This window comes from Silurus aristotelis, assembly GCF_946808225.1.
Source record: "Silurus aristotelis genome assembly, chromosome: 24".
NCBI lineage: Eukaryota > Metazoa > Chordata > Actinopteri > Siluriformes > Siluridae > Silurus > Silurus aristotelis.
In genome coordinates, this window is record NC_139597.1 from 2092401 (window position 1) to 2236579 (window position 144179).

The 144179-nt window shown below is 40.8% G+C and overlaps 7 protein-coding genes and 2 long non-coding RNA genes across 21 annotated transcripts in view; 5 read left to right on the forward strand and 4 right to left on the reverse strand.

Annotated features, from left to right (window-relative positions):
- The first annotated feature begins 1608 nt into the window (after positions 1-1608).
- hcfc2 (host cell factor C2) lies at positions 1609-15077 on the forward strand. Its single transcript, XM_083527989.1, has 16 exons — positions 1609-2152; positions 3299-3447; positions 3535-3695; positions 4720-4928; positions 6502-6586; positions 7691-7785; positions 8277-8504; positions 9301-9527; positions 10089-10142; positions 10798-10867; positions 12412-12443; positions 12939-13055; positions 13141-13320; positions 14102-14393; positions 14470-14539; positions 14643-15077. The coding sequence occupies exons 1-16, from the start codon at positions 1990-1992 to the stop codon at positions 14647-14649; spliced, it is 2139 nt and encodes a 712-aa protein (XP_083384115.1). The 5' UTR covers positions 1609-1989; the 3' UTR covers positions 14650-15077.
- Positions 15078-15302: 225 nt separating this feature from the next.
- Positions 15303-20847, reverse strand: nfyba (nuclear transcription factor Y, beta a). Of its 8 annotated transcripts, none has more exons than XM_083528052.1 (7): positions 20689-20847; positions 19803-19896; positions 18545-18678; positions 18268-18465; positions 18054-18132; positions 16933-17012; positions 15303-15695 (listed from the first exon to the last, which is right to left on the reverse strand). In XM_083528052.1, the coding sequence occupies exons 2-7, from the start codon at positions 19894-19896 to the stop codon at positions 15663-15665; spliced, it is 618 nt and encodes a 205-aa protein (XP_083384178.1). In that variant the 5' UTR covers positions 20689-20847; the 3' UTR covers positions 15303-15662. The 8 variants fall into 8 exon arrangements, with proteins under 8 accessions (XP_083384178.1, XP_083384174.1, XP_083384175.1 ...); XM_083528048.1 differs by having other exon boundaries at positions 16933-17018; positions 18051-18132; XM_083528049.1 differs by having other exon boundaries at positions 18045-18132.
- Positions 20848-24851: 4004 nt separating this feature from the next.
- Positions 24852-78516, forward strand: chst11 (carbohydrate (chondroitin 4) sulfotransferase 11). Of its 2 annotated transcripts, none has more exons than XM_083528013.1 (3): positions 24852-25139; positions 57414-57499; positions 77388-78516. In XM_083528013.1, exons 1-3 carry the CDS (start codon positions 25022-25024, stop codon positions 78240-78242), a joined length of 1059 nt encoding a protein of 352 aa, XP_083384139.1. In that variant the 5' UTR covers positions 24852-25021; the 3' UTR covers positions 78243-78516. The 2 variants fall into 2 exon arrangements, with proteins under 2 accessions (XP_083384139.1, XP_083384140.1); XM_083528014.1 differs by having other exon boundaries at positions 24852-25124.
- Positions 52793-53336, forward strand: LOC310718941. Its single transcript, XR_014531324.1, has 2 exons — positions 52793-52895; positions 53233-53336. It is a non-coding gene; the product is annotated as an uncharacterized lncRNA (long non-coding RNA).
- A 12028-nt stretch (positions 78517-90544) lies between the features above and the next one.
- slc41a2b (solute carrier family 41 member 2b) lies at positions 90545-114477 on the reverse strand. Of its 3 annotated transcripts, XM_083528001.1 has the most exons (12): positions 114376-114444; positions 114062-114121; positions 112137-112734; positions 109984-110091; positions 106450-106521; positions 106135-106279; positions 104808-104954; positions 101736-101883; positions 101462-101541; positions 100991-101122; positions 100509-100657; positions 90545-91400 (listed from the first exon to the last, which is right to left on the reverse strand). In XM_083528001.1, the coding sequence occupies exons 3-12, from the start codon at positions 112611-112613 to the stop codon at positions 91215-91217; spliced, it is 1644 nt and encodes a 547-aa protein (XP_083384127.1). In that variant the 5' UTR covers positions 112614-112734; positions 114062-114121; positions 114376-114444; the 3' UTR covers positions 90545-91214. The 3 variants fall into 3 exon arrangements, with proteins under 3 accessions (XP_083384127.1, XP_083384128.1, XP_083384126.1); XM_083528002.1 differs by lacking the exon at positions 114062-114121 and having other exon boundaries at positions 112137-112708; positions 114376-114477; XM_083528000.1 differs by lacking the exon at positions 114062-114121 and having other exon boundaries at positions 114376-114471.
- Positions 114478-116933: 2456 nt separating this feature from the next.
- nopchap1 (NOP protein chaperone 1) lies at positions 116934-118966 on the forward strand. Of its 2 annotated transcripts, none has more exons than XM_083527744.1 (4): positions 116934-117095; positions 117777-117851; positions 117966-118099; positions 118400-118966. In XM_083527744.1, the coding sequence occupies exons 1-4, from the start codon at positions 117014-117016 to the stop codon at positions 118565-118567; spliced, it is 459 nt and encodes a 152-aa protein (XP_083383870.1). In that variant the 5' UTR covers positions 116934-117013; the 3' UTR covers positions 118568-118966. The 2 variants fall into 2 exon arrangements, with proteins under 2 accessions (XP_083383870.1, XP_083383871.1); XM_083527745.1 differs by having other exon boundaries at positions 116934-117088; positions 117776-117851.
- A 3692-nt stretch (positions 118967-122658) lies between these two features.
- LOC310718922 lies at positions 122659-123853 on the forward strand. Its single transcript, XR_014531306.1, has 3 exons — positions 122659-122903; positions 122998-123117; positions 123598-123853. It is a non-coding gene; the product is annotated as an uncharacterized lncRNA (long non-coding RNA).
- A 1905-nt stretch (positions 123854-125758) lies between these two features.
- aldh1l2 (aldehyde dehydrogenase 1 family, member L2) lies at positions 125759-140764 on the reverse strand. 2 transcript variants are annotated; one of them, XM_083527945.1, is made up of 23 exons: positions 140653-140764; positions 138504-138648; positions 136582-136816; positions 135930-136095; positions 135751-135852; positions 134869-134958; positions 133455-133589; positions 133223-133348; positions 133029-133120; positions 132060-132207; positions 131865-131984; positions 131637-131764; positions 131321-131471; positions 131167-131237; positions 130972-131077; positions 130749-130836; positions 129456-129549; positions 129198-129297; positions 128974-129072; positions 128692-128857; positions 128498-128603; positions 128219-128418; positions 125759-127354 (listed from the first exon to the last, which is right to left on the reverse strand). In XM_083527945.1, the coding sequence occupies exons 1-23, from the start codon at positions 140686-140688 to the stop codon at positions 127299-127301; spliced, it is 2760 nt and encodes a 919-aa protein (XP_083384071.1). In that variant the 5' UTR covers positions 140689-140764; the 3' UTR covers positions 125759-127298. The 2 variants fall into 2 exon arrangements, with proteins under 2 accessions (XP_083384071.1, XP_083384070.1); XM_083527944.1 differs by having other exon boundaries at positions 140540-140726.
- Positions 140765-143125: 2361 nt separating this feature from the next.
- Positions 143126-144179, reverse strand: part of samm50l (sorting and assembly machinery component 50 homolog, like) — a 5497-nt gene continuing 4443 nt past the window's right edge. Inside the window, exon 15 of the mRNA XM_083528008.1 lies at positions 143126-143772. Within this exon, the coding sequence (XP_083384134.1) occupies positions 143727-143772 (46 nt within the window). The 3' untranslated portion in view covers positions 143126-143726. The remainder of the gene's footprint in view (positions 143773-144179) is intronic.

A 144179-nucleotide genomic window follows, 5' to 3' on the forward strand; every position in this document is an offset into this window, starting at 1 on the left:
ATTTCTTTGTCTGCAAGATTTAATATTAAAGCATTTCTAAAAGCCATCGTTATTCATATTACATATTAATTATTATTCCTCTTTTTACATTTAGTGCAAAAATTATTAGACAGATAAATATATATATATAAATATACAGTGCATCCGGGACGTTTTCACAGAGCTTCACTTTTCCCACATTTTGTAATGTTACAGCTTTATTCCAAAATGGATTAAATTCAGTATTTTCAGTAATTCTACAAACAAAAACCCATGATGATGATGTGAAAGAAGTGTTTTTGAAATCTTTGCAAATTTTTTTTTTGTTTTGATAATATTTAAAACTTACTTTTGCTCAATACATTGTTGAAGCTTCTTTGGCACCAGTTGCAGCCTCAAGTCTTTTTGTGTTTGACTCTGTTTTGGGGCAGTTTCTCCCATTCTTCTTTGCAGAACCTCTTAAGCTCCATCGGTTTGGGGAGCATCGGTGCACAGCCATTTTCAGATTTCCAGAGATGTTCAATCAGGTTCAAATCTAGACTCAGGGTGAGCCACTCAAGGACATTCACAGAGTCGTCCTGTAGTCCCTTCTTTGTTATCTTGGATGTGTTTTTAGGGTCGTTGTCCTGTTGTCCCCCTGTATTTTGCAGGTTGTATTGTATTTGTATGCGGTGTGAAATTGTGTACAGGTGCCATTCCGAGACTCTTCACTGAAGTGTGCAGAAGAAACGACAGACTGGTTCAAGGTGGAGGTTGGACTGCATCAAGGATCGGCCCTGAGCCCTTTCCTGTTAGCAGTGGTGATGGACAGGTTGACGGATGAGGTCAGACAGGAGTCTCCCTGGACTATGATGTTTGTAGATGATATTGTTATTTGTGGTGAGAGTAGGGAGCAGGTGGAGAAGAGCCTGGAGAGGTGGAGGTACACGCTGGAGAGAAGGGGAATGAAAGTCAGTAGGAGTAAGACAGAGTCTGTGTGTGTGAATGAGAGGGAGGGCAGTGGAGGGGTGCGGTTGCAGGGAGAAGAAGTGGAGAAGGTGCAGGGAGGCGAGATTGAGATGATTTGGACATGTGCAGAAGAGGGATACGGGGTATATCGGTAGGAGAATGCTAAGGATGGAGCCACCAGGAAGGAGGAAAAGAGGAAGACAAAGGAGGCGCTTTATGGATGTGGTGAAGGAAGACATGCAGGTAGTTGGTTTGAAGAAGGCAGATGTAGAGGACAGTGGGGTATGGAGACAGATGATCTGCTGTGGCGCCCCCTAATGGGAGAAGCCAAAAGAAGGATAGATAGATAGATAGATAGATAGATAGATAGATAGATAGATAGATAGATAGATAGATAGATAGATAGATAGATAGATAGATAGATAGATAGATAGATAGATAGATAGATAAAAAAAATTTACTCATGAAAAAACCTTTATAGATTTCTCTTAATCAACATTGATTCATGCAATTGTTTTCGCTTATTTTGCATGTTAATTTATCTATCTTTTTTGTATGTATATTTATTTGTTTATTTTTTCTTGAGTCAATTGTCCTCCATTTTAATTACATTGAGTTATTCTGTAAATGGCCACACAAGGGCGCTAAACAAGAAAGTTGCAGGAATCACAATACATAAGAAGAAGAGTGGGTGCGTGTCAATTCAATTCATCAATGTGTCTTTCCTTACTTTCCCTTGCTTTTACATTATAACTGGTCTTGTTATTTCAGCAGGATCTTTCGAGCAACTTTAGAAATGTTATAAAGATTTAGATCGAAAATGAAACATCTCGGAGAGGCGGGGTTTTTTGTGGTAAAATGAGTAAGGGGGTAAAGCGAGTGAACGCCGGTTGATTTGAGACGCGTCCCGGTTGAGAGCGGCGGCGCGGTGTCCAGGGCAGACCTGCAGGGTGCGATGCAGCGTTCACCGGCGGTGCTTTTTCATTGGGTTAAAAAATAAATAATAATATTATTGTTGTTGGTTTTTTTGTTGTTGTTGTTGTTGTTGTTGTTTTTTCTGTAATGATGGGAACCGAGGCTCCTCTGTGGAGGCGCGTGCAGGCATTCAACGGCCCCGTGCCCCGGGCAAGACACGGACACCGAGCGGCGGCGATCCGGGAGATGGTGGTGGTGTTCGGTGGGGGAAATGAGGGCATAGCGGAGGAGCTGCATGTTTATAACACCGGTATGAGCGCACACCAGGGCGGAAGGAGGGGGTTTCTGCTTCTGTACCGGTTCGTTTGGTTGAGTAGTTTTGGGAAAGTGTAACTGAAGGGAGCTCAAATCCCAAACTGCGCCCTACTCCCTACATGGTGTATATAATAATAACGGCGTCTGTACACTATCTAGTGCACTACGTCTCCAACAGGACGCGGTTGAGGACGCGGCCGCTTTCAGGGCGGTGTTAAAGAAAGTTTGTGCGCTGGATGTGCGATACGATTTATTGCTGTATACTATTATCGGTCCGATACCAATCACTGTCAATATTGATTATAACATTACCGAAAGCCGTCATAAATAATAATTGATAGATAGATCGATCGGTTTGTGTGTAGATATTTTATTCATGAAAAAGGCTTTTATAGATTTCCTTTACCTGTAAATAGGTGGGCTGGTCTATGGGTCAGTGTATGTATGGATGGGTAGTGGGTCACTTTGTGTTTGAATAATGGATGGATGGAAGGATGGAGGGGGGGGGTATGGGTTGATGGATTGATTGATTAGGGTCTATAGGTCAGTTGGATGGATGGATTTGTGTCTGTGAGTCAGTTTGTGGATGGATGGATGGATGGATGGATGGATGGATAGATAGATAGATAGATGGATGGGTTGATGGATGGATTTGAGTCTGTGGGTCAGTTTGTGGATGGATGGATGGATAGATAGATAGATAGATAGATAGATAGATAGATAGATAGATAGATAGATAGATAGATGGGTTGATAGATGGGTTGATAGATGGGTTGATAGATGGGTTGATGGATGGATTTGAGTCTGTGGGTCAGTTTGTGGATGGATGGATGGATGGATGGATGGATGGATGGATGGATAGATAGATAGATAGATAGATAGATAGATAGATAGATAGATAGATAGATAGATAGATAGATAGATGGGTTGATGGATGGGTTGATGGATGGGTTGATGGATGGGTTGATGGATGGATTTGAGTCTGTGGCTCAGTTTGTGGATGGATGGATGGATGGATGGATTTGGGTCTGTTGGTCAGTTTGTGGATGGATGGATGGATGGATGGATGGATCTGTGAGGCTGAAAATACTAACAGACTCGCACGCACACACCTTTCTTTCCTTCTCTCCCGTGCCTTTAGTTTCCAGACAGTGGTTCCTCCCAGCAGTGAGAGGAGACATCCCGCCCGGCTGTGCTGCACACGGGTTGGTATGTGAAGGCACACGCATCCTGGTGTTTGGAGGAATGGTGGAGTTTGGACAATACAGCAACAATCTCTACGAACTGCAGGTTACAGCACATTCGCTCATGAAGAGAAGAACATCAGCATTATATGGAACACAAAAATGCTGAGCTCCTGCTGTTTTATTATTGTAGGCCAGTCGCTGGCTGTGGAAGAAGCTAAAGCCACGGCCACCGAAGAACGCTTCACCTCCCTGCCCTCGTCTGGGTCACAGCTTCACTCTCCATGGCAACAAGTGCTACCTGTTCGGAGGGCTAGCCAACGATAGTGAAGACCCAAATGGCAACGTGCCCCGGTGAGTCTTTATTGGTGTTTAAAATGAAAGGTTTCCCAGAGTTCCTCAAAAAAAAACTTCCGTCTAGGATACTAGGATACTTCAACAATCAGGAACGTACACTGCATGGACAAAAGTTTGTGTACATTTGACCATAAGATTACTTTGTGTACAACTCATTCCATATTCAGTCATCCTTTGCTGTTATAATAACATTCACTCTTCTGAGAAGATCGCAGATTCATTCAGCCACAAGGGTGTTAATGAAGTCACATGGTGATGTAGGTGAGGAAGTGAGGAGGTCTGGGGTGCAGTCAGCATTCACAATCATCACGTTCAATAGGGTTGTAGCTCTATAGCAGAAGATCTTCCAACCGGAAAGCATTGGATCAGATGTTGGAACAGATTTGGGTCTCCTAGTTCAAGTGAAAAGAATATTTCATGTTCCAGCATCCGATACAATTATGTGCCTCCAACTAGAGGTTGGCCGATTAATCGGTACAGATAATTGATTGCTGGAACTATCTGCGGATAGTTTTTCCAGTGGTCCGCTGTCGTGACGAGAGCGGCCACTAGAGGTGAATCACTGACACTACGCGCTAAAGCTCTATATTATATTTATTATATAGAATTTATTAGTTATATAATTATATTTATTAATTAATATATTTATTTGTTTCCTTTGACATTTTCATGATTCAGTACTTTTTTTTTCTTATAAAGTTTCATGCTATTTTAAATGAAGCGTTATGATTGTATGTTTTTTTATCTAGTATCCATTTTTAAAACTATCAGCAAAAGCAGTTAAACGTGTATCAAAGTATAGGAACAAAGAAAGCTAAAAAAATGTGTTATTTGTGTATAATTGTTATAACGTGACTCAGAAACCCATCGTAGACTTTCACGTGACCTGAGGAGCTGCAGCAGAGTCACCGAACACAAACAGACTTTTTGTCGTGTGTATATATAAATTACAGCGCAGTAAAATTTCAGTGAGTATTGGATCAGTTCATCCTCAGTTTGATCTGCTTGTGACACTCTGCAGATACTTGGATGATTTCTATGAGCTGGAGCTTCAGACGCAGTCAGGAGTCAAAGCCTGGATCGTCCCAGAGACTAACGGAGGGGGTCCATCAGCCCGGGAGTCTCACACATGCGTGACGTACAGCGGAAAGAGTGGCAGCTCCCCAAAACTTTATATATTTGGGGGCATGTGCGGGAACAGACTAGCAGATCTGTGGCAGCTGGATATCGGTAAGCTTTCAGTATAACTTCCTGAGGTAATTTTTTTAAATATATACACAATCAGGCATAAAATTATGACCACCTGCCTAATATTTTGCTGCTCCCCCTTTTTTGCTGCTGAAACACTCCTGACCCATGGAACATTAACAGAATAAACTTCTTTAGCAGTTTGAGCTACAGGAGCTCGTCTGTTGGATCAGTGAGCCTCGGCCGCCCACGACCCCTGCAGTTTTGGAGAAGCTCTGACCCAGTCGTCTAGAAGTCACAATTTTTCAAACTCGATCAAATCCAAAATCGCCCATTTTTCCTGCTTCCAACATCAACTTTAAGAACAAAATGTTCACTTGCTGCCTAATGAATAAATCCACTCACTAAAAGGTGCCATGATTAAGAGCTCATCAGTGTTCCTCACTTCACCACTCAGAATGTCGAGTCTTACAGTGTCGGGCGGTGCATTTGGTTCCTGGGCTTTCAGTGGGGACGTATCCGACTTAATCCACGTCTTAATACCGCCACTATCACGTCACACTTATTTAAACCATCAATAAAATACAAAAACGCAATATAACAATGCATGGCATTACAGAGAAACATTTCACATATTGAGGTGAAAACCATTTTACTAAAGCAAGAAACCCAGTTAAGACTCCAAACCTCTACACTACAACCACAACTGTGCACCTACAACATCTGAAGCAGTTCAGAACCAATATTTGTATAATAACATGACAAACATTAAAAATGAAAATAAAATACAACCTACTCACCAGAGATGCAGACTCATAATGTGCAGCGCTCCTCAGAGGCTGTAATCCAGTGGTACCGCTCGTATTCACTGGTCTGGAAGTGGAGAACAAACCCTTTCCCGGGCTGAGACACGCTAGCTAGCTTCGGAGTTGGCCGACCTCCTCATCATGTCTATCTTTTCTTCTAAATGTATTTTTAAGTATGTCTGAGACCAAATCAATCTCTCTTCCTCTGTAGGCATAAAAAAAGTCTAACTCAGATGTATTAATGTGTGCAGCTACACACGTGTTTTGCCAGTCGAACTCGGCTGTAACAGTTTCCCTCTGAGCAACCAATCAGAAGACGGAAAAATGCTGACGCTATTCTGGGCCAGCGAGCTGCCCTGTGAGGAGAATCTGAAATCTGATTGGTTAAAAAAACAGAGGTGTTTACTAAGGAGTCTGTGGTAAAAAGTCCAGCAGTACTGACTCTGAAGGCCCTGAGCAGATTAGATTGACATGAAAGCACATAGAGACTGAAATCTGATTGGACAAAAAATCTAACACACGTACTGGAAGCAGTGCAGCCGAGAGAAACGCTACGACATGAAGAGAATAAACTTTTGGGAATAAATTAATACAATTTCATGGAACAAATATTAGAATTTATGTTGTAAATGTAGGTCAGTGCTTCTGATAGTGTGTAGACCAGCAGAGAAGGATTTACTGGACCTGACCGCACGTCACTGCAGTCTTATAGTGTGTAATCTTTTTTTTGTTTTGTTTCATGCCTGAATAAATACAGATCTTCCTATTCACTCTTTATTTGTGTCTTCACTGGTGTATTTCTCTTTCAGACACCATGACGTGGTCGGTACCTAAAACAGCAGGACCCTGTCCTTTACCCAGAAGTCAACACTCTTCAAATCTGATTGGAAACCAGTAATGAACTCTTCGCTTTTACTTCCTTTTTTCCCCTCCTGTATACTCATTATTCAATTTCTCCTGCTTTGCATATATATATTTATTGCCCTTTAATAATATTGGCACTCTGGGTAAATGTGCTACTTTCTGACCACAAGATGCAAAAACACTTCTGCAGTTCTCTAGCTGTGATTCTTGGAGATGTTTTTGGGCACTTAAACCATCTTCACGTCGGCGTCGAGGCGATACAGGCACACGCTTTCATAGCATGTCCACTTGACTTATTGTCCTGATGGTAGAAATTGGCATATTTTTATTATTAAAAATGTGTTACCTCATATTTATACCCCAATTAATAATAATAATAATAATGGAGGCCACTATAATCTTAGTCTTTTATGGGTTTTTTTTGTGACATGTGGATGTTCCTTTTTGTTTCCATGCAACAAACTTTGGTTAAAAGCAAATACACAAGACTTGGACAGTGAATGAGTGGATGAAAGTCCAAAAGGGACATTTTTGTCTCTACTAGAAGCACTTGTGTAAGAACTGGAGAGAAGATGTGATCAGACTACCTCACCTCCACAGTCACACAAGGAGGTGGAAGTTTAATAGTTCTGGGTTGTTTTGGAGCAGAGAAGTTTCTGGAAAGTGAAAGGAATCCCGATACAACATGTCTCCCATTCCACACTTTAGCACCATGCAGTTCCGTCTGGACTGCGGCTCATTGATACCGACTTCACCGTACAGCAAGACGATGAGCCGAAGCGCACGTCTGAGTGTTATTTAGAGAGCAGACAGACGTCTGGAGTGAAATCTATCATGTCCTGCCCAGTCACCACACCTTAATCTTACTGAACTGCTCTGAGATGAAGAAGAAAATCTCCAACTAGTGGAGAACAACTTGGACAAGTGAAACAGCAAAATATTTGCAGAGAGATTGTGTAAATCTGTTCTTCATGCTAAGGAAGAATTTTTGGAACATCATTCAGAGATTTGTTCGGTTTTCAGACAGTTACATAATCGAATTTGTCACTTGAAACAAAAGGAACACGCACATGTCTCTCGTAAAACCTATTTGGATAAAACCTTCTCAGCTATCTCTCTCTCCTTTTTGTGAAGGATGTACGTGTTTGGCGGCTGGATTCCTGCCACAGAGAAGAACGCCGGAGGAGCAGAAGGGATCTGTACGAACTCTACCTCAGTGCTAAACCTCGGTATGGACCTCACACCAAATTCTTACAGCTGACCATTTTATGATGCGGCACTATCACGTTTATTTAACTCCATGCTCACACACGCTCCATATCTCAGATGTTTCACTAGATATTAAAGTGTGCTTATGGAGATCCATAGGTGAGGTGAGAAGGCTTCAATAGGGTTGGATTCAGAGCTCTATAGCAAGAGATCTTCCACTCCAACCCTTGTAGAGCAGATCTTCAGAGAGCTGGTTTTGTGCACATGGGCTTTATCATGCTGGAACAGGTTTTGGGTCTCCTAGCGAAGGGAAGATTTCATACATCCAATTGTGTGTCTACTATTATGTGGTAACAGTTTCGTAAAAAGTCGGGTGTCCTAAAACTTTTGGCCGAGAGATTTACTTTCACACAAACCTCAGACTATTTTTGAAAGAATTTATGTTCCACAGCCTCAGAATCGCTGCGCAATGATTCCTTATAAACCTTTTTATTTTTAATCTGCCTTTAAGACACGATGACGTGGCGACGTCTGAACCCCGAGAGCCGACAGCACTGGCAGTCAGGCACATCTGTAGAGCAGGAAGAAGAGAACGAGCACACGTGCTGGCCGAAAGCTCGCGCCGGTCACTGCGGCGTGTCCATCGGCACTCGCCTCTACATGTGGAGTGGACGAGACGGTTATCGCAAAACCCGAAACTACCAAGTGTGCTTCAAAGACCTGTGGTATTTGGAAACAGGTGAATTCAGTCTTGGTTTAGTGCACAGTGCAGACTGTAGAGGAGCTGAGAGGTTGTTGTGTGTGTGAACATTCTGTTTAGTATTGTTTAAGCACTAATAGAACCTGTCATAATCAATATTAAACATAAGACTAATGTTAAATAATCACGTGTATATTACTGTATAATATGTAAATGAGCACAAATTTATATCGTATAGTACAGCAGGCCTTTCTTTCTTATAGTTACAGCACCCTACATATTTAATGACACCTTCTAAATATGAGCAAATAATCGTAGTGTAAATCTTTATCACAGTAGATCTGATTACCTTTATTTTTGTTTTCACATTTATTAAATTTTTTTTATTTTATTTAATAATAGATATTTATTTTATATAATATATAGATATTATTTTTAGGTGGTGTTTGATAAGTACTAGTATTTTCTTCTTTTTTTTATAAAGGGTGCCAATAATTCTGGACAGCACTATATCCAGAGCTGAGTCTTTACCATTTAGATAAAAAGTACAATTTATAACTGTTTGAATACTTAAAATTTGTGTATGCACTATATTTACTGAAAAATAATTATTACCAAAAATAATAAGAAATACAGGTTTGCTCCTGGTATTACATTTCTCATCCCTCTCTTCGTGTGTGTGTGTGTGTGTGTGTGTGTGTGTGTGTGTGTGTGTGTGTGTGTGTGTGTGTGTGTGTGTGTGTGTGTGTGTGTGTGTGTGTGTGTGTGTGTGTGTGTGTGTGTGTGTGTGTGTGTGTGTGTGTGTGTGTGTGTGTGTGTGTGTGTGTGTGTGCAGAGAAACCAGCAACACCAGGTGCTGTGTATTTGGTCAAGTCCACGATCAACATGCTGCACGTAGCCTGGCACCCTTTACCTGCAGCTGACTGCTACCTGCTGCAGTTGCAGTATGTTGCTCCTCCTCCATCATCACAAAAGCAGGCCTCTGATTCGCCAACTACCTCGACTCCACCCAGCAGTCTCACGGAGGGGGAGGAGCCTCTAAAGACGCTTCATGCCAGTAATGTGTCCAGTGTTGTCTTTGTCTCTGCTTCTTTTCCTCTGTCTTTGTCTCCTGTGTGCTGTTCAGCTATTGGTTGAGCCTAGAGTCAATTATAACTCAGAATCGACCAATCAGCAGACAAGAGCATGAACAGAAGAGGCGGGGCCTATTGTTTTAAAGCTGAAGCTTGATGCCCCCTTTTTTGCTAGTTCACGTCTCTAGGTTAAAGGGCGTGTGGTGTCCCTTGTCAACTTTCTCTTTGTGTTTGCTAGTCACGTTAGCTACCTACAATGCAGCCTGGAGTAGTCCTGTTTTTGTTATGTTCATTTCTTTGTCACTGTTTACGTTCTCCTGCCTGCGAGAGCCTCGTTTCCTTTCTACCTGCATTTCTTTTGTATTTTAAACAATGAAAGCAAAACCCGTTCCTCGAACTACCTGACCTACTTATGCACCATCATTTCTGTCCGAACAACCCGCCACAATCAATTACTGCTCCTGCAGTCCCCCTGAGCCCAAGCCTTCTGTAGAAACTCAATAATTTGCTTCCCTTGGCAAGACACTAACTGAAGTATTTTCCTCCAGAGTCGGAGTCGTCCCATGGAGGCGGAAATGGAAACCACGAGAGATCAGCGCTACAGGTTGGAGCTCCACAGCAAACATTCATTCTCTTACAGGCTTACATGAGATTGTAGATCCTTTGCTGTAGGTATGAAAAATCTCACAACTCAAGAAATGTTTAAAAATGGATGAAAAATACACTCGATACCGTAGATAATAACAGGAAACACAGACATGTGACATCTCAAAGCACTCGTCTGAACAAGAGGAATCGCTTTTTGGAGATCCCAGTGGAAAAAGCAGCATGTCTGTGTCTGATTTTGTAAATTCAGTAAAAAATGTTAAATTTCAGTATAAATAACAAAACTCCTGCTCTGTTTCGTGAATAAATAGTCAAATTATTTTCCTCTATGGACTCAACAATTGGCATTTTTGGTTCAGTTTGTGCCTCGGGTCTCAGACTAGCAGCTCACATTTGTAAAAAAAAAAAAATCACTTTCTTACTGCTATCATGAGAAAACTGTGGTAAAGTTCGCTCGAAAATGGACCAAGACGACCGCACACAGATTGTCTGGAGCTGAGAGTGAACTTTCTCATCACCTTCAATCAGGGGTTCATTCAAACACACTGCACACACATTTATATAATAAAATGTGGTGTAATAATGTGAAATATATTAAACTGCTGTAGAATGAAATGCCTTGAAATGACAACCATTTGTGTTCTTTTCCACAGAACAGTGCTGGTGGAGGTGAAACCAGAACAGAGACCACAGATAAAGTCGAAATCGGCGCAGACGAACCTGGTAACTTCCTCACGTTCATGCTTTAATTGGTTTTTATTCTGTAGTCATGGTTTCACCAGAGCTCAGGTATCTGATTGTATTGTGTCAATACTGACAGTAAACAGGCAGCGTTCAGCTGCTTTGAGACCCAAAACTGAAGAAGTGAGTAAGAAGAATAGGACTAAATCTCAACAAATCCAAAGCAGAAGCTCCTTAGACCTTTTACTCAGAACTTAGTTGAAGCCTCTTTGGCAGCAATTCCACTCTCGAGTCTTTACACACCTGGATTAGTGGGTTTTTTGCCATTCTTTAGGGCAAATCCTCTCAAACTGGGACAGGTTGGATTGGGAGCATCATAAACTGCTACGTTCAGGTCTCTCCAGAGATGTGTTCAATAAGTTTCAGGTCACGGTTCAGGCTGGGCCACTCTAGGACATTGACAGAGTCGTCCCTAATCCACTCCTGTGTTGTCTTAGCTGTGTTCAGGGTTGTTGTCATTGTAGGTGAACTTTCAGCCCAGAGGTACTGAGTGCAGTGGAACAGGCTTTTATTGAGATCTCAGTACTTTACTTCATTCAGTTTTCCATCGACCCTGACCAGTTGCCCAGTTCCTGCTGCGGAAAATACATCCGCACAGCATGATTCTGCCACCACCATGCTTCATTTTTGGGATGGTTTTTGGGCAGGTGATGACCGGTGCCTGGTTTCCTCCAGACATAACATTTATAATTGACCCCAAACAGTTAAATATTGGTTTCATCAGTCCAGAGAATCATGTTCCAGAGTCCTTCAGTGGGCTTCTATTGGTTTTGCACTGAGGAGAGGCCTCCAAAACCACTCGAGATAAACGAAAAACTGCGATAAACGGACCCCACCCCAAAAATGCTCTTTTATATATACAGTACTGAACTATATTACCATTTTACTTCATTTTATAACTAATAATTATATTATTATTAATAAATTTTACTATTTCAACATAAAACACTATAAAAACAATTCCCTATAAGTTTTTTTGTTATATGGTGCTCTCCACAAGAGACCGCAAAAATCAGCCAAACGAATTAATTATGTGGCAAACGCAATTCCGCGATAAACCAGGCTGTGAGATACGAACCACAAAAAGATATATATATATATATATATATATATATATATATATATATATATATATATATATATATATATATATATTACAGATGTAGGTGAGGTGAGGGGGCCTGGGGTGCAGTCAGCGTTCGCATTTTATCCAAAAGTGTTCAGTAGGGATGAGATCAGAGCTCTGTAGCAGGCCAGTCAGGATCTTCCTCTCCAAACCATTTAAACCAGATCTTAAAGGAGCTCACTTTGTGCACAGGGAACTGGTTTGGGTTTCCAAGTTTAAGTAAAGGGAACATTTTATTATACCGCATCCAAAGACGTCTTATAGAATTTGTGTGCCTCCAGCTTTTGGAGAAGGTTAGGCGTCCCAATACTTTTGTCTATGTGTACACACATATACATATATATATATATATATATTCTAAAAAATTAGCAAATGTTTTGTTTTTCTGTTCAATCCTCAGAACCTGAAAACGTACCCACTCCTTCAGAACAGGTAAAGATTTACACTGTATTTGTTTTTGTGTAAAATGCTGGGGGAGGTGGTAGCTTCGTGGTTAAGGCATTGGACTTTGGATCTGAAGGTCATGAGTTCAAATCCCAATCACATCAAGCTGCCACTTCTGGGCTCCTGAGCAAGGCCCTTGACCCCATCGCTGCTCAGTTGTATGAATAAGGGAAATGTAAGTCACTCTGGATAAGGTCACTCTGCCAAATGCCATAAATGTCGTCTTCTTCTTTCGGCTTCTCCCATTAGGGGGCACCACAGTCTCCATACCCCCTGTCCTCTACATCTGCCTCTTTTAAAACAACTACATGCATGTCTTCCCTCACCACATCCATAAACCTCCTCCTTGGTCTTCATCTTTTCCTCCTTCCTGGAGGGTCCATCCTCAGCATTCTCCTACTGATATACCCCATGTCCCTCCTCTGCACGTCCAAACGTCATAAATGTAAGTTATATTCTAATAATCTGTCCCATCCCCTGCAGAATGAAGTCTCTGCGTGGTTCGACGTTGGTATTTTTAAAACCCACTTCGCCGAGGTCACAAACTACTACCTACCATCTGAAAACGGCAGCACTGACCAGATCTCCAATGATTCCGAGGTCAGACTTTGAACAGGATCCACATTTTCAGAACTATACAACAACTCAGTACTAACATCTCTCTCTTATTTCTGTCTATTTGAAGATTCAAAGTCCTCAGAGCTTTGAAGGGCAAGATAAGCAGGAGCTCGCGTCTAACGTTACCTACCGCTTCAGACTGGCAGCCCTGAACAGCTGCGGCCGAGGAGACTTCAGTCCCGTCGGGGAATTTAAGACGTGCAGTCCTGGATTCCCGGAAGCTCCTCCTGCTGTCAAAATCACCAAGGTACATCCGCTCATGCAGAAATACACTATACGGACAAAAGTTTGTGGACACCTGAGCGTAAGATTCGTTTGTGCTTTTTGACGTTTTACATTTAGTCCTCATTTTACTGTTATAATAAAACCTACACTCCTCTGAGATGATGTTCCACAAGATTTTGTGGAGAATTGAGCTCAATCAGATACAAAAGTCAGGTACTGGTGTAGATGAGGAGGCCTGGGGTACAGTCTTTATGGAGCTGGAACGGGTTTGGGTCTTTTAGTTTAAATTAAGGGGAAATTCCATGCACCAGCATCCAAAGACGTACACTGCAATTGTGTGCCTCCAAGTTTGTGGGAACAGTTCGGGGAAGCACCACAAATGGCTGGAAAAGTCGAGTGACCCAGTACTGTTCATATAGAGTATCTACAGTATGTTCTGTTAATTAGAGGTCGACCGATTATACCAATAGCTGACTCATAAAAATGTGGTAAATGAACTAAATATGAATACATTCATTATATAAAATAATAAATATTCAGGAAAATAAGACGCATTTAAAACATACAAAAAGTAAATAATCCAAATAATTAAAAACCAAAATGAATAAAACAGCACGTGATGTCATTGATTCGCCTCTAGAGGCCACTCTCTTACTGTATAGCGCAACCCGGAAAAACTATCTATATGCATTTTTGCCTCTAGTTCCAGCCATCGACTATCAGTGCCAAATAATCAGCAAAACTGATGAATCGGTCGACCTTTACTATTGATATTGTTTAAATTTGCATACGTTTTCGTCCAGGCATCTGATTCGGTGCACATCACATGGGAATCGCCCTCGAGCACATCGGGGAAAATTCAGGAATACTCCATGTACCTGGCGGTGAAGAAGACGCGAGGAAACGGCTCGGAGAAGCCGGGAGAGTCAACCTTCATACGCATTTACCGCGGCGCCAAAACCTCGTGCACAGTGAACGCTGCCAATCTGAGTAACGCGTACATCGACTGCACGGCCCGTCCCGCCATCGTGTTCCGCATCGCCGCCAAGAACGAGCGCGGCTACGGGCCCGCAACTCAGATCCGCTGGCTACAAGGTGTGTGTGTGTGAGGAGATAGTGACTTTCTCAGCATCACATGTAATTCTTAATTTTGTGTTGGTTTGTCTTGCAGAGAGCATTAGGATGAAATCAGTACTGAAACCAGACTCCAGTCCTACCAACCCTGAGCCAGAAGACATCAGGTAAGATCAGTCTCACACACACACCGCACTTCCTGTTTAATTCAGTAACACACTTTTTTTTCTTTTCAACTCCTGACTGTTACATGTGGTTTCATTCCTCTAGCTCATGATGGAACAGGAACTTCCCCTCACACCATCTGAGACCAGGCCCCCGAAACGAAGATCCCCAGGAGCCATACTGCAGTGTTTTATTCTTTTTTATAGGAACTCGAGTGCATTTATACTTCTTGTTAAAACTTTAACTTATTTTTTTATTGTACAGATTTGTTAGCGTATATATTTTTTCACAAATTCGTGTTTTAGCTGTTTAGCTGCGTTTTTAAATCAGTTTTATTTCGCGTTATTTTTTTAAGCTACATCCTGTAAAATATATGACCTAGGATTAATTAGTTTGCATTTGCTTCATTATTAAACACCTGCACTATTATATGAACAAACGTATTGGGACACCTGACTTTTCTAGCCATTTGTTTCCAAAAGCTACGTTTCGGTGTGGATGGAAGGCCCAAAATAAATAAATCTGCACTTTCAAACGAAACCGTATTCGTGTGGACATGGTGAAAAGGTGTTTGTTAGTGGAGTTAGGAGCAGCCGCTCGTCGCTGCCAAGATGTGGCTGTAGGACCACATCTGCACAGCCGTGATCGTTACGTTACGTAGGCAGCAGCATCACCCTCGTGTGTGCATTTCCTTCATTTTATTTTTTAAATTAACTCCAAATTGACAACCCATGAAGTTATCATACATGATTCAAACTCAACTCAATGGAATCCATTTATTGTGAATAATTATGTAAACCTGGTTTTAACCCAACCCCGCCCAACCCCCACCCAGCCGCCCACAAACTCTTTAAAAACCTAAACACATGGGACAGAAAACTCAGCAAAAACAAAGAAAATCCGATTGCCAGTCTCCACTCTGAGAATGTGACGGTTTTAAAAACGAATGTGTATTAGAGAACTAACAAAAGACTGCTTGAAATTACACACTGAGGAAGAAGAAGAAAAAAAAGAAAAAAAAAATGTACAAAAATCTCTTTCTTCTGTCCTCCAAAGCCACCTGTGAAACTTGACTAGGTGACGGAGCAGTCTGTGGACAAGTGCATGAGCTCAAGCTTATCCAGGTCATGAGAAATGGATCTGTTGAACACCAGGGATCTAAAGAAAACAAAGAAAAGAGGAAGAACAGTTAAACTCCATTATCAATGTGTCTTTTGTAAAATAATAATAAAAATAAATCCTTTAATTAAAAATGTAAATGATCTATGAACTATAAGGGGAAAAAATTGGGATACTTTTTCACATATTTTCCCTTCATTTGAACGAGGAACCCCAAACCAGTTCCGGCATGACGATGCCCCTGTGCACAATGCAGCGCCATGAAGATCTGCTTTACATGGGTTTTGGGTCTCCTCATTCACGTGAAAGGAATAGATTTAATCTACAGCATCCAATTGTTGGTCTTCTGAAAAGTCTGTTCATTTACTGTATCTGTACTCAATACTTGGTTGAGGCTCCTTTTGCTTTAATTACTGCCACAATTTGGTGTGGCATGGAGGAGGTCAGTCTGTGGCATGGAGGAGGTCAGTCTGTGGCATGGAGGAGGTCAGTCTGTGGCACTACTGAGGTGGTATGAAAGCCCAGGTTTCTTTGGCAGTTGCCTTCAGCTCATCTGCATTTTTTGGTCTTTTGTTTCTCATTTTCCTCTTGACAACACCAGAGATTCTCTATGGGGTTCAGGTCTGGTGAGTCTGCTGGTCAGTCGAGCACAAGCACACCAAGCTACTCAAGTATTTCCATTTGGGGAGACTTTTACTTTACCTTCTCTACATTTCCAAGTCAAATATTTTACTTTTCACTCAAAATCATTATACAATTTTTCTTATATATATATATATATATATATATAAAATATTTGAGTGAATAAAAACGTAACTGGTCAAACACAGCAAGAAACTAATCGGGGTCGAGCGCACGCTCTGTTTTAAACCCATTTTGATTTTAATAAGGAGACCTGAAGCCAAATTAAAATTACGCATAAAAAAGGGGATTAAATGAAGGTTTTGTTTTCATGATAATTATAATAGAAATTAATCAGTGTTTGATTCATTAAATATCATTCTATTAATAGATCAGTGTGCTAAGAGTCACAGTCTTTTCAGTTTATTAGAGAATAGGAGATAAGAGTCTTGTGATAAACAACAGCTATAATAAATCACTACTTTGGATACTTAAGTACGTTTGTACTTTTACTCAAGAGAAAGTTTTCCTTTTACTGGAGTCACATTTTACTGAGTGTCTCTACTTTAACTACATGGTTTATGTACTTCTTCCTACACAGCTCTGAGGTTTTAAAGTATCTCGTCGAAATGTGTTTGTGGACCTTCAGACACACCTGTTGGTATGACGTGGTGTACACCATGACGTTCTGCTGTTGGCCGTCGGTTGTGATCAGTCCGGCAGGTAACTGATTTGCTGCAACACCAAAGGAAAAAAGAAAAACATGAACAGTGAATATAAAGCAGGGTTGTAAAAACTACCACGTTTTACTAGTCAGGACCAATAGACTGGTCAAGGAGCGGTATCTGCTTCCTGAAGGCCACCAGGGAATGAATTAGGAGGAGCTTCCTCACAGTGGCACTTAGGGCCCTCAACCAGAACACCACCAAGGACTGGAAACTAGAGCCTGGACTCACACACCCGCTATATCAGAGGGCTACTCAGTAGCGATAGTTGATTGCTGGAACTATATAAAAAAAAAATCCATACGTTTTTCCAGGTCACGTTATACAGTACAAGAGCGGCCTCTAGAGGCGAATCACTGATGCTGCATGCTGTTTATTTGTCTTTGGTTTTAATGTAACTTTATTTATTCAGAATAAATTAAAACAGTTTAAATTCTAATTCTTTTAGAACATTTTCAAGAATCAGTACTGTTTTTTTTTTTGTTTTGGAATAAAAGATTAGTACTATTTTACATTAAATGTTATGTTTCTTTTTGCGGTTTTTTAATCCAGTATTCGTAAAAACAATCGATTAATTAATCGGTTATCGGCAAGTATGATCCTACATATCTCAATGTAAAATCCACTATCAGTCGACCGCCACGCTATATGGCCAAAAATATTGGGACACCTAACTTTCCCCAGCCACGAAGATATGTCAGATGTGTGGGCATGAAATTTTCCCAGCGCTTGAACTAGAAGATCCAAACTTGTTCCAAAACCATGAAGATGTGCTTTGGGTTGGAGTGGGAGATCTCCTATTATAGAGCTTCAAACCTATTGAACATGAACGCTGACTGCACCCCAGAAACCTCCTCACCTCACTTCCTCACCTTCACCAGGACCTGAAACTATTGTCTGAATGAGCACAAATCTACAGCAAATCTAGTGGAACATCTTCCCAGTGAGTTGACAGGAGGTTATTAAAACAGCAAATGGGGACTACATGTGGAATGAGATGTTCAAAAAGATGCACGCATGTTCACGTGTCACAACTGAATACAATACTCACTGAAAGTGTCTTCTGTGAGCTCTTCACTTAGGCCTTCTGCGACTGCCACTGTTGAAATCCCCTTCTCACCCTTCATTGCCTGGAAAAACACCACAAAACCCGTGATCTACTCCACTGCACTAACATTAAGAAATGTGTGTGTGTGTGTGTGTGTGTGTGTGTGTGTGTGTGTGTGTGTGTGTGTGTGTGTGTGTAAGAGAGGGAGAACCTGTACCTCTCTGAACTTCTGCAGGTAAAGCTTGAGCGGCTCCACGTACATATCGAAGCCCAGCGTGGACATGGCGAACAAGATGTCCTCGCCGTTGATGGTCTTGCGCTTCTCCTGATGACATCGTTCGCTGGCTTCCGACGTGATGAAGCTGATGAACTCGCTCACGCACTCCTGCACGCATTCTTTCGCGTCTTTCGCGATCTTCGGGGCAAAACGGAACATTTAAGGGTTATTCGGAAAACAAATAAAAAACTGGCGAATGAACGACCGAGACACGAACCTTTCCTGTCTGTGGGATGGCGTTCTTCATGATGCGAGCTACGTTGGCGATGGGCAGGTAGATATCCTGCTCTCGGAGATTGTCTTTGCAGCCATTGCCATCGTCGTGCTCATGAAGACTTTCCTCACCGTCATCTAGATCGAGGGGACATGCATTCAGGTATTTATTTGAACGCTGAGCGTGTTTTCGGAGCATTAGACCGACAGAAACTACGACGCAACTAGAACATCGAACTATTAATAATGCAGAATTATAATCGACCAATAGGTGGCGGTGTAGAGTGCATTACAGCTCATTTGCAAAGCAGCAAAATCGTGGTTTTTTTCTGTAACTGGAAATCTGCAGCATCACTAACTCCAGGAACCCAAACATAACCACGGACATCTGTACCACATTCTGCAACCACAAACACAGACTTTAAAGAAGATCATGAGTGTTTTTTGGTCAATACAGAACACATGATCGAAGCATGCAACTAAACTAAACTCATCGCTTTCGTTTGAAGGAGAGCTCATCAAAACACCACGTCGACATCATCTAGGACTAACGTTTGGCCTGCAATAAATCGTTTTAATAGACCGTATTTTAAATATAACTACTAATTCAGGCGTATAAAATGATCTGGATAAAATTCTTTACTGAATATGACCGGACATCGTGCATCTTAGAAGTCTGTTTTTTAGTATACATCGTCATATATTTATTTATTTATTTATTTACTCACAGATACACAATTAAAATTAGTAAAAAATAAATCAATAATAGAAATGAATCTTTATACATGAAATGATTCATTCTAAAGGATGTAAACTCAGTTTTAAACAAACAAAAAAAAAAAAAAAGAGTCGACTCTCATTCGCGAACCGAGCTAATTCACTCGACTCATTCCATAATTAGTTTTTGCCTCCCTAAGAAGCACAACTTTAAAAATTTATTTTTATCCACACACACACACACACACACACACACACACACACACAGACTAAATCCGGTCTCAGTTGCCATGCAGGAAGGATTAATTCCCTGCAGAAACACGATCTAAAATGTGAACCGAATCGAGCTCTGTGGCGTGAACCGACTCCTTTGAGGCGATTCGCTGCATTCGACTCGACACGAAATATATGGGTAGCAATCCCTAGTTGTGGGAATGTAGCATACAATACACATAGATAACACGACATATACGCATAGGTGTTATAACAGCGATGCTTTGTGGCATAATAAGCACTAATAGCGATATGAGAAATGATCTATTTACCGTCCTGTGCTTGTAGCACGTAGTGACCACCGGTCATATAATCGCCTGTGATAGCTAACTGCGAGGTGTCCGTGGTGCTGCTGTCTCCGTCCATCTAAAAATACATTTAAAAAAACAATAAAAAACATTAAAATTGCTTTTTTTTTTTTTACATTTAAATAGCAAAAAAATAAATAAAAAAAACACAGCAGGTACGTGGTGGTATATTTGGGATGCTAGCAAGCTAGTCAGCGCGCCTGTTCTGAACTAGCACAACTGCATTCAAAACAACACAGAAAAACAGAGCGGAATTCCGCCAATATAAATAAAACAAAACCGAGAAAACTGCAATTAAACTCATCTTAAATATGTGTTGATCGTTTTCTATTATTCTTATCGCTCTTAATAAATAAAATAAGTTTGATAAGGAGTAAACACAGCTAGCTTACCCAAGGAGCCGCCTGACTAGCGGCGGTTACAGGCGGCTGAAATAACCGTCACTGCAGCACCATTTTACCGCGGATTTTATCATCAAATTCCTCTAAAAATCACATACCAGCACCGTATAAAACTCCCCGTTTAGTCAGAATCCCATTTGGGGAATGTTTTTGGGACATTTTATTCCAGGAGAAATGCGATAGTTTTTGTATAAAATGCGGTGTAAATGTTTCTATTCAACAAAGAAGATCCGGAGCGCAGGACCAGGTTCGGGCCTCGACTCCCGGACTCCAGTCTCCCCGAAACCCCGGTCCCTGAACCCGGCTTCATTCTCAACACTTCCTGCTTTTTCAATGTCACATTTGAAGACGGACAAGAAGCGAAAAAAGATCTGGCCGAGACGACGGACATTTTCATTCGAGCTAACGAGAAATCGGTTAGCAATCATTGGCCGGAGTCGGATACAAACCTGCAATGAAGCCCTGGTTGGTTCGCGTCTGCGATCGGCCGTGTGGTTGGACAGAAAATGGCTGCGAAAGGACCAGTCCCAGCGCGGAGAGCGCCGCCATACTGCACCGCCTCCTGCTCCCACTAGAGGCCGAGTCACAGCCACGACACCCGCGCTGGAGGCCCAGAGCTCCAGTCCTCTCTCTTAACACTCAACAACAAAATACACTTTTCAACACTTATTTCATTTAAATTTGATCACAAAGAAGCTTCACATTAAACTCCAGCACTGTGACGTTTCCTTCTTCTTCACACATCCACCATTCAACTCCTCCTTCTTCTTCTTCTTCTTCTTCTCCTCATGTCCCCTGTATCCCTTCTGCTCAGTGAAATCGTATTTTATTTATAAAATCTTAAAAAAAATAGACATTTCCCTGGTAAATGATCTACTGGACACCTTGAGAGGAACCTAAAGAATAAGTCTCATCCAAACCTCATCTTCAACACCGACATGTCCGTTCATTAGAGTTCCATCAGAGTTCACGTTAAAATAACGAACACTTGAGAGTTCATATGAATTACAATCCAAATATATCTTCATGTTTTTCTCTGTTTGGTTTAACCTCACTCAGCATGGATCCACGTCATGGATCTTGCTCATGTGGAGAACATGCTCAGCAGGAGAGAGTGGTTTCAACTTTAAGTGGCCTCCATCCAGAAGTACTACTGTTCGAGGATGGATCAGAAAGGGCTGGAAAAAAAAAAGGTGGATGATCACTATATAAGAAGAAGAAGATGTAGAAGAAGAATAGGACCTTCTGGATATAGGAGACAAATCTCAACACCTTTAGTTCGCTGTATACCAGTAGAAGAAGACCTACCTATTGTTACCTACATGTTTTATATATATATATAAAATGTGTGTGTGTGTGTGTGTGTGTGTGTGTGTGTGTGTGTGTGTGTGTGTGTGTGTGTGTGTGTGTGTCTGTCTGTCTGTCTGTCTGTCTGTCTGTCTGTCTGTCTGTCTGTCTGTCTGTGTGTGTGTGTGTGTGTGTCTGTCTGTCTGTCTGTCTGTCTGTCTGTCTGTCTGTCTGTGTGTGTGTGTGTGTGTGTGTCTGTCTGTCTGTCTGTCTGTCTGTCTGTCTGTCTGTCTGTCTGTCTGTCTGTCTGTCTGTGTGTGTGTCTGTCTGTCTGTCTGTCTGTCTGTCTGTCTGTCGATCTAGAAGCAATTTAAAAAAAAAAGAAAGAAAAAAGAGCAAGAAAAAAGTAACAGTTTTAAGACTGAAAGAACAGAAAGATAAAAAAAGGGGATTTTCTTTTTTTTTTTTTTTACTAACTGCAAAATCTAACCAGCAGATGTCGCCATAACACCACTTTTTTATAACCCTGATGATTAGATGATAGATAGATAGATAGATAGATAGATAGATAGATAGATAGATAGATAGATAGATAGATAGATAGATAGATAGATAGATAGATAGATAGATAGATAGATAGATAGATAGATAGATAGATAGATAGATACTATTCTTTTTTCATATTGTACATTTATTCCTATATTCTATTATATGTATTAAACATATAATCCTAAAAAACAGTAGATATTTTTCTAATGAAATAGCAGCAGTAATGGTGATAAAGTAGTTAGTGAATGTATAATTATATACACTGTATAGACAAACGTTTGTGGACACCTGAGCTTAAAACTGGGTATGTGTGTCTTTTTAAACATCCGATTCCACATGTAATCTTTATTTGCTGTATTAATAACCTGCGTGTTTTTAGTAGGTGACCTTTGTGTTGTGCATGTTGTGTTTTTATATGAATATGTGTACTTTAATGGTGAGTTTTGCATGGTTGCTACTTGGGACAGGATTTATTAGTAGGACTTCCTGAGCAAATAAATGTAATAAATGAATGAACGAATATGTATTGAAATGTGTGTGTGTGTGTGTGTGTGTGTGTGTGTGTGTGTGTGTGTGTGTGTGTGTGTATAGGGATGTGTTGATGTGTACTGTCTTTGTTTTAGTACTGTATGGACGAGCTTATTCTCTTAGCAGGGGGGGTTGTTGTGTTGTGACTCCATGCATCGTCCCCTCTGACTCAGTCAGAATAGTTCACTCCAGGGACGGATCTAAGCTTCAGGTTGCCAGATTGGGATCAAATGCATCATGTTATTATGCTTGTAACCTTGTCATGTATTACGCTTCAATATATAATATAAATACAATATATTAACTAATTAATATATTAATTAATGACTTAAGTTTAAATACATTTTTGTCTATGACTGTGTATTAAATTATTCTAAATAATCCCTTCTCTTCATTTCATAGCTTTTCTATAGAGCACTGCAGCGCCACCTAGTGTCTGTACACGTTGGAGGTTTTTATCCAATCGGATTTCAGCCGTCACATCACGTGCTGCTGAAGAAAGAGCAGGATTTTTTTTTTTAAATCATAAACTTTACGTTACTTGAAGCTGTTGATGTAACCAATCAGATTACTCCGATTACGCCCCAACACGTTTCAGGTCCTTCGATTGGACGTTCAGAGATCGCACTAGTCAGAGCTCCCAAACCGCATCTGTAGCAAACTGCACAAGCTCACATACGTTCATGTAGATTTAATAGCTGTTTTTTTTTTTCATTTCAGAAACTGACTTGGTCGCAGATTCAATAAAAAGCGCATTTACAAGACGAACTTTTCAAAACAGTTTTGAATGAATCATTCATACTTTTGTGTTTTGCACAAAAAAACCAGGCAGTTCCAGGCAGGTGTAAAATACACGGCACACGTTAGTACACGTTTAAGTAAAAATGGACTGCTGAGATTCTACTAAAAATACGTAAGCAGTGTTCGAGTCTATTATCAAATAGATGTAACATGAAATGGGGGAAAAAAACGATCGATTCGATTCGATTCAACTTTATTGTCATTACACATGTACAAGTACAAGGCAACGAAATGCAGTTTGGGTCTAACCAGAGTGCAATAACAGCAAGTGCAGGATATATAGTTTTTGCATGATTTACATAAATTTAATAGAATTGTAATATAGGACTATAAACAGTAATATACAGATGAGTATATATGTACTATGAACATGATTTACAGATGCCTTTTACTATAATCAGAGATTTACAGAAGGATGTAAACGGTGAACAGAATATATTGCTATTACTATAAACAGAGAACAGGTATATATACAATGGTAATAAGTTAATGGTGAGCAGCAATACAAAGAGATCAGTGTGCAAAAGAGCAGAGTTTTGTGTAAACAGTCCATTAGTGCAATAACAAAGTGTGAGGTGAGAAATATGCAAAATCCCACATTAGAAAACTAATGTGAAATGTGGTGAAGTGGAAATGTGAGGAAGACGAGGGTCAGTTTATAGACCGACTGTGCAAAAGACTCGTCTGAATACTGCTGTTTATACTGAGGGCGATATACAATGACATTTCTGCATATGTTGATTTAATAATCTGCACCTGTAAGAATATGCTGATGTTAAAATGTAGATATAATATAATACATTTAAGGCAGTGCTGGGATTTAAACCCATGACCTTCTGATCAAAAATCAAACATCTTATCCTCTATATAATATAATATAATAATGCATGGATATGAACCGTTGTACATGTACGTAATTCACAGCAATAATTCCTATACATTATCTCATTGTTACACTTTTACATTATATTAAGAAAACATCTGGTCTATAATTGTGTTTGTGTGAAAATATCGTGCTGTTCTTTTTTTTTTTTGTTTAAGACAAAAATCAGGACACACTTTTAATCATAACCCCACAGATTCAGTACATTGCTCAGTGGTTTTTTATTCTTGGCAAATATTTTAGTGCAAATTTATTATAAGGAAACTTTCATCGTCATTGTTTCTTTAATAGTTTGTAATTCTTATGTTAACGATGCTCCATAAAACACAAAAACAAATCTATACATTATTTTATTTTAATTTTTATATACACATTGTTCTGTGGTTATTAATACTATTTAAGTGAGATGTTCTGTCGTGAATGAAGTTTTATGGAGGAAAAGTCACAGTTTATGTCTAAATAAATTTACATTGTTCTGGCAATCGAATAAAGCCGGATGTCCATATATGGGTATTATGCCTACGTCACTTGTAAGGAGGTGGATCTGTTGCATTGAACCGGTTGCAATCTGGCAACCCCACAGTGAGCAGCGAGCGAGCAGCAGCATCAGCATCAGATCGCGACTCAGACACACACACACACACACACACACAGGCAGCACGCTGGTGCTGGTGGTCCCTGTCTCTGTGCGCGGTCTGTCCCCGTGTCCCCCCGTCTGTTCTCTCCGCCGAGCCATGAAACAGATGCTGTTCGACCTGATGAGGATGAGCAGGATTTGCCGGATGGTCCTCGCCACATGTTTGGGATCTTTCATCCTGGTCATCTTCTATTTCCAAAGTATGTTTCAGCCAGGTAGGACCTTCTCACCCATGGCCCTTTTATTGATTTATTTTACGCGCGTCCACAATATTTTTTGGTGGGGTTTTGCTTGTTTTTTTTATCCATTTCTGGGTACCGGCCGCGGTCATGAGATATTCTGACATGTTCAGGAACCATGATCTGGAGAAAGCGTGCACTGTGATCGGAAAGCGGGAGGCATCGGCGCGCGCGCGCGCGCGCGTGTGTGTGTGTGTGTGTGTGTGTGTGTGTTTTGTTAGGGTTAGGTAGGACCCTTTGTCGCAAACGATACATTTGACGCGGATCCTTCACGCTCTTTCCATGGAATTGCGGGGCGGACAGAGGCGAATTGGTTTTTTTATTTTTATTAAACATCCCCCCCCACCACCATCACCAACACCATCATCACCATCACTAACACCATCACCACCACCTTCACCACCACCATCATCACCCACCATCACCAACACCATCACCACCAACATCACTACCACCACCATCACCACCATCACCATTAACACCACCACGATCACTACCACCATCACCATTAACACCACCACCATCATTAACACCATCAACACCATCACCAACACCATCACCACCATCACCACCATCACCATTAACACCACCACCATCACTACCACCATCACCATTAACACCACCACCATCATTAACACCATCAACACCATCACCAACACCATCACCACCATCACCACCATCACCATTAACACCACCACGATCACTACCACCTTAACCATTAACACCACCACCATCATTTACACCATCAACACCATCACCAACACCATCACCATTAACACCACCATCACCACCACCATCATCACCATTAACACCACCACCATCACTACCACCATCACCACCACCATCATCACCAATAACACCACCACCATCATTAACACCACCACCACCACCAACACCATCACCACCATCACAATCAACAACATCACCACCACCACCATCACCACCACAAGAGAAGAGAAGTGAAAAAAGAGAGAAAAACTGAAAGACAGGACGACCTCCCCCTCACTTCCGCTTCGCGCGCGCGCTTGTGCCCGTTAGAACTGTTATGGCCCGTGTAGGAAGTTCTGTAGAGACAGACAGACGGACAGAAGGTTAAAGTCTGACAGACAGCTAATGTAGAAAGCAGACGTGGAAATGAAACAAGCTCATTGCACATCTAAGAAGCAGGCAGACCGACACTGTGGAAACGGTGAGTCATTTCCACTGACGGCTCAGTGCGCGATCTCACGGCTTTTAAAGTATCCCGTGTCCTGTTCAATCAATTAATCAATCAATCAACTCCAATTCTCCCTGTGAAATTTATCATATAACTTTAGATTGTGCAGGAGCCAAGACAGGAGTCAAAACAGGAATCAGGACATGAGTCAAACCAGGAATCAGTATAGGAGTCAAAACAGGAATCACAATAGGAGTCAAAACAGGAATCGGTATAGGAGTCAAATCAGGAATCAGTATAGGAGTCAAATCAGGAATCACAATAGGAGTCAAAACAGGAATCGGTATAGGAGTCAAATCAGGAATCAGTATAGGAGTCAAATCAGGAATCAGTATAGGAGTCAAAACAGGAGTCAGGATAGGAGTCAAAACAGGGTCAGGATAGGAGTCAAATCAGGAATCAGTATAGGAGTCAAAACAGGAGTCAGGATAGGAGTCAAAACAGGGTCAGGATAGGAGTCAAAACAGGAATCAGGTCATGAGTCAAAACAGGAATCAGTATAAGTGTCAAAACAGGAGTCAGGTTGGGAGTCAAAACAGGAGTCAGAACAGGAGTCAAAATAGGAATCAGAACAGGAGTCAATACAGGAGTCAAGAGAGGAGACTGGAGGTTTGATAATTCGTTGTTTAATGGTTTTCCTATATATAATTACTCAATTTATGAGACGTTGTAGCTCAGTGTTTGCATTCTGGGTAACTGATCAGCAGGTCGGGAGTTCAAGCCCCAGTGTTGCCATGTTGCCACTCTTTGGCCCTTGATCAAGGCCCTTAACCCTCTGTGCTCCATACACTCTGTGTCATGTTTGACACCAGCTTCCTAACATCGCTGGGACTAAACTTTTATATTTATCTTCTCCATTTGCTCGATAAACTTCTCCAAAAATCAAAAGTCAGGAACTTCTCTTTCTCCAATCTGTATTCAAATGCAAAGCTTGATGAAGGACAAAACAGACCAAAAGTATCCGGACACCTGACTTTTTCAAACTGCACAAACTTTGAGAAACGTAATTATGTAGGACGTCTTCGAAAGTGGTGTCATGAAAAGATGTCGCTGTGGTTGCGTTTCTAGATTAGAAAATTCTGAATGGTGTTTTCGCTTTGTTCCATGAATAGAACGTAGACTCTGGATTAGCTACATTGAATTTGACTGCACTTTTGTACCTGGTGATACTTGTGTTTACAGGTCTTTCTCTTTCTCTTTGTCTCACACACACACACACACACACACACACACACACACACACACACACACACACACAAAGCCAACCAGACCGACCGGATATTCCTGTCAGATTGAAGACGCTGACGACTCTGATTCATTGTGGCTCAGCTTAAAATCGCTGCGTTATACTCTTCTGCATAATGATGGCGGATAAAAATCTAGAAAAACGCAGATGTGTGAGAAGGTTGAGGGATCAAAGCGAGGAGAAGCACACCAACCACCAGCTACCCATACACTATAGAGGATGAAATATTTCTTCTGAGCAAAGTCCTTGCTTCATAAACGATACAGGCAAAAGGTTTTGAAACATCCTGTTCCACATTTGCCGTCATAATAAGCGCCACTCTTGTGGGAAGGTGTTCTTCAAGATTTTATGGAGATTTGTGTGGGATTTATTAAGACACGAGTGTGTTTGTGTGTTTGGGTCAGGTGTTGATATAGGTGAGGGGAAGAGGGTTTGAGTTCAATAGGGTTCAATAGGGTCTTCTATAGCAGGAGATCTTGTGTAAAGAAGATCTCCATTTTTCTTTCTTTGTAGACAATGGTGTACGCTGGAGCAGGATTGGGTCTGGTAGTTCAAACGATGGAAAAACATTTCAGGCTGCCACATCTAGAGACATCACACATATGGCTGGAATTGTCAGGTGTCTCAATACTTTTGTCTATATAATATAGATGTGATACAGAGATGTGGTCCAATGACTTTCCAGGTTGACTCGTGGATATGAGGGATTACACGTGAATGAATATTGAAGGTGTCGTGTAGACCGGGTTAACGGGGTAAGTGTCTGAACTCAGACCCCAGGTTTGACTCAAGGCTCAGATCTATTTCAACTTTCCAATAATGAAAAAATAAACCAATGAAGAAAACTTCTATTTGGAGAAGTCATTCCCTACACTATGAATCATGTAGATTATTTGCTTTAATGCAAACACTGAGTTCCTGCTTTAAAGTTCATAACTTTGTTTTAAAGCCTAATAAAGCGACATTAAAGCTAAATAAAAGCTAAACTCACTCAAATCCCACTTACACCAACCAGCCACTCCCGGGCCCCTGATCAAGGCCCCTAATGCACATGAAATAAGTTCATCCAGGTGTCACAATGTTCCTCAGAAAAATTGATCTCAATGGATCTCTGATCAGAAGGTGATCAAGCTCCTACAGATCCTCATTGATCCTCAACTGCTCAGTTGTATGAATGAGATAAATGTAAGTTTATGCCAAATGCTGTAAATGTGAATATTATTATAAAAAATTAATAATACATGACTTACACACACACACACACACACACACACACACACACACACACACACACACACACACACACACACACACACACTACGTTGCTGTATAAAGTGTCCCCAAGTGCCCACTGAATTGTGTGAGACAGCCAGGCACATGGAGTGGATTGACAACACTGTCCTTATTTGTTCAGCCGTGTTTAAATCTCCACCTGTGAGAAAGAGACGACGGAAGCACTGAGAGACAGAGGGTGGAGGAAGAGAAGTGGTCACCGGTCACTCCAGGAATGTGTTGGTTGATCTCAGGCGTATGAACACGGAGCAGACGCGTAACCGCGAAAAGAACAGAAACACCTCGGATCTCAGATCGATTTCGAGCAGGTCGCTTAAACCGGTGTGTATAAACAGGACTTGTTTTTAAGAGGAAGTGGCTTAGAGATGACAGTTAACCATGTGCGATAGTGTGTGTGTGTGTGTGTGTGTGTGTGTGTGTATGTGTGTGTGTGTGTGTGTGTGTGTGTGTTGTGATGCCTATTTTAATGTGTATGCGTTCAGGAATTCCTGTTTGTGTAAGAATCATCATCTGCTGCAAGACACTGGCATGAGTAAAGTCTGTTTGGCTTTTAAAAGCAAATCCTCTCATTGTATTCCACAGTCAGAAGGACAATAGAGAGTGCGTGTGAGGAGGACTGTCCTTGTTGTGCATTCGGTGTGTGTGTGTGTGTGTGTGTGTGTGTGTGTGTGTGTGTGTGTGTGCGGAGTCATGTGCAGTAGTGTTTGGGCAACAGCCAGAGGCAATCCCACTGAGGCCTGCCTGACTTACTCAGGCTGATAGACTGAGACGGCTGGAATTCATTACTGGTAGCACAGGCTGACAAATGCACACACACACACACACACACACACACACATGCATAGGGTGTAGAAATGTCAGTAAAGGTGATGATAGAGATGCGCTGATTAGTTATAATGGATTAATTCTAATGAGTAGTAGTTAAGTGCACATTCATATTTCAGCCGTAACGAAACTCCAGAACCTTCCGTCTGACGGAGGCTCACTGATGTCCTGAAATAGCAACGCTGCGATGTCAAAGCTACCACTTGTGCTATGTAGTCTGGCACGGACGACGATCTGTTTCACGAACGATTCGTTCATTTCAAACGAGTCTTTTATCTGACTCAGAAGAACGAGTCGCCTCAAAAAGTGATCCGTTCATTTTCAACTGGACGTGTATGAGCAAAGCATCTTCATAGGTTATGTGCAGGAAACCAAATTGAGTCGTTCTGACGCTTCTAGTCCGAGCCCTTTGTTCATTTATTACGTGATTTCCACAGATGCTATGTAGATATATATATATATATATATATATATATACGCACATAAATTATTGGAACTAAAGTCAAAGTTTGTGTATGTAGACATTTTGTGGGATCTGCTTATGAATGAACCAAATGACTCAAAAGAAGATTCATTCATTTTGATGAACGAGATTCAAAGAGTCACTAAGATGATCCGATCTTCCCAACACTAACGGTCTGAAGAGTGACTTCGACCAAACAAATCTATAAATGTACAGAACTTTATTTTCAGTGAAAATGTTCGTTTCTTCAAACATTCCGCTAAAATACTTTGCTGTGGATCTTCTAAAACTTGGTAAGATGTTCTTGGAGATATATTTTACGATCCAGTTTCATCCCAGAGCAGTTCACTAGGATTTAGGTGCGGTGACTGGGCACGACGTTCCATGATAGAGATCACTCCAGACGTCTGTCTGCGCTTTAAATAAAACGTACAGAACTTAGACGTACGCTTCGACTCGTCGAAGTCTGATCTAATGAGCCGCAGTCAGACGGATTCACATGGTGTTGAAGTGTGGAATGGGAGCCATGTTGGTGTAGTATTTCTTTCACTTTCCGGAAGAGTCCCCGCTTCAAAACAACCCCAAATCATTAAGCTTTCACTTCCATGTTTAACTGTGGGGGCGAGGGAGTTTGATCACATCTTCTCTCTTGTTGAATCTGTGACAGATGGAATTCCTGATGAATCCCACATTTAGTGAGGTCTCAAGTTCTCACTGAAACCAAAAGTCTCAATTCCTATCCTTGTAGACACAGTTGGTCCCTGCTAAGATAAAAATCATTAGACTCATTACTCAAGATCAGTGTTGACCTCGGTTTGTTGCTTCAGCAATTATTTGGTGGAAAACCGCCATGTGTCGTCAACAAAACGACACCTGGGAACCTTCCTCGATGACACTGGAGCATCCAGAGTACGACGAAGAAGCACTTCATTATTCACCGTCTTTCCGTCTTCCACCGTATGCGATGCAGGATGAGGCTCATCAGAGCCGCCTTTTTGTAATGAACCGTCAATCACGTCATTTTACAGCGGACCGGATTTTATTGGTGAACATAAACTAACTGCGGTCGCAATGAATGGAGTCGTGTGTCAGGAATCTACTTCATAAAACCGCCGTGTGATCAGTGGACTGAGAGTCGCCGTGTCACTCATGGATTCAGGGTGAAGAGTAGAAAGTATGAAGGAGACACTTTTTGTTTAAATCAATTCGATTCAGTTTTTATATATAATTAATAATATAATAATAAATAATTACAACGATGTAATTTAAATTCATAAAATAATCTTGAAAATCTCCAGTGGTGACAGTGGCAGGAAAAAGCTTCATGAGATGGTGTGAGGAAGAAACCTTAAGAGGAACCAGATTCAAAAGGGGAACCTCATCGTCATCTGGGATTCACCCAATAAAGATTCATTATTATTATCGCCAAGGAGTCAAAAACTCCAAAATGTTCTCATTACCCGGTAAATAGGAGCTACATGTGGAATAGGATGTTCATAAAACACAGCAATCTTATGGTCAGGTGTTCAGAAAGTTTTGTCCATATGGTGTAGATGATACGTCTGATAAATCTAATGATGAACAGACGTCTGGTGTCTTCCAGACGATGATGAGGTTCCCTTTTTAAATCTGGTTCCTCTCAAGGTTTCTTTAAGGAGTTTTTCTGCCAACTTATAGAGAAAGACACCTTAAAAAGTATTTTTGTCATTATTTAAATCTGGAAAACCGCCGTGGAACAATCTCCATTGTTAAAAGTGCTATTGAAAAATAAATAAAAGTTGAACAGCGAACGCTTCTATATCACTCCAATGCTCCATTATAACTAATGGCGAGGGTTTCGAAACGAGATCTCAGGGTCTGCTCGGTTCCTCTCCTCCGGTGCTATAACGAGCTTGCGTCTGTTATGTGTGACCTGCTGCGTCAGCTCGATCCTGCACGTCCTCGGCTCATTACGATGTCGGTTCGGTATCGCCGCACTCTCAGAGCGCTTATTGATGAGCATCGATTTGGCTCTGGAGGTGTTACGCTGGGCTGCTAATAGATTGTTACGGGGCTTGTTTCGGCCAAACCGCTTCCTGTTTGTAAGCTGTAGGGTTCAGAGGCACAGATTCGAGACATGAAAAAGGATCTGTACATATAACACATGGAAGTTTGATAGTTTTCCGTCAGGAGATGAAAGTAGCAAGTGCTTCATGGAGTGTTTAATAGTAATAAATATCATATTAATACATTTTATTCAAAGTTCTTACTTTTTGAACATCCCGTTCCACGTGGAGTCCCCATTTGCTGTTATAAAAAACCTCCGCTCTTCTGGTGTACCACTAGATTTTGTGAATATTGTTGGAGATTCATTCAGTCACAAGAGTGTTAGTAAAGTCAGGTACTGATGTAGGTGAGGTGAGGAGGCCTGGGGTGCAGTCAGCGTGAAAAAATCATGATGTTCAATAGGGGGTGGAGCTATATAGCAGGTGATCTTCCACCAAATCCAACCCATGTAAAGCAGATCTGCCCCTCTGCACAGTCAGCATTTTAATTCATGTTCAATAGTCAGATCTGAACAGCAGGCCATTGAAGATCTTCCACCAAATCCAACCCATGTGAAGCAGATCTTCATGGAGCTGGCTTTGTGCACATGGGCATCATGCTGGAACGAACATCTCAGACGTGTGTGGCTCCAACTTTGTGGTAACAGTTTGTTGAAAATGGTGGGTGTCACAATAGTCTTTGAAGAAGCTCAGGCTTTATTTGTCACATATACACTAAAAGAACAGCGAAATTCTTTTCTTCGTGTATCCCAGTTTGTTTAGAAGCTAGGGTCAGAGCGCAGGGTCAGTCATGATACAGCTCACATTGAGCACAGAGGGTTAGGGGCCTTGCTCAAGGGCCCCGAGAGTGGCAGCTTGGCGATACTAGGGTTGAACCTCCAACCTTCTGATCAGTAATCCAGAGCCTTAAACACTGAGCAACCACACCCCTATATAGCATATCATATAATATATAATATAATAATGAGAGCCGTTCAGGAAAGTGCTCGGATCGGATCGACGTGAATCCGATTGAAATCAGACTTTATTCAGAGGCAGACAATGTGTAGGAGATGTTATGTGTTGTTCAATGGCTTTAATAATCTCCCCATGGTTCCTTCTGTTAGATTTACACTCTCAGTACGTTGTGTGTGTGTGTGTGTGTGTGTGTGTGTGTGTGTGTGTGTGTGTGTGTGTGTGTGTGTGTGTGAATTTAAAAACCTGGGTGTTAGTGGACCTTAGGGAAGACATGTCTGACGCTTTAACACACGGCGGCTAAAGAAGAATTTTGGTGTGTGTGTGTGTGTGTGTGTGTGTGTGTGTGTGTGTGTGTGTGTGTGTGTGAATTTAAAAACCTGGGTGTTAGTGGACCTTAGGGAAGACATGTCTGACGCTTTAACACACGGCGGCTAAAGAAGAATTTTGGTGTGTGTGTGTGTGTGTGTGTGTGTGTGTGTGTGTGTGTGTGTTTGATCTATATTTTGTGTAGGTAATCAGCCATGTTTTCGACGCTTCATAAACCATTGTAGTGGCTGTTTCAGTTTTCCAGAATTAAAACTGAAAGGAGACAAAAGAAAGTGAAGACAATGTGAAAGAAATACGAGACGTCACCATGGAAACTAGGGTGTATTAGGTGTCATGGTGGTGGGAGTGTGTACGTGTGTGTGTGGCAGAGTATATGTACATGCGCTGTACATGTGCTTCTTTTCCTACAAGAGCCTATAAAGGTGTGTTTGTGTGGGAGAACATAGACATGAGGTTCTTCTTTAGAGCTTCTTGAAACCCTTTTTTTTTTTTTTTTTTAATTGTTCTCATGAAAAATCTTTGTGTTACAGAAGACGACAATTTCTTAAAGCCCTTTTTAGCATTTGGAGCCGCAACTTCTGGGAAATTCTTCATGGTCTACAAAATTGAAATATGGTGTCCCACAAGGTTCAGATTTAGATCCACTATTGTTCAGACAATGTATCCTGACATGTAATTTGCTTAGAAAAATAAAAATGAAAAATTAAGACAAAGACATAAAGGAAAAAATACACTAACTTCTATGTTCTCATAAAACAGAGCTCTTGTTGTAGATCTCCTCGCAAATACGGCTACTGGTTTTATTCGAGAGCTTGATGGCAATAGAGTGAAAAAAGAAATTTACGGTAGACACTGGTATAACAGGAAGAGTGTCTGGAATAGGATTTCACAGCCCCCATTTGCTGTTATAATAACCTCCATTCCTCTGGGAAGATGTTGTGCTGATGTAGGTGAGATGAGGAGGCCTGGGGTGCAGTTAGTTTTCCAGTTCATCCAAAATGTGTTGAACATGGTTGAGGGTCAGCGCTCTATAGCCGGAGATCTTCCACTCCAAGCAGTCAGCGTTCCAAATTCATTACGTTCAATCAGGTTGAAGTCAGATCTCTACAGGATCTTCCACTCCAACCCATGTACAGCATGGCTTTGTGCACAGGAACATTGAGCCTCCAACGTTGTGGTAACAGCTTAAAGAAGAACCAGATATGACTGGAAATGTTTTGGCCTTTGCAAAAAAAATATATATAGACAATGAGTGTACACTATAAATCACTATTGATGAAATTCAGTGCCAAAAATCTAATTCCTGATTGTAACATCATACACATCTTCTCTGTAGTAGATGTTATTAATAGTATTCAATAAATGCGTGGCATCAGTGGCATCCTAAAACCACGTCAAGTGCGCTCTTTGTTCGCTTTTTACTTATACCACAATTTGATCTTGCCAATTCCCGCCCACTAGAGTACTCCTCTTTTACATGGCATCTATCAGCTTGGGAGGGTGAAAACAAACACGTTCTTGCTTGGAGACACGTGTTGTGTTACAGAGCAGCATAAAACCCGTGGAGCAAATTACACGTGTTTTCATTGTGAAAAATTATCGCCAGTTCTTCCGTTTTTGCTCCGAGTTTTTTTCCTATAATCCCTGATAAAGGCTTCAGGGTACTGCTTTTAAATAATAGGCAGAATGCTCTCCTGATTGGTCAATTTTCTTCAACCTTTAGATTATTGGTACAGACCTCCACCTATAGCAGGAGACCAGAGTCAGTAGAGGAAACTTGTGATGGTACATCGGCATAAAAGTTAACAATGTGATGCATCGATTAAATACAATTTGGCATTGGATGCGTCGTTTTTAAAAGATTTGCGTCTGTAAAACCAGATTTATTTCTACAGAATTATTAGTAGATGCGCTGTACTTTTATTATGTAGAAAGTGACCAATAATTTGTGACCAGTTTTTAAAATATAGATCGATTTCTCGTCACTAAACCAGAGACCGAGGCGTGTCCTGAGAGTCGCATAGAATACAGTTTAACATGGCAGAGGTAGAGCTGTAACTTTCTGCGGACACAACAGGAAAAGTTAGGCCATGTGTTGTCAAACGCATGCCAGAAGGTTCTTAAGTAAATTGATGACTTGCTGTCTGTCTGAACCAAAGAAATAAACATGAACTATCGGCGAGATGCAAATCGCAAAGCACCGCTCTGACATGTAGCAGACGTGTATCTATTTAATATAATGCTAGTAACATAGAGCTGGAATAGGTCTAGTCAGGAGTCACGACGTTCTTCAGTGAAATTTACTAGGGGAAGAGGTGGTTGAGATGGTGGATTTCTGATCAGAAGGTCGTGAGTTCAAATACCATTAGCTAAGCTGCCACTGATGGGCCCTCGGCTGTTCAGTTCAGTATAAATGAGATAATTGTAAGTTGCTCTAGATAAGGGCGTCTGCTAAATGCTATAAATGTATTCGCGTAATTTTTTTTATTGCCAGATTGACATTCCAGCATAGTCTTCAAGCCTGACTGGGAACGGTCAGTACGACGCCCAAGATTTGAGAATTTACAGTAGAAAAACAGATTCCCTCAGCTTTGTAGGTACATTCAAGTTGACTAGCTGATTGCTAGCGCTTTGACCAGGTGTTTATAGTGCTGGCCAGTTGTGCTGACAAAATGTTATGCTACCCATATTTTGCAAAATCACTTTGAACACATAGTACAAAGCTAAATTTATGCACATCACCCCATTCTTACTGGCTTTAAATGCTGTATCTTGGGCTTATTGATCCTGAACCATTTCGCTTAGGTGAGGGTGCTGGTAGACCCAATTCATTTCAGTTCAGTTTGTAGAGCGCTTTTATAATGGACATTGTCTTCAAGCAGCTTTACAGAGATAAGGTTATAATATATATTATAAGGTTGAATAAAGGAATGTGTACGTTTAGCGCCTATTAGTTTGTTTCCTCTAATTGTTCAATAATGAGCGAGCGCATTGGGGAGTGTGGTATAGCAAAAACTCCTTGAGATGGTATGAAGAAGAAACTAGACTCAAAACTGAAACCCATGACCTGTGTTCCTGAGCCATTGTAGTTAACTGGTGATATTAATGACTCAAGTTGCTTAGTAACTTCATGGGCTGTAGATGTGGAACCATCAGAGTGTCTCCAATTGAAGAGAACTCCATCCAGAGGTAGGGTGTCAGGATGAACCGGGCAGATCCGAGGAGAAGAAAAGGAAAGGAGAATTGGTCACTGGTACCTCAGGAGCATGTTTAACTCAGACAGAGATTATATAAAAAGAATAGAGACATAATACAGTATACAGGAGATACAACACAATGTATAAATACAAAAAGAAGAAGAAGAAAAAAAAAGAGAGACCACGAGTAAGTAGTTACGCTATCAAACTAATTGTGTGTGTGTAAGCGTGTTGAGAACTAACTGTTTAAATCAAAACACGCTGCTGTTATTTTACCCGAAAGTACCAGAACCATGCGCTCTTTGGCACACAGCTATACATATGCGGAAATTTTTCGTGTATGTGTGTGTGTGTGTGTGTGTGTGTGTGTGTGTGTGTGTGTGTGTGCGCCGTGTAACTGCTGTCGCTTCCCCCCGCTGGCTATTTTAAGAGCTCACTTTTGAACAGTTCATTCTCACTCTGTAATTGTGGTGTGTGTGTGTGTGTGTGTGTGTGTGTGTGTGTGTGTGTGTGTGTGTGTGTGTGTGTGTGTGTGTGTGTCAATGTGAAAGTGTAAGTCTTTTTCAACATGACATTTTTCCTCTCACTGTGTGTATATGTTCTGCGTCTGGGTTTGTTTTGGACAGGAAAATAAGTATAAAAAGCAGACAGGGGACAAAACCACAGTGCTAAAAAAATAGCGTTTCAGATTTTTTTTTTTCCATTTACGTTAAGTATATACCCAGTGTGCATGTGTGCATGTGTGTGTGTGTGTGTGTGTGTGTGTACTGGATTATGGACCGGGACTAGGTTTCTGACAAGCCACTGCATCATGATTCATGGTCATGATCATTAGCACGTGTGAGGGTCTTTTGTTCGTTATTGTCGTGTTGTTCCACGTTTCACTGCTCGACTGGTCCCACCATCTCTCAGGGGAAGAGGTAAGAGGTACAACAGACGTCACTGTCCGTTGAAGGATATTACTCATAATCACACACTGGTGTTCATGGTGGTTCTCACTCTCCAGTGTTTTGTATATATATATATATATTTTTTTTTTGAATTATTATTTTTTTTTTTTAAGATTTATAATCACACTCTTAATATCACCCAAATGCCTTAGTCAGGGAGGTGATCAAGAACCCGGTTGTCACTCTGAAAGAGCTCCAGCATTTCTCTGTGGAGAGAGGAGAACCTTCCAGAAGAACAACCATCTCTGCAGCACTTCTCCAATCATTCCTGTATGGTAGAGTGGCCAGACAGAAGCCACTCCTCAGTAAAAGGCACATGAGAGCCTGCCTGGAGTTTAAAAGTCTCTAAGACCATAAGGAAGAAAGATTGAACTGAATGCTGGAGGAAACCATGTACCGCTCATCACCTGGCAAATACCATCCCTAAAGTGAAGCATGGTGGTGGCAGAATAATGCTGTGGGGATGTTTTTCAGCAGCAGTAACTGGGAGGGAAAGATGAATGCAGCAATGTAAACAGACGTTGAACATGAAAACCTGCTTCAGACCGCATTGGACCTCAGACTGGGGAAATGTTCATCTTCCAACAGAACAATGACCCTCAACACACATCCAAGATAACAAAGGAGTGGCTATGGGACGACTCTGTGAATGTCCTCGAGTGGTCCAGCCAGAGTCCAGACTTTAACATTTTTGGAGAGCTCAAAAATAGGTGCAGAGCTCGTAGAGTCAAACTCGAAGACACTTGAGGCTGCAACTGGTGTTTAAGGTGCTTTAACAAAGTATTTGAGCAAAAGACTGTGATACGTTTTCACGTGATATTTTTCACTTTTTTATTTTTAACACAATTGAAAAGTGTTTATTAGTTCTCAACCATTGTGTCTTTTTTTTTTTTTCGCGTTAATGATCCCTACAGCAGTAGGCAACATTGACATCAGTTCACAAGTTCCCATAGCAACTGCCTCTGTGGCATTGAAGAGACCGGGTGTGGGCGGGGGTTTGTGTGGGGGGAAAGCATGTGGGCATGTCTATTATTCAGTGTCTAGGTGCTGTTTAAGGTAATGTGATTGACAAATCTGCTCAATCACACTCCAAAATCAAGTAGACCTTCTTTCCAGGAAAGTGGCTTTTATAATAACAGGGAACAAAATATTTGAAGACTGGGATCTTCAAAAAGCATGGTCGGGTGTCCACAAACATTTGAGCCTATAGTATATATATTGTATATATTGTAATGTGGAATGCCCGGCTGTAAAAATAACAGGAAGTTATATTTATGGACCTGCCAGTGTGTTTACGCTTAGCTTGGGATGAGCGTTGCCTCCTCGGGGAGCAGTAATGGTATGTTCTACTGGTAATGATCAGTAGATATGGAGCGTTAGGAGCCTCAGGGCTTCAGGGGTACAGCTGGACACTGAGGTGTTTGGGTTTCTCTACTCATCCAGTCTCATGATCTCCTCATGGAGAAGTAAACTATGAGTTTCAGGGGCATTCTGTACATTTATACTGTATACATTCTCTCTCTCTCTCTCTCTCTCTCTCTCTCTCTCTCTCTCTCTCTCTCTCTCTCTCTCTCTCTCTATATCTATCTATCTATCTATCTATCTATCTATCTATCTATCTTTCTCTCTCTCTCTCTCTCTCTCTCTCTCTCTCTTTCTCTCTCTCTCTCACTGTCTCTATCTATCTATCTATCTATCTATCTATCTATCTATCTATCTATCTATCTATCTATCTATCTATCTATCTATCTATCTATCTATCTTTCTCTATCTATCTATCTATCTATCTATCTATCTATCTATCTATCTATCTATCTATCTATCTATACTGCACTTCTCTCTCTCTCTCTCTCTCTCTCTCTCTCTTTTAATATATATATATATTAAAATTTTGTTCTCTCTTCTTAACTCTTCTTTTTTTTCATTCCCATTGTTTGGTTCTCTTCTCTTCTCTTTAGATTTTCTTCTTTTTATTTCTCTTCATTCATCTCTTCTTGAAACTTCACATTGTTTGGTCCTCTTCACTTCATTTTTCACCTTTATAGCATCTCTTTTCTGTCTCTTCTCTGTCTTTTCTCATAATTTTCTCTTCTCCTTTCTCTCTCTATCTCCTCTCTTCTCGTCTCATTATATCTCCTTTCATTCTCCTTTTTGTTTCTTTTCTGTTCTTTTTTTTCTCATTTCTCATTCTCATCTCTTCTCCTCAGGGTGTGGCAGTTAAAATGAGAGGTTTGGTGGTGGACCTGTGCCCATGAATAGCAGTGCAGCTCGAGTACTCGTGTATAAATACTGCATTACAGACGTTTATATGGGGATCATGAACAGTTTGCATTTGTCTTTGGTGGAAAAAAAGTAGTAGAATAAGTTCTGGTATTTGGTGGAAACCGGTGAGGAAATGCAGCAGTGAACGAGAGAGGGACGAGAGAAAGTTCACTCGGTTCTCAGCATGAGACAAACTGAAGTCCCTGAAGAGTGTCTAGTGATGTTTTTCCCTTCGAGTCACTTCAGCGCATGTGACTCGTCTTCACTGTAGCGCGTGAAATGAAACTCGGGTTAGCATTAGCTTCAGAGTGATTTATCACCTGTTCGGATTCTACATCGGATATTTCCTGTGACGATTCGCGAACGCCGCTATAAATACCGAGGATGACAGAAACGTTACCAGCAGACCCGTGTTAGAGATACGTGAAGAACAAAACGGACTGAATGGGTACAGCGAGAGCAATTAGTGCGGCTGTTGTGAGAAAAATAAACGAGTGAAAGCGATTCGATTGAATGCTGAAAGAGAAGCCTGTTCATTGACACTGAGGGAGAAGAGGAGGAAAATAAAGAAGAGAAGAAAGATGTGATGTAGAGTGGGCTGGTGAGCATTGAAATGGGATTCAGAAAGAGTGTTGTGCATTATAGTTCCCAGTTTGCTGACTCCAGCAGCTCTGAGACTGGCTGATTAGCTAGATCATATGCAGTGGTAGCGGTACTGGTAGCTCAATCAATCCCAGCACTGCTAAGCCACCCCTGGGCCCCTGCTGGGCCCTTGAGCAAGGCCCTTAACCCCTCACCTGCTCACTTTTATGATAAGTCTTAGGGATTTGCATCTCCATAACTGAGGCTGATGCGATTCGCATCTCGATGCATAGCCAATGATACGATCAATTAAACAGTTAATCTTTTCTCTCCTGGAAGTTACAGCTCTACCTCTGCCATGTTAATCTGTATTCTATTTGACTCTCGATACGTCATATTCACGTAGCGGCAGCAGTGCTGAGAGAACTCCCTCGAGATACGGTTTAGTGAAAAGAAATTGATCCGCATATCAAATATCGATCACAAATTATTGGTCACTTTCTAAATAATAAAAGTGCAGCGCATCTACTTAAAAATTCTACATGAATAAATATCAATTCACACTTTTAACATCGTTTACTTATATGCCGAATCTCACGATCCCTATTCAGCCTGGAAAAGAGTGCGCTATTATCATTTGCTCTTCACTCACTGCAGACGCTCAGCATGGATTTCAAACTAAATGGTTCCTGCATATCTTCACACTCCGCCACCTAACACCAGCCCCCATCTCCTCTCACACACATTCATCTGCTGGTTGGGTGTGTGGTCTGTGAATGGGTTGGAACGTGCTTTGTTGGCCGCCACTGCTGCTTTGTTTTGATGGATGAAGCTCTTGAGTGGCAGATGGCTTTCCAGCCTGTAGACGTGTTATCACACACCAGGGGGTCCACACACACACACACACACACACACACACACACACACACACACACAAACACACACACGCAAAATATCATCCAACCACAGACCACCCGAGTCACATAGAGGTAGATTCAAAACCAAACAGCAAAATTCTTCACCTCTAGAACGGGTCTGTGGGAATTTGTGTACTCTGTAGGGCTGTGTTTCTAAAGGGACCAGTGAATAGTTAGTATTATCTAAACATGTCTGTTTTTATTGTTTGTTTGGCTCACACTTTTATCCAAATTGGGAAAAGCCAGAACCACTGAGGCGCCACTGTTCCGTTTTCTCATGGTAAAGTCACCTTTCAGTCAACCTTGGTGACCAGGTTTCGCTATTAATCCGGAAAAACTGCAACAAGCCATGTTGGTTCAGGAATCCTTTCACTTTCCGGGACCTTCCCTGCTCCAAAACAACCCCAAACCATTAAATTTCCACCTCCATGTGTGAGTGTGGGGGTGAGGGAGTCTGATCACATCTTCTCTCCAGTTCTCCGTCTTACACAAGTTCCTCTTTTAGAGACAAAACATCACATTTGGACTCCAAGGAAAGTTCATCCATTCATTCACAGTCCAACTCTTGTGCTTTTGCCTTTTTCTGTGTTTGCTGCATCACTGTTTCCACACTTTTAGTGTGAATCCACTACAACCAACAGCAAACGGAAACAGACACGTTCCTCTGCTCTCGTGCGCAGCAGAACCCTGAACCCAGTTTACCTTCCATTTATTTGTGTATAAGTGAAATAACTTCTTTGGCATGTCGGACTTTTCTAGAAGTTTCTAGAAACTTTAGTACAATATAAAACATTGAATTGCATATTGCATAACAAAAGCAGGGTTTTTTTTGGCACTCTACTTCCAGTTCTCCTCACATCTCTAAGTTCTCTTTTTCGGTTGGTTTCCCAACACAGTAATGACAAAATCACACGATACGTGACGTCTTACGTTGTATTGTTTCGGAGAAAGCAAAACTTTCGACAGCCTAAATATATACAGTACAGATCAAAAGTTTGGACACACCTTCTCATTCAAAGAGTTTTCTTTATTTTCATGACTATGAAAATTGTAGATTCACACTGAAGGCATCAAAACTGTGAATGAACACATGTGGAATTATATATGGAATTATATACATAACAAAAAAGTAGCCACCTTTTGCTTAGATTACTGCTTTGCACACTCTTGGCATTCTCTTGATGGCTACTTTGAAGAACCTACAATATGACATATTTTTTAGTTCACTTTTTTGTTATGTATATAATTCCATATATAATTCCACATGTGTTCATTCATAGTTTTGATGCCTTCAGTGTGAATCTACAATTTTCATAGTCATGAAAATAAAGAAAACTCTTTGAATGAGAAGGTGTGTCCAAACTTTTGGTCTGTACTGTATATATAATATATATAAACTTTTGGTCTGTACAGTGGAACCTCAATACTCGTGACCTCGACACTCTTTTAATAAATATTTCTGAATAAATCCAACCCCCAGTGACGGATTTAGGTTTTACTTTATATTGAATGTCTGGTAGATTCTGAAAAGTTACATTCTGTTCTAATTTCATTCTGTAAATTCATTTTCGATTGTTTTTCGGATCGATTTAATTCGATTTGCCGACACGTGAAATGCAAATCCTGTCTGCGGTTTGGCCTTTTTTTTTAATTTTAGGTTTATTGATCTAAAATGTCAATTTTCTTCTATATCTTTGAGTGATGTTTTGTACACCGTGGCTTTAAAAAGTTCAAATCAGTTTACGACTACTAGTTTACGACATGTCACCCAGCCTCCCATCCAACAATTCTGATTCGGTTATGTAAATCTTTAATTGTGGATAACCCTTAATATTTATACATATAATTATATATAGAAAAATATGTAAAATATGTTAATTTTAACTGGGTACATGCGTACGTGTTTGGGGGGGTTGTTTGTGTTTATCACTAGAACAGTGGTACAGTCCCTGAATTTATTTTTCCCCTGTATTAAAGCCAAACTCAGTAATGGCTCATCCCTTAAATCATCAGACTGTAAAAACGCTCTGCTGCACACGCTTTGGTCGATGCAGCCGCAATCTCCAGCGGGTTTCATCCTGGAAGCACGATGAACCAGCCGAGACCTCGGTGTGAAATTTGTTTTCAGAGTAGATGGCGTGTAAATTTATTTGCTTGAAGTTTTCTTCACATCATTCATCAGATAATATCAGTCACCGAGGCTGTGGACGGCGAGAAGCGAGGAACCCTGCTGTCTCTTCCCGGAGAAATTGTAAATATGTGAGAAATACAGCAGAGAAAAAGAAAAAAGCTGGTAAACATTGTGCCTCGATCGCATTTTACACATTAGAATCGTCTTTCGGGAACGTTCCGCTCCTGTGACTGATGACTAGTGTCTTCTTTTGTGATAAGAGCATTCGCCATCTTACCGCTGATTTAACCTTCATGACCTTCATAACCTTCACCGCTGCTTTCCGTCCTTCAGTCAGCTTGTTTCATTCTTGACATCTGGAAAACTTTTAAACAAGACAGTGCTCTTCCGTAAGGAATTCGCTTTTGTTCACCACTTTCTACAAGCCCAATTCCAAAAAAGTGAAGCTCAGCCCATCTTTACTTCTGAGAGACTCTGTCTCACTAATGCAAGGCTCAGACTGTGTGATCTTGGCTATGATTTGGTCGCCTGAGACAAATTTCTAAAATCCTAAAAGATTCCTATAATCCGAGGATAAAATCTATAGTCACTGATTGCTGGTTTGACAACCAATTAATGGGCGTCGTGATAATTCTGGGAAAAAAATCTGGCAGTTTCTGGAAATTTCACACTCCTAGGTTTCTAACGACACGATTAGCGTCAAGAAGAGAAACTTATTGAGTGTTAGCGGGAAAATGACGTTTTTATTAAAGAGGCGTGTCATGAACCAAATTAACACTGTAGATTGTTTTTGTTTGATTCTAGTTAACGTTAGCGTGAAAATGCAGGTCCGAACCTGTCCAGGATTGACGACGTAAAAGTTCGGATTAGTTTTTTTCAGTTTTTGACTGTGGTACAGTCTGACATGATGACGACTGAAATCCTACAGTAGGAAATGGGGATCATGTTCATACAGTCAAGCAACAATCATGACAAAAGCCTGGTATTAGGTGCTGTTTTTATACATAATCAAGTTACTGACCTGTAAAAAGTATTTTTAAGTCTTTTTTAGGAATTGAAACAGATTATTGTTTATGCTTGGCCCGTTTTTTTTTGTTGTTTTGTTTTGCTGAAATAATGTATATACATTTATTCATTTATAAATATATACATTTCATTTACTGACCCGCAGCGCAAAAAAAACTCTCGTTTCTCTTTTAAAGCGGAGGGTGTGCCAGCGGTGACATTTTAGCGATGACAGAGTCGCTTACAGATTTATTGTCACTCGCTTTAGCCGTAAAACAGCTGCATCATGACTGACGTCTGTACAATTCACGCATTTACGTCCTTGTGTGTCCTGCGGGTGTGTCTGAGGGAGGTGGTAGTGTAGTGGTGAAGGCATTGGACTTTAAATCTGAAGGTTGTGCGTTTAAATCTCACACCAAGCTGCCATTCCTGGGCCCCCAAGCAAGGCCCCTAAACACATAGCTGCTCAGGTGTATAAATGAGGTACTTTTAAGTCGCTCTGGATAGCACTAGATACACTTAATATACAAAAGTTTATGGATACCTGAAGTTTGTATGCGTACGTTTTTCTGAACACCCCCGCTCCACTCTTCTGGGAAGAAGTTCCACTGGATTTTGTGGAGATTTGTTAAGATTTATTCAAACACAAGGATGTTAGTAAAGTCAGGTACTGATGTACGTGACTGTTAATGGCCCGTTAGAGGAGATCACATAATAATTATAATAATTGTTATTATAATAAGTAATAATTAAATGTATTTTATATTTCGATTGAATTTGTTTCATTGTCTATTCACGTTCATGCACGGAGAATCCAGAAATCACATAATAAGTTACAATATTTCTGTATACGTCTAGACGTCTGTATCCGTATTTCATTCAAATATTTTTATATATAAAAATGTAATGTATTTTATTTTATGATTTGGTTGAATTCCTCTGTTCAGTATTTAATCGTTGCATTTTTTTATTCTTTTTTTTTTTACACATGACGTACTGTATGGTGTATGGTTAACTTTATGACCCTAATAAATAAATAAATAAATAAATAAATAAATAAATAAATAAATAAATATAATTAAAATCTGATCACGGTGTTTGAGTCGGATGCCAATACTTTTAGGCGGCAAGCGTTTCTAAGCGCATAGTGTATTGAACATGCACAAAGCAACAGCTAAGCGATTGGGTAAGACTTTTCGAGTCTCCTTGGGTGGTACCACAGACCTCCAAAATCCGAGAAACGATTTATATCGCCACAAAATTGGTTTTAAATGCGTTTTAATTAGCGACATCATGGCGTCATACCGCTAATTTATGCGAATGATGTCTGCTGCAGCGCAGAAATAGCACTGTGGGATGTTTACATAAAACCACTGCCTTCCTGATGAGATCTGAGTGAGTGCTGCCTTTAATCAGCTTCACCACAAGACTCTTTATTTAGCACTTTTGAAGCTTCTGGTGATATCTTTTATGGTTCTTCACCAAACTGTTACCACAAAGTTCGAGGCATACAATTGTACAGGACGTCTCTGGATTCTGTAGCATGAAACTCTCCCTTCACCCAAACCTGTTCCAGCATGACGATGCCAGCTCCATGAAGATGTGCTTTAAATGGCTTCAAGTGGAAGATCACCTGCTGTAGAGCTCCAAACCTTCTGAACACTTTTAGTATGAACTGTTCTCCTGACTGCACCCCAGGCCTCCTCACCTCACCTACATCAGTACCTGACTTTACTAACATGCTTCTATCTGAAGAAATCTTCACAAAATCTAGTGGAACATCTTCCCTGGAGTAGCGTCCCTGGAGATGATTATACCAGGAAATGGAGACCCAATGTGGAATAGACATACAAATGTTATGATCAAGTGTCCACAAAATATGGGTTGCATATAGTTTATACACACTTCACTAACATGTGGTCATTATTCTCTTCTTTGTGTGTGTGTGTGTGTGTGTGTGTGTTTGTGTGTGTGTGTGTGTGTGTGTGTGTGTGTGTGTGTAGAAGGTTGTTTATGTCAGTGTGATTTGAGGGTACTGTGGGACACCAGACTGAAGGTAAAACAAGATTAGATGAGCAGTGACAGTGGCTGTGTGTGTGTGTGTGTGTGTGCGTGTGTGTGCGTGTGTGTGCGTGTGTGTGCGTGTGTGTGTGTGTGCGCGTGTGTGTGTGTGTGTGTGTGTGTGTGTGTGACAGATTTTGGGTTTCAGGTTGATTTATACGCCAGAGCCAGAGGGAAAAGAGAACATAAGGGAGAAACAGAGGGCAGAAGGTTTAATAAAAAGATCTTTCCAAAAAAAAACACCTGGCATAAAGGAAGAGCAGTGTGTGTGTGTGTGTGTGTGTGTGTGTGTGTGTGTGTGTGTGTGTGTGTGTGTGTGTGTGTGTGTGTGTGTGTGTGCAGAGGAAATAAAATAGAAATCCTACACTAAAGAAGGTTTCAGAGCTGAAGTGTATGTGGACTTTTCCTTGTAAATGTGTTGTAAAAGGAGAGATGTTTGGATTTGGTTTGTGCAGTGTTTCAAGAAAATCAGGTTTTTTTCCACCATGGGAAAGTGTTCAGGAGCTCTGTGCTGTCCAGCTACATCCAAATATTACTTTATTGCCATTTGATCCGAAAGAGAGAGAGAGAGAGAGAGAGAGAGAGAGAGAGAGAGAGAGAGGTAGAGAGAGGTAGAGAGGTGGAGCCTTTCTTCCTTCCTTTTTTCCTTCATTTATCCTTTTCTTCCTTCCTTCCTTTCTTTCTTCTTTTCTTCCTTTCTTTCTTTCTTTCTTTCTCACTTCCTTTCTTTCTTTTTTTCTTTCTTTCTCACTTTCTCTCTTTCTTTCTTTCTTTATTTCTCACTGTCTTTCTTTCTTTCTTTCTTTCTCACTTTCTTTCTCTCTCTCTCTTTCTTTCTTTCTTTCTTTCTTTCTTTCTTTCTTTCTTTCTCTCTCACTTTCTTTCTTTCTTTCTTTCTTTCTTTCTCACTTCCTTTCTTTCTTTTTTTCTTTCTTTCTCACTTTCTCTCTTTCTTTCTTTCTTTATTTCTCACTGTCTTTCTTTCTTTCTTTCTTTCTTTCTCACTTTCTTTCTCTCTCTCTCTTTCTTTCTTTCTTTCTTTCTTTCTTTCTTTCTTTCTTTCTCTCTCACTTTCTTTCTTTCTTTCTTTCTTTCTTTCTTTCTTTCTTTCTTTCTTTCTTTCTTTCTTTCTTTCTCTCTTTCTTTCTTTCTTTCTTTCTCTCTTTCTTTCTTTCTTTCTTTCTTTCTTTTTTCTCACTTTCTTTCTTTCTTTCTTTCTTTCTTTCTTTCTTTTTTCTCACTTTATTTCTTTATTTATTTATTTACATTCTTCCTTTCGTTTTTTCTTTCCTTAATTTCTTCCTCCCACCCTTTTCTTTCTTCCTTTCTTTCTTTCTCTCTGTCTGTTATTATAAATACACTATACAGATGGAGGTTTGTGGACAGCTGAACATTAGACTGTAATGTCCCTCATGTTGAACATCACTGCATCTCTACATTAGTTGTTATAATAAACTCCACTCTTCTGGGAAGATCTTACGCTGGATTTTAATGTGTGCTTGTGCTTTCTGATTGTAGTTACGCACATGAATGCTCCGTATCTCACATCTAACAGAGTGTGTGTGTGTGTGTGTGTGTGTGTGTGTGTGTGTGTGAGTGTGTGTGTGTGTGTGTGTGTGTGAGTGTGTGAGTGTGTGAGTGTGTGTGTGAGTGTGTGTGTGTGTGTGTGTGTGTGTGTGTGTGTGTGTGTGTGTGTGTGTGTGTGTGTTTTCCGTCTGGAAGCCCGTGTAACAGTAATCCAGTTAAAGAGTTCTGACTCAGCAGCCACACTAACCTCAGTCTGACCTCTGACCTCTGATCTAATGATATATACATAAAGCTCTGAGTCGGTGTTTGTTCTCTTTTTTGTTTCGCTGGAGTGAATTCCATTCCTGCTGTGTGAAGGAACGAGAGTCAGACGTACGCCCCGGGAAAATACGGCCAGACGTTTCGTCGCATGAATGAGACATTTAGCACGGGAGGTTTTTTTATTTTTAAACCAAATTCCTTTTTTTCTTCTTCTGTGAACTACAGCTGTGCGATACCACGAAAGTATTGTATCGTGATACTTCGTACAATTTTGTCAGAACACCGGTAAATTCTTATTAAGGAGTGTTGAAGCATCATTTCACACACACACACACACACACACACACACACACACACACACACACACAATTTATACATTTAATATTGCAGACAAAAAACACCAAAGAGCATCACATCGTCTCACTGCAACTCCTGTTAACCCCAGCATCACTCACACACACACACACACACACACACACACACACACACACACACACACACTCACACACACACAACCTCTATTCTTCTGTGAAGATGTTCTATTAGATTTTGTCCTCATTAATCCCAAAAGTTCTTCAATAAGTTTGGAGCTTTATAGCTTCTATAGTCATCTTCACAGAGCTGCACAGCTTTGTGCACAGCTGCATTGTCATGCTGGAACAGGTTTCCTAATCCAACCTGAATGAAATGTTTCGTTCTTCCGCATCCAGAGATGTGAAACACGACTGTGTGCCTCCAACTGTGTGGTAACATTCAAGAAGAAGAACCACATATGGCTGGAATAATGATGGGTGTCCATATACTTTTGGCCAGATAGTAAATTTTGTACATTCATCCATCAGTGCTTATAAAGTGTGTGTGTGTGTGTGTGTGTGTGTGTGTGTGTGTGTGTGTGTGTGTGTGTGTGTGTGTGTGTGTGTGTGTGTGTGTGCTTTGATGAAAGTAATCTGTTCTTGTGTGTGTCCGTGTGAAGGATAAATAGCGATGAACTAATTCCCCTGTACCCCAGTGTGTGTTTGATGAATGGTTGGAGATGGTGTGTTTTTATCACCTGGGAGGAAACGAACTCTCTGCTAACCATGTGCAGGGTGAGGGCATGTCTTTAACCGGACTGTGGTGTAATCACAAACACCGGGTGTATTCTCAGCTCGGGCAGAAGATCAAGCAAAAATATTTTTTGGGGCCATTTGGTCCAAAAAAAAAAAAATGATGGAACCCTGTGGGCGATGGGCCGGGCGTTATAGCGCGATGCTAATGGAGGGTCAAACAAATTGTTCCAATTATTACTCTTAAATTCCAATAAAAATATTAAAAAAATAAATAAATATATAAATAAATAAATAAATAAACAACCTTCAGGATCTTCTAAATCAGGAAAAAAAAAATTTTAGTTTTACAAGGAATCCTTCATTTACTAGATTTCCACTCTAGTGCACCCTCTAGTGGATAAATTAAGTAATGAAATACTGACTTACGACGGAGCTGCGCTACAATGACACCATCGTAGCTTGAAAATATCGCTGATTCTGAACATTGCCAACCTATTTAGGAGTTTTAAAGAATAGTGATCAGTATGGGGTAGCATATCGACATCATAAGATCGAAAAATCATAAGTCGAGTCATTGTAAAACGGGGACTAGCTGTATTTGGGAACTTTTATATTCACAGTATATTAACAAATGTTTGTGGACACATGGCCGTCTTTTTGAACATCCCATTCCACATTTAGTCACCATTTGCTTTTATAATATGCTCCATTCTTCAGGGAAGATGCTTCAATGGATTTTTAAAGCAGAGGCATTTTTAGTTAGCAGCCGAGGCATTTTTATCTAGCAGCCGAGGCATTTTCAGCTAGCAGGAGAGGCTTTTTTTAGCTAGCAGCCGAGGCATTTTAGCTACCAGGAAAGGCATTTTTAGCTAGCAGGAGAGGCATTTTTAGTTAGCAGCCGAGGCATTTTTAGCTAGCAGACGAGGCATTTTATCTAGCAGGAAAGGCATTTTTAGCTAGCAGACGAGGCATTTTATCTAGCAGGAGAGGCATTTTAGCTAGCAGCCGAGGCATTTTTAGCTAGCAGACGAGGCATTTTATTTAGCAGTAGAGGCATTTTTAGCTAGAAGCCGAGGCATTTTAGCTAGCAGCCGAGGCATTTTATCTAGCAGGAGAGGCATTTTAGCTAGCAGCCGAGGCATTTTTAGCTAGCAGACGAGGCATTTTATTTAGCAGTAGAGGCATTTTTAGCTAGAAGCCGAGGCATTTTATCTAGCAGTAGAGGCATTTTATCTAGCAGTAGAGGCATTTTTAGCTAGCAGACGAGGCATTTTATCTAGCAGTAGAGGCATTTTTAGCTAGCAGACGTGGAATTTTTAGCTAGCAGACGAGGCATTTTATTTAGCAGTGGAGGCATTTTTAGCTAGCAGACGAGGCATTTTATCTAGCAGGAGAGGCATTTTAGCTAGCAGACGAGGCATTTTATCTAGCAGTAGAGGCATTTTTAGCTAGCAGCCGAGGCATTTTTAGCTAGCAGACGAGGCATTTTATTTAGCAGTAGAGGCATTTTTAGCTAGAAGCCGAGGCATTTTAGCTAGCAGTAGAGGCATTTTATCTAGCAGTAGAGGCATTTTATCTAGCAGTAGAGGCATTTTTAGCTAGCAGCCGAGGCATTTTATTTAGCAGTAGAGGCATTTTTAGCTAACAGCTGAGGCATTTTTAGCAAGTAGCAGAGGCAGCAGGGGCATTTTTAGCAGCCGAGGCATTTTTAGCTAGTAGCAGAGCAATCTTGCAAATTGTTCAGCTACACCGAGTTACACGTAACTTAGACATTAAGCATCTAATAAACTGGAAACTACATCTTTTTTTTGTTTGTTTGTTTGTTTTTCAGATTCTGTTTTGAAAATCAGAAGGTTCGAATAAATATAGACGTCTAATTATCACCATGAGCAATGATAAAAAAAAAAACCACTCAATTGTTTTTGCAATTCAGGGATGGATCTATTGTGAACCCGTGGCTCACCAGAATATTTTTTTTTTTAGCTTTTTTTTTCATTTAGGAGCAAAAATATGAAGAATAATAAATACAAAAAAATGTTTAAAGGGCAATTAATAAAAAAATAATAATATAAATTTCCAGCCCATCGTGTGTCACCGTCTCGGCTTCAGCCAAGAATTACATATTTTTTTGGTGGAATCTACCTTCAACACACACACACACACACACACACACACACACACACACACAGGGCCTTGTCTTTTAGTGTTTTTAGCCTTAATGGGCTGTAAACTGTTCTGTGTGTAATGAATGTAGAAGCCCATTTCTCTTCCCTTTTCCCTCTTTCCACTCCATCATCATTAGATGTTGTTCATTCCTTCTTCTTCTTCCATCTTCATCATTTCCTCTCATTTATCCTGTCCTGCATTCCTTCTGACTAGACACAACAAACGGATTGTGGAATGAAAACCTGGGAACATTATAGCCTCAGCGATATGTGCGTACAGAAAATAAATTCTATTAACCATCTTGAAATTAATTTCTTTCGTTTTCTTTTCAAACATACATACGTACATACATTTGATCGATTTCTAGTTTTGTGGATGTTTTATAGTATTTGAGAGACGTGTGCATGTAACATTAACTTTGACCAAACGAATATATAACGTGCAGATTTGATCTTCATTCACAAATCGTCCTTTTGTTTTTGTTTCTCTTGTAAAACTCGCTGAAGATGTTCTTCACTACCTGGAGATTTTCTTGTTTATCCCGGAGCAGTTCAATAGGATTTCAGTGTGATGACTGGGCAGGTCGTTCTATGATAGATATCACTCCAGATGTCTGTCTGCTCTCTGAATAACGCTTACAGAATCTGGATGTAAGCGTCGATGTATGCTTCAGCTCTTTTTAATAAATTTTTTTTTTGCTAGTTTAAGTGTTTCAGGAAGAGGAAGGTCTTTACTCATCGCTTGACTCTGCTGTTCGGACATCTAGGGGAAGGTCTAACAACCACCTCGGTGCCAGAAAAGAGAAGAGCCTTGAAGTACACTTACCACTTTCCCTTGTTCCAGTGAGCCGCAGTCCAGACTTGATTAACATGGTGTATAGTGAAGTATGGAATAAGAGCCATGTTGGTTCAGGATTCCTTTCACTTTCTGGAACCTTCCGAAACAACCCCATACTATTAAACTTCCACCTCCATGTTTGAGTGTGGGGGTGAGGGAGTCTGATCAGATCAACTTACACAAGATCTTCTGTTGGAGACAAAAATTTATCATTTGGACTCCACAGAACTTTCATCCACTCGTTCACTCTCACATACTTGTGTGTTTGTTGCATTTAAGTTTGTCATAACTTGCATTAAGAAAGAAAAAGATGCAAAGAAAGAAAGAAAGAAAGAAAGAAAGAAAGAAAGAAAGAAAGAAAGAAAGAAAGAAAGAAAGGGAGAAAGAAAAAAAGAAAGAAAGAAAGAGAGAGAGAGTGAGAGAAAGAAAGAAAGAAAGAAAGAAAGAAAGAAAGAAAGAAAGAAAGAAAGAAAGAAAGAAAGAAAGAAAGAGCGAGAGAAAGAAAGAAAGAAAGAAAGAAAGAAAGAAAGAAAGAAAGAAAGAAAGAAAGAAAGAAAGAGCGAGAGAAAGAAAGAAAGAAAGAAAGAAAGAAAGAAAGAAAGAAAGAAAGAAAGAAAGAAAGAGCGAGAGAAAGAAAGAAAGAAAGAGCGAGAGAAAGAAAGAAAGAAAGAAAGAGCGAGAGAAAGAAAGAGCGAGAGAAAGAAAGAAAGAAAGAAAGAAAGAAAGAAAGAAAGAAAGAAAGAAAGAGCGAGAGAAAGAAAGAAAGAGCGAGAGAAAGAAAGAAAGAAAGAAAGAAAGAAAGAAAGAAAGAAAGAAAGAAAGAAAGAAAGAAAGAAAGAAAGAAAGAAAGAAAGAGCGAGAGAAAGAAAGAAAGAAAGAAAGAAAGAAAGAAAGAAAGAAAGAAAGAAAGAAAGAAAGAAAGAAAGAAAGAAAGAGATAATTGAACTGTAAGTGTTGATGGTGTATCAGGCAGCTTTCAGAGGAAATCGTTATTTCTTCACTGGACTGTGTCTCTGTTACGCAGGACAATACAAACTTATTAAGACCAAACGCCTCATTCAACATTAACATGCTTTAATTATTTATTATTGGTGAATCTGATACACAGATGCACTCAGACATCCATTCCCACACGTGAACTTGTGGGTTTTCATGAATGAATTCACGTGAATTCTGCATGAAACTTTTACTTTTTGCTCTTACCAGACTGAAGAACTGTAGTGGTGACGAGGGAATATTCCTCTAGAAGGTTATGGCATGATATTTCCTCAAATATTACGGCTATTACTTTATTTTAATATTGAAATGTCATGCATTATTGAAGCTTATTCACAGGAGGTTTATACTAAATTAGATACACTACATGGACGAACGTTTGTGAGCGTAAGCTGGGGATCTTTTTTAAGACTCCCCATTCGCCTTTATAAGAACCTCCACTCTTCTGGAAAGATCTTCCACTCTTCTGGAAAGATCTTCCACTAGATTTTGGAGTGTGCTTGTGGAGATTTGTGTGAGATTGTGTGAGTGTTCAGCTACAAAGGTGTTCGATACTGGTGTAGGTGAGGTGAGAAGGCCGAAGTTCTACAGCAGTTCACTCAAGATCTTCTAAACATGTAGAGATCAATAAGGAAGAAAATGAAGTTGGGCATGAAATTGGTTTGTCCTCTGTTGAGAGTAGGCTATGTGGCTAGGACACTAATTAGCTTGCTTTGCTAATCTCGTAATTTAAGAACATCAAATGTGCACATGCTACAAAGGCGTTATTTTGCTACACACTCCTCTACAACCACTGTTCAAGATGGAAATGTTGCGAGAAAATGAAAGATTATTGTGAAATCCACTCACAGAACGTGGCAAGCTAGTAGCTAAGGTAGTTTAGCTAGCTAGCACATAGCCAGGTTTTTCAGGTTCTTTATACAGACAGAATTACAACACACTGATAGTAGAAATAATATATAATGATATGAAAAAATCTATATTTCCTTCCTATTGGAAGGTTTCTGCATGGCTAAAATTTATACATGTAGCATTAATTGCTAATGCAGACTTCCATTAGTATCATGATAATAAGTATTAACACTAAATCAGTATATAAGATCTACTGCATTTCACAAATTTTACGAATCACAAAAATGGACAGAAACCCTGTTTATAATGCAGAAAGTGGAAGAATCATGACGATATTTGTCGTGATTCTCTTCCTGCCATCGAATTCCAACACTAAATCCCGAATAATGGAAACCATTCATTGTAACGAGGGAAAAAAAAAAAAAACCTTCTAGACCATGAAGAATTTAACTCCAATCTGACAATTGAATTCAAGTCTGCACAAGATGCTAGTTGGTGGTTATGACTATGTTTCCATTACAATAAATATTATGGGTGAATGAAGACTAGCATACTCTTCAATGATCATGTTTCTGAGGAAAAATAAAGAGAAAAACAAAGGAATAAAATCCGATCTGTTTTAATATTTTGCAATTGGATGTAGACTAATCGTCCATTTCTATATTCTGCTTTAAAGTGGATGGTTTTGGGGACAATCTAGAACAAAAATACTTCATATTTTCGGTGTAAGGTGGGCTTTCAAAACATGGACATCAGACATTTGCTAATAAAACAAGCACAACAATAGCTGGGATATACAGCAAAAGGTTAATGAGCTTCACAAAATTGTAAATTCCTCCAATTCTCAGGAAGCATTAAAATGGGCAAAATGGAATCTCAGGCAGTGGAAATTCCTTGTTCATGAAAATGGCAGTAACTCTTTACAAACAAACGGTGAGCAGAAAAGCATCTCATAATGCACAACCGTCTTAAACTATGGGGTGGGTGGGCTACAGCAGAAGAACACAACGTTGGCTGGAAAAACAGGAATATGAGGCTCCACTCACATTCCCAAGATCTTTAGTTGTCCAGTTTCTGTGACAATCTGGTCTAACTGGTTAATGGTGGCAAAAGTGATCATGGCTACAGGTGTTTTTTAAAAAGTGACTGGAAAGTGTATATTAGTTTGAATACGCATAAATAAAATAATAATCTTACTGTAAAATTAGTGCAACCGGGAGGATTTTTATAACCATTTTCACAAGAAAGCTTTACTGAATTTTCTTACTTTTCAATGAATGATTCATTTATTAATCAGATTTTATACTATTTATTTTCCATTTTTTATTAAATAATTAGGTTTTAATTGTGGAATAACCTATAAGTATAAGTACAGACGTTCCCACTTTACGGACATTTACTTTAACAGTTTTCCCAGATACGAACGAACCTGTCCTCAAAGTGAAATTTGTTCGTAAAAATTCAAAGTGAAGGAGAGCCGCCACTGGCTAGTCGACGACCGTAACGAGTCTACATGATTTGCACTGGACTCGGGCCAGTACATTTTTATATTTATTGTATACAGTATTTAGATTATTTCGATTTGTTTTTAGTATATTTAATTGTTTATTTGATAGTATTTATAACTCTTACATCACTAGGAGATTTGCGTTGTCAATAACGAACACAGAAACAACTTACGAACAAATTCATGCTACAAACGCCTACGTAACTAAGGTGGGGAGCGTCTTTAATCACCTATTTATGATGAGTAATCACCTGAGGTAGTTTAGTCATTAAGGCTCTAGGTTACTGATTGGAAGGTGAGAGTTTCAACCCAGAGTATCGCCAATATTGGGCCCATAAGCAAGGCCCTTAACTGTCTGTGCTCTGGGGTTGCTATATCATGGCTGATATTGTTGTCTGGCCCCAGAAATGCGAAGAAAGAATTTCAACGGCTGCGATGTAGAAAAAAGTGCGTATTCTGTTCTTCAAATCAACTGCAATTTTGTAAAAAGCAGAACCTAGAATGTAATATTTTTGGCTTAGCGTAAACAAAGAGTGGGGCCCTGACACACAGAGAGGTATAATTCATTATAAAATGAAAAGATGAGGGACAGCTTATCCATGAGACCCTTCAGAGACCCATGAGATATTCTTAAGAAAGCCAGAATGTATGTTCTAATATATGCTGGGATGTAGAGGATTTTCAATATTCTACACAGTGAAGTTAATAATGAACGAGGCCACCGGTGAAAACCACCCGTAAAACAAATCAAAATGGATTTGGAGGGTTTTTTTCAGAGGTGTATACAAGTTCAGTTACTCAAATTCCTTCAGAAATAACCTGTATGAACAAAATATTGGGAAAATAAACTTTTTAGGCCATATGTGTTTTTTTCCTAAACTGTTACCACAAAGTTGGAAGCCTGCAGGTGTATATAGTGTTATATTTGGATGCAGTAGCATTGAAAGTTTCCTTTCGCGTAAACTAGGAGAGCCAAAGATGTTCCCCAAGTGAGGCCCATGAAGATATAAGGGTTGGAGTGAAAGATCTTGACTGGCCTGCTATAGAGCTTTGACTTCAACGCTATTGAACATATGAACGCCGACTGAACCCCAGGCCTCCTCACATACATCAGTACTTGACTTTACTAACAACATTGTGTCTGAATGAGCAGAAATCTCCACAAAATCTAGTGGAATATCTTTCCAGAAGAGTGGCGGTTGGGATGGAATGGGATGTTTAGAAAGCACACAACAATCTTATAATCAGGTGTCTACAAACCATTGTCCATAAGTTGTATGTTGGTCGAGACAACAAAATCTACATTGAGGAGAAATAACCAAAATCTTAAAACCTAATTCCGAGTTTGCTGTCTTTCCGTGTCACTTGTGTTGGTCTGACATTGTTTGCGTTGTGTTTGATGTGTTATTTGTTGGGGTGCATGTGGAAATCTAACTGATAAGATGGATTTTCGATCATAATCTCTACTGTGCACGAGTTCCCTGCTTTAACTCAGACTTTAGCAGTCTGGGTTTTGCTCTATTCTGTGTCTGATTTCCTGACTAACCGTCTGCCTTTGTCTCTCTGTTTGTTTTGCAGTAATGAGACGGAACCCGTTTGCAGCAGAGGGCTGCTGTCGGAGAGGCTCGAGAAATGCGCTGCAGGAGCTTTATAACCCCACACAGGTACCTCTGCAGCAGACTTCAAAAATATCAGTCTGAACAATGTCTGATTTCTCACTTATTATACCGTTATACTGTTATTATTAGTATCTGTGAGAGTGAAACTGAAAGTTTATAGGGCTGTGGTGAAACCTGAGATGTTTTATGGTTTAGAGACAGTGGCAAGACAGGAGGTGGAGCTGGAGGTAGTAGAGCTGAAGATGTTGAGATGTTCGTTGGGAGTGACGACGATGGACAGGATTAGAAATGATTTTATTAGAGGGACAGTGCATGTAGGACGTTTTGGAGACAAGGTGAGGGAGGTGAGATTGAGATGGTTTGGACATGTGCAGAGGAGGGACATGGGGTATATCAGTAGGAGAATGCTGAGGATGGAGACACCAGGAGGGAGGAAAAAAGGAAGCCCAAGGAGGAGGTTTATGGATGTGGTGAGGGAAGACATGCAGGTAGTTGGGTTGAACGGAGACTAAACAAACTTGCAGTTTGCCTGAAACGTGTACTAGTGTATACGTATATGTTATAATGGAACACAACATTCAAAATTCCACCAGATTTCACTATAGTTACTCAGTATTTATTGTGCAGACGCAGAATGGTGTAAAAGCTCACAGTAACCTTTCGACCCAGACTTCAGTGCTTGACCGTGTTGCTATGGAAACGCAATACAGCACTCAAATCCTTTTCCCTTTTTTTAATATATAAAATCCATATCTGCACCACTCTGCATAAAGGAACTGCCCTCTAAAGAACATTTTGCATATATTAAGCTCATCCCTATATCTCTCTCTTACACACACACACACACACACACACACACACACACACACACACACACACACACACTGTCCACCTCTGCGTCTTTTGGAGACAATTAAACATTGTTGCCATGCCAACTGTCCTCCTTTGGGTAAGAGGACCAGGCTAGACTTGGAGCTATAATCTCATGTGGCTTTATTTCAGTCTGAAACATTTTGAAAGTTTGAAGGGAGTTTGGTTCTTCGTGAGCACCGCTGGCTGCGTGGACGAAGCTAAACAGCATCACCTCCTGCGTGCTATTAACACGGTTATGGCTGTACATCATGCATAACTTTGGCTCATCTGCACTTTCTTCATGGTACTATCCTGGAATGCTATTCTGATTGTTCTCAGGAAGACACTAGAACAGGGATAAATTTTCCTGCAACGTTTCTGCAGCAAGTCCACAGAGCAGGATAGAGCGATTGAAAGAGCAGCAGAATAATAACGAGGGTTGGTTGGGAAAGCTCTTCCACTGGATATTCTGGTATGCTTGACAGTAAGTAGGCGATATTGTAGAACCTGGGCTCCGGTTTCTACTGTGAGGTGACCAGCTACTGTTTCAATACAGTTATGGTATAAAGCAGTCCAGGATTTCAGAAACATTTCTTCTTCTTCTTCTTCTTTCGGATTCTTTCATTAGGGGTCTTCACAGCGGATCATCCGTCTCCATACCCCCCTGTCGTCTACATCTGCCTCTTTCACACCAAACCTGCAATTCTTCCCTCACCACATCCATAAACCACGATTTCAGAAACATTTCATTTGAGGAATGTGTCCTAAATATTCTGCTTTTTTACCACACACTCCCACACACACTCCCACTTCTTCACTCCTACAGTTCAGGACTTTTTATTAGCTGCACTTCTTTTCTATACGAGTAAAAAAATCGATAATCGTCCGACTGAAGATTTACGATTTACGATTGTTAAAGAAGTACGAATATCAAAAACGTCCCAATTATAACATTCGTAAAGAGTCAAAATATCGCATAAATTAATACTGGGTACATTTTTTTAACAATGTCCTTCAAATCACAATATTATCATGTTCAACAGGGTTGAGATCAGAGCTCTATACCAGGCCACTCAAAATCCACTCCAAGAAGATTTGCTTTTCATGTTGGACTGGAAGATCTCGAGTGGCCTGCTGTAGAACTCTGACCTGAGCCATTTGGGATGAATGTGAACTGACTTCACCCCAGGCCTCTTTACCTTACAGACATCAGCACCTCATCACAAAATCTAGAAGAACTTCTTCCCAGAAGAGTGGAGCTCATTATAACAGCGTTTATAAGAGTTTATATCGTACTTCTCTCTACAGATGAAAAAAGAAAAAGTGCTCTACTTGTAAAGAACGATGTTGAGATTCTACAGAATGTCTCTGCAAGCGCAAACCGAGAGAGAAAGTGTGTGTCCATTTTATGGTTCAGTGGACCATGAAGTGATTGTGAGGCATTTGAAGTTTAATTCAGTCCTTAGATGACTTGCTGAAGCTATTAAAGGGAAATGCCACAGAGACGGAGCTCGGGGTTCGACTCCAGTGAAATGACTGGGTGTTCTGTAGAAGCAGGTACTACACTACTTCACTACAACGAACTCATTGTGCAGCTTTTCGTTTGTGACTTTGTAACTGCACACTTTCTTCGAGCTGTTACTGAACAGTGTAACACATACTGAACATACATGACACATGTATGTAATAGTACATATAATGTATTGTGTAACAGTGCAGATCACTGAATGGTGTGTATTCCATTTATTACTTTGAATAAGAAAACAGACATCCAGATTTGTACGTTCCAATATAATCAACCAGACTAATGTTTACTACATGGATAAAAGTTTGGACACGACCATAAGATTGATATGTGTATTTTTTGGAACATCCCATTACACAGTCCTCGACTCATGTAAAGCAGATCTTTATGGAGTTGGCTTTGTGTCAAAATAATGTGTCAGCACTATGGTATATTCCTCTGACAAACCAAAATGCACACTACAGATAGAAGATGTTGCATTTTGTAGCTTTTCAGCATTTATTTATTTAGTTTTTGATCATATACAGTGAGGAAAATAAGTATTTGAACACCCTGCTATTTTGCAAGTTCTCCCACTAAGAAATCATGGAGGGGTCTGAAATCGTCATCGTATGTGCATGTCCACTGTGAGAGACATAATCTAAAAAAATAAATCCAGAAATCACAATGTATGATTTTTTAACTATTTATTTGTATGATACAGCTGCAAATAAGTATTTGAACACCTGAGAAAGTCAATGTTAATATTTGGGACAGTAGCCTTTGTTTGCAATTACAGAGGTCAAACGTTTTTCTGTAGGACAGGACACACTGCAGGAGGGATTTTGGCCCACTCCTCCACACAGATCTTCTCTAGATCAGTCAGGTTTCTGGCCTATCGATTAACTGCCTAGAGTTTGAGCTCCCTCCAAAGATTCTCTATTGGGTTTAGGTCTGGAGACTGGCTAGGCCATGCCAGAACCTTGATATGCTTCTTACAGAGCCACTCCTTGGTTATCCTGGCTGTGTGCTTCGGGTCATTGTCATGTTGGAAGACCCAGCCTCGACCTATTTTCAATGCTCTAACTGAGGGAAGGAGGTTGTTCCCCAAAATCTCGCAATACATGGCCCCAGTTATCCTCTCCTTAATACAGTGCAGTCGCCCCGTCCCATGTGCAGAAAAACACCCCCAAAGCATGATGCTACCACCCCCATGCTTCACAGTAGGGATGGTGTTCTTGGGATGGTACTCATCATTCTTCTTCCTCCAAACTCGTTTAGTGGAATTATGACCCAAAAGTTCTATTTTGGTCTCATCTGACCACATGACTTTCTCCCATGACTCCTCTGGATCATCCAAATGGTCATTGGCAAACTTAAGACGTGCCTGGACATGTGCTGGTTTAAGCAGGGAAACCTTCCCTGCCATGCATGATTTCAAACCATGACGTCTTAGTGTATTACCAACAGTAACCTTGGAAACGGTGGTCCCAGCTCTTTTCAGGTCATTGACCAGCTCCTCCCGAGTAGTTCTGGGCTGATTTCTCACCTTCTTTAGGATCATTGAGACCCCACGAGGTGAGATCTTGCATGGAGCCCCAGTCCGAGGGAGATTGACAGTCATGTTTAGCTTCTTCCATTTTCTAATGATTGCTCCAACAGTGGACCTTTTTTCACCAAGCTGCTTGGCAATTTCCCCGTAGCCCTTTCCAGCCTTGTGGAGGTGTACAATTTTGTCTCTAGTGTCTTTGGACAGCTCTTTGGTCTTGGCCATGTTAGTAGTTGGAGTCTTACTGATTGTACAGGGTGGACAGGTGTCTTTATGCAGCTAACGACCTCAAACAGGTGCATCTAATTTAGGATAATAAATGTAGTGGGGGTGACATTTTAAAGGCAGACTAACAGGTCTTTGAGGGTCAGAATTCTAGCTGATAGACAGGTGTTCAAATACTTATTTGCAGCTGTATCATACAAATAAATAGTTAAAAAATCATATATTGTGATTTCTGGATTTTTTTTTTTAGATTATGTCTCTCACAGTGGACATGCACCTACGATGACAATTTCAGACTCCTGCATGATTTCTAAGTGGGAGAACTTGCAAAATAGCAGGGTGTTCAAATACTTATTTTCCTCACTGTAGTTGTTGGAAAATGACGCAAGAATTACACGTTTTTATCACGTTGACGATCACATTGAACGTTTATGAAATCGGCGATGAACTTCGGCCACCTTTGTTGAACATTGCTGAGATGTTTTCTGCTTATGGAATGTGAAACACATCCGTCCACTTTCAGGCCGTTTTTATTCATGAACTAAGAGGATTGTGACTGAAAACGAGGATTCTCGCTCAATCTGATGCTGTAATTAATGCTAATTACAGGTTGTGTTGTGTGTGTGTGTGTGTGTGTGTGTGTGTGTGCGTGTGTTTGTGCGTGTGTTTGTGTGTATACAGACGCGTACGCTGATTCAGCCTGACCTTTTTCGAGATTGTGCGAGCTTGTGGGAAGTCCACACGCACCCGGGGTTTACACGTAACAGCATTTTCCGTGGTTTTCATGCAGCATGCGGTTTTATACGACGATGTTAATTCCTCCTGGGAAAAGTCACAGCTGGTAAAAACCATTACGGCTGCACTTTTACATGTGTTAAAACACACACACACACACACACACAGAGTAAGAAAAAAAACACACACAAACTCTCTCTTACCCACATTCTTGCTCTTATATTGTTTCATAGCTGCAGTTAATCCTTAAATGGCTAAAGATGCATTAATGAGGTTGGACCTCTGATCAGAAGGTTGTGAGTTCAAGACCGCGAGCCAGAGCACATAATGTTCTTCATATCTTGATGTGATTTCAACTCAAGAAAAAGTTACAAAAAATATAAATTTGTTATATACAAGCAACAATGGGGATGTCCAAAAAGTTAGTAGACACCTGACCATCCCACGTTTAATCCCCATTTGCTCTTATAACAAGCTCCTCTATTGGGGAAGATGTGCCACTAGATTTTGTGAGAGATTCCCTCATCCACAAGGTTGTTAGTAAAGTCATTTACTGATGTAACTGAGGTGAGGAGGCCTAAAGTGCAGTCAATATTTACATTCAGGCCACTCAAGATCTTCTACTCCAATTTATGTGAACCAGATCTTCATAGCTTTGTGCACAGGAGCATTGACATGCTGGAGCAGGTTTGGGTCTGCTAGTTCGAGGGAAAATTTCATGTTCCCTTCTCCGATGTACAGTCGTGTGCCTCCAAATATTTGCTAACGTTTTAGAGAAGAACCATAGATGGCTGTCAAGTCAAGTGTCCCAGTACTTCTGTTCTTATAGTGTACGTATGTTGGGTTGTAAATTGTGATAATCCAATATTGTGTTTGTATCTGGAGGATTGATGTTTGTATTGTAAGTATGCTAGCTAAAACAGAAACTGAATTTGTGACTGTGAAAGTCAAGTGTCCCAGTACTTTAGTCCATATCGTGTATATCTACAGTATGTGCCAGGTCAAGATGATCCAGAACCAATTTAAAACAAACAGGAAAAGTCTTTTTATTGGTCAGCATCGAGAAGACGATTCAGTTCAGCGTGTGCTCGCAATTCTGACTTTCCCTGAAATCGGTTCTCATTAATAATAAATCCATGATTATTGCTGCTGAATAATTAATAAGCACGAAAATGAACTGAGTAAATGTCTCGTTGTTTGTTTCTTCTTTCTCAAGCCAAAATAGGTCTACTAAACTGATCAATCATGGCATTCCACTGCAATTAGCAATGGAAAAATTCACGGATAGGAAAGTGTTCCAGATAATTCCATCATCGGTTCCTCAAGTCTTGTTTTTTTCTTAGTCCCTTCAGAAATCCTTATGAAGTGCATGTTAGTGCACTGAAGTGTTTTTATTTCATGAGCAAATTTATGGCTTTTATTTTTTATTCTATATTTTTCTAGATATTAAAACTGGAGGCTAACTAGAAAGCTGGGTGCTTTGTAGCGCTGTTGATTTCTAGCATCAAGCTGACATCAATTGGAAGTAACCTGATTGACCTTTCATTCTGTAGTGCAGTCCACAAATTCAGTTTCTGTGGTAAATTAAGAGTTTGCTTAAGCTAGCATACTGTTCATCACAACACCAACATCAAACCTCCAGATATAAATGCGATATTGTACCATCCCTGCTTAAAACCCAATAAATAAACACCTGATTTATGTCGTTCCTCACAGAGAAAATACCCCTGTGCACAAAGCCTGCTCCATCAAGTTTCAGCCCTACTGATGGATGTGAACTCTGACTGGGGGTCTCCTCTACACCACATCAGTACCTGACTCTACTAACACACTTGTGACTGAATGAATCTCACACAAATCTCCACAGAATCTAGTGGAACATCTTCCCAGAAGAGTGGAGATAATCATAACAGCAAAATAAGACTTCCAATGGCGTGGATTTCTCCACAACCTTTTTTCCATGCAGTGAAGGTCTTAATGTTCAGTGGAAACGTGGTAAAAAAAATAGTGCTCAAATAGTCGATAGGTCAACGCGCTCGCGCACGCACACACACACACACACACACACACAGAAACACGCACGCACACACACACACACACATGAAAGTAGCCATTACAACCTACAGCTTCTTTTTTCTGCTCTGTAGGTTTCATAATTAAGGCTCATTTTGGACAAGACGCATTGGGGCCTGTTTACTGAACACGGCCATCGCTGTTAATTCAACTTCGACCATTTTTTACCTCAGAACCAGATTAAATCATGTTCAGTACTGCAGCCCAGTGTGTGTGTGTGTGTGTGTGTGCGCGTGTGTGTGTGCGCCGTTTCATATAAACCAAAGAAAGTTTGACTAGCCATTCATTATCTTTCAGCTCATCAAGGTCCTGCTATAATCATATCCTCACATCCCAACTCGTCCTTCTATACACACACACACACACACACACACACACACACACACCCTTTTGAAACTGCTGAACTGTAAGCTTGTCTCAGTAGCTTGATGTAAGAAACTTTTCAAGCGCAAAAGGTGGAAAATCACTGGCTTGGCCTTTCAGAGATCCTCTCTCTCTCTCTCTCTCTCTCTCTCTCTCTCTCTCTCTCTCTCTCTCTCTCTCTCTCTCTCTCTCTCTCTCTCTTCTCTCTCTCTCTCTCTCTCTCTCTCTCTCTCTGCTCGTCCTTCTCTCTTTTTCTCTCATAGTGAGTGCTTGTTTGTGTTTGTTTATTTAAAGCAAACCTGTGTGTGGGTGTGTGCATTCAGAACTGCCTTTTACCTCAGGAAGGATGGTGGGATGGACACACACACACACACACACACACACACACACACACACACACACACACACACACACAAACAGAGGCTCATAGGATGGGATCAGGTATCACACATCATACCCTACCATCTCAGGTGTTTGTAACTTCTTTGTTCGAGTGTGTGCATTTGTTTTTTGCATTTGTGTGTGTGTGTGTGTGTGTGTGTGTGTGTGTGTGTGTGTGTGTGTGTGTGTGTGTGTGTGTGTGTGTGTGAGCTGTGCAAAGGGCATCCTGACAGCACCTAGGCAGAGCCAGTGGAAACTTCCTGAGGTGCAGGACACTGGCAAACATGGACTCTGGACAGAATAAAAAAGAGACAGAGAGCTGAAGACTCGTTTGCATTCTGCTTTCACTTTGTATAAGAAAATCATCGCAGGACGTGAAGGCGACCCACCGCCATTTGCGATCCCGATGATGGATCGCCTTCCTTTTAACGCAGTCTGATTCTTTTAGCTCATTCAAATAAGCCAAGGTATGAATGAGACACGGCAAGATTGTAGAAATCGCAGGCTGATGCAATCAAGGACGCAGGTCGGGATAAAAGAGCACTACTTTTTTCCCTTCCTGAGTTGAAATCGGCTAAAAAATGATTGGTTTCGTAAATTGGAGGCATAAACCCAGAGGTGCAAAAGCAAAAATCCAAAGTGGGCAGTTAACTGGATCATGGAAAAGTTTGTGCAGGTTTTATTGGGCGGTAAAGCAGATTCATTGTCATAAAGAGCTCACCGGGGAGATGAATTTTACATAAGTGCAGACAGATGATACACTGTAGGGCTTAAAGGCGTGAACAAAAATATCCTACTGTGATACTGGTTCACGCTGAGACTGCGATATGCACAGCAATGTGTCGGACAAACCGGAGAGTGTGAGACGCATATCAGTAAGCTTTGGAGTCAAGTTCTGAGTCTAATTGAGAGTCATATGCTTTGAAGAGTGAGTTAAGTTGGTAAAGCTTTGAAGTCTAAAGCAAATTATGAGTGATAGCCTTTTAAAGTCTGAGTTAAGTCAAAGATGAGATAGGAGTCATTAGCTTTGGATTCTCGTTGAGTTGTTAGTCACATACTTTCAAAATACAAGGTGAAATGTAAGTCACCTTTAAAATCTGAGTTAAGATGTGAGTCAGAGTCAGAGTCAAGTTGGGAGTCATTCGATTTGAAGTGTGATTTGAGTTGGATAAAACTTTGAAGCGGATTATATGTCATTGGCTTTAAACTCTAAGGCGAGATGTGAGTCATCGGCTTTAGAGTTGATGTGAGATGTGAGTCAGCTTCGATCTCTAAGGTGAGATATGAGTCATTAGCTTTGAAATTTAATGAGATGTGAGTCATCGGCTTTGAATTCTAAGGCAAGATTTGAGTCATTCACTTTGAAATCCGATGTGTGTCGTAGTCTTAGAAGTCTATGGTGTGTTGGGAGTCATTAGCTTTGAAATCTGATGAGATGTGAGTCTTAGGCTATGAAATCTGATTCTGAGTCAAGTTCAGAGTCATATGCTTTGAAGTGTGAGTTGAGTTGGGTAGAGCTTTAAAGGTAATTATAAGTCATTAGCTTTGGAATCTAAGGCAAGATGTGAGTCATTAGCTTTGAAGTCGATGTGAGTCAGCTTCAAAATCGAGACAAGACTGAGTCATAGTCTTTGAAATCCGAGATAAGACTGAGTCATAGTCTTTGAAATCTAAGGCAAGCTGTGAGTTAGTAGCTTTGAAGTGTAAGTTGTGCTGGATAAAGCTCTAAGGTCTGAAGTGTTTCTAGTTGAGATGTGAGTCATTGGATTTGAAATCCAGGTGAGATATGAGTCAGCTTTGAAATCCGAAATTTGACCTGAGTTTGGAGAACGTTTGGAGTCTGGCAAGTAATAACCCTAGAATTGGAAATTTATAGGCTTTTTGAAACTCACATGTAAACCAAGCGGAAAATTTGAGTCCTCAACTCTGTGCTTCTGCAGTTGAAGTAATTCAATAACAAGGACTGGCCTTCATACATGTAAAGAATTCTGTGGAAAGACACAAAACCAAACGAGGACCATCAGAATGAAACTTTCCAAAGAAAAGTCCCATAAAAAACCTTATAAAATAATAAAAAATAGAATGAATTGTCATCATAGTAGCATTAGGATAAAGGTGTAGGATATCATTTGACTTTAGTAAAGTTGACGCAGTGTTTAACATTCAGTGCAGATCCTTGGTGAAAGAGGGAGACAGGGAGAGGGGGAAAGCCTTTGATAAGACTTATACTTCTTCTGCGAGTGTTCACAGACACGAGCTCTTATTATTGCTGACGTTACAAGATAAGTTCAAGCACAATAAGAAGCATCTGCATTCTCTGCATTTTCAGCTCCCTGAGCTTTTCGTCCTGAGCGTCAGAGTGAATACGTAATGCCGAGCGGATACGCGGCAGTCGCAAACAGTTCTCGTTGTCCGTTCGAGAATCGCGTTCGCTTGATGTTTTTTTTTTTCAACCTTGAACACACGAGCCGATGACCTGCACTTGTCGTCGTCGTTGTCATGGTTACGCTGGAAATAAACCGCGATATCCTGCGTTGCTTATAACTTTGGATCGGATTACATGGAAAGGCCTTGCAAACATATCGTGTAGCGAAGCTCAGGTTTATTCGATTGTGATCACAATGAATTCTTTTGGACTGATCAAACCGTGTGTGTGTGTGTGTGTGTGTGTGTGTGTGTGTGTGTGTGAGAGAATAAGGAGACAGACCCGTTTTTTGTAATTGAAAAGAAAGGACAGCCACTCTTTCAGTCGCTTTCACACAAATCCAAATCTCTCTCTCACACACACACACACACACACACACACACACACACACACACACACACACACACACACACACACACACACGTGCATCTACAGTTCAGTTCATGAGTCATCATCATTGCCAAGGCAACAGAGTGAGCTGCCTGCTCCTTTGCTACTAAAAAGCCCAAATGGACTCTACATTAAAGCACTCTGTGGCCTTCAGAACACAGTCGCTGTCATATTTCTCACAAAAAAAAAAACGTTACCGAACCTCCCGTGAGTTCGAAATACAAACAGGACCCGATCGCGCTTCAATAATTCACCATGTGTTTAATAATTCAGCACCGGTTCTGTAGACGGAGACGTCTGAGAGGAGAGTTCAGATCAGTCAGGGGGTCACGTCATGGCGGTCAATCAGAAATAGAAAATGAGATGCAGCACCTTTGATGTGGAATATGGAATATTTTATTCAGAGTTAATAGTTGCCAAGAATAATTATAATAGCTAAAAGTTTGTAGACACCTGACCATAAGATTGCTTTGTGCATTTTTTTAAAAATCCCATTCCCCAATTTTCCCCTTTTATAGTAACCTCCATTCTTCTGAGAGAGATTTAGCTACAAGGGCAGGTGATGTGAGGAGGTCTGAGGTGCAATAAGCATTCCCATTTATAAATTTCAATAAGGCTGGAGCTCTAAAGCAGAAGATCTTCCAACCTATGTAAAAAGCATATCTTCATGTAGCTGGTTTTGTGCACAGGGGAATTGTCAGGCTGGAACAAGTTTGAGTCTCCTAGTTCCCATGAGGGGGAAAATTTCATGCTACCGCACCCTATGCAAAACTTTTATGTAAATGAGGTCACGTGTGTGGTGGTGAGTTCGAGTCCGGAGTTTCTTCATCACTCATTCCTCTCTAAATGTTCTGCTTGATGTTGAACTGATGCTGAACTGTATGTTGGTGATCAGTAGATACACAGAGTGTCGATCAGAACACGTGTAAAACAGAGCGTGCGCTCGATCCCGATTGGTGACCCGCTGCGTGTTTCAGCAGTTATACTGATTTCACTAAACGTAATTCGAGATATTTTGCTTAGAAATGTAGTGTAGTTAAAGAAAAATCTCCTTAAATATAAATACTTCAGTAAAGTACAGTAACGAATTACATTTACCTCTTTACTGTGTACTGCTGGTTATGCGACATTCACAAATAAAGTTACACTATTATCAATCATAAACAGAGATTAAACACAGCCAGTCACATCATCGAGAAACCGATGAGAACAAAGTCCTCTGACCTGAAGACTTTCTTGTGATGGAAAACGTTCTTCTTCTTCTTCTTCTTCTTTCGGCTTTTCCCATTAGGGGGCCCCACAGCGGATCATCTGTCTCCATACCACCCTGTCTTCTACATCTGCCTCTTTTCCTCCTTCCTGGTCTCTCCATCCTCAGCATTCTCCTTCTGATATACCCCATGTCCCTCCTCTGCACATCTCCAAACCATCTCAATCTCACCTCCCTCACCTTGTCTCCAAAACGTCCTACATGCGCTCTCTAATAAACTCATTTCTAATCCTGTCCATCGTCATTCACTCCCAACGAACATCTCAACATCTTCAGCTCTGCTACCTCCAGCTCCACCTCCTGTCTTTTACTCACTGCCACTGTCTCTAATCCATACAACATCTCAGGTCTCACCACAGTCCTATAAACTTTCCCTTTCACTCTCGCAGATACCCTACTATGAATCTTATAAATTATATTTTATATATATATATATATATGCGCTGTTAATATATATGTAATATATAGCGTTTTCGAAAATGAATGCATTTATTCTGTACCTTCTGACCAATCAGATTTAAGGATTCCAAAACGTTGTGCTAGAATGGAAATTGATGTATGAATTAAGTCACATATGAGGTGGTCATCAAAATGTTTTGACACCAACTGGTGCTATTCTTTTCACGTGTGTTACCGTGTCCGTGATTTTTTCACGGACAGCAAGTTAGAACGAAGAGCAAACGTGAAATTCCGTGTAAAACTGGGCGAATCCGCCACATGACATGACGTACGGTTGACATAGCGCGATTATGCAACGTGTCGTTCGGGGTGAAAGAGTGAAAAAACATCGCTGGATGACGATGAGAGATCTGGAAGACCTTCGACAAGCTCAACCTCTAAAAACCTCAAAATTGTTCAGCAACTCGTGCATGATGATCATCGGATCGTGATCTCATCACATGATCTCACTTCCGCACCCACCCTGCGGACTTCTCCCTCTTCCACAAGATGAAGATGCAGCTCAAAGGTTGCTGTTTTGACACCGTTGCAGAGCTCCGGTGCGAACTGCAGAAGGTGTTTCACACGCTTTCGAAAAGAAGACTCTCAGGACGCGTACCAGAAGAGCACTGGGGTCAAATATCCTCGTATAACCTTATCTTCTGATACATCTTCTGATCCCTTACTAACACACTGCCTAACTGTTTCTCTCGCTATCTCACATTTCCTTCCAGCGCTGACTTTATCTCCTTTTGTGTGTGCGGTAAACCAGGACCTATCAGACATCAGCCACATGTTTTATTTATACGGTTTAATAGTTTCCCCTCAGCAAACGCACGGTGGAACCTTTTCAAGCGCAGGCAGTAAAACCAGGAACCTCGCTGACTTCAAATGCTGGCGAAGCTGCATTTAAGCACTTTTCTTCCTCAGGACGCGATTAGCGTCACATGCAGCCTCAACAACACAAACGACTTTCCTGTGTTGCCAGTGTAGGCTGCGGTCTCATTAATAATAACAAAAGATTAAAAGCGATTTGGAGGCCCCAGGTCACTGTTTTGCTGGCAGCTGGGTCTGGTTCTGCTAATCCCTCACTTAGCTGGAGAACAGAGCAACGTATTTACACAAAGCAGAACATTACGGGTCAAAATTGTCGATTTTGTACCTCATAGATATCAGAGGAAATGTAATTTACACTATATGGACAAATGTATTGATATATCTGACTGTTTCAGACCCAGGAACAGGTTCCAGGTTCTTCTCCAAAGTTAGCATTGCACGTAGCACTGTTAGCAAACAGTTATATAAGAAGGATGGATGCATTAGCATGAAATTTTGGATGCTTTAGCATGAAATCTTTCATTCACTTGAAGTAGAAGACACACACCTGTTCCAGCATGACCCAAATTACATAAAGCCACCTCGATGAAGATATGGAGTGGACAATCTCCTGCTATAAGGCTCTGACCTCAACCCTATAGATCTTTTTTTATTAAACCTCAGTTCTTGAGTTTTCTTCAAGTTTCAAGTTGATTTCTATTGCGCTTTTCACAATTTTCAATATAAGCGAATGATGTGTGTGTTTATCCCCGAGGATGAAGCCTGGGGCGACTGTGGCAAGGAAAAAACCTCTTACATGGTAGAAACCTTGAGAGGAACCACACTCAAATAGAAACTCATCCTCAAGGAACACCAAGAGTGTGAATATAAATCATTAAATCGTTACAAACACCCGAGAGTGAGAAATATCATGAGCAGCAGAGTTTGTGATTATGAGTAATATCCTTGTCTAAAATGTCTACAGTCAGTTGGAGTTGTGGAACCAGGAGCTTGTGAGCATCTCCTAAATCAGCTTAACATCTGAGATCCTTATAGATTCTTCATGCCTGAGCCTTTAAATGTTCAATAATGGAGATGTAAAAGGTTAATATTGATTACAAGGTTGTTTATTCCCAAAATCTTCATGAAGTGGGATCCAACTGGAGCTGGCGCGTCTCTAGATGGTTCGGGATACTCACAGGTCCGGCATCTTCTCTCTGAAGGTCTGAAATCTCGCTTTAGGATCCATGCATGTTGTGGTTCCTGTTCATTTCAGAATTGGTTGAACTGAAAGGAGATGATGTTCATACTGATTTGGAGAGATTTAGATGTCATGACTAATTTCACGTTGTTTCTCCTGATCTTGGTAAAACGAGTTTAATATATAAAGTGCGTTATTGTTAGTGGAAAAGCTGGTACTGAACGAGCGGTTGCTCCCGCGGCCTATTTACAGATGTAGAACTATAATGGTTGTGTTTATGTCATTACGTCACAGTGTTTCAGAGAACATGAAATAGAAGTGTTGATGCATTCCTACTCATTTCTAGGCAACTCCCCGTGCACAGATTCCTCTTATCGGCACGCGAGTTGTTGGTTTAAACATGTGTTGTGTGAGAAATGTATTCACGCCTCACTGCTTTTGTGAACGATGGAGAGATGAAAAACGGGTGTGAAGAGTGGAGGTTTTCCTCCACCATCTGTGCAACATGAGGAAACGGTTCTTAATCCCGATTGGGATGATTTGGAAAGGGATTTTCCTAAAGTGGCTTATTTTTTTAAGTCGAAAACCCTGAGGTGTGTCACTTAGCAGCTTCTGGTGGATGTCTATGCTAAGGGGGGGACACATTAAAGGAAAGTGTGACTCAGGTTTTGCAGTGAAAGTTTATTTGTTGTTTGATTTAATACAGAAGCTGGTTGCTCACTGGTTAAGACTTTGGATCAGAAGTTCATGAGTTCAAAATGACCACCAAACTGACATTGCTGGGCCCTTGAGCAAAACTTTTAACCCTCAACTACTCCATTGTATGTTGCTCTGGATACAGGCGTCTACCAACTGCCAAAAATATAACTGCATTAATCACTACCAATCAGTTCAATGTCATTCTGAAGAATCACCTTTATTACATCATAAATAATGTCTCTAGTATTGGGCGTGGTCTTATCCAAGATGCACCACCTATTCCACAAGCACCAGGGCATAACAAGGGCAGTGAGACCATTAGCACCATCATTGAAACACCTGCAGTGCATTATATGGACAGAAGTTTGAGGAGACCTGACTATAAGATGTGAATGTGCTTTATAAACGTCCCGTTGCATATTGTCCCTACTTGTTGTTGGCTTTATGTCCTTCGGATCCAAAGTCCAACGCCTTAACCACTAAGCTACCACCTCCCCCCTGTATGCTGCAAAAATAATATCCTTAAAAGGATAAATAATCTAAACTAAACTGAACTGAACTTTTCATGGAATAGATTTTGGTGATAGATATTTGTGCTCATTCAGATAAAAGGGTAAATTCAGGTACTGATGTAGGTGAGGTGAGGTGGTCTGGGGTGCCAACAGTGTTCACATTCTTTTTTCATTCAAAGAGTTAAAGCTCTATAGTGGTGGATCTTCCACTCCAATGCATGTAAACCAGATCTTCATGGTGCCGGCTTTGTGCACAGGGACAGTGTCATGATGCAGTTTGTGTCTTCTTTGAATGGTAAAAGTTTGGAGAGGCTAAAAAAAATCAATATATCTCTATAAACAAAGACTTTCTATCATAATACCAAAGCTCTCTAAAGCTATTTCAGTGGCTCTCACGCACGTTATGTTCCATCGATATTTCACCAATTAAAACAATTAGATTATGTATCCACGGACCTACAGTTGGTCATGTAAATTGTGTATTACGAAATCCACTTTTTCTTTTACTGCTTTGAACTTTACCTGACATTTGCTTGTTCAAATAACCAGAGTCGTATAATCACTGCTATCATTAGGAATGGCATTATAAGGTAAGACAGTATAAGACCTCGGGACCATCTATGCTCTAATGTGGTCTTCTTATCGAGGGAACTAATAAAATCCTTCCTGCTCGTTTAGTTGATCATTGGAAAGAATCCCTGTTCGTGTAACATGCAGTGAATAGAGGCAGGTTCTTAAACACAGGCAGGCGAAGTTAAACAGGGATAATCTATAATCAGAAACTACAAACGTTTGCAAGGGTGAAAAATATGCACCTAAAAACTGGGTCAGAATCAAGGAAACAAATCCATAATAAGAGTTTGTGATGATACACTGGCACAGCAAGGTACTTATAAACAAACCCAGCAGAACTAAACACAGAACAGGTGAACACAATCAAGCAGCAAACCAATGACAGGACAGAGGTGGAGAGCTTGGACTAGGTCACAAACCAAGACAAACACCAGCACATGGTATTTATTGCATTGGGAAAAAATGTTTTTGTTGTTTTTTTTTTTTTAATTAAAGTAAAGGATAGAATTCAGAAGAAGAAAACGATTTGACCTGCTGTTCTGAATAATCCCAAATGTGAGGTTGGTGATTTAGCAGGATAGTCAAAATGTCTCAGTTCTCCATCAGGCTCATTAAATAAATCACACACAGATTTGGCCTTCATGCACCCTATAGTCATTTTTTTTAAATAACCCGAGTGTCTGTGAATCGCCTGAAACTGTAAAACCAATGTGCTGATTGTGATTTATTTAAATTGCTCAGCTTTTTTTTATTGTCTTTACACACTAGCGGATCAGGTGTTTTCCATACTACTGGAGAAACACCATAGTGTACATTCACTTTATGGAAAAATGATCCAACACCCAACTTCTGCAATTCTTCCCACACTGTAAGCACCAAGTTGAAGGCACACAAGATGTTTGTAGATGCAATTTTCTCTACACTTGAGCCCAAACCTGTTCCAGCACTCTGAAGATCTGCTTTACACGGGTTGGATTTGGTGGAAGATCTTCTGCTATAAAGCTCTGACCTCAACCGTATTGAACACCTTTGGGATGAATTGGAACACACACCCTACATTAGTACCTGAATGAGCATCAATCTTCACAAGCACAAAGAATCAGGGTTATTAAAACAGCGGTGGAGTGGGACGTTCAGGAGCACATAGCAATCTTATGGTTAAGTGTCCACAAACTTGGACAAATAAAAGACAGATGAAAACGATACGAAATCTTCAACGATCGCAGAACTGATTATTACATTTTCCTCTAGCGGATGGTATTGGATTTGAGATTAGATTCGATTATTATATATAACATTAGACTACATTTGATTAAACTTTGTCATTGTGCAGAGTACAAGTACAGGGCAGAAGTGCAAATAGCAATGTATATAAATAAATCTAAGTTTCTATATCAATTTGCATAATATTTAAAATATATCATTAAAATTAGACCATATATCAAAATAAATGTATAAAATTGCAATAATATTTCTCACAGTACTTTCTCATCAGCTTCTGCACATTTTTACTTATTAAACATTTCATACCTACAGTTTTTCATACCAGACTTACAGTACATGCTTGTTTTTTTGGAGTTGGGAGGAAACCAGAGAAAGTCGGAGAACTCTAAGATGATGAGTGATCATGTGAACCTCCCCAACCTGAGCAACCTGAGATCAAGATTGATCCAGAAACCCTGGAGCTGTGAGGCAGCAACTCAATACCCGCCGAGGCAAAGATATTCATGTATATATTGGAATTTCTGAAAAAAGTGTTGTTTAGTGGCTGTGAAAATGGTTTCTTCTTCTTCTTCATCTTTTGGCTGCTCCCATTAGGGGGCGCCACAGCGGATCATCTGTCTCCATACCCCACCTGTCCTCTACATCTGCCTCTTTCACACCAACTACCTGCATGTCTTCCATCACCACATCCATAAACCTCCTCCTTGGTCTTCCTCTTTTCCTCCTTCCTGGTGGCTCCATCCTCAGCATTCTCCTACTGATATACCCCATGTCCCTCCTCTGCACATGTCCAAACCATCTCAATCTCACCTCCCTCTCCTTGTCTCCAAAACGTCCTACATGCACTGTCCCTCTAATAAACTCGTTTCTAAATCTGTCCATCGTCGTCACTCCCAACGAACATCTCAACATCTTCAGCTCTGCTACCTCCAGCTCCACCTCCTGTCTTTTACTCAATGCCACTGTCTCTAATCCATACAACATCTCAGGTCTCAACACAGTCCTATAAACTTTCCCTTTCACTCTCACAGATACTCTTCTATCACAAATCACTCCTGCTATCACTCTTCTCCACCCACTCCACACTGCCTGCACTCTTTTCTTCACTTCTCTAACACACTCTCCATTACTTTGCTGTGAAAAATGTTTAATTGTGGAAAAAAGAAAAAAAATGGGTCTAAAAGATTAGAGATAAATGGCCGTCTTCATACAGCTTCATACGCAGTCGACTTCATACTGATGAGATTTGAATGAAGATGCCGCATGTGAGGTTCACAAACCTTCAGATTTAAAGTGAGATTGTGAAAAAAATGCATGTGGGTGGAAAAAAGACGTATGTTGGAGATTTTTTCTAATAAAAAAAAAATAAAAAAGGAATGACCAGACTTCAGGCATCAAGCCTTCGAGGTGTTTTGATCTGTGCAGTCCACGCTGCCACGATTACATCGCTCTCTCTTTGTTCTCCTGTCATTTTATCCACTGCTTTCTGCACACAGGCTCTGTATTTCATGATCTGATAAACAGGACTACTAAAACTCTAAGGAAGGGCTGTGAGCTCTGGGGAAATTCCACCGTAACAAAGATCTCATACTGCGAAGAAAGTGTGTGCGTGAGAGACGAAGAGAGAGTGTGAGCGAGACCATAGAGAAGAAGGGATTGAAAATAATCAACGTTCTTGATTGGATCGCTGGCAAACCCATTGAAAAATTTATTGTCTGCACTTAATGAAGTGTGTCGTACTGGCTGCTGATTCTAAGGAGCTCGAACTGAGGCTCGCTTTGTTGGCTAACGGTAAAATTCTCAGCCGTCTTGTCGAGACAGATCGTTGCCATCTGACCCTTGTTGACCTTTGGAAGAATTGGTTTAGAGTTCAACTGGCGGACACTTGATAGAAATGTTATACTTCGGCTAAAGCCATTTGAGCTCATGGGAGAAAAATACCTGAACGCTTACAAGAAGTATAGAATGGCCTTCAAGAATTAGGCTACGTCTAGACTCATTCGGAAACGTAAAAATTATTATGATTATTAGTATTATCGCACTGACATTATTGCACGTAATTGGCCAAGATATTACCATTAAAAAGTGTGGCATAAAAATCTAGAACTATATCTATATTATCTATATTGTGGCGCAGCTGTTTAACACTCAGAGGGAGGAGTTCTATAGTTTGCTGGCTACAAGCAGAAATGATCTCCTGTGGTGTATCGTGGTTGTATGAGTCCCTGAATGATTTCCTCAGACTGACCAGAGTATAAATTGATCCACTTTGGAGAGCGTTTCCAAAAATCAATGTTTTCGTTGACTGAAACGTGTGGTCTCCGTGTGGATGAAAAGGCCAAAGTGGAGAGAAAAATATTAGTTTTCAAATGAAAAAATTTATTAGTGTGGACATGTCCATATCGAACACAAGATCTTAGACAGAAGTAAAAGATTTGGACCCCCTGACTCTGGGGTCTATAAGTTGCACTGAAGGAGGAAGACCCGATTTGTAGTTGTATATACATTGTATCGCACTAACAAGCTATCTAATCGGGTTACCATGGCAACTGCCCTTACACTTAACAAAAGACCATTTGAACAAAATCTCTCCCGCGTTTAAAGATCGTGTTATTTCTCTAATTTTTAGATCTAAAATGCTATAATTGTTAAATATTCGACTTAAAACTAATCTGATCTGCTCTTTCTTTCTTTCTGACTCAGGCGGAATTCTCCAGAGCAGCTCTTCTCCATCAGGCTCGGCGGGACCAGGTGGCCCAGACGTGTCGTGCCCACAGTGCCTCGAGCCGCAAGCGGCACGTCCTGACACCCGGCGACCTGAAACACTTGGTAGTGGATGAAGAACATGAGCTGATCTACTGCTACGTCCCCAAGGTGGCTTGCACCAACTGGAAGCGGGTGATGATGGTCCTGAGCGGGCACGGCAAGTACAGCGATCCCATGCAGATCCTGCCCAGTGAGGCCCACGTGCCCTCCAACCTCAAGACGCTCAACCAGTACAGCATCGCCGACATCAACTACCGCCTGAAGAATTACATCAAGTTCTTGTTTGTGCGTGAGCCCTTTGAGCGCCTGGTGTCTGCATACCGGAACAAGTTCACCCTGCGCTACAACACGTCCTTCCACAAGCGCTACGGCACCCGCATAGTCCGGCGCTACCGCAAGAACGCCACGGCCGAAGCGCTCCAGAACGGCGGCGACGTCAAGTTCACGGAGTTCGCCGAGTACCTCGTGGATCCGGCCACGAAACGTGAGGCGCCGCTGAACGAGCACTGGCAGACGGTGTACGCCCTGTGTCACCCCTGCGACATCCACTACGACCTGGTGGGCAAGTACGAGACGCTGGAAGAGGACGCCGACTACGTGTTGAAGCTGGCCGGCGTGCCCGACTCGCTCCGTTTTCCGTCCTACGCCAAGTCGACTCGCACCACCGACCAGATGGCGGCCATGTTTTTCAACAACATCAGCGCACAGCAACAGAGCCAGCTCTATCAGCTTTACAAGATGGACTTCCTGATGTTTAACTACTCCTCTCCAAGTTACCTGAAGGAGCAGTAGGGAGGCTTGGTGCACGACTCACAGGGAACAAACTGCTCTTTGCTCGAACACACACTCGAAGCTAAACTCGTCTTGATACGAGAACAAATCGTCACTTGTGGAAAGCGGCGCAAAAACACTTTAAACCAGAGGTCTGCTGTATCGTGAAGCGGACGAGGAATATTCGTACTGTATTTGGTCACCGCTTCACGTTTGATGCGTATTCAGGTAACCCTGGCGTCTGTGTTAATACACAATACATCCGATTGTAAAATAAAGATCATGCTACTGTTTATATTTCCTACCATTATTAAGCAATAGGACTTGCGGCCTCATTTACTGTACTGAGCAAAGATCTGGAAAAAAATGATGAGCGAAAGACTCTCGTGGACTTCAACGATGGTACCGAAACATCACTTGAGATACAACTGAACTTGTGGAAAGCTCATTTTACTGTTATTTATGGTCGACCCCCTTAACCACAGCCATCTCCTGTGTGAGGACCATGTGACTGTGTGTGTGTGTGTGTGTGTGTGTGTGTGTGTGTGTGTGTGTGTGTGTGTGTGTGTGTGTGTGTATACAGTAATTATATGATGCATATGTAAAAGACAGGCTCTGTGCACACACAGGAAGATGTGAACACACTATGTGGGCGTGTCCTGCTGTTCAGTCATGCGGTCAAACGTCAGATGTCGGCAAGAGGGCGTTCTCCGAAGAACTTTCATCCATCTTATTAAAAAAAAAAAAATGAAAAGAATATTCGCTTGGTTTTTATCGACTTGTGAAAGGCAGCTGCGAGCGGCTGAACAAAACGTAATTTAAAATACTTTGTAAGAAATAAAAAAAAAAATGAGAAGACAATTTTCATTTTCTCCGAGAGACGGATTTATAAAGAGCAGTATTGATTTTTAATGTGTTATTTATTTTTTTTTTTTTATGTTTTGGAGTGGATTTTTTTGTTTTTTTCTCTCTAAGGAAAACAAAGTGACTGCTTTCTGTGCTGTTCTCATAGGTACGATTTATTCAGACGGACTGAACGAGGGATGAGGGAAAGTGCTAGCCGGTATCTGTTTCTTGCATTAAACCCGTGTTTGTTCCGTCTTTATCCCGAATTCAAAGGAACACATGCTTTTATTTGGAGCCGTGTCTTTTTATGGCCTCGCGTTGTTATGACTGTAAATTAGAACGAGTCTGAAGATGATGAAATCGCCTATTTATGTGTCTGACAGCCACAGACGGGTGTGTCTGTCTCCACTGTCTGTGTCTGCACAGTGAAGAAAAAAAACCTTCACTGGTCAAGGTGTCTCAGTCTAACGCCAGCTCTCTCTTTCATCCTGATGAACGGACAGATTAGTGCGCCTGGATAAATAAATGCCTCTTAAGGTTTGTTTTTTCGAACAAATTCACAGCCGTCTAGTGAGAAAAACATGGCAAAGAGAAAGAGAAACATCTGTTTTCTGCCTCAAAATTGCTATACAGAATTCAATCAACCAGGAACTACACTATATGGCCAAATATTTGTGGTCACCTGACCATATAAATTGTATGTTCTTCTTTATGAACATCCCATTCCACATTTTATCCCTGTTTCCTATTAGAATAACCTGTACTCTTCTGGGAAGATGTTCCACTGTTAGTAAAGTCAGGTACTGATGAAGGTGAGGACGTGAGGAGGCCTGGGGTGCAGTCAGCGTACACATTTTCATCTTCAATAGGGTTGGAGATCAGGAGATCTTTCATATATTTACAACCATGTAAAGCAGATCTTCACGGGGCTGGCTTTGTGCACGTCATGCTGGAACAGATTTAGGTCTCCCGGTTCAAGTTTCATGCAAATTTCGAGGCAGATAAAGTCGGGTGTCCCAATACTTTTGGCCACACAATATGTCACATCAAAGCCTACAGTCCTCACCGATTATTACACCTAAAAAGTGTGTGCTTGTGTAAGGAAGTCATCATCAACAGGGCTGTGATGTTTCACAGCACACCAGAATTTGTTTCTCTTCATTGCAATTTTTCTTTATTTTCAATTACATTGAATGTCGGCGAAAAAAATAAATAAATAAATAAATGAATAAAAGGTTCGATCCCTATCTCGCTTTTCTCCTGTCGTGATGTTACTGAAAAACGGAAAAACCGTCCTGTAACGTTACCTCACATTACAGGGAACAGTCAGATCTGCTGTTGCAGGCTTATAGAAACCTTCTGACCAAACAGAATGAGGAAATACTGAGGTAAAATATTTCATTCCGTTCCTTTTTTCTTTCTGAATCAATGTCCTTGAAGCATTGTTAGCCAAATCCGTTCAGAAAATGATGACCAAATCGAACAAACGACAGAAAAAACATGCGAAATTGGGTGAAGGCTACAGAGATGTGAGCTAACGGCTTAATGAATGCTGGGTGTCATGGAATCATTCATTTTTATATATATACAGTATATATGAACATTATGAGAGAATTGTTCCGTTTTAGAGATATGGATGGTTGTAAATACTGGAACGGAGATTTCTATTGAAAATAAGTCTTTAACAACAACAGAACTAAAAACCTCCATTCATATCTGAGGTCGTTGATCGAATTGAATCTCGACATCATTTTCATTCGTCCTCGTTTTATGTGGAATATTTTTTGTTTTTTTCCGTCCCGGATTTACCCGAACCGCGATTTCGTGAGGTAACGTACTTCGCTACGCCTTGCGTTTTGCTAATGCTAACAATTCACTGTCACGCGGTTAATAAGAGCAGTTGGAAATCCGAGAAAAGAACGAATCTGTACGGTTCTTCAGATGCTTTTGTATTTAAATGCTTTCTTTTTCTCTTTAAGTTCAGTCAGTATGTTCATTTTTGCATCCACACACACACACACACTCACACACTCACTCACACACGCTCGCTCGCTCACTCCGAGTGCCTTTATCCAAGTAAATTCGTACACTTTTCTGGGAATTGGGCTCTGCAGGAAGTCCTGATCTACAATCAGTTCTTATATGTAATGACTATAATTAGATGGACCACTGATTGGAGATCAGCACATAAATGCTTAGACACTACATCTGATTTTCCTTTTTTTTTTTTTTTTTTTCGGGTTCTACACTATGATTGCTACTGGATGCCTTTCAGGATGACATTAGCCTAGTGTGTGTGTGTGTGTGTGTGTGTGTGTGTGTGCTCAATCGTCCCACGTTCTCACACCAGACACTATTTTATTTACGTGTCCACGTCCACCCTCATCATTCGGGACAGAGCTTCCAGACGGATCAGGACGTATTTAAAGGTGTACAGGACTCTCGGAGAAGACTGTCTCCAGCACAACATGCTTCATGGATCACACTGTCTCTCGTTTTTTTTTTTTTTCTCTCTGCTGTTTTCTCAATAAAGATTCAAATTGAATGAAATGTGTGGATGAATGTTTTACTGATGTGTTGGTTATGAGCCTTTACTATTGCTTATTCTTCTGTTTATCTGAAAGTGTCTACCTGTTTAGGGCATTCAAGCACAGTTTGATGATAATTATTTGATACAAATATAAGATTTGTTAGAAGATACTTTTCCAGCCATTCTTGGTGCTTCTCCAAACAGATCTGGAGACATATGATCGTACAGGAAGCCTTTTGGGGCATGAGATTTTCCATTTACTTGAACTTCAGCATGAGAATGTTCCTTTGCATAAAGCCAGCTCCATGAAGATCTCCTGCAATAGAGCTCTAATCTCAACCCTGTGAGATAAATGTGAATGCTGACTGCACCCCAGACCTCATCTCCCCTACATCAGAACCTGACACCATTGTGTCTGAAGGAGCACAAATCTCCACAAAATCAGGTAGAACATCTATCCAGGAGGAAGATGGAGCGTATTATAGGAAATAAAGACTGTGGAATGGGATGTTCAAATAGATATACAAACAAATCTCATTGTCAAATGTCCACAAACCTTTGTGCATATAATGGTGAAACGGAAAGTCACTTTCGGTAAGCATGTTCAGTCCTGAAAATGTTTTTTTGCTGAGCAGATGTTACTGAAGCTCTTCCAACAGGGCTGACCTTGCAGTGCTGGCGTTAGCTCCTGCGCTCTGTGGGAAGGCCTGCGCTCTCTGATTATACGTCCTGCCGTGGTTTGAAGTGGTGTCTTTGAAGAAGTAGTTTAAAAACTAAAAAAAAAATAAAGAGAAAGAAGAAAAAATATAAAGGCGTAAGTTTGCTGAGCGCCTGCGCCGCTTCAGATCTTCGTGTCATCAGCAAATGCAGCGTGACGGCATTGTGAGGAAACAGGCCGGTCGTTCTGAGATAAGGAAGAAACGGCGATGTTAACTGCACGACCTTCAAGAGCTTGAGATTGTGGGAAAGTACAGTCACATAAGATAGGCTTAAAAAAAAAAAAAGAAGGAAAAACTCATTCTGGAATAATCTACATCCTGGATCACGTCAAAACTAGAACAAGAGGGGGGTGTGGGGGGTGACTTTGTCCTTCTAAATAAGTTTTACAATAAACTAAATGTTCAGATTCATTGATATACATCATGTAACTCACAGAAATTGAGTTCCTCTGAGGGAAACTTCTGGTGTGGTGATCACACAAAAGGCAAAACAAAGAAGAATTAATCCCAGAGCTGAAGATTTAAACAATACAAATACAAATAATTAATAACAAAAGATAAAAAATTTGTGACAGATAGATAGATAGATAGATAGATAGATAGATAGATAGATAGATAGATAGATAGATAGATAGATAGATAGATAGATAGATAGATATTTGCATCAGTAAAAAAAACGATTATTAAGTAAATTTTATATATAAGTAAATGCGCTATTTTTTATTATATAGAAAGTGACCAATCATTTGTGAGCAATATTTGAGAAGTAGATCGATTTCTTCCGCTAAACTGTTTCTCGAGCGTGTTCTCTCTTCTCTCAGCACCACTGTGGAGACTGTAGATAAGATGTGTGTGTGTGTGTGTGTGTGTGTGTGTGTGTGTGTGTGTGTGTGTGTATACATACATATATATATATATATATATATATATATGTATACACACACACAGTGAGGAAAAAGTATTTGAACACCCTGATATTTTGCAAGTTCTCCCACTTAGAAATCATGAAGGAGTCTGAAATTGTCATCGTAGGTGCATGTCCACTGTGAGAGACATAATCTAAAAAAAAACTATCCAGAAATCACAATGTATGATTTTTTTACTATTTATTTGTATGATACAGCTGCAAATAAGTATTTGAACACCTGAGAAAGTCAATGTTAATATTTGGTACAGTAGCCTTTGTTTGCAATTACAGAGGTCAAAAGTTTCCTGTAGTTTTTCACCAGGTTTGCACACACTGCAGGAGGGATTTTGGCCCACTCCTCCACACAGATCTTCTCTAGATCAGTCAGGTTTCTGGCTTGTCGCTGAGTTTGAGCTCCCTCCAAAGAATAGCCCTTGATGCCTTCAGTGTGAATCTACAATTTTCATAGTCATGAAAATAAAGAAAACTCTTTGAATGAGAAGCTGTGTCCAAACTTTGTCTGTACTGTATATATATATATATATATATATATATATATATATATATATATATATACACACACACACACACACTGTGTAGCTCTGTGTTCTGTGTGTAGCTATGTGTTGTGTATGTAGCTTTGTGTTGTGTAAGTAGCTCTGTGTTGTGTATGTAGCTTTGTGTTGTGTAAGTAGCTCTGTGTTCTGTGTGTAGCTCTGTGTTGTGTATGTAGCTCTGTGTTCTTTGTGTAGCTCTGTGTTGTGTATGTAGCTCTGTGTTGTGTAGCTCTGTGTTGTGTGTGTAGCTCTGTGTTGTGTATGTAGCTCTGTGTTGTGTATGTAGCTCTGTGTTGTGTAGCTCTGTGTTCTGTATGTAGCTCTGTGTTGTGTAGCTCTGTGTTCTGTGTGTAGCTCTGTGTTGTGTAGCTCTGTGTTCTGTATGTAGCTCTGTGTTGTGTAGCTCTGTGTTCTGTGTGTAGCTCTGTGTTGTGTGTAGCTCTGTGTTGTGTATGTAGCTCTGTGTTGTGTAGCTCTGTGTTCTGTATGTAGCTCTGTGTTGTGTAGCTCTGTGTTGTGTATGTAGCTCTGTGTTGTGTAGCTCTGTGTTCTGTATGTAGCTCTGTGTTGTGTAGCTCTGTGTTGTGTGTGTAGCTCTGTGTTGTGTATGTAGCTCTGTGTTCTGTATGTAGCTCTGTGTTGTGTAGCTCTGTGTTCTGTATGTAGCTCTGTGTTGTGTAGCTCTGTGTTCTGTGTGTAGCTCTGTGTTGTGTAGCTCTGTGTTCTGTATGTAGCTCTGTGTTGTGTAGCTCTGTGTTCTGTGTGTAGCTCTGTGTTGTGTAGCTCTGTGTTTTGTATGTAGCTCTGTGTTGTGTAGCTCTGTGTTCTGTGTGTAGCTCTGTGTTGTGTAGCTCTGTGTTCTGTATGTAGCTCTGTGTTGTGTAGCTCTGTGTTCTGTGTGTAGCACAAATGTCTTTTTAGGTTCTATCTAGTAATCACAGTGCACCGTGTGCCGCCGGTTCGAGTGTGGATGTGAATTTAGTGTGTGGTTGGGAAGCGAGTGCACCTGCAAACCCCATCCTCCATGAACCCTAGTCCCTCCCTTTACCCAAATCCCTCACCACAGCTTTACAGCGGTCTTCTGCCCTTCTGCAAATATCCCAGAGTTTAGATCAGCTCCTTCATCCTACACTCCTCCGTCCTTTTTCCTTTCATTAGACGCAGAACCACATCAGGCTTTTCGTTCCCACTAGCATTTTCCAGCCCTACAGTAAGGGAGTGGGCTGAGTGTGTGGAGAATGGGTGATGATGCATGGAGGACACATATATTTATGATTTAGTGGTGAAATGTAGCTGAAGTAGAAGTCTGGCTGGGTCTCACCCTGTCATTGAGTTGCTGGGAGACCAAGAGAATCCCAGGGATACCACAATCATCAGAGTTTGAAGGCAATTTTTTTTTTGGGTGGGAATGATAGAATGGTCCATCGGACATCTCTTTCCATCCAATTCGAACGACCTGTCAGGGGAAATTAGGAAAGATGAGTTCATTTGCTCTACAAAGGTGGGATGAAGTACAAATACTTTGTTACGGTACTTAAGTGGATGTTTCTGCTATCAGTTTTTCACTTCACTGTTTGTTTTTCGGACTTTTTACTTTCACTCGTTCCATTTTTTACTGAAATATCTGTACTTCCTTCTTTATACATTTTCAAACCAGACTGTAGTTGGAATCTATTTGGTGACATGATCTATATGATATCTACAGCACAACACAATCGTAAATTGTTCATGGTTATTTTCCCATCCATGATCCCACATCTCACCTGACTTCAGCTGGAGAAGAATCTCGCAGCCTTTCACTGTTTGTCCAACAAGTCACCGTGAATAAGAGAAAGAATGACTCAGATCTTTCTCTCTGCCATCCCACGCTTTCGAGCAGGGTTCTTCTGACTCCCACTATCCGTCTGCATGACTGGACACAGCGGAGTGAGGCTGTAATGGAGGTAAGGTTCTGCGAGAGCATAAGATGAGCGCGAGTGGTATGAAAACATCCCACAGGCAGCTGAGGTTCTTCATCAATCCATGAATAAGAAACGAGTTTTCTGTCAATGTATTTAATATAATAATGTATTATATTCATCAGCGAGAAAAAAATGTCCAATCATCAACCACAATATATGTACAAGGATGTCTGTGGAGGTGGGAGCTCAGTGGTTAAGGCATCGGACTTTGAACTCGGAAGGTCACAGGTTCAAATCCCACCACCACAATGCTGCCACTGCTGGGCCCATGAGCAAGGCGCTTAAGCCTCCCCTGCTCAGTTGTAATTCGCTCTGGATAAGGGTCTTCAAGATCTACTGATGTAGGTGAAGTGAGAAGGCCTGAGGTTTACTGAGCTCTATAGCAGACCACCCGTGTAAAACAGATCTTCATAGAGCCGGCTTTGTGCAAGATAACGGAAAGCAACTGTTCTGAAGAAAGTCTCACATCTAGAAGTCTTCTTCTTCTTCTTCTTTCGGCTGCTCCCATTAGGGGTCGCCACAGCGGATCATCCGTCTCCATACCACCCTGTCCTCTATATCTGCCTCTTTTACACCAACTACCTGCATGTCTTTCCTCACCACATCCATGAACCTCCTCCTTGGCCTTCCTCTTTTCCTCCTACCTGGTGGCTCCATCTTCAGCATTTTTCTACCAATATAATTCATGTCCCTTCTCTGCACATGTCCAAACCATCTCAATCTCGCCTCCCTCACCTTGTCACCAAAACATCCTACATGTGCTGTCCCTCTAATAATCTAATTTCTAATCTTGTCCATCCTCGTCACTCCCTACGAAAACCTCAACATCTTCAGCTCTGCTACCTCCAGCTCCACCTCCTGTTTTTTACTCAATGCCACTGTCTCTAATCCATACAACATCGCAGGTCTCACCACAGTCCTATAAACTTTCCCTTTCATTCTTGCAGATACTCTTCTATCACAAATCACTCCTGTCACTCTTCTCCATCCACTCCACCCTGCCTGCACTCTTTTCTTTACTTCCCTAACACACTCTCCATTACTTTGCACTTTTGACCCCAGGTACCTGAACTCCTCCACCTTCTCCACCTCTTCTCCCTGCAACCGCATCACTCCACTGCCCTCCCTCTCATTCACACACATGTACTCTGTCTTACTCCTACTGACTTTCATTCCCCTTCTCTCCAGCGCATATCTCCACCTCTCCAGGCTCTTCTCAACCTGCTTTCTACTCTCACCACAAATCACAATATCATCTGCAAACATCATAGTCCAGGGAGACTCCTGTCTGACCTCGTCCGTCAACCTGTCCATCACCACTGCAAACAGGAAAGGGCTCAGGGCCGATCCTTGATGCAGTCCAACCTTCACCCTGAACCAGTCTGTCGTACCTACTGCACACTTTACTGCCGTCACACTGTCCTCATACATGTCCTGCACCACCCTCACATACTTCTCTGACACACCTGACTTCCTCATACAATACCACAACTCCTCTCTCGGCACCCTGTCGTACGCTTTCTCTAAATCCACAAATACACAATGCAGCTCCTTCTGTCCTTTTCTATACTTCTCCATCAACATCCTCAAAGCAAATAAGGCATCTGTGGTGCTCTTCCTCGGCATGAAACCATACTGTTGCTCACAGATGGTCACCTCTTCTCTCAGCCTGGCTTCCACTACTCTTTCCCATAACTTCATGGTGTGACTGATCAACTTAATTCCCCTGTAGTTACTGCAGGTCTGCACATCTCCCTTATGCTTAAAGATCGGTACCAGCACACTCCTTCTCCATTCCTCAGGCATCCTTTCCCCTTCCAGAATCCTGTTAAACAATCTGGTTAAAAACTCCACTGCCATCTCTCCTAAACATCTCCACGCTTCTACCGGTATGTCATCTGGTCCAACCGACTTTCCATTCTTCATCCTCTTAATCGCTGCTTTCACTTCCTCCTTACTAATCCTATCTACATCCTGCTTCACCAACTCCACATCCTCCAACCTTCTCTCTCTCTGATTTTCCTTATTCATCAGCTGCTCAAAATACTCCCTCCATCTTCTCAACACACTCTCCTCACTAGTCAACACATTTCCCTCTCCATCCTTTATTGCTCTAACTTGCAGTACATCCTTCCCAGCTCGGTCCCTCTGCTTGGCCAATCGGTATAAATCCTTTTCTCCTTCCTTAGTGTCCAAACTCTTATACAGTTCCTCATATGCCTTTTCCTTGGCTTTCGCCACATCCCTTTTAACCTGCTGCCGCATCTCCTTGTACTCCTGCCTACTCTTCTCATCATTTTGTCGATCCCACTTCTGTTTTGCCAATCTCTTTCCCCTAATGCTCTCCTGCACTTCCTCATTCCACCACCACGTCTCCTTGTCTTGCTTTCTATTTCCAGATGTCACACCAAGTACTTTTCTAGCTGCCTCCCTCATCACTCCTGCAGTAGTTGCCCAATCATCCGGCACCTCTTCACCACCACCAAGCCCCTGTCTGACCTCTTCCCTGAACCTCACACTACACTCTTCCTCCTTCAGTTTCCACCATCTTATTCTTCTTTCAAACCTTACTTTCCTCCTCTTCTTCTTCGCCTCCAAAACCATCCTACAGACCACCATCCGATGCTGTCTAGCTACACTGTCCCCCGCCAACACCTTAAAGTCTCCAATCTCCTTCAGGTTGCATCTCCTACACAGAAGATAATCCACCTGTGTGCACCTTCCTCCACTCTTATACGTCACCCTATGATCCTCCTTCTTCTTAAAATACGTGTTTACCACTGCCATTTCCATCCTTTTAGCAAAATCTACCACCATCTGCCCTTCCACATTCCTCTCCTTAAAACCATACCTACCCATCACCTCCTCATCACCTCTGTTCCCTTCACCTACATGCCCATTAAAGTCTGCCCCAATCACCAATCGTTCTTTCCTAGGTACACCATCTACCACTTCATCTAATTCACTCCAGAATCTTTCTTTCTCCTCCATCTCACAGCCAACTTGTGGAGCATAGGCACTGATGACATTTATCATCATCCCTTCAACTTCCACCTTCACGATCATCACCCTATCAGAAACTCTCTTCACCTCCACTACACTCTTACTGTACGCTTCCTTCAGAGTCACCCCTACACCATTTCTCTTTCCATCCACACCATGATAAAACAGTTTAAACCCACCTCCAATGTTCCTGGCCTTACTCCCTTTCCACTTGGTCTCCTGAACACACAACACATCTACCTTTCTCCTCTCCATCATATCAGCTATCTCTCTCCCTTTACCCGTCATAGTACCAATATTTAAAGTACCAACCCGAACCTCTACTCTCCTACACTGCTCCTTTTCCTGCCGTCTCTGTAGACGCCTTCCACCTCTCCTTCTCCTCCTTCGGCCAACAGTAGCCCAATTTCCACCGGTACCCTGTCGGCTAATGATACCTGTGGCGGTCGTTGTTAACCCGGGCCTCGACCGATCCGGTATGAAATTCTCATTTGTGATCCGCATATTTGATTTGGCACGTTTTACGCTGGATGCCCTTCCTAACGCAACTCTCCCCATTTACCCGGGCTTGGGACCGGCACTAAGAGTACACTGGCTTGTGCCCCCCTAATGGCTGGGTTAAAGTCTCACATCTAGAAGTACAAGGTAGAAGTACAAGGTGGAATCAAAATAGGTTTGTAGCACACCAAAAGATGGCAGCACAAGGCTGCACACAATGTCAGTGTGCATTGGGGGCTCAAAGGTCGCCGTTTTTTGACACCGTTACGGCGATCCGGAGCAAACTGCAGAAGGTAGACACACTTCGGGGATTATTTTGAAGGAGATGGTGTGTGAAGGTTAGATAAATCAAGTACTTTGTTAGTAAACAGAGCGAGCCTCTAAACTTTTTGGTACCACCTCGTAACTATAAAGGGATTAAAATGACCATTTTTATGTCCTTAAAATTTTTTTTTAAAAAAGGGTTGCCAAATATGCGGTGGTACAAGCGAAACTTTCAGGCCTGCTGAAGAACAAGAACATCATCACACCATGTTATTGTTCATCATTTTCCTACGACTGCATACGGACATCACCGTCGCTACTCACTGCAGCAGGAACGAACCACAAACAGTTCTTGTCGTTTCGGTCTCGTCATCTCTCGTCTTGCTTTTTTTTTTTTTTCCCAGTTCCAGACCACAAAGGCGGAGTCATGAGCGTTCTGGGGCGGCATTATGACAACGTAGCACTGAACTCAAGCACATTGCTCACAGGGACAAATTCTAACATCAATCTTGGGTTTCATCAGGGTCCTGCAGAGCATGGCCTTTTATCTGTTTGCATCTGGACGGTCCTCATTAACGAGCATCTCTCACACACACACACACACACACACACACACACACACACACACACACACACACACACACACACACACACACACACACACACACACACACACACACACACACACACACACAGAGCTAGGTCTGAACTTTACAGGCTATACCCTCTACACATACACTAAATCCTTCAAAGCTGAATAAAACTCAATGCTTTTAAGGCTCATTCAATGATTTTTTTATTGCATAATAAACACTGGAAGGTTTATTTATAGTGCAGTGCTATAAATACCACAGCAGGTTTTTTTTCTGTCTCCGTTACATGTTTTTCACAATGTGAACGCATTAAACTGCATTATCAGCCTTCCAGCTGTTGAGTCTCCATGTTATATTACTACTTGAATTGAAAAACGATTATTATACAGCAGGGATCAAATATATCGAGTATAATAATAGAAAAAAAAAGAGGCACTTTGCTGAATGACTAGAAACAAATACTTATTTGTAATAATATTTATTGTGAGTATATAAAAAAAAAAAAGACCAGATTTAATTTTCTCCCCAAAAAAAAGCAAAACCAAACAAAGGACAGCAAAAAACACACACATATACATACATAAGAAAGACGTATAGACGAGACGAATGCTGAGTCCACGTATAGACGATATATTCGCAGGCGTCTGGCCTGATGTCAGTGTAGACTTGCATTCATGTAAACATTGAAAAGTAAGTATCTGACCTGATGGACCAAAACACGTAAGTACCGTTCGTCTTTCAAAGTGCAGATGAGGGAAAAATATATAGAGGAATCATTTGTGGGTGCGATGTGAAAAAAAAAGAAAGACGAGCTGATAATTAGTTCATTCGTCACATTAGTTCACATGTGGAAAAATAAGCAAGCAGGAGATCTTCCAGGAGAGTCTGGAATGAAAAAGAATCTCTCGCAAGGCGAATATGAAATAATCTGTCCTTTTAAAAAGCGATATATAAAATGTTCCAACTGATGAGGAAATCCCGTCCTCGCTGGTCCTCTTACACATTATTTCCGGTCAGGTGGTTTACCAGGACTCGGTCGATGGTTGTTTCCCGGAGCGACGCCACACGGCTTTGGCTAAAAATGTAACAGGTTGGTGGGTGAAAAGCGTTCGCCACTAATCGCCCACGTCGCTGTCCTGGTCCCCGATTACCCACAGGAAGTGGAAGCTCAAGGCCAGGAGGGCGGTACCCAGTAGGTCTCCCAGCGCAGTCAGGTAGGGGATGGAGAAACTGTCTGGGTCCTTCCCAGACTTCCACATGGCGTGGACCATCCAGTCGGCGATGGACAGCAAGAGGAACACCTGCGAGACACACAGGAGCAGATTAAACACTTTTTCTGGGAAATCGGCGCATTCCGTGTAAAATTTGTTAAGTAAGTCTTTTCGACCTGAACGTTCCCTGGACACACATTTTAGGAAAAGGCTCTAACACAAGATTAACAGGAACTGGATCAGGGTCTGTGTGTGAGGTCTTTAGAAACCTAATGAAACCCATTTTCCACGTCACTGTGTGTGGGGTGACGTGTGTAATCCTGATATTCGGGTTCATTATATTATACCCCAATGCTTTAATCTGTATCATGTGTGAGATGAACAAAAGCATCAGGAAACTTCTTTCTTGCTTGAACTTGGAGATCCAAACCTGTGCCTTCCTGACAATGTTCCTGGGCACAAAGCCACCTCCATTAAGATCTGCTTCACATGGATCGGGAGTGGAAGATCTCCTGCTATGGAGCTCCAACCCTATTGAACATCATGAATGTGAACACTTGAGTGCACCCCCAGGTCTCCTACATCACTTCCTGACTTTACTAACACCCTTATGGCTCCACAATAAGACTCCAAAATAGGAATAACAAATGAACCCAAGTCCACCTCAGCGCCATGCTTTCCCAGAGATCTTCTTACCCGAATGGCAGCCTGATTAATGTGCTGCTTTTAGTTGTTTGTTTTTGTATCGCTAAATCTCTCTCACACACACACACACACACACACACACACACACACACACACACACACACACACACACACACACACACACACACACACACACACACACACACACACACACACACACACAGGAAAGTTAAGCGTGTTAGCCGAAACTGCTGCAGTGTAGCGCAGCCTTAAAAATAGATGCAAACTTGATTACAAAAGGATTTTTTTTTCAGGAGAAATGTTTAACGTCCTTCAACAGAAATCCACGTTAGTCAGTAAAGTGAAAGTCACCTCATCGAGACGACGTGAAGGTTTGGGTTTTAATTAAAAGGGTTGGACCAAGTGGAAGGAGAAGCAAAAGACATTGTGACCGTATAACGATAGACCTAGGTGTGTCCAAACTTTTGGTCTGTACTGTATATATATATATATAATTTATTTTTTTATTTTTTTCTCGTCTGAGGTGACTGTCGTATCTCTGGATTGTCATAAGTTGAGTGGTCGGAGGTCGGAGGTCGGGGTCTGACTGTATAAGAGATTTCGGCTTTAAATAAGACACAAATTGAAAAAAACCCGTAAAACTCATTCAGGTGTAACATTATGTAAAAAATCCCTTGTAAACACGTTTCTGAATAAAAGCGTTCCATAGCGATGTCGTTTAACATTACAATCAAGGAAGCAGACATGAGAGACATAAGGGAGGAGCTTCAGCCGTCAGCAGGAACCCGTGTGTAAGTCTGGAGTGGTCAATTCAGCACCGAGTGTAGACGACTCGATCATGCCGTGATTTCAAACTATAGACGACACTTCTTTTAGTTCTGGGGTTTATTTCCTACAACTCGGCGTTTCTGCACATACGTCCCATTCCTTCGCCCATTCGTTTGTAACGTATAAGTTAATTACTGGTCTGAGGTCACATGGGAGTTATTTGCAGTTCATGTGTTTTCCTGAAAGCCGTATCTTCTCTCTCATTGCCAGTTTGTGACTCGGAGCCCAGCAAAATATAGTATTAAAGTTTTCCTGCTTTTAAACGTTTGGCATGAAAATACGGAAACAAAATGTGATGAAGCAGCTACAGAAACGGAGCGCTATTTCAGATGGATGCTACAGTTTGCTAACCTGCACCAATTTCAGAAGAACTAACAGGACAGGGGATGAATTTTTCCACCGTCCACAAACATGTGGACGTTTTCCTCGAGACGACAGTGAGGCCAGTCAGAATATGCATGTGCGCACACACGCACACACACGCGCACACACGCGCACACACACAAATTTCCCCAAAAAATACAAACTGCACATTTGCATCCACTCGAAATGTACCTTAAATAAATACTTTTCAAGTTTTTAAATGCTCTAATTAACATGCGCATAATCAAATATGGATGCTTTATGCAAATATATGTTTATTATTAGTAAAACCGAACTCAACATCGAGCATGAAGACCAAACAAATCATAGATGTTTGTCAAACAACTTTATGGAAACACCAGGTTCCCATTACTTCTCTTTCTTTGCACTGATCAATTTACTTACACGAGCCTGTTTACATTTTCAGATTACGGCGCAGCTCGTAAAAATGTTCCCGTAAATGTTGAAAAGTAATTGTGGTGTTTTAATGAATTAAGACGTAAATCATCAGGACACCAAACGGAACTTTTGCTGTGTTTCCACACGGACGGTTTTGATTGCCGGATGGCGGATTTTGCTGCTCGATTTGAGACTTGACGCATCGGTTTTTGTTTTAGATCTGAGTAAAGAAAGGACGCCGTGAATAAACGTGTGCTGCGTTGAAGGTTTTATTTTCGCCTTTCCTCTATTTATTTATTTATTTAAAAATAAAAATTGTCAGAAATGCGCCAAAATATGTGCTGTTAAATTTAACATATACACACACAGGCACACAGAAATATTGATGGAAGAGCTTTTAGTATTTGTTTAGTCATATTTATTCCAGATCTCATACACTGCCACAACCTCAAAAGTAAGTGCACCCCTCAGATTACAGCAACCGTTTTCGTTCACCTTCTAAAGGGACGATACTATAGAAATGAAAGTTGAATGAAACGGCTGTATGTTGAGTGATTTTCAGAGGACAGTGAATCTGTACTGCTATACAAACTTCACATTGATACTCTAAAATATATCAGAGTTAAATTTTATAGTATCGTCCCTTGAGAATATATATGGTTGCGGAAATGTGAGAGCTGCACTCACTTTTGAGGTTGTGGCAGTGTATGAGATCTGGAATAAATATGACTAAACAAATACTAAAAGCTCTTCCATCAATATTTTGATGGAGCCTGATGACAGGATGGAGGAAGATATTAGAGAATAATATAATATATTTTATTTATATATAAATAGTTGTATGTAGTGTATGTTAGTTATTAAACACACTCTGAAAAATTGCATTTCTTTTCCTGTATTGTTAAACCACAATCCAAACGTGACAATCCGACAGGAACGTCTCTGAAACGTGTGCAGACGTCATTATGCCGCATGTGTCACACTAGCTGCAGGTCTTTGTGTGGTCTCGGCCACTCGAGCACTTTCCCACGCCATTGACGAGAACGTTTCTTTTCTTTCTGCCCTTTCGAATGCACGCCGCAGCCACCATGGCTCGCTAACGACCAGCCCCACCCCCCCCGGCACAGGCTCGGTCTATACGTGCATGACCGCGTGCCAAGACTCCATTAACGCAACAAGTATTCGCGTGTTTTCATTTTGGAATTCTGCATTGCAGGGTACGTTCTCGAGGGAGTTCAAGAACACGAGAGAGCAATGGATCGGCGAGTCGTTGTTACAAACACAAACTGCACGAGAGTGAAGGCGAATTTTAAGCTGGATCTTCATCTTCAGGTAAAGTTTTTACGTTTGCTCTTTGTTCCAGCTCGTTGTCCGTGATGAAATCGCAGACGCGGTAAAGCACGTGATCAGAATGGAGCAGAGTCGCACAGCTCCCGACGTACACCGGACGAGGTCTTTTGGCAGACTACTTATGAAGGTCGGTGCTCCCTGTGACTGTGCGTGCAGCCCCGTGCTGCCATCTGTTGGCGTGTTAAAAAATGTTTTCGATACCACCTCGTACTTAGGGCAAACGTCAAGCACACGTAATGGCTTGTAAATCGTGGAAATGTCGATCTGGAAGCTTGAACTTCTTTCTTGATCTTTAACACGTCACGGACAAAACCAATCTCGGGTTAATCCTTTCTCTAATCCAAGATTCTCTAACTTTTTGCTTATAGGGTGTGTATGGAAACTGTCCGTCTTCCACGCATTGGAATACGATTCTGATATATATATATATATACAGTCCCCTTCCAAAAGTATAGGAACAGAAAACACTTTTGTTCGCTAGCAAAAACAAAAAGGAGATTGGCCTTCCATTACTTTCGAGATGGAACCGTATAAAGCGCCCGTGAGTTTACTTTTAGAGCGTCCTGACATCCTCTGATGATCCGAATGAAACCGTTTCGGAATGTTTTCTGAGTCAAACGTTTGAAAGCTGGAGCGTCACGCTGTGTCTCACCAGCTGGTTCAGGAGCTACAGCGAGGAATCAAAATCTGCTGTATATCCATGAGGCATATTTTAGGAAAAAATTAATAAAATAAAAGGGAGGCTTTGTTTTCCGGCATCCGGCTCACGTTCTTCTACTTCTTTCCTACTTATCATATATGAATCAACCATGTGAGGTGAGAGAAAGTAGATAAGATGTTGGACTGTGGATCAGAAGGTCACAAGTTCAAATCTCAGCATGACCAAGCTGCCACTGCTGGGCCCTTGAGCAAGGCCCTTAACTCTCAACTACTCTGGATAAGGGCACCTACCTAATGGCGTAAATGAAAAAACTTTCTGAGATGGAATAAAGAAGCCTGGAGAGGAACCAGACTCAAACAGGAACCTAATCCTCATCTGGGTGACACCAAATACACCAAATTCCATCGTTGTTATTAAACACGAGTGTGAAACTGTTCATGCTGAATGCAGCCCTGATTCACTGCAGTAAACTGTTTGTATTAATTAAAGTCCAATTATCCAAATCTTCATGGTTCTTCTGACCTACCACACTGACCTCATGGATCTTTAGGGTTTTGTGTTGAGCATTTGGATGGATTTTCTAAAAGAACTCAAGAGTATTTTATTTATATTTTTTGACATATAGACATGTCCATGTCTAAGTTGTTTTTCCCGAAGCCTTACAATTCCATACCAGGGATTTCAGGATCTGTACAAATCTTGGTATCGCCAATCTGCCGCTCTTGGGGCCCCTGAGCAAGCCCCTTAAAACTCTGTGCTCCAGGGGGTGTTGTGTTGTGACTGCGACTGTGCTTCCTAACACCACTGGGATATGTAAGGAATTTTACTGCTCACCTTTCTTTCTTTCTTTCTTTCTTTCTTTCTTTCTTTCTTTCTTTCTTTCTTTCTTTCTTTCTTTCTTTCTTTCTCTCTCCAAATTATATCCTCTAATCTAATAGATGGTACAGAAGTGACCCTGTGTCTCGTTACACATCATTACAGCATCATGTGCTCCTGCTCTACAAGGTCAGCATCTAGTTCATTGAGATAGTATTACTGAGCTGTATATTAACCTCCACAAAGCTCACTGAAGTCTCGCGCTTGCTGAGAAAACGAGAATCAGCAGCGCGGCCCTCGTCTATTTATAGCGCTTCTTTCTTGTACGTTGGACGTTCCGCTTTCCGTGCACAGGGACGTATATTTAGATTTATATTTCTTTTCTAGAATAAACAGAGAACATAAGAAAGAAATGCCACACATTCCACTCGTTCGTAGCATGCTTCTCATGAATGTGCTCACTCATGCGTGTGCAACCACAGGCACGGCTAAAACCATCGCAATTATTGTCTGAATAGTTCACGTGTTTCGATCAAAGTTTGGAAAAACATGTCTATGAAAGAGGTTTTCAGGGAGGAATCTCCACGGCATTCCAGCGCTCAGGGTGAAAGACGTATATTAGAACCATGAACAAACGCACTACACGTCCAAAAGTACTGCGACGCCAGACGGTTCCGGCCCAATGTTTCGTAAAAACCCATTTATTTCTATAGATTTATCAGTAGATGCGCTATAGCTATAAGAGATCATTTGAGACATATTTTTAAAGTATAGATGGATTTCTCGTCGCTAAAACCGTCTCTCGAGCGTGTTTCATACGTCAGTCCTCCTCGTGTAAGTTCAGAGAAAATAATTATAATCCTCACTATAACTGGTAGAAAACCAATTATAAAATGAAAGAAAACAAAGAATATCCTGGATGAAGCCTCTCGACGTTAAGACGCACTTTATGATTGAAACTCTGGCAAAAGAGATAATAAATAAATAAATAAATAAATAAATAAATAAATAAATAAATAAATAAATAAATAAATAAAAAAGCACACGCTCTATACAATGTTCTTCACCTCCGCTCCCCTCTGTCTGTTCCTGCATTACTGAACCTATTTATAGCACGACTGTATTAAATAAAAGCTTTTTCTCCGGCAAAGTGTGTATGATTGTGTATCAGTGTGTATGAGTGTGTATGAGTGTGTATGAGAGTGTATGAGAGTGTATGAGTGTGTATGAGAGTGTGTATGAAAGTGTGTATGAGAGTGTGTATGAGAGTGTGTATTAGTGTGTGTATTAGTGTGTGTATTAGTGTGTGTATTAGTGTGTATATGAGTGTGTATGAGAGTGTGTATGAGAGTGTGTATGAGAGTGTGTATGAGAGTGTGTATGAGAGTGTGTATTAGTGTGTGTATTAGTGTGTGTATGAGTGTGTGTATGAGAGTGTGTATGAGAGTGTGTATAAGTGTGTATGAGAGTGTGTATGAGAGTGTGTATGAGAGTGTGTATGAGAGTGTGTATGAGAGTGTGTATGAGAGTGTGTATGAGAGTGTGTATTAGTGTGTGTATTAGTGTGTATGAGTGTGTATGAGTGTGTATGAGTGTGTATGAGTGTGTATGAGAGTGTGTATGAGTGTGTGTATGAGTGTGTGTATGAGTGTGTGTATGAGTGTGTGTATGAGTGTGTGTATGAGAGTGTATGAGAGTGTGTATAAGAGTGCCTATTAGTGTGCGTATTAGTGTGCGTATTAGTGTGCGTATTAGTGTGCGTATGAGTGTGTATGAGAGTGTGTATGAGAGTGTGTATGAGAGTGTGTATGAGAGTGTATGAGTGTGTATGAGTGTGTATGAGTGTGTATGAGTGTGTATGAGTGTGTATGAGAGTGTATGAGAGTGTATGAGTGTGTATGAGTGTGTATGAGTGTATGAGAGTGTATGAGAGTGTATGAGTGTGTATGAGTGTGTATGAGTGTGTATGAGAGTGTGTATTAGTGTGTATGAGTGTGTGTATTAGTGTGTATTAGTGTGTATGAGAGTGTGTATGAGAGTGTATGAGAGTGTATGAGAGTGTATGAGAGTGTATAAGAGTGTGTATGAGTGTGTATGAGTGTGTATGAGAGTGTGTATTAGTGTGTATGAGAGTGTGTATTAGTGTGTATGAGAGTGTGTATAAGTGTGTATGAGTGTGTATGAGAGTGTATGAGTGTGTATGAGTGTGTATGAGAGTGTGTAGTAGTGTGTATTAGTGTGTATTAGTGTGTGTATGAGAGTGTGTATGAGAGTGTATGAGAGTGTATGAGAGTGTATAAGAGTGTGTATGAGTGTGTATGAGTGTGTATGAGAGTGTATGAGAGTGTATGAGAGTGTATGAGAGTGTGTATTAGTGTGTATGAGAGTGTGTATTAGTGTGTATGAGAGTGTGTATAAGTGTGTATGAGTGTGTATGAGAGTGTATGAGTGTGTATGAGTGTGTATGAGAGTGTATGAGTGTGTATGAGTGTGTATGAGAGTGTATGAGTGTGTATGAGTGTGTATGAGTGTGAATGAGTGTGTATGAGAGTGTGTATTAGTGTGTATAAGTGTGTATGAGAGTGTATGAGAGTGTGTATGAGTGTGTATGAGTGTGTATGAGAGTGTATGAGAGTGTGTATGAGTGTGTATGAGAGTGTATGAGTGTGTATGAGAGTGTATGAGAGTGTGTATTAGTGTGTATGAGTGTGTATGAGAGTGTATGAGAGTGTATGAGTGTGTATGAGTGTGTATGAGAGTGTATAAGAGTGTATGAGAGTGTGTATTAGTGTGTATGAGAGTGTGTATGAGAGTGTGTATGAGTGTGTATGAGAGTGTATGAGAGTGTGTATTAGTGTGTATGAGAGTGTGTATGAGAGTGTGTATGAGTGTGTATGAGAGTGTATGAGAGTGTGTATTAGTGTGAATGAGAGTGTATGAGTGTGTATGAGAGTGTGTATTAGTGTGTATGAGAGTGTGTATTAGTGTGAATGAGAGTGTGTATGAGAGTGTGTATGAGAGTGTGTATGAGAGTGTATGAGAGTGTGTATTAGTGTGAATGAGAGTGTATGAGTGTGTATGAGTGTGTATTAGTGTGTATGAGAGTGTGTATTAGTGTGTATGAGAGTGTGTATGAGAGTGTGTATGAGAGTGTGTATGAGAGTGTATGAGAGTGTGTATTAGTGTGAATGAGAGTGTATGAGTGTGTATGAGAGTGTGTATTAGTGTGTATGAGAGTGTGTATTAGTGTGTATGAGTGTGTATGAGAGTGTGTATGAGAGTGTATAAGAGTGTATGAGTGTGTATGAGAGTGTGTATGAGAGTGTATGAGTGTGTATGAGTGTGTATGAGAGTGTGTATTAGTGTGTATGAGTGTGTATGAGTGTGTATGAGAGTGTATGAGAGTGTGTATGAGTGTGTATGAGTGTGTATGAGTGTGTATGAGAGTGTATGAGAGTGTATGAGAGTGTATGAGAGTGTGTATGAGTGTGTATGAGAGTGTATGAGAGTGTATGAGAGTGTATGAGAGTGTGTATTAGTGTGAATGAGAGTGTATGAGTGTGTATGAGAGTGTATGAGAGTGTGTATTAGTGTGTATGAGAGTGTGTATGAGAGTGTGTATGAGAGTGTGTATGAGTGTGTATGAGTGTGTATGAGTGTGTATGAGTGTGTATGAGTGTGTATGAGAGTGTGTATGAGTGTGTATGAGAGTGTATAAGAGTGTATGAGTGTGTATGAGTGTGTATGAGTGTATGAGAGTGTGTATGAGTGTGTATGAGTGTGTATGAGAGTGTATGAGAGTGTATGAGAGTGTGTATGAGTGTGTATGAGTGTGTATGAGTGTGTATGAGTGTGTATGAGAGTGTATAAGAGTGTATGAGTGTGTATGAGTGTGTATGAGTGTATGAGAGTGTATGAGAGTGTGTATGAGAGTGTGTATGAGAGTGTGTATGAGTGTGTATGAGTGTGTATGAGAGTGTATGAGAGTGTATGAGTGTGTATGAGTGTGTATGAGTGTATGAGAGTGTATGAGAGTGTGTATGAGAGTGTGTATGAGAGTGTGTATGAGTGTGTATGAGTGTGTATGAGTGTGCAATGCAGATGTACTGACTGACCTGTAGCAGCGCTGCAGCCAAGTAAACAGACATGAAGATGGGCGTCAACGTGGTGTGGCCGCTTTTCATCAGGTGAATGGTGTACAGGAAGATCAAGTGGCCTGGGAGCACCAAGAGGAGCAGCACTTGGGCTGACCTGTGATTGGCTCCTGGAAATAAAATAAATAAAAAAATAGATCGGTACGTGTTTTCCACAATTGCTGTTATGAGAACCTCTGGGAAGATGTTCCAATGGATTGGATTTTGTGAAGATTTGTGCTCCTACAAGGGTGTTAATAAAAAACTACCACTCCATCCCATGGAAAGCGGATCGAGGGGACTATTTTGAAGGTGATTGTGTGTAAACGTCAATAAACAAAGAACACGTCTGTATCAGACCTGAATCAGTTCACTGTATCTCACCCTCGATTTCTACACGTAATGTTTATTTTTCAATATGTGACGAATTGCTGCAGGTTTGCGTGAAGCTCGAGAGAAGTTACCTGATCCGCAGAAGGTTCTGCAGGGATAGTAGCAGCCCTTGGCCTCGTCTGGTACCTCCCCCGGGGTGCTGTGGAAGTGCAAGTGTGTGGAGATGCGGCTAGACTGGATGGCCACAAGGTTTCCGCCAATACCTGCACAACACAGACGTTAACCTTCCTATCAGCCTGAAAGAGTCATCAGTCCTGAGACCCCCGTCTTTCATCTCAATATATATATATTCTCTCCTTTTTTATTCTTCTTATTCTCCCGCTCCATTCATTTTGAAGATTTACAGGAACATGATGGAGGTTTTCCATGACACAATACATCAATTTAATAATATATTTTATCTATTTCACCACGGCCAAATGACTGTAGGTTTGATCAGGTTTCTAGAAAAGCAATACATGGTACTGGGCGAACACACACTGGTCTGGTGGCTGAATATGTTGAAACCCTGCCTGTAGGTGAAGCTGGAAAGCTGCTCTTACCATTTATCACAGGGGTGTAGACCACAATGCCGGCCAAGTTGGGGTCAGACACGGTTTTATCCAGGATCAGACCTCCAATACTGAGAAGGAAAAAAAACCCAAATATAAGGAATTGGGGTCTGGCAGTCAATGCAGAAATTGTCAGGTTAAGAAATGATTGTGTGTGTGTGTGTGTGTGTGTGTGTGTGTGTGTGTGTGTGTGTGTGTGTGTGTGTGTGTGTGTGTGTGTGTGTGTGTGTGTGTGTGCGCGTGTGAGAAAGAGAGAGATAAAGACCTGCTGATGACCATGGCGGTGATGACAGGCTCCCAGCCAGAATAGAGGAGCTGTCGGCTCGCAGGGTGTTTAGACGAGATGATCATCCACACCGGAGTCAAAGACATGAAGAAGGCACACACCAGAGATGAGACATATGGGTGAGAGTCTGAAAGAGATATAAATAAATAAATAAATAAATAAATAAATAAATAAATAAATAAATAAATAAATAAATAATAAGACTGTTTTTCATTCACACACACACATTATGTTTGGTGGTTGCCAGATACAGATAAGTGGCTCATTGTTTTTTTTAAACGGATGCCGGATAAAATAAACAAACAAACAAACATGACACTCCAGGTAAAACAGACTGAACTTTATTATAAAAAATTTAATTTCCATGCTCTGGACTTTGGATTTGGACAATAATCGTTTGGATTGATGTAAGAGTAAGATTCCATTTGTAACACGCTTTAAAAGCATTTTTTTGTTCGTTTCAATATTTACTAGTAAATTGTAAAATGAAATAAAATTGATAAAGTGAATAAAAAGTGAATTTTACCTGTTGAGTTTAGTTAACACGCTACAGACCAACATGTGTGAGGTACAGCGCGTGCTGCCCGAGATTCGCCTCTAGAGGCCACTGTCGTTACCTAGTACGATATTCTCCTGCGCAGACGCAACCCGGAAAAACCAACGGTATGGATTTCTTTGCCAAAAGCTGATAGCTGGAGGATTGTTGATGCATTGGAAAAAAAATTATAATAATAGTGCATCTTACACACATTAAGTGTATGGTGACAAATCTGATACCAGATACCAGAAATGTAAACAAAGCTTGTTGCTCGAACAGCTTCTCAAAGACAAGCACCTTTTTTTCACAATGCGATTTAGTTTTCCTCACTGTGGAAAATTCCATGCTACAGCATCCAAACACACGGTTGGAGAAGTCAGGTGGCCCAAGTTCCAAGTCTGAGTTACTAATATGTCTAATACATGCTTCATCTAATGCAGGGAATCTCACGGATGATTCTGATTGGTAGGAAAGAGATGAATGCTATGTGATGGATCAAGTGTTGGCCTTCAAACTCGGATGATTGTATCATTTCTGGAGTTCTCTTGGTGTCCTTATACGATTTTGGAGGCACGTCTTATACAATATACAACAGTTAGTGGAAGAAGCACGTATGGCTGGGACGAGTCGGGGTGTCCCGATACTTTTGGCCACACCGCGCTTTGCCGTCACATCATAATTTAACAAATCTGCATGGATTTACATAAACTTCAAATGTCCGATCCTTAATAGGGAATGTTTGAGTTGGTGTGACTATATTTAGCTCGAGCGGGTCTGACTGGGACTCGGCACAGCATGAGCGACTGTTTGCTGGCCGGGATTTGTGATTTGTGACGTGGGTTTGGGCACGTGGTGGCACGGGATGTTCACCTCAATTCACCTCAGGCAGCGACTCAGTAAGAGGCAAATAAAAACAAAGGAAAAATGAAGACGGCGTGATCGCGGTGTCGTCACAAACGTTTAGAAAGAAAAACTGCCAGTCGACTGTCACTCGAGACTGAGTTTCAAATCCAATCAAACCGAAAGAAAATCTAATGAGATAAAAATTCAATAAGATGTGATTTAAAAACTGAGGAGAAAAAAAATAAATCATGTATAAATAGAAAAGTTCAAAATATTTTGGTTTTGTTTAATTGCTTAAGAGGAGAGAGAGAGAGAGAGAGAGAGAGAGAGAGAGAGAGAGAGAGAGAGAGAGAGAGAGAGAGAGAGAGAGAAAAGAATTGAGGAACGAAAGAAAGGAGAGAGGGAAGAAGGAGGGAAGGAAGGAAGGAAAGGAAAATAGATAAAAGGAAGAACAGAGGGAGAAAAGATAAGAAGGAAGGAAGGAAGGAAGGAAGGAAGGAAGGAAGGAAGGAAGGAAGGAAGGAAGAAAGAATCAAGATTAAAATATAGGGGGAAAAAAAGTAAGTAGTGACAGGGGAGAGAAGTAAAGGATTTTTGGAAGATGGGAAAGAAAAAAGGAAGAAAGAAAGGAAAGAAGGAAGGACATATAGAGAGAGGGACGAAAGTAAGGAGGGAAGAAAGGACAAATGGAGAGAGAGAAGGAAGGAGGAAGGATTGGAAGAGGCATAAAGGGAGGAAGGAAGGTGAAAAGAAAAGTAAGATGGGGCAGATAAGAAATCACAGAAAAGAAAGGGAGGACAGAGAGAGGGAAGGAAGGAATGAGAGAAATAGAGAGAGAAAAGAGAAGAAGGAAGGAAGGATGGAAGAATAAAATAGAAAGGAAGAAAGGATAATAGATGGAGTGAGGGGGGGGAGGGAGGTAGGAATTTATGAGCGAGTAAATAATAATAAAAGGAAGTGAGGGAGAAGGAGAGAGAAAGCACAGAACAAAAAGGAGAAGGTACAGAAGTAAAGGAGGAGGAAAGGAAAGAATAGGAAGGGAAAGATTTCTCGAGAGAGAGATCCACAGGCTGACGATATTAAATAACCGTCGACTCGGATTTGCTTCTGTCGTTTTCTAATCAGTGAACGTCGTCCCGCTGAGTCACATGATCAGTACCAGACGATGAAGTGCTGCAGGTCGTATCATCCAGCAGCACGTTCGTCAACTGTCTCCTCACACCTACTGTGTGAGTTCATGACCTACCGGCTGTTCATGAGAAACTTGTACCTACGCGTTAAGATCTGTTCGATACCAGTGTAAAAAAAAAAAAAAAAAAAAAAAAAAAAAAAGAGAGAAGAAAATCTAAGAGCTACAATATGCAATATTCCTATGACTCTACTGCCCTCTGGTGTTGCTAACGAATAATGCATGCAAATGCCTCTTCCATCCAACACTCCTCCTTCTCTAAATTCTCCTATCTGTCCATCCCTCAGTCTTTGTCTCTCGTTATCTGTCATTCCCTTTCTCAGCTTGTCTCGTTTGTCTCTCAGCTTGTCTCTCTCTCTCTCAATTTGTCTCTCTGTTTCATTCATTTGCTTTTTTTTTGTGTTTTGTCTCTTCGCCTGCCTATCTGTCATTCTCTCCCTCTTTCTATTTCTCTCTCCATCTGTCAATCTCTCACTCTTACCCAGGCAGTTATACAGCCCCTGACTGATCCAGGCCAGGATGGCCAGCGTAATGAGATCCCCGAAGCTGGCGGCGATGGGCGTGGCCACGTTGTCAGGATTGATGCCAGTCTTCTTTGAGCCCACAATCACACCCACCATGATGATACCTGCCACAGAGGATCACAGAAAAACCTTTTACCACACGCGACGCCAGGAAACAAGACTTCAGACTCGAATCTGGTTGATGTGCTGCGGCATGACATTAAACGGGCCGGAAATCCCTCCACAGCAAAGTGAAAGACTCTGTGCCAGATACTGCAAATGCTCGATTGCAGCTGTTGCCACACAACCAGTTATTAGGTTTAGGGAGCGATTACTTTTGCACATAGGACCGGGCAGGTTTGGACTGCTAATCTCATAAATCCATATTTTATTCCCAATAGAACGTAGAAAACATTTTTAAACTGAGAATAGATTCTAGCTGCTTAACAGTTCTGGGTTTCCTTTGTTGTATTTTTCATTTCATGAAAGGTCTAGACTGCAGAACTGAATTAAATTTAATAGTGATATATAAAGTTGAAATGTTTTAGCTTTAGTTATAAGTTTGTTGGTAAAAAAAAAAATCAAGTTTTGAACTTTGAAAACTTGAATTTTCTGACCAATCAGAATTCAATAATTAAAAATTACTCAGGTACTGCTGTATATGTTCCTGTAGATGTTCCACTGGATTTTGTGGAGATTCGGGCTCATTCAGCCACAAGGGTGCTAGTAAAGTCGGGTCGTGATGAAGGTCAGGAAGTTAGGAGGCCTGGGGTGACGTCAGCGTTCACATTCATCATGTTCAATAGGGTTGGAGCTCTATTACAGTAGATCTTCCACTCCAACCCCATGGAAAGCAGATCTTCTCGGAGCTGGCTTTGTGAGCAGGAGACTCTTGGAAGAGGTTTGGGTTTCTTAGTGAATTTAATTCTAGTGCATCCAACAAAACTCTCCTGTCAATCAGAGAGATTGTGGCCAATTGGATGCATCAGTGACCTCATATATGCAGAAGAGGGCAGATAGCAACTTCATCTGTTACACTGCCCTGTGATGCAGCTCGTTTCATGCATCTCTGAGGAAGCATGCGCTGACCTTCACCACAGCCAGATGGAATCTGTTGCATGGCTTTTGGGTGGAATTTGGATTCGAAAGCAATCACACTAAACAAATGGTGGTGGTCCAAATCTTTTGTTCTTTCTCTCTTACTCAGAGAACATCAGCATGAAGTTTTTCCTCCCACAGAAGTGTGACCGATTTGGAAATTGTGAACGGTTTAAACGATGGTGGCAGGAGTCCAGCGAGACGTACCTTGCAGCAAGGAGGCGATGAAGGCTGTGGCTACGCTGCTGGAGCAGAGAAGCACAGCGTGACTCATCTGGAACCTTCCTTCAGGGATCCAGCCCAGAATAATAGCTGCCACTGCTGCCAGAAAGCCCACTACTGTAGCTTGGACCTGAATACACAGTGATGATCAGGACAAGACGATCAGATGCTCTGACGATGTGTTTAATCATTAACAGATTAGAGACAAACGTTTTCACACCCTGAGGACCTTCAATATAAGTAATGGTAAAAGGAAATTCATTACCGAAAGCAGCAAAGAAAAATAAATGTTTTTCTTACTTGTTTCAGTGCCAAGTTGCCGATGATGAGGTTCCACTTCTCTATGGGAGAGTCCATTTTCCCAACATTCACCTGAGACAGCAGTGAATAAAACATGATTCCATTAAACTCATATTCTTCATTGTAGGAATAAAAAACAATCAGAATTTTTTTCTGACTAATAAAAGCACACAATCATCACGTTTTGACGAGAAGAATGAAGTGTTTATGTGTATATATATATTTTAAGTACATCTATTATTAAGCTTTTATATATCAGCTGTATTTAAGGCAACTTGTAAAGAAAATCAAACGACAATTTCATCTTAAGTTTTATATTAAAGTTGTTAAAATAAACATATAACATATAATCTGTCCTGTGTGGCTCTCACAAACCTGAGCACAAAGTACAAGAAAAAATGGGTATGGGTATTTAATTAGATGAATAAAATAATTATAATAATAATATAAATAATAAAAAAAACCATTTTCAAAATCAACATGATAAAAAATGGGGAAATGGTTAAAAAAAAATATGTAAATAAAGAAATGTAAAAAAAAAAAAAAAAAAAAAAAAATTTCAAACTCAACTCGATCAAAAATGGAGAAAAAAGGGGAAAAAAAATGTTTTTTTAAATAATAAAAAAACAAAATCATTAAAAATCAACACAATCAAAAATGGGAAAAGGGTAAAAAATAAAAATAAAAATAAATATCAATAAAAAAAATGTATCATTAAAAATCAACATGTTTAAAAATAGGGAAAGGATAAAAAAAAATAAATAAATAATTAAAAGCATCAAAAAGTGTACCAGCCTGAGCACAAAACCTTTCCAGATTTATACACGAGAAACAGGAGTCTGATTACCAGTGGTTAAACCTAGGCATATGTAGAATAGAGTATTTGTGCTTTTCCAGCTCATTTTCATATCAATTCAATATTTGTAAGTACCTAATGACAACACTGGAATTTTCTTCAAGGTACACAGACAAAAAAAAAAGATGAAGCGTGTAAAATTACGGTTAGAAAATCTACAGTCTCACAACTCTGAACTGAGACAGTAAAAAAAAAATCCTGACGTAATCCTAAAAAATAATAATACTATACACCGATCAGGCATAACATTACGACCACCCGCCTAATGCTGTGTTGGTTTCAGACACAACAGCCCAAACTGTGCTGCACTGTGTGCTCTCACACCTTTCTATCAGAACCAGCTGCAGTAGCACATCTATCGGATGGGACCAGTAAGGAGTAGATCATTTACCTGCCTATTGCATAATGATCCACATTCAAACTTTGTCCAAAAAAAAGAAGGAAAAAATAAAAGCACAGACTCTGTAAATAAAAAAAAGTGAAAGGGCTGTGAATGAAATGGTGGCAGCTGTGTGAAGGAGCATCTCCACTGCGCCGTTTGTTTGTCGTCTCACCTCGAGTGTGAACGACAGATTCAGCAGGGGAACGCTAGCTATTTCACACACTCAGGGTGACCCCCTGACACTCCGAGCTGACGCTGTGGCTGAGAAATGAGACTGAAATCCTGCATCAGCAAATTCCAAGTCTATATAAATGGACAGATTTTATAATGAAATGATGTTGGTGCCGAATTGCAGCCCTTCTTCCTCACGGCGGACGGGAAAATACGCAAGTTCTCCATTTGAACAACGAGAAGAAAACATCTCTCTACACACCGTGTGCAATTCCAGTTTCTATATAATCACCTGCAAACGTTTATTTCCAGAAGTTATGGTGGCAAAACTGGAAACGATCTGTCGTTTCGCCTCTCGGAAAAACCAAACCCGAAACCCAGAACTAGAAAGTGCAGATGAGTTTACGGTACACACAGAAGCGGCTGGAGCTCGTGGTACACACGTGGTAAACACATGAAAGCTAGGTTGCTCTACTCGTGCTCCTGAGGTACCACCGATCCTGATCTTCTCCTCTTCCTCTTCCTCTTTCCAAAACCTGTTTGATTCATCCTGATACCCATCAATTCGTAACGATAGTTTTTCCGGGTTTTGTCTGCATGTTAGTTCAGATTATTAATTTATACACCCCTCATTCTCTACACATCTTCTGCCTTACATACATTTTGCATTAATATTTGACATATATGTTTGTACACACACACACACACACACACACACACACACACACACACACACACGCTGTAGCCTTTACATCTATCACACTTGCTGTACATACAATATACACTATATACACTATTTCCAAAAGTATTGGGACACCTGATCTCTCCTGCTATATGTGGAACTCAATCATAGATGGCGCTATAATAAAATTTTGCATTTACTTGAACTTGGAAACTCAAACCTGTTCCAGCATGGTGATGCCCCTGTGCACAAAGTGAGTTCCTTGAAGATCTAGTTTACATGCTTTAGAGTGGAAGATCTCCTGCTATAGAGCTCTGATCTCATCCCTACTGAACACCTTTGGGATGAATGTAAACGTTGACTGCACCCCAGGTCTCCTTACCTACATCAGTACCTGCCTTTTATAACACCCTTGTGGCTGATGAACACAAATATCCATAAGCACACAACAAAACCTAGTGGAACATCTTGTCAGAAGAGTGGAGGGAATTAGAAGAGCAAATTTGGACTAAATGTGGAATGTGATGCACAAAAATCACATACCGTACTGATGACCAGGTGAGGATGTGCAACTGGCTTTAACTACTAAACGCCTGGGAGACAAGAATGGGTTTAAACCTACCAGCAGCCCACACACACACACACACACACACACACACACACACACACACACACACACACACACACACACACACACACACACACACACACACACACACACACACACACACACACACACACACACACACACACACACACACACACTTATCCAAATCTGCACTGAGAACCAGCAAGAAGCAGCACCACTGATTCTCCTCAGTCGTGATGATAATGATGATGATGATGATGATGTTGAAACTGGATGTGTGAATACAACATGTAGAAGAAAACTAACACTAGATTTGTCTAATCAAAGAAAATCATCCGTCTGGAATAACAGCATCTCTGAACATTGAGACGGCTGCAAATCATGCTTTATGGTTATTAATGAATATGTAGATATTATGCAAATTGTGTGGCATTGTTTCTATAGGAACTGCTTCCTTGCAGGCATGTTCTATCAGCATAAAAAGAACAGAAGACAAAAACGCAGGTATGATGGAGGAAGAGAAAATAAAAAGCAAACGAAGTGGCAAACTGCTGTAATACAAGCTTCAGGAAGCGGTTACGGTATCGCGCTTCTGATCGGAAAGGTCGCGAGCAACAATCAGTGGAAATATGATGGTTGTCGGTCCTGATTTAGGAGTCAGGGCAGGTCATGGGGAAGTCACGCCGGACTGATTCATCTCACGCGGTGCTACATACGGGCATTGCCACATGACGTGCGATGAGCTTCACATGACGAGTCACGCTGACAATCTGATCGGGTGATGAAACGTTTTATTGGGTAAAAATGAAGGGGGGGGGGGGGGGGGGGGGGGTTAAGAAGATCTAAACACTGACCGCTGTGGAGAGTCTGGAGGCTAGCGTCATTTCCAGGTTCCCTTTCAGACCCAGGAGAGCCGGGACCAGGATGAAAATCTCCGTGATGTATTTGAACGCATCCCAATGCTGCTCGAGAGAAGGGGAGGGAAAAAATAAAGTGATATTTATATCCTTTTTCACCTCTGCTAATCTGCAATATAATGTGCCTTTCTCTTCCATTATAATAAACTTAAAACAGGAACAAAGGGCTTGTGATGGTGATGTTTTTTTTTAGAGCATTTATGACCTGAATGAAAATAAAAACAGGAACTGAGCAGATTTACTATTTACTGGAGCTTTATAAATTTATCTATTAAACAAAAATATAAACACTTGGTATATTAATGGATTAAGAGCGATTTCTAGACACAATATTATGAACGAATGGACGTTTGGGTTGGTTGCAGTAACACGGTTTGATTATTCCCCCGGAAAGGTCCATGAAGTTACTGAGCGATTGAGAACTTCAAAGGATGAATTCGGACTGTCATTAATATCATCAGTCTGCTACAATGCAATGAATAGAGATTCTGTGTCACCCTGATGAGGGGGGTTTTTGCAGCACTGGCGGCCAAAGGTTCGCTCATTAGGGAGAAACTTACAATTATAACGAAGAAACTTCTATCAAACTTCTGCATTTAAACTTTATAACATCTTGATCTCTGTACAAAAGGACCTTGAGGACCAACAGAGTGAGACTCTGGAGGAGATTGAACCCTCATCTGCCTGCTGAACCAGGATGCCAGATAGAGCTTATATACTCCTACATTATACTTTCACACATTTGCATAACAATTATTAAAAATAATCGCTTTAGGGAAGTTTCATAGTTCTTGAGGATCTCAGTAACTTCAGAGATCTTTAAGCTCTTCATGTGGAACAAATAAATGACCTTGAATCGTGACCACTGAAAGACGAGACCGGAGCTTGTTTTTTTTTCTCTTTGTGATTTTATTCTTATCTTGTTTTGACTTGAGGGTTTCTGGTTTCAGACTGGTTCAGATTTATGATATGGTACAAACCCGTGGCCTCCGGAGGGTTTCGTGTTTCTGCGTGCGTCAGATTTGTTTTAAAAGCAACTTTCTTTGTGTATCTATTTTTTTTTTTTTAAGTTAAGAGTCCTGATTGATGAAACTGGAAACCAAATATCTTTTTTCTTTTTTCCTCTGACTCTCTCACTTACTTCATTCTGCTTCCTTTCCTTTCTTTCTCTCTCAATCTTCCCTCCCTTTCACACCTTCTCGATCTTCACGCTTAAAACTAAATAATAGAAAATGCTCAAATGGAGCTGCTGGTTCTGATGATGGAGCAATGATGAAGTGATGATGGAGTGATGGAAAAGTGATGATGGAGTGATGATGAAGTGATGATCGAGTGATATTGGAGTGATGATGGAGTGATGAAAAAGTGATGATGAAGTGATGATGAAGTGATGATGGAGTGATGATGAAGTGATGGAAAAGTGATGAAAAAGTGATGATGAAGTGATGATGGAGTGATGATGAAGTGATGATCGAGTGATATTGGAGTGATGATGGAGTGATGATGAAGTGATGATCGAGTGATATTGGAGTGATGATGGAGTGATGATGAAGTGATGATCGAGTGATATTGGAGTGATGATGGAGTGATGAAAAAGTGATGATGAAGTGATGAAAAAGTGATGATGGAGTGATGAAAAAGTGATGATGGAGTGATGATGGAGTAATGATGGAGTAATGATGGAGTAATGATGGAGTGATGATGGAGTGATGATGGAGTGATGATGGAGTAATGATGGAGTAATGATGGAGTGATGATGGAGTGATGATGGAGTGATGATGGAGTGATGATGAAATAATGATGGAGTGATGATGGAGTGATGATGGATTAATGAAAAAGTGATGATGGAGTGATGATGGAGTGATGATGGAGTGATGATGGAGTGATGATGGAGTGATGATGGAGTGATGATGGAGTGATGAAGGATTAATGAAAAAGTGATAATAAAGTGATGATGGAGTGATGAAAAAGTGATGATGGAGTGATGATGATGTGATAGAGTGATGATAGAGTGAAGATAGAGTGATGATGGAGCGACGATGGAGTGATGAAGGAGTGATGAAGGAGCGATGACGGAGCTCGAGACTCACCTGCACTATGTCTAACACCATGCCGGCCGACACAGTGCCGAAGCCGGCGAGGAGGAACGGCACCAGGATCTGCAGCGCCATGGCCAGGGGTGACTCCTTGGGCATGTTATGTGGGGCTGGTTTCTGGGTTTCTTCCTCGCTTTCCTCTTCCTCGTCTACCTCGTCTCCTGAGAGCCGTCCGTCGGGTAACATGGGCTCCGCCTCGCCGTAGCGCGCGTCTCCGGAGCGCTCTGAAAGGCGACGGGCTTCTCGGTGGAAGCCGTTCTCGGGCTTGGGCGAGTTCAGCTCCACCATGGCCAGACGCTCTTCCTGCAGCGCAGTGTAACCCGGAGGAACCATGGTGTGCAGGAGGGAAGACACGGGTTTCAGAGAGCCCCAGCGGCTTCCACTACGTCCACCACGATCACCACTGCTGCTCACAAACAGATTAGGGTGCAATGAGGTGAACAGAGCACCCCCTGCTGTGCGGAGGCTCATACTGCACCCGGGGACCGGACCCGCTCATGGCCCTCGGGACTGCGATAGAAAGAACGGATGCGGGAACGAAAACACTGCTGCGTGAAGCCTGTAGTCTTCACGCGGACACCGAAGTTCTGACCTGAAACGAGAGAAAGAAGAACCTCACAGCTTAGTCTCAGAAATCTGACACCATACAGTACGCAGAAGGTCTAATTATAACAGGAAGCCTGTTATTGAGCTGAACTACACATCAGGTGGATGAGGAACAGATAAACACTAATCAAAGAACCTGCCACTTAGTCCTGGATCTAGTTCTGGGTCTAGTCAGGAGATTTACCATCATTTTGACTATTTTTTAAAGCAACGCTCAGAGAACAGAACCATCTTTCATGTATACACACTGGATATTCTGGCGAATCCTGCACATGTTAAGAAGAAATCACTTCAGGAAGTACACTTGATTTTTTGGAATCATTTCCTGACCAGCCCCAAACCAGAAACAATCTGTAGTCCGGGTCAAAAAGCAAAACAATGAAAGGAATCTCTAAAGAAGTTTCATCACAGAACCAACGCCTTTGTGTTTAGAGCACAGGTTCAGCCTGTCCTGGAAACGAGATCCTGGGCATGGTGACCTTCCTGACTACAAGAAGCACAAGAAAGCTGTTTGGGGTTATCCTGGGATCCTAAAAATAGTGATCATCTTTAGATCCTGGGAGAATTTGTGATCCTAAGAATTGTGATCCTCTGTAGATCCTGCGGAATTATGATTCCGGGACCCTGAGAATCGTGATCCGCTGAAGATCCCAGGATCCTAAGTACCGTGATCCTGTGTAGCTCCTGGGATCCTAAGATTTGTGATCCTCTGTAGATCCTGGGATCCTAAGTACCGTGATCCTGTGTAGCTCCTGGGATACTAAGAATTGTGATCCTCTGTAGATCCTGGGATCCTAAGAATTGTGACCCTCTGAAGATCCTAGGGGTATTATGATTCTGGTATGATTCTGTAGATCCTGGGATCCTAGGAATCACGATGCTCTGTAGATCCTGGGATCCCAGGAATAGTGATCCTCTGTAGATCCCGGGATCATAGGAATAGTGATCCTCTGTAGATCCCGGGATCCTAGAAATCGTGACCCTCTGTAGATCCTAGAGATATTATGATTCCTGGTATCATTGGAATTGTGATCCGCTGTAGATTCTGGGGAAATTATGATGCTGGTATTATTAGAATTGTGATCCTCTGTAGATCCTGGGGAATTGTAATTATGAGATTTAGAGAATCGACGGTCCAAATGGGACGGTCCTCGGTCCTGGTAGTCTATTTGAGTTCCATTTCCGGACTCCTGATCTACTTAGGAAACGTCCTCAACCGAATACTACTGTCTGGGCCGCACGCATACTACGTCACTACGGTACTTTTGTACACTATTTCGGGTTCTAGTTCGCGGATTGAGACGTTTCCATACCTGCATTTGTGAGATGCTGGAGATGCCATAAGAAAACGAGAATTCTCCCTAAAACACACACTACACATAAACACACACACCGGAAATGCTTTTATTTTACTGTAAAGACGTTTAACCTCCAAAAACACGTCAGAAGTGAAAGTAAAGGAAAAAAAAAACACCAGTCAGGTGAGCTAGCATCATTATTAGCAAAAAAATACAACATTCTATTAAAATACGACTCGTTTTTCTCGCCTTCAGCAGCCGATAGAACAATTTACAGCTGTTCTTTATAAATAAAAATAAAATCTAAACTGTTTATTTTGAGTACAAACCTGTATAAAGTGGAACAGAACTGCGTGGAAATGTTGGACTTCCCAGTTCTGGCAGTGATGTGATGTGGCGTGACGTCATCGCAGCCGAGAGGTGAAACCTGCAATCCCCGGAAAAATATAAAATAAAAGTCATTGAGGTTAAAATACAAAAAAAAAAAAAAACCTTAATCTTTTATTTTATTTATTTATATATATATTTTAATAACTTTGTACTAAAAATGTTGGTGGATTTAATCTGAAGCTCAGGTTTCTTAATACTGCTGTTGTTTCACTCAAAAATATTAATTTTAACTGTATTTTAGTTATTTTAATTTAATTATTCTTTTATTTAATTATTTTTTTATTTAATAACATTAAAAAAAAATGTATTTAATTAAATTGCATTTTATTATATTTGTATGATTTTATTTTATTAGATTTTGTACTAACTTTGATCCCAAACACAGGTTTCTAATTACTGCTGTTGTTTTACTCATAATATATTTTTTTTATTGAATTGAATTGTATGTAATTTATATATTTATATTAAAATAACTAAATAATTGAAATAACTTTTATTTTATTTTATTTTGTTTATTTTTTTTTCTAATGGATAATCTGTTTATTGTAGTTTATATAAATTCATTAAAATAATCCTGTGATTTGAATTAGAGCTGCTCATACTACTTTAAAAATAATATGTAATATAATATTATAAAAGTGGCTTAAATAAAGGCTTAAAACAAACAAAACAAACTAATAAACTCACATTAAAATGTATTAAAAAAGGATCATAACGTTGATGTTAAAAGGTTCACTTGAAATTCAGGACATGCAACATTTCTGGAAAAACTGACGTGCAGGTCAAACAAAACCCTGGACTGATATCAGTCACGTGGCAGTAAGTCGAGTGTCCCTGACCGGTCACCTCAGATCCTGTTTCATGAGTGGAGAAAGATACCTGAGTGCCAATAATTCTGACTCAGTGTATCCAGGATCAATCCAAATCTAACAAACGCTATAAAACCAAATGTATTTTAGACACTTGATGTTCCATAAGTGGAAACCTGCACCTCAGGCGTCCTCACCTTCTCACCTACAACAGCACCAAATTCAATTCGAGTCATCATAAATTTGAGTTCTCGACCACACACGTTTGGAGAAAGGGTAGCTCAACGGTTATGATTTTGGACTTCTGGTTAGAAGGTTGTGAGTTAAAATCCCACCACGAAGCTGTCAATGCTGGGCCCTTGAGCAAGGCCCCTAACCCTCAACTGCATGGTTGTTTGAATGAATTTAAAACCCAAAGATGAAGAAATATTCTGTACCACATTATATTACATTTTATTATAAAACAATATTATATTATATTACATCATATTATATATATTTGGCATGCGGTGAGGGTCAGTAAATCCTTCTCTGCTGGTCTACACACTATCAGAATCACTGGCCTACATTTACAACCTAAATTATAATATTTGTTCCATGAAATTGTATTAATTTAAAAGTTTATTCTCTTCATGTCGTAGCGTTTCTCTCGGCTGCACTGCTTCAGTACGTGTATGTGGATGTTAGATTTTTTGTCCAATCAGATTTCAGTCTCTATGTGCTTTCATGTCAATCTAATCTGCCCAGAGCCTTCAGAGTCAGTACTGCTGGACTTTTTTACCATCGTCTACTTAGTAAACACCTCTGTTTTTTTAACCAATCAGATTTCAGATTCTCCTCACAGAGCAGCTCGATGGCCCAGAATAGCGTCAGCATTTTTCTGTCCTCTGATTGGTTGGTCAGAGGGAAACTGTTACAGCCGAGTTCGACTGGCAAAACACGTGTGTAGCTGCACACATTAATACATCTGAGTTAGACTTTTTTTATGCCCACAATCGCTGATGGAGAAAGAGAAAAGTTAGACATGGTGAGGAGGTCGGTCAACCCTGAAGCTAGCTAGCGTGTCTCAGCCCGGGAAAGGGTTTGTTCACCACTTCCAGACCAGTGAATACGAGCGGTACCACTGGATTACAGCCTCTGGGGGGCGCTGCACATTATGAGTCTGCATCTCTGGTGAGAAGGTTGTATTTTATTTACATTTTTATGTTTTTGTCATGTTATTAGACAAATATTGATACTGAACTGCTCCAGGTGATGTAGGTGCACAGTTGTGGTTGTATTGTAGAGGTTTGGAGCTTGCTTTAGTAAAATGGTTTTTCACCCTCCATATGAGAAATGCTTCTCTCTCTCTGTATTGTTGTATTGTTGTTATATTGGTTTTTTTTTATAGTATTGATGGTTTCTATAATTGCTTGAAAGTGGTGGTATTAAGAGGTGGATTAAGTCGGGTACGTCCCCACTGAAGGCCCTGGTACCAAATGCACCGCCGGCCATTATATTATATTATATTATATTATATTATATTATATTATATTGTATTGTATTGTATTATATTGTATTGTATTGTATTGTATTGTATCGTATCGTATCGTATCGTATCGTATCGTACAGTATTATATTATGTATATTCATACAGCTCACCGCCAGAGGGCGCTCTATAGTTTTTTTTTGTTGTTGTTGTTTTTTTCTTCTTCTTTCACTTTTCACCCGGAAGTCGCTTCAGTAAACACATCGCACATGTTGCCGAAAGTTCATTAAGTGGGAAAAAATGGATGAAAAGAAAACTAAGAGCCCTAAAAGCACCTCTCAGGATTTGCTGGTCTGCGGGAACGGACACGGACACGGACACGGTAACGCGATTTATTCACAAAACCGAGAAAATCGTGCGGTTTATTTATTTTGCTTCACGGTGCAGGATTTTAATTAGCGACTGGTGCAAACTACAGCAGACATGGATGATTAGAGGACAAGAATAAAAAAATATCCACCAAAATAAGCTTGTGTCGGGAGAAGGAGATCAGAAAACATGGACCAGGGTTTATTTTTTTCTCTAGTAGAAATATATCCATGTATTTCCATGTACAGTGACTGTAACTCATATTTAGGCTTGTTTTAGTCACTCCATCAGCCACACACAGTTTTTAACACCTCAGTTATATCTGGAGAGGTTTTAATTTAGTGATTATTCATTGGATCTGAAAGGTTGTGAGTTTAAATCCCACTCACGTTAAGCTGCCATTTCTGGGCCCCTGAGCGAGGCCCTTGACCCCATCGCTGCTCAGTAGTATGAACAAGTCGCTCTGAATAAAGGCATCTACCGAATGCCGTAAATGGTTAATGTAGATACCATTTTAAAGACCGGCGGTTGAGAAGGAATGATAAAGGCACACCTCAGGTTTGTGTGTTGGGCTCTGAGATGCTTTTCTGCTTGTGGTCTCCTGCTTTGCCGTTCTCCTCAGACCTTCTCTCACAGTCTCACACACGGTGTTCTTGTGCTGAACCTGAACACGTTTTTAATTCCTCCTTCACAGGACTTCACGAGAAGCTGTTGTTGAAATCCACGCGCGCATCGTCCCTGCAGACGGAAAAGGTCCCGAGAAGCAGCGGTGAGGACGTCTGGACTCGTCTCTGACTGAATTAATCTTCAGATCTTTGTATAATGCTTAAGTGTGTGTGTGTGTGTGTGTGTGTGTGTGTGTGTGTGTGTGTGTGTGTGTTAGTTCTAGACCGGCTCCAGTGTTTCCTGCCTCAAATGGCCCTTGCTAATGAGACATTAAAGCAGCAGATGGAGAACCTTCCTGCAGGTCACTTTGACATCGAGAGTGTTGAAGAAGCAGAAAAGGTCATAGAGATGGTAAGATCTGGTCCAAACCTTTTCCTGACCTCGTTTAGTTACGCAGTGACTCTCTGCATCATTGTACGTTTTTCTGTGATAATTGTATGGACCGTCGTTGTGCTGAAGACCCTGAAAAGTTCTAATGCACATTTCCTGTAAATTACATAAAGGGACTTTTTTTATTATTATTATTTGTCACCTGTACATTAGAGCACAATAATTGCTGCTATCAGACATTAAAACCCAGTTCATCAGAGAAAGCCCTGTCCTTCTAACCTTCTAACCTGTTTCTACTCTGCATGTGTATCTCCTCATCAGGATGTCGCTCTGGTGGAGCTGGAGGACTCCGACAGCAGCCAAGAAGAAGAGGATTCATCTGAGGAGGAGAGCTCGGACGACCAGACCGTTGATACGGAAACGCTGAAACTACCTGGCAACCGGAAACGAACAGCCAAGATTGAAGTGCTAGAAAAAGATGGCGAGTGAAGGAGAACATCTCCTGATGGCTTTCCGTTACGCTTTTCCTCACACAGAGAGAGAGAGAGAGAGACTCTGGGGATTATTACTCTGTAAATATGGACCTGAAATGCAGCACACGTGTTGTGATGGACATATTCGATGTCTATAAAGTGCTTTTTTGTTTTGTTTTGTTTTTGTTCCTTTTGACTGAACACGTGGTGATGCAGGTTCGAGGGAAAGTCCTCGTCTCAGGTTACGTGTTTATCAGGGATTTGTTCGATCTTCATGTTCTGTACATTTTTAAATCCCTGATTCAGACCTTCACCTGGGATTGTTTCTTCATCCCGATAAATGTTTCCTTTAAAAAAAACTCCTTTGTGTTTTTTGATTTGGCTTCTAATAAACAATTTCATGAATCAATCAAAACAGACTGAAGCACTTCTTAATAACACACTGTTCTTCAGTAATCCAGTATTCCACTGATTATTACCTCCATTAATCGATAAGAAGTAGTTTTTCTTTAATAAAGAGCGACACTAAAAATAAAGAGTAAAGTAAGTCATTTGTTTACTTTTTTAGAAAAAAAATAAATTTTTATTGCAGAAATTAAGAATATCTGTGAAAACTAAACCCATTTAGTGCGTTTCATTGCCACATTACAGCAAAATGCAAATCTAAATATCAATACAAATAAATTTCAGATTACTCTTTAAATAAATAAATAGGAAACGCACTGTCTGGTGTTTTTATTTATGTTTTAGCTGGAAATGATCACAAACGTTAGAAACTTTGTCATGTATTATATTATTCTTCCGCCTAATTCCGACTTTTTTCCTCACAATTCCGACTTCATTACTCTCAATTACTTTTTTCTTGCAATTGCGCCTTTATTTCTCGTAATTCCGGTTATTTCTAACAGATTCCGACTTTGTTTCTCTCAATTCCCAGGTTTTTTCCTCGCAATTCTGACATTCCGACTTTGTTTCTCTCAATTCCGGAATTTTTTCTTGCAATTCCGACATGACGTGCTGAAGTGTGAAGCTGTTGGTGTATGAACGAGGCTCCTCTGCTTCATCCGTCTTGTTCCGTCTCCTCCAGAGCTGATTGTTAGACAGAGATCTCTCCAGGGATCAAAGTCTCAGTTTAATACCATGTGATTCTACTGATTGTAGCCGATTTGACTCTTTTAAAGCTTTCTGGCACTACAGAGGGCGTGGCGCTGCCTCTTCTATGTTACCTGTCCAGAGCGCTCCAGAGTTTATCGGGTGGTGCGTCAGTAATAACGGTCCGTGGGGAAACAATGCTCCGTGTGTAGATATTGTAATGACTTTATTTATTGTAATTTATTGTAATTACTCGAATCATTTCAGCTCTAATACTGAGGTATTACAATGAACGACTCGGTCGATATTCTGTGAGGCTCTGCTGCTGTGATTAGATTAGATTAGATTGTTGTTGCACAAGTTACAGTACAAGGCAATGGAAATGCAGTGTAGCCGTGTAAAATATTTACATATGTACAGGCTGGTACGGTTATGATAGATATAAATAAATACTGATAAATATAAAAAGAACAATAGGAATATAAACATTACAGTGATTATATACAGTGAGGAGGAGATGTTTGTACGTGTGACCTTTTCTGACATTTTGAATCCAGCGTGTAATTTTTCTCTTCACTCGAACTCGGAGACCCCAAACCCGTTCCAGCATGACGATGCCCCTGTGGACAAAACCAGCTCCGTGAAGATCTGCTTTACATGGGATGAAGTGGAAGATCTCCTGCTGTAGAGCTCTGACCTCAACCCAATCCAGGTAAAATCATATGAACTGGAACGCTGACTGCACCCCAGACTTTCTTCACCTTCATCACCTACATCACTACCTGACTTTACTAACACCACTGAGCACAAACCTCCAAACAATCTAGTGGAACATCATCCCAAAAGATGGAGGTTTTTATAATAGTAAACAGGGACTTCGATGTTTAAAAAGATGCACATACCAATCTTTTGGTCAGGTGTCCAGTTACTCTTAGAGTAACCTCCACTCTTCTGGGAAGATGTTCCACTAGATTTTGTGGAGTTTTGTACAGACAAAGTGAAGTCAGGTAGTGATGTAGGTGAAGTGAGGAGCCTCCTGCAGTGCACTCAGTGTTCCAGTTCATCATGTTCAATAGGGTTGGAGCTCTATAGCAGGAGATCTTCCACTCCAACCCATGGAAAGCAGATCAGGGACATTGTCTCATACTGGAACAGGTTTGGGTCTCCTAGTTCAATCAAACAGTTTAATCATCCTAAACAACCGTTGGCCTCTGATAAAGTGGTGACGTTTTGAAGAACAATCATGGTGTAAAAGTCAGATTTATTTATCCTTGAATACAGGATGATGTCCATTTTGATGTTATAAAAGGCATCTCAATCTTCCTGTACATCTTGTTTAGGCCACACCTCAGAGGCGTTAAAACAAGCCTGACAGGAAACCTTGAATCAGTGTCACTTTGATTCTTTATATCTGCTGTACATGTCGTCTGAGGAACTAAAAACAAATGGCAATGGACTATTTATTAAAAAACACAGGCAATGGATCCAAAATCAACTTCATGAACTTCAAAAACCCAGTCCAGGGTAAGGTGATGATTCTGATTATACAGCGTGAGGAACACAATCCCTGGAGAAAGAGATTCCATCAGCACAGTTTTAGTTTTAGAAGAATCGAGTAGGTTTATGATGTTTGTAATGATGTTAATAAAACTGAACAACAGTAATTCACTCGTATGGAGTTCAGTCCACGTCTCCAGTGGATACTGAAATACTCAGTATATATTTCAGTACGTCAATATATCAGTAAATATTTTGGTCTTGTTTAATCTTTATTGTCTGTACGCCAAATGTATAATATCCTTATTGTTTATTTGTATATATGTTGTTATTAGTGCACTTTTAAGGGTCGCTAATCAAATTCCTTGGGGTGTGTTCATAAACCTAACCATGATTCTGATAGGCACGTACGATAACTCATCATCGTCACGTGGTTCCGCCATACTGCCACGTTATCAGAAAAAAAGATAGTGGTAACAGTGAAAGCCGTCATTTCCCGGTGAAACTTTGTCGACAATTAGACGATACCGAACGACAATATGGTCTGTATATATACATATATATATATATTTCTTTATATATAAAATACTACCTCAAGCAATTAATTATAAATTCTTATGCTTTTTTAACCTCTATATAACTGATTTAAGTTGGAATTAAATATACATCGTTCATCCATCGATTGTTTTGCTTAGCATCTTTGCTAATGTGCTAATTAAGTTAGTACTCTATATATTTACAGTATATTTGATAAATTTTTTAGTGTTTTTGAGAATATTTACATCGAATATATTTATGATATAATATATATTTGAAAAAAAATTTAGTGTTTTTGAGAATATTTACATCGAATGTTAGTCATCGTGGCCAAATAAACAATCCGTGTGAGCCGGTGTTGTAAGATTACTATGTACGTATACATTTTTCCTCACCAGGCCCAAGCTCCAACCAAGGCCCAAAACACGAAAATAAGAACCCATTGATGCTAATCATTAATATTGATGTATGTTATTTGTTTGATGTAAATTGAATATTTTACTATTGTAGTATTAACTGAAAATAAGATTTGGGGAATTCTCTGTGACTGTGAGGAAAACAGAAATGTTGATCCACCGTCAGCCGCCATTTTCTACATGTGCCGGACATTTTAATGTGTCTGCCATCTTTATGGATTAGTACTGCCTCAGGTAGTCGTCGACTTACGAGTAGAGTAGAGTAGAGTAGAGTAGAGTAGGCTATATGTACAGTACTGTGAAATGATGTCATAAAAATAGTAGTATCAAAGTAGTATTTGTTCATTTTATGCCATTTGTATCATCTACACCATTTTGATTCACGAATTCTTTCTTTATCTTTCAAAATCGCGGAGATGGTAGTGCTGCCAGAAGCTGCAGTTGTTTAGGAATCGGAATCTGTCAGATAGACTACAATTATAAATAGTATTAGGTGTAAAAACAGAGAATAAATTTAATCCCTACAAGAAATCACACAAAATCAGAACACAGTCGTCCCCGGTAATGCAGTCTTGAGCTCTGGAATCTTTACTGTGTATTTACTAAAGCGTAAATATGTTGTTTTTTTCACTGGAAGTCTGTTTATCTGTGATGTATTTCCAGGCTGTACTACTTTAACTACATACATATTAATCAAAATTGTATTATTTATTTATTTATTTGTTTTGTTTTGTATTTCAGATTCCTGTTCAATGTCAGGAAAATCCTGAGGGCTTAAATGGATGTGTTTTATACTGTAATGAAAATACGGTATGTTTTGTTATTGGAAGCCTGTTTATTGTGGATGTAATTGTGACACAAATGTAATTTTCATAAATATTAATGAGTGGTTTTTATATTTCAGATTCCTGTTCAATGTCAGGAAAATCCAAAAGGATTAAATGGTATTGTTGTAGTTGAGAGCAGATCATACAGACTGGACCGAGAGAACGTCTTAATGGTGAATACTGGTGAAACCTTAGGGGTAATTCAGAAAATCATTTTCAAGAGATAGATAGATAGATAGATAGATAGATAGATAGATAGATAGATAGATAGATAGATAGATAGATAGACAGATAGACAGACAGACAGACAGACAGACAGACAGACAGACAGACAGACAGACAGATATACAGACAGACAGATAGATAGATAGATAGATAGATAGATAGATAGATAGATAGATAGATAGATAGATAGATAGATAGATAGATAGATAGATAGACACAGGCATACAGATAGATAGATAGACAGACAGACAGACAGACAACCAGACAGACAGACAGACAGACAACCAGACAGACGGACAGACAGATAGATAGATAGATAGATAGATAGATAGATAGATAGATAGATAGATAGATAGATAGATAGATAGATAGATAGATAGATAGATAGATAGATGTGATCACTATGAGGCATTGGTCAGTTGTACTATAAATCATGTCTGTTTGTGTTGCAGGTTTCTGTTCAGGAGAATCAGCGTGTGCCGTATAAATTAATTGATTTTAACAACTTATTTTATAATATAGAACCTTACGTGGAAAATGGCACTGAAGAGGAACAAGATTATGAAGATTTTTTGAGTAATATGTAGAACCCTAAAGATTATTTTCTTTAGAATACAAAACCAGAATTTATTTTGATTGAAGAATTTTTCTATATCTTTACATTTATAATAATTTATAATAATTTTTAATAATTTTGTTATTAAGAAATTTTTAAGAATTTGTTATTCATATATTTGAATTAAAATATTTGTTCTTATGCATGTGTTGTTTTTTTTCCTTATAGTGTACCTTTTTTAATTCAGGATCTGGTAACGGTACACAAAATTCATGGTGCAGTTCGTACCTCGGGTTTTTAAGTCGGTACAGTTTGGGGAGGAGGAAGAAATGCAAAACATAAAATTGCTTGTCGTTTTTTTATTTTTATTTTTTTATTAATGCAGTTTATTAACATTTGTGATCATTAAGGTTTAAACAGTTTACATTTTTTTAAATATTTAAAATAAAATGCCTGCTGGGTTAAATAATATATAAAATAATATTTTTTAAAATGTAAAATAAAATTAATCAAATTCATAATAAAAAAAAATATTGATTAGTTAATTAAATTGAAACAAATTAAATTGATTAAATAAAATTAAATAAACTGAAAAATTAAATGTAATAGTTTACATTTGTTAGACCCAATTCAGGTCATATAGATCCAAATGGCGCTGGTACATCTCTAGATGGTTCGGGTTTTTGCGGGATCGACATCTACTTCTTCAAAGGTCCATAATCTTCATGAGGTGGGAGGTGACTGGAGCTGGAGCAACCTCAGGATGTCTCGGGATGGGGAGAGAAAGAGAAGCAGTGGAGAGGAATTAGCGTAGCTGCTGTTCATGATATTAACAGCACAAGTTGATAATGTGCATGTGATCAGATGTTCTGGAGCACAAGGTTGTGATGTGATGTGTGTGATGTGTGTTATGTGTAGGCTTTGCTAAAAAGATATGTTTTTAATCTGCACTTAAACTGGGAGAGTGTATCTGAACCCCGAACACTGTCAGGAAGACTATTCCAGAGTTTAGGAGCTAAATGTGAGAATGTTCTACCACCTTTAGTGGACTTTGCTATTCTAGGAACTACTAGAAGCCCAGAGTTTTGAGATCTCAGGGAGCGTGACGGATTGTAGCGTGTTAAAAGACTGGATAGATACATGGGAGCCAAACCATTTAGTGTTTTGTAAGTAAAAAGCAGTAAGTTGTAGTGGATTAGAAACTTAACAGGAAGCCAGTGTAGGGATGAGAAGATTGGAGTTATATGGTGATATTTTCTCGACCTTGTGAGAACTCTGGCTGCTGCATTCTGAACTAACTGAAGCTTGTTTATTAATGATGCAGGACATCCACCTAGTAATGCATTAGAGTAGTCTATTCTGGAGGTCATGAACGCATGGACGAGCTTCTCTGCATCAGATATAGATAACGTTTCTTATCTTAGCAATATTTCTAAGGTGAAAGAAGGCTGTTTTTGTAACTTGGTTTATGTGATTATTAAAAGACAAGTTGGAGTCTAAAAAAACTCCCAGGTCTTTTACTGTTGAACTAGTGGTTACAGAACATCCGTCTAAATGCAGGTTGAAATGCTGGAGCTTTTGTGTACTGGTTTTTGGGCCGATCTCCGTCTTATCAGAATTTAATAAAAGAAAGTTATGCGTCAGCCAGTCTTTTAATTCTTTAGTTGGTGGTAATCGGCTAACGTTAGCGCTATGGATTCTTTAGCATTTTGATGCATGCGTAAACTCTCCAGTACGGCTTGAGCAGCAACAGTGACACTGCGCTAACTCTTGTTTTTTATACCCCTTGACATTGTTGTGTATGTTTTCAAGTTTAATAAATGTTTAAAAAAATGCGCTCAAAGTGCACGTCCGAGACTAAACAAACATGCGGTCCGCCACTTAATACGGTCCTGAGGGAATTTAGATTGTGACTGAAATGTTCCGTGCGTAAAAAGGATTGCATTTGGTACACGTGTGCACTGAAAAATTCCAGTACGGACACGTGTACTGTTACACCCCTACCATGAAGATCTAATGAAGATAATTTAAAATGAAGAAGAAAGAAACAAGACACGTGATCCATATTCAGTTTATTGTTGATGGATAAAAAAACAGATATAATACTGTCAGTGTACAGAAGCTGTTTGATCGTATAAATACCGTGTTTCCTCACATCATGCACAGTTTGTACTGAAGGCAGTGTTGATTTGTTAATAAGTTGCCTACTTCATGTTCGGGTATCTTCAGGTGTGTCCCACACTGTAGCACATGGGTATAAATAAATACTGTTGGAGTGATAGTCTATAAGCAGTGTACATACGTAGAACATATGAACTTTTGGTTTTTATAGTGCTATAAATGAAAAACGCCACCCTGAAACGTGTGGGAAGTGGTAGCTCGGTAGTTTAGATTCCTACCTTCAGGTTGTGAGTTCAAATCCCAGCCTGGCCAAGCTGCCCTGGCTAGAACGCTGGGCAAAACCCTTTAACTCTCAAATGCATTTATATAAAATGAGACAGTTTGGGAAAATTGGATGGTAATTATGGTGCTAATTTATTGGTCTTCTACCCTTCAATAAGGCGCTTCATTGAAGATTCTCAAACGTAAGGGATGACACGGGTTTCACTTGAAATAACACGGGTTTTACATATGAATGTAATGAAATCTAGAGCAGTAGTTATAAAGGAGGTGTTGGTGATTGGACTCAAAGCCCCCAGAACTTAAACACTATGACAGACACTCAATTTTCTAGTTAGTGTTGACTGGTATTGGTTAAACATTTAATAGAATAGAGAACCAGACGAACTAAAGTGCCGCTGCATCGCTCTGCATTAATCCCACATGCACCACCGTCATGAGTATTCAGCTGGCATGGTGGGTAATGTAGGAAAATAGAGCAGCATTGTTTAAGCCAGAAAATCCTAAATATGCAAATCATTCAGGGTGGATTTTTCCTTTAAAACTACAGTAATACGTTTAATAACTCAAATGGTGTTTTGGAGGATTTCCAGCCTCGAGCTGGATTACATCACTCTGGCAACCCAGATTAAAAAAAAAAGTCTTGTGTATCTGTTCGGTCCAGAACGATGAGAATCCTTCGATATTTATTTAGAAAATCGCATTTGCCGATTCGAAACGTGTGGAATGCAAAGTTGAAAAATATAAAAGATGTATCATTTGTTTCGTTCTTAATAAAATAAGTATATTTGAATTGAATTTACATGCTCCGTGAGGTAGAAAGATTCGGTTCTTAAAATGCGCCAATGACGTAAAATAGCTTTCGAATATATTAAGAAAGGAAAAGCGCTGTGTGTAGATTTATGTGAGAGACGGAAAACCTTCTCGGATTAAATAAATAAAAACTGCAGCGTATTCTCCTTCGGATTCTGGCAGTGTCGATAATCTGCACCTTCGGACGCCGTACCGATTCATGGATCCAGATGTTGCCTCGGTGTTGTCGAGATCTGAAAAACTGTAGGCACAAAAATTGGAGTTGTAGCAGTGCGTTTTTTCTTTTTTTTTTTTCAAAACCGAGCAAGATGGCAGATGAAGCATGAGGCCTGCGTTCCCATAGACTGCCTGCCGAAGTCCAGCACAAAGTCCAGATGTTCTCTCTCAGTACTCTACTGTCACTGCTTTGGTCCGCAGATACTCATGAAGGGCTTCTTCTCCTATAAAACAGCCAGAAACACTCATTAATATGATTTATTTAAAATATATCACATATATAATCACGTGATCGTCGTGAGAAAACTCGCGATAAATCGCAACCTAATCGCACATTCGTATCTGTTCCGAATGCACCTTAATTATTAAATTAATAATAAACATGCGCATAGACAAATACGGATAATTTATGCAAATTTATGTTTATTCTTCTAAACTTTTTAAAGTAATTCCGGTGTTTTCGATGACGCAAATCATCAGGACACCAAACGGAACTTTTGCTCTGTTTCCACACGGACGGTTTTAATTGCCGGATCCGTGCGTCACGCCGGATTTCGGCACTCGTTATTATTTTTTTATTTTGACATCCCTGGACTGAGAAATGCGAAAAAGTTAATTGCTTGACTTTTTTTTTCTTTATTTTTTTTTTATTATAATTATTAACATTTGTAAACATCAACAGTTACATTTAAAAATAATTTTAAATAAAATAATATTTAAGTTAAAAATTAAATAGTAAATATAAAACAGTAACACTGCGCTATTTGATACGTCCCGGAAACGCGATTTTGTATTGCGCATGTGAGAAAATCTGTTTTTTTTAAATATTTTTTTAAAATTTAAATTTGAATTTAAGTTTAAAAAAATAAACAAAATTTTCGTTCGCTACCGAAAGTCCTGTACCGCACTAACATTACACCCCTAATGTATTTTTATACCACAGTGAAATCTCAAATGTGATTGGTCAGGAGTTACTTATGCACGTTCCTAGAACATCAGCTCCGACAGAAGTACGACTGACATCACAAGCTTATCTCCACACCAGCACCCCATCACTGACTCCTCCTCCCACAATACACTGCTCTTACCCAGATCTTTCCCGAAGCCGGACTGCTTGAATCCTCCGAACGGCGCCGCCACGTCCGTCTTGTTGTAGGTGTTGACAAACACGGTTCCAGCTTCCAGCTTCTCACTCACATACATGGCTTTGTTGATGTCTCGTGTGAAGACTCCAGACGCCAAGCCAAACTCTGTGTCATTCGCTCTGTTCAAGACTCCTTCTACATCACTGAGAGGAGAAGAGGTTTTGTTTTTTTCTTTCATTTTTTTTTTTAAGGATGGACGTTTCCTACAAGCTTAGAACTTACCCATCTTTAAATTTAGACACCACCATGACCGGGCCAAAAGATTCCTCTTTAGCGATGAACATGTGATCCTCAACGTCCGTGAAGACTGTGGGCTCCATGAAAAACCCTGCAGAGATGAACACAAAAAAAACGAGTCTTTGGTTCATGCTGCTGTGCTTCAGATACTGTTCATGTGAATGTAAATGAAATCTTACCAGGTCTGTCCACCTGCTTCCCCCCGTAAACGAGAGTGGCGCCTTCCTTCGCGCCGATCTCGCAGTACTCCAGCAACTTGTCGAGGTGGGCCTTGTGGTTCTGAGGGCCGTGATCTGTGGAGCGATCCAGAGGATCGCCGATATTCATTTTTTTGATCTCCTCAACCTTGGAAGGGCAAGTGGATTACTTTGTGAGATAACCCTTAATGTTAACCGACAACTACGGCAAACTTCTGTGAAACGTGTTTCTGGAAAAAATCATGAGCATGAGCTTGAACCCACCACTCGTCGGATGAACTCGTCATGAATGGACTCTTCGACAAACAGTCTGCCTGCAGCGATGCAGTTCTCTCCCTTGTTGAAATACACCGAGCTCATACCCTACACACACACACACACACACACACACACACACACACACACACACACACACACACACACGTCAGATAAGCCTGAGAATTGCTGTTCACGGTAATCTCGATCCTGTTGCGTTTCCTGGTTCTCACCATCCTCACAGCCTTGTCAATGTCACAGTCGCTGAAGATAATGAGAGGGGATTTGCCACCCAGCTCCAGGGAGACCTTCTTCAAATTACTGACTGCACAGCTGGAGAAGAGCACGATATCATGTTAACAGGCAGAACTTTAAAACTGGAGATGTTTCCTTCAGCGGTGTTGGTTGAGGTGACTCTAAAAACCGAAGCTCTTGAGCTGTCAGCATGAGGGTGTTCCTATTTAAGTGCATTAGTGAGCTATTTAACATACCTTTTCATGATTTGTTTACCGATTGGAGTAGATCCAGTGAAGCCCAGCTTACGGATATCAGGGTGATCAGATAACCTCTGTCCGACCATACCACCTAAAACAGATTTTTCATCATCATCATCATTAATGTCATTTTTTCAATAAAACTAATATCATTATTATTGTCATTATTCCAATATCTACTTCTTCTTTCTTCTTCTACCATTAGGGAGCGCCACATCTGCCTCTTTCACACCAACTACCTGCATGTCTTCCCTCACCACATCCATAAACCTCCTCCTTGTTCTTCCTCTTTTCCTCCTTTCTGGTGTCTCCATCCTCAGCATTCTCCTACTGATATACCCCATGTCTCTCCTCTGCACATATCCAAACATCTCAATCTCACCCCCCCCTCACCTTGTCTCCAAAACGTCCTACATGTGCTGTCCCTCTAATAAACTTATTTCTAATCCTGTCCATCGTCGTCACTCCCAACAAAAACCTCAACATCTTCAGCTCTGCTACCTCCAGCTCCACCTCCTGTCTTTTACTCAATGCCACTGTCTTTAATCCATACAACATCTCAGGTCTCACCACAGTCCTAAAAACTTTCGCTTTCACTCTCACAGATACTCTTCTATCACAAACCACTCCTGCTATCACTCTTCTCCACCCACTCCACCCTGCCTGCACTCTTTTCTTCACTTCTCTAACACACTCTCCATTACTTTACACTGTTGACCCCAGGTACCTGAACTCCTCCACCTTCTCCACCTCTTCTCCCTGCAACCGCACCACTCCACTGCCCTCCCTCTCATTCACACACATGTACTCTGTCTTACTCCTACTGACTTTCATTCCCCTTCTCTCCAGTGTGTACCTCCACCTCTCCAGGCTCTTCTCCACCTGCTCCCTACTCTCACCACAAATCACAATATCATCCCCAAACATCATAGTCCAGGGAGACTCCTGTCTGACCTCGTCCTTCAACCTGTCTATCACCACTGCAAACAGTAAAGGGCTCAGAGCCGATCCCTGATGCAGTCCAACCTCCACCTTGAACCAGTCATTCCTACTGCACACTTCACTGCTGTCACACTGTCTTCCTACATGTCCTGCACCACCCTCACATACTTCTTTGACACAGATTTAAAAAAATATATTTTCCAGACTTTATATTTTGTCTGTATTTACATTTTCGAAGCAACAGCTATGAGCTCAAATTAATATCACTGAAGTTTCAGCTCATACATTTGCCTTAATATATACTTTATAAATAGTTTATATATGGAGCAGCAGCAGGGGTGTGGTCACCTGATCCCGGTATGATATTGATGACTCCTTTCGGAATGCCTGCTTTAACGGCCAGCTCGGCGAACTTCAGCGCGGTCAGAGGCGTCACCTGGAACAATTCATATCAAGAGTTTTATTATTCCCCAAAAGTTTGGCCGCTTCTACAATACGACACAATCAAGTTCAAGTGTTCGGTTCCTGATCAATTAATCTAATCGCAGGAACACAAACTTTGTGGTTTTACCTGCGCAGGCTTTAAAACCAGGGTGTTTCCGGCTGCCAGACAGGCGGCGCTCTTCCAGGCCAGCATCATTAGAGGGTAATTCCATGGAATCACAATGGCACACACTCTGGTCCAGATCCACAGAAAGAGCAACCTCAGAGTTACTACAATTCATCCTTCGTGTTTCTTTTATTTTATACGCCAATATCTACTCACCCTAGAGGTTCTTTCTTAGTGAAGGTCAGGTTGCGGTTGGGTCGAGCCTGGTTGATGGGGATGGTCGTGCCCTGAGGAAGACGTTATAAAACGCACGTGTAAGATGTTCTATATTATCACGAGCGAAACCTAAAGCGTGGCCTCTCGTACGTACGTGGATCTTGTCGCACCAGCCGGCGAAGTATCTGAAGGTTTGGATGGACATGCCCACGTGAGTCTTGAGGGCGAGCGTGTACACGGCACCGGAGTCGACGGACTCAATAGTGGCCAGCTCCTCCTGATGCTCCTCCATGAGATCGGCCAGCCTGCACATATACACGGCAGGTATCTGAGGTGGCTTCCGAAATCGCTCGAATGAAACGTGGTGAACTGATTGACAAGTGAAAGGAAATCTAATATAACGTATTTTTTCCTTTCATTCATCAGCCATGTGGACATGAAGCACTTTTTGGAAATAAAGTATGATGTACTTGTAGAGAAGTCTGCCCCGGTCACGAGGGTTCATCCTGCCCCACGGCCCCGTCTCAAACGCCTCTTTAGCTGCAGCCACGGCTCTGTCCACATCAGCAACGGAAGCAAATGCCACCTTACAGATCACCTACAGGAGAAAATCAGAGAAACATCAACATTCAGAAAACATGAGGATATGTTGTGTAAGTGTGTGTGTGTGTGTGTGTGTGTGTGTGTGTGAGACCTACAGAGCCATCGGTGGGGTTGACGGTGTTATAAGTCTTTCCGTTCTCTGCATCCTCAAACTTCCCATTGATGAAACACTGGTGTGGAATCTTCAGCGTCATGTTATTGATGTCTTTTGTCGCCTGGAAACGGTGAAACGTCAGAACACGGATGTTTCTTGGTCACACGTCAGGATGAAGTTAACCATGGACACTTACGTAATCGATGACCAGCTCCTCCTCCTGGTCTTCTCCTCTCAGACGCCGGACAAACATCTGGATGAAGTCCTGGAAGGTAGTAGCCATGTAGACGTCCTCAGTCTGCAGCTGGACACCTGCACACTTCTGCTTGGTCTCCTCCACCAACCTGCCACAAAAAAACCACAAACAAAAAAGCTTCCTTAATCCTAAACCCATTTATTAATCCTAAACCCATCCCATTTAACTCCACCCCTCCACCGATCTCTCCATCCTCCACCGATCTCTCCATTCTCCTCCACTAATCTTTTCACCATTCCTCCACCGATCTCTCCACCCCTCCACCGATCTCTCCATCCTCCACCAATCTCTCTATCCCCCACCGATCTCTCCATCCTCCACCGATCTCTCCATCCTCCACCGATCTCTCCATCCTCCACCGATCCCTACATCCTCCACTGATCCCTACATCCTCCACCGATCCCTACATCCTCCACCAATCTCTTCATCCTCCACCGATCTCTCCACCCCTCCACCGATCTCTCTATCCCCCACCGATCTCTCCCTCCTGCACCAATCTCTCCATCCTCCTTCACTGATCTCTTTACCACTCCTTCAACAATCTCTCCATCCTCCACAGATCTCTCCATCCTCCTCCACCGATCTCTTTACCACTCCTTCAACAATCTCTCCATCCTCCACCGATCTCTCCGTCCTCCTCCACCGATCTCTTCACCACTCCTCCACCGATTTCTCCCTCCTGCACCGATCTCTCCATCCTCCTTTACCGATCTCTTTACCACTTCTTCAACAATCTCTCCATCCTCCACCGATCTCTCCGTCCTCCTTCACCGATCTCTTCACCACTCCTCAAATTATCTCTTCATCCTCTACCATTTATCTCTCCATCCTTCACCACTGATCTCTCCACCACTTCTTCACTGTTTCACAGCCAAATTCCTAAAATGTAAATGTGAAAACAGAACATACCTGACCACATCCATAGACGCAGCTCCAGACTTAAAGAAGTCGGTCGTGTCCTCAATCACTGCCACGTTACTCAAAATGCCCTTCCAGATCACCTGAAACAGATTACAGCATGTTCATTAGATGAAGAGTGTTTAATCATTCTTCTCTTGTACACACACACACACACACACACACACACACACACACACACATACCCGTATGTCCTCTGCCATCTTCTTCTCCTCCTCAGTGAGCTCCACACTGCTCGTTTCTCCTGATGAGAAGTACTTGGCAGCTGGAATCATCTTTCCGTCCTCAAACTGCAGACTTTTCACCAGTAGCTGCGCATATCAGCACGAAAGTGACTTCATTTCGAGAAACATGAAACGTGTTCATATTCGACGTGTTTAGAAAGCGTTCGTGCACGTGTGGATATGAGGGCGTTACCGCTTTCCCGTCGATGCCGAAGAGCACGAGGCCCGAGCTGGTGATGAGGCCGGGCTGAGACGCATCTTCTACCTCCAGGGGCTGACCTGAAGGAACTGGACCATTGAGCATCGATGATCCATACAGTGTCACTGGCTACACAACACACAACGACACGCATCTTATTAAATGTATATCAGGACAACGCATAAAAAAATAAATATCCCAGCAGGGTGGGTTTAATGGGAAACAGATTACATAGTGTATGTTCCTGTCAGAATTCTGGGGTTCTCTCAGGACCCTGATTATATTATATCATCTTTTGTCCACCAGAGGTCTCCATTACTCCCCTATGTTGTCCTCCACATGTTCACTAGTTAAAGTGGGGAGGTCTAACGTGATTCTATGCATTCTGAGTTATGTGCTGTTAAAAAGTTGGATTCTTAAGCTAAACATGAGGCCACACGTTTTCTAAAAAAAGATCCTTCCTGGTCCATTTTTTTCTCTCTCTCAAGTTTGGCTCCTCATGATGTCATGAAGGGCAGAATTCCTTGTATGGGCACTTTTCCCCCGGAAGAGCGAGAGCATGAGCCATGACTTGCTCGAGAAGAACGTATTCAGAAAGTGTGTTTTTTGAATGTGCGAGAAGAAGAACCTTGTTTGCCACTTAGACACATCCTGCTGTTGTTCTTCAAGTTCAATTTCAGGCTCGGGATCCGATTCTGGATCAGATAAGTACGTCTGAATCTAATTGTTCGTCAGAGTTTGTTTAAGACCATAAAGATCTTGTTCCTGCTCTATGAATAAGCGTCGTTGCAGCTCACAGTCGATCGACACATAAAAGCTCTTTAGCTCCGCCCATGCCACGCCTCCGGGAGCGTACGCCTGTATCTTTCCTTTAAGACTTTTTGGAGATATGAAGGATGCAATATTAGTGTGCTGGTACTCGAGATTAATTTGAGATTTGGCCGAAACTGTGTGTTATGTCCTGCGTCCAATTTCCACGTGTGTATTCACGTTAGCATGGTATATCTCTCTGTTTTTCCTTGGGAACCTCCTCTAGTAAACATTTTTGCTTTCCAATATTGAGTCTGTAAAGTGCTGTTTGTTTTGCTGAGTTTCTCTGCAGTTTTTCTGTATTTTCAGACTACAAAAAAAACCCTGACCCATCCTGAGTCTCTGTTCCTGAAGTTGTCCCTCACTGTGATTGCCGTCGTCCCTGATTTGAGTCCTGGTCCTCACAACGCTGGCAGGAACAGTTACATAACTACACTGCTAGAAACGATTCTCCAGTAGGTTCGGTGTATTTAGGCGAGCTACACGACGGTGTGCAGGCAGACGTTAGGTAAAATCTGATGGGATTTCCAGGACTAGACGCTGGTAATAATCGTGCATTTATAGCTACATTTACAACAGTGTGCAAAAGTCTACACACCTCTCCATTAACGAGGGTCCAGGCTCCAGGAACTTTATCATGGCCACGTATCCAGTTATGAATAACATTAGCAGGCTGAGCCATGTTCACCTAAGGAGAGAGGGAGAGAGAGAGAGAGAGAGAGAGAGAGAGAGAGAGAGAGAGGGAGAGGTGATGAGCTAAACGAGTCGACCCTCTGCACCTGTTACTTATTTCAGCCTCTAGTAACAGAAGTGTTACCACGGCAGCTGACATTCCAGACGCTGATCACTGAACTACAGAAACCCCGAGTGGTAGTTCCATCCCTCGGCTTCACTCATTCACGCTCTCTCTCTTTTTTGTTTCCGACCACACACACTCACACGTTTTATATAACAGGAAGCTGATTAGTTGTTGCATGTTGGTCACATTTTAGTCACATTTGTAGTTGTAATACAACAAACTACATTTCGCCAAAGAAACATTTCAATGAGCGAATTTAATAGAACAGAGAATTGAAGCCTGGATGTTTTTATTTTAGAGTTTATTTCCAGGACTTTTTAAGACCATGCGGAAACCCGGCAGGTCCCAATTTCATTCAAATACTGTGCTAGACCAGGTGTAGATGAAGCTCTTCCACCCAGAAAAAAGTAAGATCAGGAGGAACATTTTTTTTAAGAAACATAAAGGGAATATGTGCCAATAAAACCAGTGCTACTGGATATTTCTGCTAAAACTATTCTCCCATGCGATTAGGTGTCGTGTTTTTTTGCTGTAAGTAACCGAAATACGCAAATGCGTCACGTTTGAATAAACAGTAACCGCGAGCTCCTCGCCAGAAAGCGACGGCTATAAAACTGTGAAGCGAAGCTCTAAGATATTTCCTCCCCTCCGCGAGTCCATCTGCGAGTTAAGAGTTCTCACCCTGGCATTGGATTTCTTCTGGATGCCTTCGTAGCTCGCTCCCTCCTCGGGCTGTGGAATCCTGGGAGCTTTCCCGTCTGCAATAAGCTGCACTGCTTCCACCTGTTTAAATCCGTAGTACGTTCAGTAGGTTCAGTCTATCCGAGCGCACTTGACCGTTTAAAGAGATTTCGTCTTACCATGGCTTTGATTCCCTCCGGAAAGAGGAAACGGTTGTACAGTGTGTCCACAGTGTCATTAGGTTCCACTGGACATTCCTTCTGCAGCAGGATAGGACCAGTGTCCAAACCATCATCAGCCCAGAATATCGAGAAACCGGCTTTTTTATCGCCCTCGATCAGAGTCCTGCACATTCACACACACACACACACACACGCCTTTGTGTAAAATGACTGTGGAAGCATTCGCAGTAAATCAACACACGACAGCACTTTGGTGCAAATGATCAAATTAGGAGAAATTGGCGTTCGACCGATACGGATACAGATCCTGTAGGTGAGTTGGATCGTATTCGCCGATAACCGAATAATCAACTGAATTGTATTACAAAAAAAACCAACAATCAATTCAGAATGAAATCAGTATAAAAATATTCATTTATAAATATAATTATCTAAATGATTGATAAATGCATAAGCGATAAATACAGCGCTCTCCGTGCAGCGCGCGTACAAACAAACAACACTCAGTCAGTGATTCACCTCTAGAGGCCGCTCTCGTAATGACAGCCGAGCGGTAACCGGAAAAACTATCTGGACCGATTATTCTTCAAAACCGATCAATCGAATCGAAACAAATAGCTACAAATATATATAAACAAATGTCCCACACCAGTTGATGGCTGAAGCTCCTCTGTGTCTGGGCAGGAGAGACGGGTGGTAGATGATGGAGCCGTGCTGGGGATGGTCGATCACGTTCATGGGGATAAACTGGGAGCAGAAGGGCATGACGTTGAGTTCCGCACCCACGGCCTTGTAGGCGTCCACCACCTCGGAGATGGGCTTCCCCTTCAAACGCCAGCGTGGGAATTTAAACACCGGCGTGCCGTCCTTTTCCGCCACCACAGCTGATGAACAGGTTCAGTACAGTAACAGTTTTAGGTCAGATAAGGACACACAGTGTTGCTGTCTGATAAGAGAAAAGGAACGGTCGGGAAACCACCCTGGAACGAGGCTTCACTAGAAATGAAGTCTGTTTGATCCTAAAAGTAATTTTTTTTTATTTAGGTTGATGTTCCTTATTTTTTTTGTCATCTGCCACAATTATTGGGTATAAATATGAATTTATATGAGTAAATTATATGAGTAAATTCCATGGGGTATAAATTCCTAACAATGGGCAAAACCAGGAAAACATAAAAAAACAAAACATGAGAGCAATAATTACGGAGTTGAAGTCGAGGAAGACGACACGGGAGCTGGAGAACTGCACGAGTCAGTTTGCGTCTCGGCGTCAGAAAGTCCAAACTACAATAGAACCGTGTGGTTTTTGGAATTTTTGGATTTTTATGAGAGCGAATTATTGCTAATATTTAAAAACACACAAAAAAAACAAAAGGGTTTAAAGGTTTTAACAATAAAGACGGAGTGAAGGGAAACGGTATTTACTTGGTTTAAACTGATAATAAAGAGAGTCTTTGCCGTTTAATCCTTCAGAAAGTCAGCGACGAGTGACGGCGCCTCGTTTTCTCATCCGATCCTACTTTTTATACTTGTATACTATATACTTATATAATGAATATCTGAAAATCTAACATACGCTTCAGGATCACCCATGAATTATCGAGTAATTACAATAAAAATAATGATATAAAAGGTATAATATTATAAGAGTGAGGAATATGAGGACTTACTTTTACATGTAGGAAAGTGTGTGTGTGTGTGTGTGTGTGTGTGTGTGTGTGTGTGTGTTGTGTGTGTGTGTTTAATATATCAGACAATTTAGTGTTTTTCCTGCTTTTCTGTAAAACAATAAGACCCTTATGGAGAGGGCCAGCTGGTTAAACTGACACCAGCGACACCCAACCCCCCCGTTACACACTACACACACACACACACACACACACACACACACACACACACACTCACACACACACACTACAAACGTCTATTTACATTCTCACATGGAGCCTCATACTCGTCTTCTCTACACACTCCTGAGAAACATCTTCAGTTTAAACATCTAATAATTTAAACTATTAAAGATTAATTTGTTCTGCTTTTCCATGAAGGTGGTTCTAACAGGCCGGCTTTAGTTCACATTAAAGATCAGAAGAAGGATTTGTGTGAGTCTGGTGCTCACTCGTTTGAGTGTTTCAAGAATTTTACTTTAGTAGTTTATTTACATATTTTGTTATTTATTCACTTATTTATTTTGTCTCTTAATAAAAGATTTTCCCCCCCACCCCCACCCCCATAACCCCATTATACAAACTAGCAAGCACTGTTTTTCTTTATTCTTCTTTTATTAATATTATTATTATTATTATTATTATTATTACAATGCAATACAGTTTTTACATAAACATTTTCATTTAAACATGTTCTTTCATTATTCTTTTATTGATTATATTATTTATGTTATTATTATTGGTCTACTTGTTTATTTTATATACACATTTTTGGCCCTTTAATTCATTACTATTTGCACTTTTTCCTCCCAATTATACAATCTATCAATTAACCAATACAGTATTAAATATGAATAGGTTGTTAATGAGCTACTAAGCCCCGCCCCCTGGTGACGTCACTCACCCAGCGGGTCTGCCTTGCCATCCTTATCCGGGACAGTAAACACACCCACCACTTTATGACCCTGCTTCCTGAGGCTGGTGTACACTTCCTGTCCAAACAAGCTCTGACCAATGAGCGCGAGCTTCAGCTTATTCTGGTACTGAGTCTGTTGGGAGAAGAACAAAAGAAATCTGATGTTCTAGTAATTACTGTGTAGTAACGCTGTGTGTTCCTGATCGTGTGTTCCTGTGTGTGTGTTCCTGAGCGTGTGTGTGTGTTCCTGAGCGTGTGTGTTTCTGAACGTGTGTGTTCCTGTGTGTGTGTTTCTGAGCGTGTGTGTTTCTGAGCATGCGTTCCTGAGTGTGTGTGTTCCTGTGTGTGTGTTCCTGAGCGTGTGTGTGTTCCTGAGCGTGTGTGTGTTCCTGAGCGTGTGTGTTTCTGAACGTGTGTGTTCCTGTGTGTGTGTTTCTGAGCGTGTGTGTTTCTGAGCATGCGTTCCTGAGTGTGTGTGTTCCTGTGTGTGTGTTTCTGAGCGTGTGTGTTCCTGTGTGTGTTTCTGAGCGTGTGTGTTCCTGAGCATGTGTTCCTGAGCATGTGTGTGTTCCTGAGCGTGTGTGTGTTCCTGTGCATGTGTGTTCCTGAGCATGTGTGTTCCTGAGCGCCTGTGTGTGTTCCTGAGCATGTGTGTTCCCGAGCGTGTGTGTGTTCCTGAGTATGTGTTCCTGAGCATGTCTGTGTTCCTGAGCATGTGTGTGTTCCTGAGCATGTGTGCTCCTGAGCGTGTATGTTCCTGAGCGTGTGTTCCTAAGCGTGTGTGTGTTCCTGAGCATGTGTGTGTTCCTGAGCTTGTGTGTTCCTGAGCGTGTGTGTTCCTGAGCATGTGTTCCTGAGCATGTGTGCTCCTGAGCGTGTGTGTTCCTGAGCGTGTGTGTGTTCCTAATCGTGTGTGTTCCTGAGCGTGTGTGTGTGTTCCTAATCGTGTGTGTTCCTGAGCGTGTGTGTGTGTTCCTAATCGTGTGTGTGTTCCTGATCGTGTGTGTGTTCCTGATCATGTGTGTGCTCCTGAGCATGTGTGTGTGTGTTCCTGAGCATGTGTGTGTGTTCCTGTGCATGTGTGTGTGTGTTCCTGAGCATGTGTGTGTGTGTGTTCCTGATCGTGTGTGTGTTCCTGATCATGTGTGCGCTCCTGAGCATGTGTGTGTGTGTTACTGAGCATGTGTGTGTGTTCCTGTGCATGTGTGTGTGTGTTCCTGAGCATGTGTGTGTGTGTTCCTGAGCGTGTGTGTTCCTGTGCATGTGTGTGTTCCTGATCATGTGTGTGTTCCTGAGCGTGTGTGTTTATGCATCAGGGACCTGAAGGTTTCTCGACCTGATAACCTCGAAATGACGCCCAAGATAAGAGTCGGAAACGAGCAGGACAGATGTTTGACAAGTTGTGACGTCAGCGTTAAGGTTGCATTTATCAATTATAAAAAAACAAACAAAAAAAACAGTTATAAATAACACTTCAGTCATGTGATCTGCAGCCTCATTTCTCTCTGACACTTGCTGATGCAACTCAATGCATGAATTTCTGAGGCAGAGAGAGAGAGAGAGAGAGAGAGAGAGAGAGAGAGAGAGAGAGAGAGAGAGAGAGAAGGGTGTGTAGCAACGTGGCCACTGGTAGACCTGTACAAGATCTACAGAAGACACCAAAGCAACATGGAGAATCCATGACATCGACACACTGTGCACTGTAACGTGCGAGAAAAATGGAAATAACCCAGCGCGTGCACTATACTATGCCCGTGCACGTACCCCCTCTTTCTCACACACACACACACACACACACACACACACACTGAGTAAAAGGCACTAATCTCACAGCACCGACTGTCTTCTTTATTAACACTAATAACATCTCGTTCACGTGCACTAATGCTTTTCGCTGAACGCGCGCGCGGGCACGCGCACTTCGCCCTCTGCTCGTTTTTCATTCATTTTCAAAACGAGAAAAGAAGAACAAAAACACCAGTCAGTGTGAGAACAGGAACAGGCGCGTGGGGTTTTTTACTCACGGAGGACGTGGAGAATTTCCTGACGACCTTACAAACCGTCCACAACATGGCGAAGGAATAAAAGAATGAGTGAAATCGACGATAGTTTTTTTTCCCCTCAGAGATCTACACACCTGCTCGCGAGCGTTTGCGGTTTGGATCCGCCGCATCAGATTTATATACGCTGTGTGATCGTGCGTGCGCGTCACAGTTTGCGGACGTGCGCGCTCCCGCTTCGCAGTTGCACGTCCTCAGCTGACCCGTCCATTCAAACTGTGGAGTAATATATATATATATATATATATATATATATATATATATAGCCTAATTCTGTAATTAGACATAAAAAAAAATCAAACCTTTTTTCCCCTTTGATTTTCTTTTCCATGCATCCACATAAAAAGACTAGAAAATGACTCGTTTTTCTGTAATTTGGTTTTCAGGAGTATTAGAAAAAAAGTATTTTCCTTCTGGCTTCTCCCATTAGGGGTCGCCACAGCGGGTCATCCTTCTCCATACCACCCTGTCCTCTACATCTGCCTCTTTCACACCAACTACCTGCATGTCTTCCCTCACCATATCCATAAACCTCCTCCTTGTTCTTCCTCTTTTCCTCCTTCCTGGTGTCTCCATCCTCAGCGTTCTTCTACTGATATACCCCATGTCCCTCCTCTGCACATCTCCAAACATCTCAATCTCACCTCCCTCACCTTGTCTCCAAAACGTCCTACATGCACTGTCCCTCTAATAAACTCATTTCTAATCCTGTCCATCATCATCACTCCCAACAAACATCTCAACATCTTCAGCTCTGCTACCTCCAGCTCCACCCCCTGTCTTTTACTCAATGCCACTGTCTCTAATCCATACAACATCTCAGGTCTCACCACAGTCCTATAAACTTTCTCTTTCATTCTCACAGATACTCTTCTATCACAAATCACTCCTGCTATCACTCTTCTCCACCCACTCCACCCTGCCTACACTCTTTTCTTCACTTCTCTAACACACTCTCCATTACTTTACACTGTTGACCCCAGGTACATGAACTCCTCCACCTTCTCCACTAAGAGTTACTAATTACTGCTTATTACACATTTATATAAAGTATATAACATAATATATAATATATCTATAACAAGATAAATATATGATTATATAATAAATAGATATATTATTTATAATATGTAATATATCTATAAATTATATAATATAATAATATATAAACATAATATAATGAATTATAATTATATAATCGCTGATGATTTGCTTAATAGCTACTGCACATAATCGCTTCACAAAGCTTTATTTATTTATTTATTTATTTATAATTTTATATATATATATATATATGTTATTTACTGTCTGTCTGTCTGTCTGTCTGTCTGTCTGTCTGTCTGTCTGTCTGTCTGTCTGTCTGTCTGTCTGTCTGTTTGTGTTTGAATTTCCAGATCCAGTAATATGAACTCTACCTTATCTCTATAAGTTACAGTGGTTATACCAGGGGTTTGAAATGAGCACATGTTTACTGAATCCAAAAACTATTTCTTTCAGACTCTCAAATGAATTAGTGTCATTGATCCCCATAATCCCCCCAAAATATTCTTACTGTCACAAAACTCCACACCAGAGATCACAAATTTTGTATTTTGTATTCGCCAATGTGATATAAAGGGAGGAAAAAAGCCACTTATTCAAACCTTTAATATATATAATAATTTCATATCCATCATGTTTTGTTTTTATATGTAAATACCATTGAAAAAACAGAGACTAGTTGAGAAAAGTAACGGAGTGTATTTAATTTAGATCCGTTTGGAAAATCGTTAAAGTTTAATGAGATTACAAACTTTTGGCTGTGCAGCTCAAAGCCTCACTAGCCGTATACAGCATTTTACTATCAATGGTATCGTTTCTATATTTATATTGTACTATAAATAAATTTAATTGAACTGGGAAAAAAATTGTGTTGAAGTGCATTAGTTAAGATAAAAAAAAGAATTGTGTTCCTTTTATGATGTATATCATACATATTTATTATGAAATTGTAAATAAGGGAAACCATGTAAACTTTAATTTGAATATAATACGGTTCGGTTATAATGCAAGTTTCACTTCAAACCTCAATCAATTCGATTTTTTCACAATTAAAAGAAATAAACACTTGAAATATATCAGTGTGTGTGTGTGTGTGTGTGTGTGTGATGAATTTATATAATATTCCAGTTTCCCCCTGTTTGTATTGAATTACTAAAATAAATCAACTTTTTTAAACAATATTCTAATTTATTAAAATACACCTGTGTATGTGTATGTATATATATTTGCATATTTTGCATATTTATCTGAATTGCACTTCTGGTAGATGCTAAACTGCATGTTGTTGCTGTTTAACTGAACTATTCAGACATTATACACTAATATAAGAAATATTCCTATGAAGCAGATCAAGTCCTTTAATTAAATCCTCACTTTAAATGATTTGTACATGTTTTTTTCATTAAAAACAAGCGTTCTGGTTGAGTTGAATTGGATGTCGACTGGGTATAATTACTATATAAACTATAAAAATACAGTTCATTCCAACAGGAAATCACACGCTTGCAGTTTGAAAGGGGGGTGAAATGTGATTTATTTATACTCAGTGTACAGTTTTAAAGAGGTCTCACAATAAAAGCAGTGCTGGTGGGTTTTTGTGCAGACTTACAAAAGCTACACAATGAAAAGAAGTCAACACACGATTCACCCGAACCAGGAAATCAATGCTTTTATGTGTTCGGGCGATAAGGAGGAAGTCCACAGTCAGAACTCTACACTGAACCACTTCACTTAAATAATAAATAAGGACTTGAAGAAGGTTTTACTCTGAACAGTCAGTTCACGATACGATATTAGGATTTTTAACACAAGGTGATTTTCTGGAATCTTCTGATAAATTTAGATCCTAAAACAATAAGATTGGCCGAGGTTTTACTTTTTTACTTTTACTTCTTTACGCGAACATCATCAGTTGAAGTCTCTCCACACTGTCAGGATACAGCACCTGTTATTACACATAAATAACAGGTCCTAATTCACAACAAAACCAACAATTGTCAAGAAGTTTTGTCTTTAGAATATGAAGCCCCATGCAGGAGGGATCTCATTCTGGCATTTCTACACCCCATCCAGGCCCACACTTCCTGCCACCACGACTCAAGCGATGACATCACAGGAAACGGATCCCAGCTCCAAACTGTACGCCGTCGCATATCCTTTATAGGGAAAAAGGGATGGAATTGTTAGGCGCAAAACGAAACTAAAGCATGAAGGTGAAACGAGGTAAAATTGCGTTCAGGCAGTAACCTGAAAATGCATCGTCAGCGGAAAAAATCTAATAATAAAAAGTCTAGTGGTACCCAATAAACTAACTTGTCTACGACTCTGGTCATAAAGACACAGAAATCACATCATACAAGGTGGTATCAAAAAGACTAGTTTTCTAACATGCCAACAGGTGGCAGCACGAGGCTGCACGCACAGTCACAGGGAGCACCGAAACTCATAAGATACCACCTCGTATGAAATCTTTTTGTTTTTGCATTACATTTTTTGCTCCTTTACTCCTCGACACTTGTACGCTGTAAACATTTGTAATAATACGATCATCTAAAACAGGAAA

Bases quoted from the DNA above. Each gene is read 5' to 3' on its own strand.
- nopchap1 (XM_083527744.1), top strand. From the start codon at position 117,014: ATGGATGAAAAGAAAACTAAGAGCCCTAAAAGCACCTCTCAGGATTTG. The intron at 117,096-117,776 runs GTAACGCGATTT...CCTCCTTCACAG, and splicing joins CGGACACGGACACGGACACG to GACTTCACGAGAAGCTGTTG. The intron at 118,100-118,399 runs GTAAGATCTGGT...TCTCCTCATCAG, and splicing joins CAGAAAAGGTCATAGAGATG to GATGTCGCTCTGGTGGAGCT.
- aldh1l2 (XM_083527944.1), bottom strand. From the start codon at position 140,587: ATGTTGTGGACGGTTTGTAAGGTCGTCAGGAAATTCTCCACGTCCTCC. The intron at 133,349-133,454 runs GTAACGCCCTCA...TGATATGCGCAG, and splicing joins TCGGCATCGACGGGAAAGCG to CTACTGGTGAAAAGTCTGCA. The intron at 128,604-128,691 runs GTAAGATTTCAT...TCATCTCTGCAG, and splicing joins GAAGCAGGTGGACAGACCTG to GGTTTTTCATGGAGCCCACA.
- chst11 (XM_083528013.1), top strand. From the start codon at position 25,022: ATGAAACAGATGCTGTTCGACCTGATGAGGATGAGCAGGATTTGCCGG. The intron at 25,140-57,413 runs GTAGGACCTTCT...TTTGTTTTGCAG, and splicing joins CCAAAGTATGTTTCAGCCAG to TAATGAGACGGAACCCGTTT. The intron at 57,500-77,387 runs GTACCTCTGCAG...TTTCTGACTCAG, and splicing joins AGCTTTATAACCCCACACAG to GCGGAATTCTCCAGAGCAGC.
- nfyba (XM_083528055.1), bottom strand. From the start codon at position 20,788: ATGGCGGCGCTCTCCGCGCTGGGACTGGTCCTTTCGCAGCCATTTTCT. The intron at 18,466-18,544 runs GTTCGTGTCTCG...TTTGCCCCGAAG, and splicing joins CCATCCCACAGACAGGAAAG to ATCGCGAAAGACGCGAAAGA. The intron at 15,696-16,932 runs GTGTGTCTGAAG...TGTTTTCTTTAG, and splicing joins ACACCACGTCATACCAACAG to ATCCCTGGTGTTCAACAGAT.
- slc41a2b (XM_083528002.1), bottom strand. From the start codon at position 112,613: ATGAGCCTCCGCACAGCAGGGGGTGCTCTGTTCACCTCATTGCACCCT. The intron at 106,280-106,449 runs GTAAGAAAAACA...CTGTGTATTCAG, and splicing joins GCAACTTGGCACTGAAACAA to GTCCAAGCTACAGTAGTGGG. The intron at 101,123-101,461 runs GTAAGAGCAGCT...TGTGTTGTGCAG, and splicing joins CTACACCCCTGTGATAAATG to GTATTGGCGGAAACCTTGTG.
- hcfc2 (XM_083527989.1), top strand. From the start codon at position 1,990: ATGATGGGAACCGAGGCTCCTCTGTGGAGGCGCGTGCAGGCATTCAAC. The intron at 4,929-6,501 runs GTAAGCTTTCAG...TTTCTCTTTCAG, and splicing joins TCTGTGGCAGCTGGATATCG to ACACCATGACGTGGTCGGTA. The intron at 10,143-10,797 runs GTTGGAGCTCCA...TCTTTTCCACAG, and splicing joins ACGAGAGATCAGCGCTACAG to AACAGTGCTGGTGGAGGTGA.